Below are 144,179 nucleotides of genomic sequence, written 5' to 3'. Positions count from 1 at the left end.
CAGATGTCTAGTAGGTATCTGAAAATTAACACCATCAAAACAAAACTCTTCCCAATGCCCCTCAAACTTGCAGAGCCCGATGCCAGCAAATGGCATGGATATTGCTATCACTTTCAGATCAGAACCCCAGGAATCCTCACTAAGTCCTCTTTCCCACATACTCTGGGATTCATCAGTGGGTCATACTACTTCATGAATTTGGAATCCAATCCCACCCTACCAGGGCCTGCCAGCCCCCAAGGCCCAGCTCAGGGCTCCTCTCTAAGCTCTTGCACTCGAAGCCCCAGGGGCAGGACAATGGGTGAAGGATAAGCAGAGACCAGGCACATGCCCCCAGGCTGGCACACTCAGGACCAGGGCCACGGTAATGGTCATTATTTGTCTTAAATCACAAGACAGTAAGTAGAAGAGGCAGGATTTGAACCTAGAAAATCTGGCTCCAAAGTCTGGGCTGTGAAATACAGATGAGGACTGGACATGAAGAATGTCCAGCTCACCTAAAGAATTGCCCAGCTGACCTGTAAACTTTCATTCTAGTTATGGAGAGGTGAGACGTATCCAGCCCCTTACTCCCCACTCATACGTTGCCACGGTTTTATGCCATACGTGGTTATAGACCATCATGAAACCATTTTTTCAGTCTTTAAAAATGTTCTCCTCCAGGAATGAGAGTTTGAGTTAAAGATCTGTGCCCAGGAAAGTGTCCAGTTGGGCAGCTGGTGCAGTAGGGTTGAGGAAAATGGCAGTGTCCAGGGAAGGAGCAATGTACTAAGAGGCAGTTCCTAAACTAACCCGGGGCTCCTATCCTGGACTGCAGGGTTCTCCTTGGGTCCTGGCTCATGGGAGGCCCAGATGGATCAGAAACTTAGTGCCAACCCTGAACAGACCATATGTTCCCACTGTGATCATCAGAATCACTTTGGAATATTGAAAATATAGATTCCTAGACCTGAATGAAGCAAAGTATCTCAGGTGGCATCTGAGAATCTTTACTTTTAGAAGCGTCTCAGATTATCTCATCCAGGTTTGAGAACCACTGGGGCAGAGAGGAAGAAGAAAGAGGGGTTTGGGGCCTGGTCAGTTTTCAGGCTGACTGACAGTGACACCCGTGGTCTAATGTTCCCACCCTGGGGGGCCTCCTGCTGTGATCAGGCCTAAGCTGAGTAGCCAACAGCTCAGTTCAATTCAGTAGCTCAGCCGTGTCCCATTCTTTGTGACCCCATGGGCTGCAGCACGCCAGGCTTCCCTGTCCATCACTAGCTCTCAGAGCTCACTCAAACTCATGTCCATCGAGTTGGTGACGTCATCCAACCATTCATCCTCTGTCGTCCCCTTCTCCTCCTGCCCTCCATCTTTCCCAGCATCAGGGTCTTTTCCAATGAGTCAGTTCTTCACATCAGGTGGCCAAAGTATTGAAGCTTCAGCATCAGTCCTTCCAATTAATATTCAGGACTGATTTCCTTTAGGATTAACTGGTTTGATCTCCTTGCAGTTCAAGGGACTCTCAAGAGTCTTCTCCAATACCACAGCTCAAAAACATCAATTCTTTGGCACTCATCCTTCTTTATGGTCCAACTCTCACACCCATATATGCTACTGAAAAAACCATAGCACTGACTAGATTGACCTTTCTCAGCAAAGTAATATCTCTGCTTTTTAATATGCTGTCTAGCTTGGTCAGAGCTTTTCCTCCAAGGAGCAAGTGTCTTTTAATTTCATGGCTGCAGTCACCACCTGCAGTGATTTTGGAGCCCCCCAAAATAAAGTCTGTTACTGTTTCTATTGTTTCCCCATTTATTTCCCATGAATTGATGGGACTGAATGCCATGATTATTATTTTTTGAATGTTGAGTTTTAAGTCAGCTTTTTCATTCTCCTCTTTCACTTTCATCAAGAGACTCTTTAGTTCCTCTTGACTTTCTGCCATTAAGGGTGGTGTCATTGGATATCTGAGGTTGTTGAAATTTCTCCCACCAATCTTGATTCCAGCCTGTGCTTCATCCAGCCATGCATTTCACATGATGTACTCTGCATATAAGTTAAATAAGCAAGGTAACAAGTTAAGTAAGCCTTAACTTACTCCTTTTCCTATTTGGAACCAGTCCACTGTTCCATGTCCAGTTCTAACTGTTGCTTCTTGAACTGCATACAGTTTTCTCAGGAACCAGGAAAGGCGGTCTGGTATCCCCATCTCTTTAAGAATTTTCCAGTTTATTGTGATCTACATAGTCAAAGGCTTTGGCATAGTCAATAAAGGAGAAGTAGATGTTTTTCTGGAGCTCTCTTGCTTTTTCTATGATTCAATGGATGTTGGCAATTTGATCTCTGGTTCCCCTGACTTTCCTAAAACCAGCTTGAACATCTGGAATTTCTCAGTTCATGCACTGTTGAAGCCTCGCTTGGAGAGTTTTGAGCATTACTTTGCTAGCATTTGAGATGAGTAGCCAAAGATAGTGCAAATGATGTGTGGTTTGAGGTTGGTAATAAAAGACATCACAGTTTTTCTCCTCACTCTCTGAAGATTACTGCTCTGATACATCACATCATAGGAACACTCAAGCAACCCTACAAAGGAGTCATGTGGAGAGGAGCCCAGGCCTTCTGCCAACCGTGAGTGCCAACTCAGCAGCCACTTGGGCACACCATTTTGGAAATGTGTCCCTAGCCCCAGTCAGGCCTTCCTGACACATGGACTCTTCATGAAAGTCTCCAATTCAGATCCGCCCAGCTGAGCCTCTCCTGAATTCCTGACACACAAAAAGGTATGAAATGATAAATGTTTATTGCCGTTTTAACCTGCTGAGTCTTAGAGTGACTTGTTAAGCAGAAAGAGAAAATTAATATGCCTGGGATGATCAGGATATTTTGTGAAATAAATTGGACTCTGAGGTCTCATTACAAAAAAGAGAGAGAGAGAAGGCAGGGGCTCTAGATTAAAGAGTAATCTAGATCACGAATGATATATTTCACTAAAAGTCAAACAGAGAAGAATAAACTTATCCCTGGGCCCAAATTATCCTGCTTCCCTGGTGAGAGTAACAGTGCTCCTCCAGGATCTGGGCCAAAGCCGGAGGTGAGCTGGCATCATGATCTTTGTGATAAGCTGTCCTGGAACCTCACTGACTCTGCTCATGGGTCTCAAGCTGCTTTGCATGTTAAAAATGCCTGAGGAGTTTTTAAATATATTGATTCCTGGGCCACATTCCCAAAGATTCTTATTTAACTGATAGGAGCTGTAGCCTGAATGGGAAATAGAAGAATCTTTCTAGGTGACTCTGATATGCAGCTCTGGTTGCGTTCGACTGTTGGTAGATAAAGTGCTTCAGTATCTTGCTAGAGCTGGGCTAAATATATATGCAGTGAGGGTGGGCAGAAACCTGGCCCTTTGTTCTAACACAGCCCAGTATCCAGGGGTGCTGCAACTATGCAAACTAAAGTAAGAGTCTTCTGAAGGGCAATATGTATATTTTTTTAATACGTTTGGGGTTTGGTTGGGTATATGCATTTTCATTTGCTTTGTTATTTGTGTGTGTGTGTGTTTTGTTGTTGTTTTTTTTTTTTTTTTTTTGTCTTCCAGCACTGTGTGGCTCACAGGATATTAGTTCCTCAAGCAAGAATTGAAGCCTGGCCCTCAGCAGTGAAAGGGCAGAGTCCTAAATGCTGTACTGCTAGGGAATTCCCATGAAGGGCAATAATTGAATAACCAGTGCATATTGCTGCTCTGGTTATCTATAGCTGTGTGGCATAAACCACAATAACTGTTTACAGTAACTGTCACTCTTAGTCTGGGGTTGATTGAACTCAACCGGATGGTGCTTACTTGAACCCTCCTGTGGTTACAGTTAGGCAGTGGCTGGGCTAGAGTCCTCTCCAAGGCTGCTTCAGCTGGCTTTCAGCTGCTTCAACTGGCTATCAACTGACTCTAGTATGAGGATGTTGGTTGAACATCTACATGCAGACATCCCATGTGGCCTGGACCTCCTTACAGCATGGTAGCTGGTCCCAAAAGTAAGCATTGCAAAAGAAACCATCAGAAGCCATGGGACCATCTCTAAGCCTACCCTGAAAGTTAAGCAGCATCACCACATGTTTTTTTTACTGAAGTCTGTAGTTGGTTTACAGTATTGTGCCCGTCTCTGCTGTATAGCAATGTGACTCAGTTAGACACATATATGTATTCTTTCTTTATATTTTTTCCCATTATGGTTTATCACAGGATATTGACTATAGTTCCCTGTACACTATGACCGTGTTTATACATTCTAAATGTAATGGTTCATATTTACCAACTCCAAACCTCTCCACCCTCCTGCTCTTTTTGTTGTTCGGTCATTCAGTTGTGCCCGACTTTTTGCGACCCCATGGACTAGAGCACACCAGGCTTCCCTGTCGTTCACCATCTCCTGGAGCTTACTCAAATTCATGTTTAAGTCTGTAATGCAATCCAACCATCTCGACCTCTGTCGTCCCCTTCTATTCCTGCCTTCAATCTTTCCCAGCATCAGGGTCTTTTCCAATGAGTCAGCTCTTTGCATCAAAGGCCAAAATATGGGGTCTTCATCCTTAGCATCAGTCCCTCCAATGTATATTCAGGATTGATTTACTCTAGGATTGACCAGTTTGATCTCCTTCAAATCCAAGGGACTCTCAAGAGTCTTCTTCAACACCACAGTTCAAAAGCATTAGTTCTTTGGTGCTCAGCATTTTTATGGTCCAACTCAAACAACCATACATGACTACTGGAAAAACCATAGCTTGACTAGATGGACCTTTGTCAGCAAAGTAATGTCTCTGCTTTTAATATGCTGTCTACGTGTGTCATAGCTTTTCTTCCAAGTATCTTTAATTTGATGGCTGCAGTCACCTTCCACAGTGATTTTGGAGCCCACGAAATAAAGTCTGTCACTGTTTCCATTGTTTCCGTATCTATTTGCATGAAATGATGGGACCAGATACCATCATCTTACTTAATTGAATGCTGTTTTAAGCCAGCTTTTACACTCTACACTTTCACCTCCGTCAAGACTCTTGAGAGTCCGTTGAACTGCAAGCAGATCCAACCAGACAATCCTAAAAGAACTTAATCCTGAATATTCATTGGAAGGACTGATGCTAAAGCTGAAACTCCAATACTTTGGCCGCCTCATGTGAAGAACTGACTCACTGGAAAAGACCCTGATGCTGGGAAAGATCAAAAGTGGGAGGAGAACGGGGGACAGAGGATGAGATGATTGGATGGCACCAACTCAAACCTAAAGCTAGTGCTCTGTGACTACCTAGAGGGGTGGGGATAAGAAGGGAGGTGGGAGGAAGGTTTACAAGGGAGGAGACATATGTATACCTATAGTTGACTCCTGTTGATGTATGGCAGAAACTATCACAATATTTTTAAGTAATTATCCTTCAATTAAAAACAAATTTTTTAAAACTATGCAATTCAATACGATACACCACATTAACAAATTGAAAGATAAAACCATATGATCATCTCAACAGATGAAGAGAAAGCTTTTGACAAAATTTAACACCATTTATGATATAAAGCAGGAGAAGGCAATGGCACCCCACTCCAGTACTCTTGCCTGGAAAATCCCATGGACGGAGGAGCCTGGTGGGCTGCAGTCCATGGGGCTGCAAAGAGTCGTACACAACTGAGCAACTTCACTTTCATTTTTCACATTTATGCATTGGAGAAGGAAATGGCAACCCACTCCAGTGTTCTTGCCTGGAGAATCCCAGGGACGGGGGAGCCTGGTAGGCTGCTGTCTATGGGGTCGCACAGAGTCGGACATGACTGAAGCGACTTAGTAGTAGTAGTAGTATGATAAAAGCTCTCCAGAAAGTTCAATTCAGTTCAGTTCAGTTGCTCAGTCATGTCCAACTCTTTGCAGCCCTATGGACCACAGCACACCAGGCCTCCCTGTCCATTACCAACTCCCAGAGTTTACTCAAACTCATCTCAGTTGAGTCAGTGATGCCATCCAACCATTTCATCCTCTGTTGTCCCTTTCTCCTACCTTCAATCTTTCCCAGCATCAGATTCTTTTCAAATCAGTCAGCTCTTCACATCAGGTGGCCAAAGTATTGGAGTTTTAGCTTCAACATCAGTACTTCCAATGAACACTCAGGACTATTCTCCTTTAGGACAGACTAGTTAGATCTCCTTGCAGTCCAAGGGACTCTCAAGAGTCTTTTCCAACACCACAGTTCAAAAGCATCAATTCTTTGGCACTCAGCTTATTTCACAGTCCAACTCTCACATCCATACATAACTACTGGAAAAACCATAGCCTAGACCAGATGGACCTTTGTTGGCAAAGTAACATCTCTGCTTTTTAATATGCTATCTAGGTTGGTCATAACTTTCCTTCAAAGGAGTAAGCATCTTTTAATTTCATGGTTGCAATCACCATCTGCAGTGATTTTGGAGCCCAAGAAAATAAAGTCAGCCACTGTTTCCCCATCTATTTGCTATGAAGCGATGGGGCTGTATGCTATGATCTTAGTTTTCTGAATGTTGAGCTTTAAGCCAACTTTTTCACTCTCCTCTTTCACTTTCATCAAGAGTCTCTTTAGTTCGTCTTCACTTTCTGCCGTAAGAGTGATGTCATCTGCATATCTGAGATTATTGATATTTCTCCTGGCAATCTTGATTCCAGCTTGTGCTTCTTCCAGCCCAGCGTTTCTCATGATGTACTGTGCATATAAGTTAAATAAGCAGGGGGACAATATACAGCCTTTACTTACTCCTTTTCCTATTTGGAACCAGTCTGTTGTTCCATGTCCAGTTCTAACTGCTATTTCATGACCTGCATTTACAGATTTCTCAAGAGGCAGGTTAGGTGGTCTGGTATTCCCATCTCTTTCAGAATTTTCCATAGTTTATTGAGATCCACACAGTCAAAGGCTTTGACATAGTCAATAAAGCAGAAATAGATGTTTTTCTGGAACTCGCTTGCTTTTTCCATGATCCAGTGGATGTTGGCAATTTGATCTCTGGTTCCTCTACCATTGCTGAAGCCTGGCTTGAGAATTTTGGGCCAGAAAGTAGGAACATAATTCTCAACAGGGAAAAACTGAAAGCATTTTCTCTAAGATGAGGAAGCAGACAAGGGTGTCCACTCTCACCACTATTGTTCAACATAGTTTTGTAAGTCATAGCCACAGCTATCAGAGGAGAAAAATAAATAAAAGTAATCCAGAGTGGAAAAGAAGAAGTAAAATTTTCACTGCTAGCAGATGACATAATACTATACATATAAAATCCTAAATATGTCACCAGAAAATTACTAGAGCTAATCAATTAATAGTAAAGTCACACCATATAAAATTAATACATAGAAATCTCTTGTGTTCCTCCACATTAGCAATGAAAATCCAGAAAGAGAAATTAAGGAAACAAGCCCTTTTATCATCACATCCAAAAGAATAAAATATCTAGGAATAAACCTACTTAAAGAGACAAAAGATCTGTATGTAGGAAATTATAAGATGCTGCTGAAAGAAATCAAAGATGGTATAAACAAATAGAAACATATGCCATGTTTTTGGATTGGAAAAATCAATATTGTGAAAATGACTACATGACCCAGAGCAATCTATAGATTCAATGAAATCCCTATCAAACTACCAATGGTATTTTTCACAGAACTAGAACAAAAAATTTCACAATTTGTATGGAAACACAAAGACTCCAAATAGCCAAACCAATCCTGAGAAATAAAAATGGAGCTGGAGGAAACAACTTCTGACTTCAGACTTTATTACAAAGATATAATCATCAAGACAGTATGTCACTCACACAAAAATAGAAATATAGACCAATGGAACAAGACAGAGACCCCAGAGATAAACCTGTACCCTTATGGGCACTTTATCTTTGACAAAGAAAGCGAGAATATACACTCAAAAGACAGACTCTTCAGTAAGTGGTGCTGGACAACTCCATGTAAAAGAATGAAACTATAATACTTCTAACACCATATGCAAGAGTAAACTCAAAATGGATTAAAAACTTAAATATAAGGCCAGAAACTATAAAACTCTTAGAGGAAAGCATAGGCAGTACACTGATTGAAATAAATCACAGGATGATCCTCTTTGACCTACCTCCTCAAATAATGGAAATAAAAACAAAAAGAAACAAGTGGGACCTAATTAAACTTGAAGGTTTTTGCATAGCAAAGGAAACAATATATAAGATTTAAAGACATCTACAAATGTAGAAAATAATTGCAAATGAAATATATGACAAAAGTTTATCTCCAAAGTATATAAGCCACTCATATAGATAATATCAGAGAAACAAACAATCCAAGAAAAAAAATGGGCAGAGGACCTAAACAGACAGTCTCCAAAGAAGACTTCAGACGGCCAATAAACACATGAAAAGATGCTCAACCTCACTAACCATTCAGTTCAGTTCAGTTGCTCAGTCATGTCCAACTCTTTGCAACCCCATGAATCGCAGCACACCAGGCCTCCCTGTCCATCACCATCTCCCAGAGTACACTCAGACTCATGAGTTTACCCAAACTCATGTCCATCGAGTCAGTGATGCCATCCAGCCATCTCATTCTTTGTCATCCCCTTCTCCTCCTGCCCTCAATCCCTCCCAGCATCAGAGTCTTTTCCATTGAGTCAACACTTGCATGTGGTGACCAAAGTATTGGAGTTTCAGCTTCAACATCAGTCCTTCCAATGAATACTCAGGACTGATCTCCTTTAGAATGGACTGGTTGGATCTCCTTGCAGTCCACGAGACTCTCAGGAGTCTTCTCCAACACCACAGTTCAAAAGCATCAATTCTTCAGTGCTCAGCTGTCTTCACAGTCCAACTCTCACATCCATACATGACCACTGGAAAAACCATAGCCTTGACTCTTTGTTGGCAAAGTAATGTCTTTGCTTTTGAATATGCTATCTAGGTTGGTCATAACTTTTCTTCCAAGGAGTAAGTGTCTTTTAATTTCATGGCTGCAATCACCATCTACAGTGATTTTGGAGCCCAAAAAATAAAGTCTGACACTATTTCCACTGTTTCTCCATCTATTTGCCATTAGAGAAACACGAATCAAAACTACAATGAGATGATACTGGTGTATCACCTTACACCAGTCAAAATGACCATCCATCAAAAAATCTACATACAGTAAATGGTGGAAAGAGTGTGGAGAAAAGGGAATCCTCTCTCACTGTTGGTGGGAATGTAAATTGATACAGACACTGTGGAAAACAAGTCACTCATCCGCATCCTCTATCCTGAGGGTTGGGTGAGCCCATATCTAAGCTTCCCATGTCCCCTCAGAGCTGAATGTGGGGAGGTCCTACTTGAACTTCAGGGGTCTGAGCTTTCCCCCTCTCATAAGTGAGACTTTTCTCCTTCTTTCCTTAAGGTTTCAAAATAACATTCTAAAGAGGCACAATGAGAGCCAATCAGAGACTGGACTTGTGAACGTAGTATGGGAAGGCAAGAGTAAGACGACAGAGAAAGTAGCATCAACATGTATACACTACCATGCGTAAAACAGACGGCTGGTGAAAAGTTGCTATATAACACAGGGAGCCCAGCCGGACACTCTGACGACCCAGTGGAGCGGAAAATGGGGTGCGAGGCTCAGCAGAGAGGTGCTGCTGCTGCTGCTGCTGCTGCTAAGTGGCTTTAGCCCACCAGGCTCCCCTGTCCCTGGGATTCTCCCGGCACGAACACTGGATTGGGTTGCCATTTCCTTTTCCAATGCATGAAATTGAAAAGTAAAAATGAAGTCGCTCAGTTGTGTCCAACTCTTAGTGACCCCATGGACTGCAGCCTACCAGGCTCCTCCATCCATGGGATTTTCCAGCCAAGATTACTGGAGTGGGGTGAGCAGAGAGGTGAAATATATGTAATCATGGGAAATGGATGAGGAAACAGTGTCAGACTTTATTTTGGGGGGCTCCAAAATCACTGCAGATGGTGACTGCAGCCATGAAATTAAAAGACACTTATTCCTTGGAAGGAAAGTTATGACCAACCTAGATAGCATATTCAAAAGCAGAGACATTACTTTGCCAACAAAAGTCCATCTAGCCAAGGCTATGGTTTTTCCTGTGGTCATGAATGGATGCGAGAGTTGGACTGTGAAGAAAGCTGAGCGCCGAAGAATTGATGCTTTTGAACTGTGGTGTTGGAGAAGACTCTTGAGAGTCCCTTGGACTGCAAGGAGATCCAACCAGTCCATTCTGAAGGAGATCAGCCCTGGGATTTCTTTGGAGGGAATGATGCTGAAGCTGAAATTCCAGTACTTTGGCCACCTCATGCGAAGAGTTGACTCATTGGAAAAGACTCTGATGCTGGGAGGGACTGGGGGCGGGAGGAGAAGGGGACGACAGAGGATGAGATGGCTGGATGGCATCACTGATTCGATGGATGTGAGTCTGAGTGAAGTCCGGGAGTTGGTGATGGACAGGGAGGCCTGGCGTGCTGCGATTCATGAGGTCGCAAAGAGTCGGACATGACTGAGCGACTGAACTGAACTGAACTGATGGGTGATTTGTGTTGTTGAACCACAGAAACCACCAGAGCACTGTAAAGCAATTTTCCTCCAAATAATGAGGTGGATGAAACTGGAGCCAATTATACAGAGTGAAGTAAGCCAGAAAGAAAAACACCAATGTAGTATACTAATGCATATATATGGAATTTAGAAAGATGGTAACAATAACCCTGTATGTGAGATAGCAAAAGAGACACAGATGTATAGAACAGTCTTTTGGACTCTGTGGGAGAGGGAGAGGGTGGGATGATTTGGGAGAATGGCATTGAAATGGTATAATATCATATAAGAAATGAATTGCCAGTCTAGGTTCGATTCAGGGTGCAGGATGCTTGGGGCTGGTGCACTGGGATTACCCGGAGGGATGGTGTGTGTGTAGGGGAGAGGTATGGGGGGGGGGTTTCAGGATTGGGAACATGTGTACACCCGTGGTGAATTCATGTTGATGTGGCAAAACCAATAGAATATTGTAAAGTAAAAAAAAAAAAATATTATAATAAAATAAATAAATAAATAAATAATTTTTAAAAAGAACTAAGTTGATATGGTCGCATATAGTATTATAATTTTACAGAAATCAAGAGAATGTGATACCAGCATATGGATAGAAATGTAGATCAATGGAATAGAATTAAGAGCCCAGACATAAACCTTCACATTTATGTCCAACTGATTTTCAACAAGGATTGTTGTTGTTTAGTCACTGTCATGTCCGACTCTTTGCAACCCCATGGACTGCAGCATGTCAGCTTTCCCTGTCCCTCAATATCTCCCTGAGTTTTCTCAAAGTTATGTTCATTGAGTTGGTGAGACCATCCAACCATCCATCCTCTGTCAGCCTCTTCTCCTCATGCCCTCAATCTTTCCCAGCATCAAGATTTTTTCTAGTGAGTTGGCTCAATAAAGGTACCAAGAGGAAATAAGAAAGAATAGTATTTTCAATTATTACTCAGACAACTGAATGTTCATATACAAAAGAATGAATTTGGACCCCCTTATACCATACACAAAAATTAACTCTAAATGGATCATAGACAAAACTGTAAAAGCAAAGCCATAAAACTCTTCAAAGAAAATGACCTTGGGTTAAGCAACAGTTTCCTAGGTATAACACCAAAAGCACATGTGATGAAAAGAAAAAAGATAAATTAGATTTCATCAAAATTAAACCTTTTGTGCCAAAAATGATACCATCTAGAAAATAAAAATAAAACTCACAAAACGGGAGAAAATATTGTGAATCATGTTATCTAAGAAGGGATTCTGATTCAGAATACATAAAGAACTCTTACAACTCAGTAATAAAAAGACAAGTAACCTGACTGAAAATGAGCAAAGGCTTTGAAAAGACAATCCTCTAAAGAATATATAGCCAATAAGCACATGAAAATATGTTTACTGTGATTAGTCTTTAAGGAAATGCAAAACAAACCACAAAGAGATACCACTTTACATCTATTAGGACAGCTGGAATCAACAAAGACAGACAATAACAAATACAGATGACGATGTGGAGAAACTGAAACCCCCATATACCGCTACTGAGAGTATGAAATTGAGCAGTGAATAAAAAGAAATAAAAGTACTTATGTGCTACAAAATGGATAGATAAAAAGGAATAAAATACTGAAATGTGCTATGACATGGATAAATCTCAAATACATAAAAGAAGCCAGATATGAACGACGACCTTATGTGTAACTCCATTCACACTAAATCTATACAATAGGCAAATCTTTAGAGACAGACGTAGATTAGTGATTGGGGTGTGGAATAAGGAGTGACTACCATGCAGGTCAGGAAGCAACAGTTAGAACTGGACATGGAACAACAGACTGGGTCCAAATAGGAAAAGGAGTACATCAAGGCTGCATATTGTCACCCTGCTTATTTAACTTCTATGCAGAGTACATCATGAGAAATGCTGGACTGGAAGAAGCACAAGCTGGAATCAAGATTGCTGGGAGAAATATCAATAACCTCAGATATGCAGATGACACCACCCTTATGGCAGAAGGTGAAGAGGAACTAAAAAGCCTCTAGATGAAAGTGAAAGAGGAGAGTGAAAAAGTGGGCTTAAAGCTCAACATTCAGAAAACTAAGATCATGGCATCCAGTCCCATCACTTCATGGGAAATAGATGGGGAAACAGTGTAAACAGTGTCAGACTTTATTTTTTGGGACTCCAAAATCACTGCAGATGGTGACTGCAGCCATGAAATTAAAAGACGCTTATTCCTTGGAAGGAAAGTTATGACCAACCTAGATAGCATATTGAAAAGCAGAGACATTACTTTGCCAACAAAGGTCCAGCTAGTCAAGGCTATGGTTTTTCCAGTGGTCATGTATGGATGTGAGAGTTGGACTGTGAAGAAACCTGAGCGCCAAAGAATTGATGCATTTGAACTGTGGTGTTGGATAAGACTCTTGAGAGTCCCTTGGACTGCAAGGAGATCCAACCAGTCCATTCTGAAGGAGATCAACCCTGGGATTTCTTTGGAAGGGATGATGCTGAAACTGAAATTCCAGTACTTTGGCCACCTCATGCGAAGAGTTGACTCATTGGAAAAGACTCTGATGCTGGGAGGGATGGGGGGCAGGATGTGAAGGGGACAACAGAGGATGAGATGGCTGGATGGCATCACTGACTTGATGGACGTGAGTCTGAGTGAACTCCGGGAGTTGGTGATGGACAGGGAGGCCTGGCGTGCTGCGATTCATCGGGTTGCAAAGAGTCAGACACGACTGAGCGACTGAACTGAACTGAATGGCTGCACAACTCTGTAAATAAACTAAAAGCCACCGGATTGTACACTTTAAATGAAGGAATTTATGGTATGGTAACAGCTTTCAATAAAGCTGTTAAAAATATAGGAGAAAAATTATTCATAGAAGGAGGAGGAGGAAAGAGAAAAAAAGGAAAGAGAAGGAAGCAGAAAGTTATCTATGTTGTCTTTACAAAGTCCTGGGGAAAGCTCTAAACACATCCTGGGAATGAGAACGACCAACATGAAATCACAAGAGGGGCCCCAAGACCAAACACCTTAGACATTTGTATCACAGCAAGCTCAAGAAACCAAAATAACTCATTAACCTTTTTTTGATTATCTTTTATTTATTATACAGGCTGCTAGCAAACCTGTCTGAATTTCCCCTTGAAGGAAGGTATCAGTATACTAGCCAGCAAACACAAACCTACTCTCTGCTCCAGAAGAAGTGCTCTCTCTTTTCCAAGGCTATTTCATCATACAACAACCTCAGATATGCAGATGATACCACTCTAATTGCATAAAGTGAAGAGGAACTAAAGATCCTCTCGATGAGCGTGAAAGAGGAGAGTGAAAAAGCTGGCTTAAAACTCAACTTTAAAAACCGGCATCTGGTCCCATCACTGCATGGCAAATAGGTGGAGGAAAATGGAAGCAGTGACAGATATTGTTTTCCTGAGCTTCAAAATCATTGTGGATGGTAACTGCAAGCCATGAAATTAAAAGACTCTTGCTCCTTGGAAGAAAAGCTATGACAAACCTAGACAGCATATTAAAAAGCAGAGACATCACTTTGCCGACAAAGGCTGACTATACGTCAAAGCTATGGTTTTTTCCAGTAATCATGTGCGGATGTGAGAGCTGGGCCATAATGAAGACTTTGTGCTAAAGAATTGATGCTTTTAAACTGTGGGACTGGAAAAGACTCGTGAGATTCCCTTGGACTGCAAAGAGATCAAACCAGTCAATCCTAAATGAAATCAACCTTGAATATTCATTAGAAGGACTGATGCTGAAGCTGAAGCGCCAATACTTTGGCCACCTGATGTAAAGAGCCAACGGATTGGAAAAGACCCTGATGTTGGGAAAGACTGAAGGCAGGAGGAGAAGGGGAAGACAGAGGATGAGATGGTTGGATAGCATCACCAACTCAATGGACATGAATTTGAGTAAACTCCAGGAAATAGTGAAGGACAGAGGAGCCTGGCATGCTGCAGTCCATGGGGTCACAAAAAGTCAGATAGGACTTGGCCACTGAACAACAACAGCAGTTCACTACACAAGAATTACTGAGCAAGGGCTCACTGACTGACATGCATAGGAGCCAATATCATGGTACTGGCTTTGGAGAAAAGAAAGAACTTTATTGCAAGATGGACCAGCAAGGAGACCGGAGGCAAGGCTCAAATCTTTCCCAATCCAGGGTTATGACAAAGGAATTTGGGGAATTTCAAACTTGGAAGCTGATTAGCTAATCTTGAATCAGTCCATGGAGGCTATTTGTGCTGCTGGAAGCCAGATTTTCCCCTCTGAAGGATTTCTCACTTTATTCAGGGCTCTGGTGGCAACACTTTTATTCTCTGAAATCTGCAGACTGAAGATTTCTGGTCCCAGGGTCATGCTGGAGACACAGGCTCCATTTTGCACATGTGCAATGCTGTCATTCTCTAAGCCCTGGGCAAACTCTCAGTTGGGCACATTTTCAGTCTCATCTTCATCCTGACTCTTGTGTCTATGTCCCATATTATTTACAGTTTTCCAAACATGTGGCTTTCAGAAACGAACACACTACTCCAGGGTTCCCAGGTGGCACTAGTGGTAAAGAACCCGCCTGCCAAGGCAGGAGATATAAGAGGCCCCAGTTCAATCTCTGGGTCGGGAAGATTGCCTGGAGGAGGTCATGGCAACCCACTCCAGTATTCTTTCCTGGAGCATCCCATGGACATAGGAGCCTGATGGGCTACAATCCAAAGGGTCACACAGAGTTCAACATCATTAAAGCGACTGACTTAGCACACATCCACTCCAGGTTTGGCTCACCAGCACAGAGTAAGATGGCCTATCACCTTCCTCCTCTCGACTTCTACACTTGTACTAACACAGTCTAAGCTCATTCTAGGGCTTTCATTTTTTTTGTGAGATTTTTTGGCAGTCACTTCACTAAGTGACTGATGACTCACACTGAGATAACTTTTAAATATATACACTAAAAACCCAAAAGTCTATTTAACAAAAGTGAAAGTCGCTCAGTCATGTCTGACTCTTTGCAACCCCATGGACTGTAGCCCACCAGGCTCCTCCGTCCATGAAATTCTCTAAGCAGAAATACTGGAGTAGGTAGTTTTTCCCTTCTCCAGGGGATTTTCCCAACCCAAGGATCAAAACCAGGTCTCCTACATTGCAGGCAGATTCTTTACTGTCTGAGCCACCAGGGAAGCCTGATTTAATAGGAGATGCCACAAAGCTACATAATCCACATCCTGCATTTGAGGAAGTGGGTATAATGGACCAAGATTAGGATTTTCCTAGCTTCTACTTGTCAAGACATTTTTTGAATCCCGATTTTTGTTCCATAGCTCAGTGTAACCTACAAGCATGAAAACGGTGCCTTCTTTTCATTATACTGTTACATTATGGGAGTGGAATGAGACGGAATGCTTCCTTACAGCTCCCTGGAGCAGGTGGGATCAAAGAGGGAGCCAGGACCTAAGATAAGCCTATCAGGAGTGTAGGAGGAGCCCCGGCAGAAGAACCCTGAACCTGGAGGGGCAAACAAGGTGCACCAGCCAAACTACATGACCAACTTAACCTTGGATCTGGCCATCCAGAAGATAGTAAAATCTTGTTCTGGGAAGTTATGAAGGAAGAGACTGAGAATCTGGCAAAAAGTCATGGGCCAGGGGAGCGCTCCTAAGGCTACAATTATTTCAAATGTGCACAGAAAAGGCTTGATCCCTGAATCTAGCAAGAACAGGGCAATAAGCACAATGGAAACCCAGTCCTAGCAAATAGGGCCTAAGGAGAGCCTCTGCTGGTCGAGAGCATGGGGACAAGAATGGCACTTCTTGCTGTGAGTCCAGGCCAATGGACTTGCCTGGACAGGATTGGTGTGGATGCTGGCATCAAAGAGGAGGTGCTGGGGATGCATCCAGTAGGAGGTCATTGGAGTAACAGAGAGGGCAGAAGCTGGGAAATGAAATACTGAGCCACTTCTGAAATCCCCAGTGACAGTGCAGAAGAGGACCCGGCTGAGTCAGGGTCACAGCACACACTTGCAGCCACACCACTGCCATCCTCTTCAGTTTGAATTCCCCATCTATGTAGTATTCTCCATTTCTCTCTAAAATCTCACTTCATTAAGATAAACTTCCCCTATAATTTTCCTGAGGTTATTTGAGCCTTATGTAGGAGGATATGTCTTTTAAAAACCAGGTATCGGATATTAGTACTCACTACTTACACTTAGCATTTAACTTACATTTTTCTCTTATCCAAAGAGTTAATGTTTTTTAAAAAGATTAAATGCCATGCTAAATTTCAGTAGCAATGTTGACTACTTTGTCAATTTCTCAATTTTATAACTAGATCTAAAAAGGAAATAAAGCTACTTCAGCATAGTTTTCAACTGAACCTCCTGCTAAATTCTAGTCCACTCTTGCTTTTGCAAGCATAGATAAGCAACTCATGTGTTAACCTATTCTACAAGGGTATAGTCCGAATGACTGTAGGTTGTACCTTCTTCCCCTTGGAGAAAATGCAAGCTATTCTTCATCTTTGTTGTTCTTACATATTCCAGACACCGGTGACTTGGTGAGGTCAGCTGCTGCTCTGAAGTTCCTTTTGACTGCAGAGTTCCAAAGAACAGCAAGAAGAGATAAGAAAGCCTTCCTCAGTGATCAGTGCAAAGAAACAGAGGGGGAAAAAAAACAGATTGGGAAAGACTAGAGATCTCTTCAAGAAAATTAGAGATACCAAGGGAACATTTCATGCAAAGATGGGCAAAATGAAGGACAGAAACAGTATGGATCTAACAGAAGCCGATGATATTAAGAAGAGGTGGCAAGAATACACAGAAGACTATATAAAAAAGATCTCCATGACCCAGAAAACCATGATGGTATGATCACTCACCTAGAGCCAGACATCCTGGAATGCAAAAGTCAAGTGGGCTTTAGGAAGCATCACTATGAACAAAGCTAGTGGAGGTGATCAAATTCCAGTAGACCTATTTCAAATCCTGAAAGATGATGCTGTGAAAGTGCTGCACTCAATATACCAGTAAATTTGGAAAACTCAGCTGTGGCCATAGGACTGGAAAAGGTCAGTTTTCATTCCAATCCCAAAGAAAGGCAATATCAAAGAATACTCAAACTACTGCACAATTGCACTCAGCTCACACACTAGCAAAGAAATGCTCAAAATTCTCCAAGCCAGGTTTCAACAGTATGTGAACCATGAACTTCTAGGTGTTCAAGCTGGATTTAGAAAAGGCAGAGGAAGCAGTGATCAAATTGCCCACATCATTGAAAAAGTGAGAGAGTTCAAGAAAAACATCTACTTCCGCTTCACTGACTATGCTAAAGCCTTTGATTCTGTGGATCACAACAACTCTGGAAAATTCTTCAAGAGATGGGAATATCAGACCACCTGTCCTGCCTCCTGGGAAATCTATAGGCAGGTCAAGAAGCAATTGTTAGAACTGGACATGGAACAACAGACTTGTTCCAAATTGGGAAAGGCTATATATTGTCACCCGACTTATTTAAATTATATGCAGAGTACATCATGAGAAATGCTGGACTGGATGGAGCACAAGCTGGAATCAAGATTGCCAGGAGAAATATCAATAACCTCAGATATGCAGATGACACCACACTTATGACAGAAAGCAAAGAACTAAAGAGCCTCCTGATGAAAGTGAAAGAGGAGAGTGAAAAAGTTGACTTAAAACTCAACATTCGGGAAAACTAAGATCATGGCATCTGGTCCAATCACTTCATAGCAAATAGATGGGGAAACAGTGAAAACAGTGAGAGACTTAATTTTCTTGGGCTCCAAAATCACTGAAGATGGTGACTGCAACCATAAAATTAAGACGCTTGCTGTTTGGAAGAAAAGTTATGACCAACCTAGACAGCATATTAAAAAGCAGAGACATTAATTTGCCAACAAAGGTCCATCTAGTCAAAGCTTTGGTTTTTCTGATAGTCATGTATGGTTGTGAGAGTTGGACTATAAAGAAAGCGGAGCACCAAAGAATTGATGCTTTTGAACTGTGGTGCTGGAGAAGACTCATGAGAGTCTCTTGGACTGCAAGGAGAACCAACCAGTCCATCCTAAAGGAAATCAGTCTTGAATATTCATTGGAAGGACTGATGTTGAAGCTGAAACTAACTCATTTGAAAAGACCCTGATGCTGGGAATGATTGAAGGTGGGAGGAGAAGGGGATGACAGAGGATGAGATGGTTGGATGGCATCACCAACTCAATGGACATAAGTTTGAGCAAGCTCCCGGAGTTGGTGATGGACAGGGAGGCCTGGTGTGCTGCAGTCCATGGGGTTGCAAAGAGTCAGACATGACTGAGCGATGGAACTGAACTGAACTGAACTGAACTGAACTGAAGTTCCTTTGGCTCAAACCTATAGCACAACCAGAGGATCTCTCAGTAGAGGTCACCAATCAGAAGACCATGGCCATATCCAGACCACAGCTATATTTGTTTCACTCAAACAAGGTTTTGAAAACTTTGAATTAGTTGCCAAAGTTGAACATTGAAAATATCACAAAAAATCAGGATTCCTGACCTCTCTTGAAAATTTGGAAGCTGTGACACTCTGGGCTCTCATTTGCACAAGGGTACATCAGGTGATTTTGGATGGTATGCATTTCTAGTTTGCCTTCTCTCTCTACCTGGCCCACGTGACTTTTTCATATTGACTTCCTGGCCCTGTTTTGAGTCAACAGCCTTCTCTACACCTTCTGTTCAATTAGCTGCTCTGAACCTGGTATTCTCCTGTTTTTTTTTTTGACCCCAACATTTTGGGCTAGCCTTAGTGTATTTGAGGTTCTGTGTGCTAGATATCCAGACATCATTCTTCCAGCCCTGTGATATTTTAGAATCATGTCTGTGTTTGCCCACTTCTGAATTGGATCTCATCTTGAGTATGACTCCCCCTGTGTCTTCTTGGCTCATGTTGTCTGCAGCTTCAGGAAACCAGGAATTTGTTAAACAAATGAAGTCTTTGTTTTGTGCACACCACTCAGTTCAGTCGCTTAGTCGTGTCCGACTCTGTGACCCCATGAACTGCAGCATGTCAGGCCTCCTTGTCCATCACCAACTCCCGCAGTCTACACAAACTCATGCCCATTGAGTCAGTGATGCCATCCAGCCATCTCATCCTCTATTGTCCCCTTCTCCTCCTGCCCCAAAATCCCTCCCAGCATCAAAGTCTTTTCCAATGAGTCAACTCTTTACATCAGGTGGCCAAAGTATTGGAGTTTCAGCTTTAGCATCAGACCTTAAAAGAACACCCAGGACTGATCTCTTTATTATTTTTTTGGTTTTGTTTTCTTTTTTAATTTAATTTAAATTTATTTATCTTAATTGGAGGCTAATTACTTTACAATATTGTATTGGTTTTGCCATACATCAACATGAATCCGCCACAGGTATACACGTGTTCCCAATCCTGAACCCCTTCTCCCAACTTCCTCCCCATACCATCCCTCTGGGTCATCCCAGGGTGCCAGCCCCAAGCACCCTGTATCCTGAATCGAACCTAGACTGGTGATTCATTTCTTATATGATAGTATACAAGTTTCAATGCCATTCGATCAAATCATCCCACCATCTCACTCTCCCACAGAGTCCAGTTGTACACCCAAAAAATCAATCTCCTTTAGGATGGACTTGTTGGATCTCCTTGCAGTCCAAGGGACTCTCAAGAGTCTTCTCCAACACCACAGTTCAAAAGCATCAGTTCTTCGGTGCTCAGCGTTCTTCACAGTCCAACTCACACCCATACATTACCACTGGAAAAACCATAGCCTTGACTAGACGGACCTTTGTTGGCAAAGTAATTTCTCTGCTTTTGAATATGCTATCTAAGTTGGTCACAACTTTCCTATGAAGGAGTAAGCGTCCTTTAATATATCATGGCTGCAACCACCATGTATAGTGATTTTGGAGCCCCCAAAAATAAAGTCTGACATTGTTTCCACTGTTTCCCCATCTATTTCCCATGAAGTGATGGGACCAGATGATCTTAGTATTCTGAATGTTGAGCTTTAAACCAACTTTTTCACTCTCCTCTTTCACTTTCGTCAAGAGGCTTTTTAGTTCCTCTTCACTTTCTGCCATAAGGGTGGTGTCAACTGCATATCTGAGGTTATTGATATTTCTCCCGGCAATCTTGATTCCAGCTTGTGCTTCTTCCAGCCCAGCTTTTCTCATGATGTATTCTGCATATAAGTTAAATAAGGAGGGTGCCAATATAAAGCCTTGACGTACTCCTTTTCCTATTTGGAACAAGTCTGTTGCTCCATGTCCAGTTTTAACTGTTGCTTCCTGACCTGCATATAGGTTTCTCAAGAAGCAGGTCAGGTGATCTGGTATTCCCATCTCTTTCAGAATTTTCCACAGTTTATTGAGATCCACACAGTCAAAGGCTTTGGCATTGTCAATCAAGCAGAAATAGATGTTTTTCTGGAACTCTCTTGCTTTTTTGATGATCCAGCAGATGTTGGCAATTTGATCTCTGGTTCCTCTGCCTTTTCTAAAGCCAGCTTGAACATCTGGAAGTTCACAGTTCACGTATTGCTGAAGCCTGGCTTGGAGAATTTTGAGCATTACTTTACTAGCGTGTGAGATGAGTGCAATTGTGTGGTAGCTTGAGCATTTTTGGCATTTCCTTTCTTTGGGATTGGAATGAAAACTGAGCTTTTCCAGTCCTGTGGCCACTGCTGAGTTTTCCAAATTTGCTGGCATATTGAATGCAGCACTTTCACAACATCATCTTTCAGGATTTGAAATAGGTCTATTGGAATTTGATCACCTCCACTAGCTTTGTTCATAGTGATGCTTCCTAAGGCCTACTTGACTTCACATTCCAGGATGTCTGGCTCTAGGTGAGTAATCATACCATCATGATTATCTGGGTCGTGAAGGTCCTTTTTGTACAGTTCTTCTGTGTATTCTTGCCACCTCTTCTTAATATCTTCTGCTTCTGTTACGTCCATATCATTTCTATCCTTTATCGAGCCCATCTTTGCGCGAAATGTTCCCTTGGTATCTCTAGTTTTCTTGAGGAGATCTCTAGTCTTTCCCAATCTGTTGTTTTCCTCTATTTCTTTTCATTGATCGCTGAGGAAGGCTTTCTTATCTCTCCTTACTATTCTTTGGAACTCTGCATTCAGATGCTTATATCTTTCCTTTTCTCCTTTGCTTTTTGTTTTTCTTCTTTTCACAGCCATTTGTAAGGCCTCCCCAGACAGCCATTTCGCTTTTTTGCAATTCTTTTCCATGGGGATGGTCTTGATCCCTGTCTCCTCTACAATGTCACGAACCTCCGTTCATAGTTCATCAAGCACTCTGTCTATCAGATCTAGTCCCTTAAGTCTATTTCTCACTTCCACTGTATAATCACAAGGGATTTGATTTAGGTCATACCTGAATGGTATAGTGGCTTTCCCTACTTTAATTTCAGTCTGAATTTGGCAATTAGGAGTTCATTATCTGAGCCGCAGTCAGCTCCTGGTCTTGTTTTTTCTGACTGATAGAGCTTCTCCATCTTTGGCTGCAAAGAATATAATCAATCTGAATTCAGTGTTAACCATCTGGTGATGTCCATGTGTAGCATCTTCTGTTGTATTGTTGGAAGAGGGTGTTTGCTATGACCAGTGCATTCTCTTTGCAAAACTCTATTAGCCTTTGCCCTGCTCCATTCCATATTCCAAGGCCAAATTTGCCTGTTACCCCTAGTGTTTCTTGACTTCCTACTTTTGCATTCCAGTCCCCTAGAAAGAAAAGGACATCTTTTTGGGTTGTTAGTTCTAAAAGGTCTTGTAGGTCTTTATAGAACCATTCAACTTCAGCTTCTTCAGCGTTACTGATTGGGGCATAGACTTGGATTACTGTGATATTGAATTGTTTGCCTTGGAAACGAACAGAGATCACTCTGTCGCTTTTGAGATTGCATCCAGGTACTGCACATCAGACTCTTTTGTTGACCATGATGGCTACTCTATTTCCTCTAAGGGATTCCTGCCCACAATAGTAGATATAATGGTCATCTGAGTTAAATTCACCAATTCCAGTCCATTTTAGTTCACTGATTCCTAGAGTGTTGACGGGCACTCTTGCCATCTCCTGTTTGACCACTTCCAGTTTGCCTTGATTCACGGACATCTACAATTGGGTATTGTTTTTGCTTTGGCTCCATCCCTTCATTCTTTCTGGAGTTATTTCTCCACTGATCTCCAGTAGCATATTGGGCACCTACCAACCTGGGGAGTTCCTCTTTTAGTATCCCATTATTTTGCCTTTTCATACTGTTCATGAGGTTCTCAAGGAAAGAATACTGAAGTGGTTTGCCATTCCCTTCTCCAGTGGACCACATTCTGTCAGACCTCTCCACCATGACCTGCTCGTCTTGGGTGGTCCCACAAGGCATGGCTTAGTTTCATTGAGTTAGACAATGCTGTGGTCCATGTGATCAGATTGACTAGTTTTCTGTGATTATGGTTTCAGTGTGTCTGCCCTCTGATGCCCTCTTGCAATCATTAAGAATGCTTAAAAATACAAATGTCTAATAAAATTGTGTGTAAATGGTCTGGGAAAATGAAGTGTGGATGAGAATGATAATTATTCCTTATGAGACAAGGAGGTTTTAAATTTACTTTCTGAAGTCAGAGCCCTAAATGGTCACCACTGCCTTTTAGTGAGTAAGCAGTTCCAGCACTTTCACTTGACATTACCAATTCAGTCACTCAGTTGAATCCAACTCTTTGTGACCCCATGAACTGCAGCATATCTGGCCTCTCTGTCCATCACCAACTCCCAGAGTTTACTCAAACTCATGTCCATTGAGTCAGTGATGCCATCCAACCATCTCATACTCTGTCATCCCCTTTTCCTCCTGCCTTCAATCTTTCCCAGTCTCAGGCTCTTTTTAAATGAGTCAGATCTTCACATCAAGTGGTCAAAGTATTAAAGTTTCAGCTTAAACATCACTACTTTCAATGAATACTCAGGATTGGTCTCTTTTAGGATGGACTGGTTGGTTCTCCTTGCAGTCCAAGGGACTCTCAACAGTCTTCTCCAACACTACAGTCAAAAGCATCAGTTCTTTTGAACTGATCAGCTTTCTTTATAGTGATCAGCTTTCTTTATAGTCCAACTCTCACATCCATACATGACTACTGGAAAAACCATAGCTTTGACTAGACGGACCTTTGTTGGTGAAGTAACATCTCTGCTTTTAAATATGCTGTCTAGGTTGGTCATAACTTTTCTCCCAAGGAGAAAGTGTCTTTTAATTTCATGGCAGCAGTCACCATCTGCAGTGATTTTGGAGCCCCAAAACATAAACAATCCTGAGAAAAAGAAGAGAGCTGAAGGAATCCCACTCCCTGGCTTCGATTATACTATTAATACAAACTAATCAAAACAGTATGGTACTGGCATAAAAACAGAGACATGGATCCATGAAACAGAACAGGGAGCCCAGAAATAAGCTCATACACGTATAGTCAGTTAATCCATGACAGAGGAAGTAAGAATATACAAGGGGCAAAAGGCACTCTCTTCAAGTAATAGTGCTGGCAAAACTGAACAACTGCGTTTTTAAAAAATGAAATTAGAACCTTCTCTCACATAATAAACAAAAAAATTCAAAATGGATTAAAGACCTAAGTGTAAGACCTGAAACCATAAAACACCTAGAAGAGAACAGGTGTGGAATATTCTTTGAAATAAATCATAGCAATATTTTTCACATTCCTATCCTAGGGTAAAAGAAATAAAAGCAAAAATAAATAAATGGGATCTGCTGCCGCTGCTGCTAAGTCACTTCTTTCTTGTCTGACTCTGTTTGATCCCATAGATGGCAGCCCAGCAGGCTCCCCCATTCCTGGGATTCTCCAGGCAAGAACACTGGAGTGGGTTGCCATTTCCTTCTCCAAGGCATGAAAGTCAAGATTGTTCAATACAGGATACAGGATGCTTGGGGCTGGTGCAAGGAGATGATCCAGAGAGATGATATGGGGTGGGAGGTGGGAGGGGGGTTCAGGATTGAGAACTCATGTACACCCGTGGCTGATTCATGTCAATGTATGGCAAAACCAATACAGTATTGTAAAGCAAAATAAAGTAAAAATAAAATTTTTTTTTAAAAAAAGTGAAATTGTTCAGTTGTGTCCGATTCTCAGCAACCCCATGGACTGCATCCTACCGGGTTCTTCCATCCATGAGAGTTTCCAGGCAAGAGTACTGGAGTGGGTTCCCATGGCCTTCTCCAGAATGGGATCTAATTAAATATAAAAGCTCTTGCAGAGCAAAGGAAACTATAACAAATGAAAAAAACAACCTACAGAATGGGAGAAAATGTTTGCAAATGATATGACCAACAAGGAGTTAATATCCAACATATAAACAGCTCATACAACTCCGTATCAAAAAAAGAAAACAACCCAATTGAAAGATGAGCAGAAGACCTAAATAGAAATTTTTCCAAAAAAGGTATACAGATGGCTAACAGGCACATGAAAAGTGCCCAATACCCTAATTATTAAAGAAACGCAAATCAAAACCACTATGATATATCACATCACACATGTCAAGAGTGGCCATCATCAAAAGGAACACAAATAGCAAATGTTTCCAAGGATGTGGAGAAAATGGATTCCTCATTCACTGTTAGTGAGAATGTAAATTGGTATAGCCACTGTGGAAAACGGTATAGAGGTTTCTCAAAAAAACTAAATATGACTCAGAAACCCAGAAATTCCACTCCTGTCAAACAAACAAAAAACATCTTCATGACCCAGATAACCATGATGGTATGATCACTCACCTAGAGCCAGACATCCTGGAGTGTGAAGAGAAGTGGGCCTTAGGAAGCATCACTACGAACAAAGCTAGTGGAGGTTTTCAAATCCTAAAAGATGATACTATGAAATTGCTGCAGTCAATATGCCAGTAAATTTGGTAAACTCAGCTGTGGCCACAGGACTGGAAAAGGTCAGTTTTCAATCGAATCTTTGGAGAAGGGAAATGCCAAAGAATGTTCAAATTACCACACAATTCCATTCATCTCACACACTAGCAAAGTAATGCTCAAAATTCTCCAAGCCAGGCTTTAACAGCACATGAACTGTGAACTTTCAGATGTTCAAGCTGGATTTAGAAAAGGCAGAAGGAACCAGAGATCAAGTTGCCATCATCCTTTGGATCATTGAAAAAGCAGGAATTCCAGAAAAACATCTACTTCTGCTTTACTGACTATGCCAAAGCCTTTGACTGTGTGAATCACAACAAACTGTGGAAAATTCTTCAAGAAATGGGAATACCAGACCATACCAGCTTACCTGCCTCCTGAGAAACCTGTATGCAGATCAAGAAGCAACAGCTATAACTGGACATGGAACAACAGACTGGTTCCAAATAGGAAAAGGAGTACATCAAGGCTGTATATTGTCACCCTGCTGTTTTAACTTATATGCAGAGTACATCATGTGAAATACTGTGCTGGATGAAGCACAAGCTAGAATCAAGATTGCCGGGAGAAATATCAATAGCCTCAGATACACAGATGACACCACCCTTATGGCATAAAGGGAAGAAGAACTAAAGAGCCTCTTGATGAAAGTAAAAGAGGAGAGTGAAAAAATTGACTTAAAACTCAACATTCAGAAAACTAAGATCATGACATATTGTCCCATCACTTCATGGCAACTAGATAGGGAAACAATGGAAACAGTGAGAGACTCTATTTTTGGAGGCTCCAAAATCGCTGTAGATGACGACTGCAGCCATGAGATTAAAAGTTGCTCCTTGGAAGAAAAGCTATGACCAACCTAGACACCGAAGAATTGATGCTTTTGAACTGTGGTGTTGGAGAAGACTCTTGAGAGTCCCTTGGACTGCAAAATGATCCAACTAATCCATCCTAAAGGAAATCAGTCCCGAATATTCATTGGAAGGACTGATGCTGAAGCTGAAACACCAATACTTTGGCCACCTGATGCGAAGAACTGACTCATTTGAAAAGACCCTGATGCTGGGCAAGACTGAGGACAGGAGGAGAAGGGGGTGACAGAGGATGAGATGATTGGATGGCATCACTGACTCAATGGACATGAGTTTCAGCAAACTCCGGAAAATTGTGAAGGACAGGGAAGCCTGGGATGATGCAGTCCATGGGGTCACAAAGATTCAGACATGATTGAGCAACTGAACTGCCGCAGCAGACTAGATGACTTCCATGGTCTTATCTTCAGGTTTTCTAATCCGTTCCTCTGCCCGCTCAAGTATGCCTTTTAATCCATGTAGGGATTTTTTTTAAATGCAAGTATTATAATTTTCATTTCCAGAATTTGTTTTTGATTTCTTTTAATTTTTGATTCCTTTGCTAATATTCCCATTTTGTTCACACATAGTGTTTCTTCTTAGTTTCTCCATATTTTCCTTTAGTTCTTCAATCATGTTTCAGACAATTGTTTTAAATTCTTTAATATGTGTGCCATTAAATCTTTTCCATGGACAATTTCTACAGATTCTTTTTTCTCCTTGAATAAGTCATATTTTCCCTTTTCTTTGTGTGCCTTGTGACTTTTTGTTGAATACTGGACATTTGAATCTATCAATGTGGTTAGTCGTGAAATCAGAATCTTCCCCTTTCCCTGGTTTGCAGGGTTTTGTTATTGTTTACTGTTTCAGTTTTCATTGTTGTTATAGGCTGGCTCTGTGTCAGTAATAGTCTTAAGTGTAACCTTAAGTCTTCCCAGATATTTTCTGAACCTATGCCTTAACCAAAGCTTGCCTGCGCATGCTTAGGCACTCAGTCAGACTGTGCAACCCCATGGACTGTAGCCCGCCATGCTCCTCTGTCAATGGGATTTTTCAGGCAAGAATACTAGAGTGGGTTGCCGTTTCCTCCTCCAGGGTATCTTCCCAACCCAGGGACTGAAACCTGCATCTCCTGTGTCTCCTGCATTGTAGACAGATTCTGAGCCATCAGGAAAGCATGCATGGTGACTTTCTAATTTCTGCTCTCTATAAGGTTACTTTTGAATGCCCTCATCTTCAATGTCTGGCTGACAAAAGAGGAAAAGGAGGGAAATGAAGGGAAGGAAAATGATGCCAAACTTTTAAATTCCCTGGAAGTCACTTTAGCCAGAGTGAAAGGGACTAGCAATGATTAGGGAATGTGCAGTGACAATGGTGATAGCCCTTGGTCTGAATCTCTGTGGAAGCATTGTCTGTGATAAGAGTACAGATACCTGATATTTGGAACATGGGGTCCTTTTTGTCTGCTCTTGCTCCTGCAAGCTGGGTCAAGCTGCTTCAGGAGAATGTGCACAGTTGCCTGTCATATGGCTGAGGAGTGGGGAGTGAATATTGTGCTAAGAGCTGAGATTGATCAAAATTAACTACACGTTACAAGTGTAGTTAATTTCCCTGGAAGTACAGCCTTCAATAGACTCTAGAGTTCCAAATATTATATCAGATAAATTTCTTCTGTGTAATTGCTGTCTAGGTGGGGAGACAGAATCCAGGTGCTTCCTACTACATCATCTTCCATGAATCCCCTCTCTCTTTCAAGTTGAGGTTTACTTTTCCTACAGTAAAATACACAAAGCTTGAATAATTCCCTACTCATGTAAATACCACCCAGATCAAGTTAAAGTGTGTCACCAGTGTTGGGGGAATATATTTAAAAGCAAAATCTACTGCCAACTCAGGAAATCTTTCCATGAAACTAGAAATGGAAAAAAAAAAAAAGTTTTATTATTGAATAATCTTTAAACCAGGATGTGGTGTGTATCACAAACTATCTGCTAAAGAGAATGAAAAGACAGAAAGAAATCTCACCCTTGTATAGCAAGGCAGATACAATCTGTTACATGCTTGTTCTCAAGATATGCAGTACTTGGATGCAATCTCAAAAATGACAGAATGATCTCTGTTCATTTCCAAGGCAAACCATCCAATATCACAGTAATCCAAGTCTATGCCCCAAACCATATTCTGTTGGATGACAGGGAATAATGGAAAGACTTCTACTCTAATGGGAAAACCTTAAAGGACTTTGATTTAAGTGCTGAAGACCATGTACTTTAGCAATGTTTTTCAGAGAGCTCCTCCCCTGCAACTTGGTAGTGTTATAGTTTGATTAATTCAGACTTTCAGTTCAGTTGCTCAGTCGTGTCTGACTCTTTGTGACCCCATGGACTGCAGCACACCAGGCTTCCCTGTCCATCACCAGCTCCCAGACTTTACTCAAACTCATGTCCATTGAGTCAGTGATGCCATCCAACCATCTCATCTTCTGTCGTCCCCTTCTCCTCCCCCTTCAATCTTTCCCAGCATCAATCAGGTCTTTTCAAATGAGACAGTTCTTCTGATCAGGTGGCCAAAGAATTGGAGTTTCAGCTTCAGTGTCAGTCCTTCCAATGAATATTCAGAACTGACTTCCTTTACGATGGACTGGTTGGATCTCCTTGCAGTCCAAGGAACTCTCAAGAGTCTTCTCCAACATCACAGTTCAAAAGCATCAATTCTTCGGCACTCAGCTTTCTTTATACTCCAAATCTCACATCCATACTTAACTACTGGAAAAACCATAGCCTTGACTAGACAGACCTTTGTTGGCAAAGTAATGTCTCTGATTTTTAATATGCTATCTAGGCACCCCACTCCAGTACTCTTGCCTGGAGAATCCCATGGACGGAGGAGCCTGATAGGCTGCAGTCCATGGGGTCGCTAGGAGTTGGACACGACTGAGCAACTTCACTTTCACTTTTCACTTTCATGCATTGGAGAAGGAAATGGCAACCCACTCCAATGTTCTTGCCTGGAGAATCCCAGGGACGGATGAGCCTGCTGGGCTGCCGTCTCTGGGGTTACAGAGAGTTGGACATGACTGAAGCGACTTAGCAGCAGTAGCAGCAAGTTGGTCATAACTTTTCTCCCAAGGAGCAAGCGTCATTTAATTTCATGGCTGCAGTCACCATCTGCAGTGATTTTGGAGCCCTAAAAGGTAAGAGTCTGCCACTGTTTCTCCATCTATTTGCTATGAAGTGATGGGACTGGATGCCATGATCTTAGTTTTCTGCATGTTGAGCTTTAAGCCAACTTTTCCACTGTCCTCTTTCACTTTCATCAAGAGGCTCTTTACTTCTTCCTCACTTTCTGCCATAAGGGTGGTGTCATCCGCATATCTGAGGTTATTAATATTTCTCCTGGCAATCTTGATTCCAGCTTGTGCTTCATCCAATCCAGCATTTCTCATGATGTACTCTGCATATAAATATGCAAGGTGACAATGTATAGCCTTGACTTACTCCTTTCCCGATTTGCAACCAGTCTATAGTTCCATGTCTGGTTCTAACTGTTGCTTCTTGACCTTCCTACAGATTTCTCAGGAGGCAGGTCAGGTGGTCTGGTAGTCCCACCTCTTGAAGAATTTTCCACAGTTTATTGTGAACACAGTCAAAGGCTCTGGCATAGTCAATAAAGCATAAGTAGATGTTTTTCTTGAACTTTCTTGCTTTTTTGATGATCCAACTGATGTTGGCAATTTGATCTGTTTTTACTCTGCCTGGACTATAAAGAAAGCTGAGTGCCAAAGAATTGATGCTTTTAAACTGTGGTGTTGGAGAAGACTCTTTAGAGTCCCTTGGACTGCAAGGAGATCCAACCAGTCCATCCTAAAGGAGATCAGTTCTTGGTGTTCATTGGAAGGACTGATGTGAAGCTGAAACTCCACTACTTTGGCCAACTGATGTGAAGAGCTGACTCATTTGATGTTGGGAAAGATTGAGAGCAGGAGGAGAAGGGGACAACAGAGGATGAGATGGTTGGATGGCATCACCAACTCAATGGACATGGGTTTGGGTTATCTCTGGGAGTTGGTGATGGACAGGGAGGCCTAGAGTGCTGCAGTTCATGGGTTTGCAAAGAGTCGGACACTACTGAGAAACTGAACTGAGCTTGATTAAGCATGAACATCTGGAAGTTCACAATTCAAGTACTGTTGAAGTCTGGCTTACAGAATTTTGAGCATTTCTTTACTAGCGTGTGAGATGAGTGCAATTGTGCGGTAGTTTGAACATTCTTTGGCATTGCCTTTCTTTGGGATTGGAATGAAAATTGACCTTTTCCAGTCCTGTGGAAGCAGCTAATGTGGTTACTATACAGTAGGAATGTACCAGTGGAGAGAAAATAGATCCAACACCCAGAGTAGGTAACTTAGTCTGGGTTCCCCACAATGTAGTTTCAGAGGTGCTGGTAGTTTATCAGTAAAGAGGGTCTCAGGAAGCAGATGTGAGAGATTGGGCAGAGGTAGGGAAGGGAGAAAAGTCAACTAAGGGTGTAGTTTTGAGCTGTACTTGCTGTTGGCGAGTGGAGCTTCCCCACCTGGGAACCTGTGAGGAGCTAGGCAGGACATGCATAAAGAAGACCTCACAGGAAGCCAAGGGCATCTCTCCATGGGTTTCTACCTTCTTAAGACTTGTGTTGTCCCCAGGAGCATAAACTCCACTGCTCCTGGGCAGGGGCTGAGTGTCCTCCCAAGCCTTCACAGATAGCTCTGAGGAATCGCATCTGAGAGCCACTGCTGGCTGAAATCTGGAGAGCCCAAGGCTTGAGGTGAGGGATCCAAAGGCTTCAGCTGGAGTTGGGGTCTGGATTTCTCTGAAAGGTGGTGGAAGTTCCTGCTGTAGAGGATCCTGCAGGGAAGCCAAGTTCTCAGGAAAGGGAGCTAGGCTGGAACCTGGGAAGCATCCTAAGAGAATCTCCCATTAAAAAGTTTATCCTTTGCTTTCCTTGTTTTCCCAAGAACTATGGGACTAGTTGTATTTCTCTGTAGTGCTTAACATTTCAATATTCTCTGTTGTTGTTATTTAGTCACTCTGTCCTGTCTGACTCTTTATAACCCCATGTAGCCCACCAGGCTCCTCTGTCCATGGGATTTCCAAGGCAAGAATACTGGAGTGGGTTGCCATTTCCTTCTCCAGGGGATCTTCCTGACCCAGGGATCAAACCTGCACCTCCTGCATTGGGAGGCAATTTTTTTTACCATCTGAGCCACCAGGGAAGCCCTTCAATATTTTCTAGCCACTGGCAAACATCTCCATACAATCACTCCATCTGCTGTTAGTATTTTGCACATTTTCATTAGCTATATGTTATGTCCTCTCTGTATGTGTGTATAAGTTTGTATATAAAGCTTCTGGATGATTTGAAAATAAGTGGCAGACGTTATGTTACTTCACTCCTAAATACTCCAGCATTCTTCTTTTAGAAGTGGCATTCTTCTTCATGACCGCAATACCATTCTCATAGCAACAAAGACAATTCAATAATGTCATCTAAGACACAGTGGTGTGTACATGTGGATCTCAAACTCCCTAAATATCCTTCCCCAACCCTTCCCTTTCCTTCCTCCAACCATAATTTCATTCTCTAAGTCTGTGAGTCTGTTTCTATTTTGCAAATAAATTTCTTTGTATCTTTTCTTTATAGATTCCACATAGAAGGTATATTGTACAATATTTCTCCTTCTCTGTATGACTTACTTCACACAGTATGACAGTCTCTAGGGAGTTTGGGACATGTACACACTGCTATATTTAAAACAGATAATCAACAGCGTCCTACTGCTCAGCATTATGTGGCAGCTCAACGTTATGCTGTAGGAGAATGGATATGTGTATATGCGTGACTGAGTTTCTCTGCTGTGCTCCTGAAACTATCACATTGTTAATCAGCTGTATGGGCCCCCCTGGTGGCTCAATGGTAAAGAATCCTCCTGCCAACGTGGGAGACGAGGGTTTGATCCTTGGGTCACAGAGATTGCCTGGAACAGGAAACAGCAACCCACTCCAGTATTCTTGCCTGGGAAATTCCATGGACAGAAGAGTCTGGAGGGCTACAGTGCATGGGGTCACAAAAGAGTCAGATGTGACTTGGTGACTAAGACAACCGTAACAATATTCCAATATAAAATAAAAAGTTAAAAAATATCATCTACAACAGAAATCACTTTTAGATTTCTCAATTGTCTCCAAGAGACAATATCATTTGAAGTCCCCCCGCCCCACCACAGTCCCTGTTCCAATCAGGTTCACACACTGAAGCTGTTACATGTTAGTTTCTTTTAGTCTAAAACTTACCCCTTGCCTTTTCTTCCTTTTCATGATAACTGACTGTTTTTTAAGAATGTGGGCCAGATGCCTAATAAATTAATCACATTCTGCATTTGTCTGATGATTTCCTTGTGGTAAGATTCAAGACAAATACTTTTGGTAAGAGTACTGAATAGAAGATATTGAATATTCCAATATCTTGACTATTTCATATTGTATCACATCAGGAGTTCTGAAATGTCAATTTTTTCCACTGTTGGTGCTATTAAATTAGATCACTTGGATAAGGAAATCACAGCTTCCCTGATCTAATTAGTAGGGAACCTATGTAATTTGTTAGTAATCTGTGGGATGAGGGGTTTTGTGTATAATATCCTGTTCTTATAATATCTTATTTCGTGATTTTATCATCTAATGATCATTGATTAATCAACAATCAGTGATCACTTAGGGGTACTCTTTAAAAATGCTACCATTCTTTCTAAATTTACTTGCTGATATTTGTAAATAAGAGTTTGCTTTCTTCTCCCTTTTCTTTCTTTCTGGTTTTGAATTTTATACAGACTTGTGCAGTTTTATACAGTTATGATTTATTATGGTCATTATTCTTTTTGACAAACTGATCTATTTTGAGGCAGTGGGAACCTCTTCCAGATGGTGTGTTTGTTGTTGTGTGTCTATGTGTTATTGAGGTATACAATAAGGAGAGAAAAGCAAATCCTGTATCCTTTGACCCAATTTAGCCATCTTTGAGTACTTCCTTGATTTCTGGTAAAACAAGATGATATCCCAGGTTCCCCTCAGACTCCCCAAGTCTCAGGCCTATCTTCAGACACATGTTCAAGGCATGGTGAGGTCAGATGTAGAAACAGTGCAGGTGCAGGGGCAGACTCAATATTGATGTCTCCTTTTTAGCACACCAAGAAGAGCAATGAGCAGCAGCAGGGGCAGGGAGGCTCTTGGGTCACAGAATCATGGCCATTTTTTAAATCACTTAAATTCTTAATGGGATATCGTCGCTTTACAGTGCTGTGTTAGTTTCTGCTGTACAGCAAAGTGAGTCAGTTATGCATCTATCCACTCTCTTTTAGATTCTATTTCCTTGTAGTCCACTACAGAGTATAGCAGAGTTCCCTGTGCTATGCGCTAGGTCCTTATTAGCTATCCATTTTATGTTTAGTAGTGTGTATGTGTCAGTTTCAATCTCCCAGTTTATCCCTCCCCCGTTACCCCCTGGTAACTGAAAATTTGCTTTATGCATCTGTAACACTATTCCTGATTTGTAGATAAGTTCATTTGTACCCTTTTTTTATATTTCACGTATAAGTGATGTCACATGATAGCTATCTTTCTCTGTCTGATTTACTTCATTTAGTAGTATGATGATCTCTTAGTCTACCCATGTTGCTTCAAACAGTATTATTCCATTCCTTTTTAGGACTGAGCAATATTCTGTTATATATATGTACTTCATCTTCTTTTTCTATTTATCCGACAGACATTTAGTTTTCTTCCATGTCCTGGCTATTGCAAATAGTGAGTGCTGCAGTGAACATTGGGGTGCATGTATACTTTCAAATTTTGGCATTCTCTGGATGTATACCTTAGGAGTGGGATTACTGGATCATGTGTTAGCCATATCATTAGTTTTTTCAGGAATCTCTATACGATTCTCCATAATGACTGTACAAATTTACATTCCCACTGACAGTATAGAAGGGTAATCCTTTCCAGCATTTACTGTTTGTAGATTTTTTAAAATCATGGCCATTGTAACCGATGTGAGGTGATGCTTCACTGTAGTTTTGATTTGCATTCCCTTAATAATTAGTGATGTTGATCATCTTTTCATATTTCTCTTGGCCATCTATATGTCTTTTTGAAGAAATATCTGTTTAGGTCTTCTCCCCGGTTTTTGATTGGATTTTTTTTATATTGAGCTGTGGAGCTGTTTGTATATTTTGGAGATTAATTCCTTGTCATTTTCATCTTTTTAAAATTCATTTTAATAGAAGGATAATTGTTTTACAATATCGTGTTCGTTTCTGCCATACATCAACATGAACAGTTGATGTATGGCAGAAACTAACAGAATATTGTAAAGCAATTACCCTTCAATTAAAATGAATTGGTATACACATACCATATACCTATTCATAGGTATACATATGATCCCTCACTCTTGAAACTGCCTCCCACCTCTCATCCCATCCTACCCCTCCAGACTGTCACAGAGCATTGGTTTGAGCACTCTGAGTCATACAGCAAATTTCCACTGGCTATCTATTTTACATATGGTAATATAAATGTTTCCATGCTACTCTCTCCACTTGTCCCACCCTTTCCTTCCCACTCTGCGTCCACAAGTCTGTTCTCTATGTATACATCTCCACTGCTGCCATGCAAATAATCAGTACCATCTTTCTAGTTTCCATGTATATGCATTAATATATGATAGTTGTTCTTCTCTTTCTGATTTCACTTGAATAATAGGCTCTAGGTTTGTCCATCTCATTAGAATGGCCTCAAATGGATTCCTTTTTATAGCTGAGTAATATTCCATTGTGTAAATGCACCACAACTTCTTTATCCATTCATCTGTCGATGGACATCTATGTTGCTTCCATGTCCTAGCTATTTTAAAAAGTGCTACAATGAATATTGGGGTACCTGTGTCTTTTTCAGTTCTGATTTCCTCATGGTGTATGCCTAATAGTGGGATTGCTGGGTCATATGGTAGTTTTATTCCTAGTTTATTAAAGAATCTCCATACTGTTCTCCATTATGGCTGTATCAATTTATACTACCACCAACAGTGCAAGAGGGTTCCCTTTTCTCCACACCCGCTCCAGCATTCATGGTTTATAGACTTTTTGATGGTGGCCATTCTGATTGGTGTGAAATGATGCTGCATTGTAGATTTGATTTGCTTTTCTCTAATAATGGATCTTTGAGCATCTTTTCATGTATTTGCTACCTATCTATGGGCTTCCCAGGTGGTACTAGTGGTAAAGAACCCACGAGCCAATGCAGGAGACATAAGACACACAGGTTCAGCCCCTGGGTCGGGAAGATTCCCTGGAGGATGGCTTGACAATCCAGTCCAGTATTCTTGCCTGGAGAATTCTATGAACAGTGGAGCCTAGTGGGCTATTCACGGGGTTGTAAATAGCTGGGCACAACTGAAGCGACTTAGCACATATGCATACCGTACCTATCCATATCCTCTATGTCAGTTTCCTTTGTGGTCACTTTATACCGAATGGAGATTAGAAGTTCAGCTTTGTAGGAAAGAACTTGACACCTGGGCAGGCCCTGGGCTCCTCTTTCTCTGTCTGTGCCACCACATGACTGCGGTTGTTTGGCGTGTGGCTCTGCCCATGTCCCTTTCACAGTGATGGCAGAGGCCCTCACCTGGAGACTGCGTGCAGTGCTGCTTGCCCTTCAGCTCTGCCTGCATGCAACGCTGGCCTGAGAACACCTAGCTGTCCTGTAATCTCAAAGAAGCCTCTAGGGCCTGCAGACACAAGTTTATACAGGAGTTTTAGTTGTTTTCAAGCAAATGAGTAAGTGTGGGCATCAGGTTTGTTTTTATTGAAGGTCCACATGCTAGAGGCTGTGTTTTGCATGGTGGCCTTAGAACTTCTCAGTTACAGGTAAGTTAACAAAAAAGTCACGACCTGCTGGAGACTTCACCTGGGGACAGGGAAGAACAGAGCTTAGAAAAGGGTTTAAAGGGGAAGAGGGACTCGAAACTAGTAGCCATTTAGTGAGAATTGTGCTGTTGGATGTAATGTTTGCACTGACTTTTATTTTTATCATTCAGTTCAGTTCAGTTCAGTCGCTCAGTTGTGTCTGACTCTTTGCGACTCCATGAATCTCAGCACGCCAGGCCTCCCTGTCCATCACCATCTCCCAGAGTTCACTCAGACTCACTTTCATAGAGTCAGTGATGCCATCCAGCCATCTCATCCTCTGTCATCCCCTTCTCCTCCTGCCCCCAATCCCTCCCAGAATCAGAGTCTTTTCCAATGAGTCAACTCTTCACATGAGGTGGCCAAAGTACTGGAGTTTCAGCTTTAGCATCATTCCTTCCAAAGAAATCCCAGGGTTGATCTCCTTCAGAATGGACTGGTTGGATCTCCTTGCAATCCAAGGGACTCTCAAGAGTCTTCTCCAACACCACAGTTCAAAAACATCAATTCTCTGGCGCTCAGCCTTCTTCACAGTCCAACTCTCACATCCATCCATGACCACAGGAAAAACTATAGCCTTGACTAGACGGACCTTAGTCAGCAAAGTAATGTCTCTGCTTTTGAATATACTATCTAGGTTGGTCATAACTTTTCTCCCAAGGAGCATTAAGTGAGCATTTTCTTACATCAACTTTAAACATTTTCCAGGGTAAAAATGATATAGTAATGATACCAACCAGGATTCTTGGTCTTCTCCAATTAATAAAAATTGACTAGAGGCCAGACAAAATAAATTCAGGTGAGGCTTTACTGGGGTTCCTGTGCTGGCTGTGGTTCCCTTGCTCACTGACTGAGGAAGAGGATGGAGAGTGAAGGGGTTAGGGTGGGGCAGAGAGCTCTCTCCTTATATGGGGTGAGGGTAGGGCTGTGTCCAGGGATCGGGCTGGAGGGGTGGCTTAGGTGGTTTGTCCACCTCTTTGTGGTGTCCAATGCAGGGGGGCATGTGCGATCCCCTGCCTTTGCTCCCTACCCCATTCTTTTTGCTTCTGGCTCTTCAGAAATAGCAGTTGGGTGCTCTTTGGCTTTATATCTTTTGGTTCAAGATTTGTTCCAACTGCACATGCACACAGCTATTATTCAGTTCAGTTCAGTCGCTCAGTCGTGTCCAGCTCTTTGCAGCCCCATGAATCGCAGCACGCCAGACCTCCCTGTCCATCACCAACTCCCAGAGTTTACTCAAACTCATGTCCCATACAATTTCTTTGTATTTTGTTGCTCAAGGAGAGGTATTCCCATGTGCAAGCCTTGCACCAGGGCAACAAAGGATCCCAGGTCCCAGCCCAGGCCTGTCTCAGTAATGCTGTATGATGTAGAACACTGGATGTTTTTCTCCCCTTTTCACTGTGTTTGAGCAGAACCAAAATCATTTCTCAAAAAAAAAAAAATCTTTTAGAAAAATGATTCAAGATGTCTTTAAAATTTCGTATCATTTGATTATACTTCTAGTAACAGTTATAGTGGAATAATTAGATGTACAGGGTTACAAATAAGATTTTCCAAGTGTTATTAATAGCATAGAGAAATTATATATAACTCAGAGTCCAAAAATAGGGGACTTCTAAGAAGTTAGGCTGTTTCCATTAGGTGGGATATTAACACAGCCACTAAGATGACACTGTGGCAGACTATAACATAGCCTGAGGAAATGCTCATGATAAAATGTTTATTGATAAAAGTCAGGGCCTCTATCTATCTCGTCAGTCAATCAGTTCAGTCGCTCAGTCGTGTCTGACTCTTTGAGACCCCATGAATCGCAGCACGCAAGGCCTCCCTGTCCATCACCAACTCCTCGAGTTCACTCAGACTCACGCCCATTGAGTCAGTGATGTCATCCAGCCATCTCATCCTCTGTCGTCCCCTTCTCCTCCTGCCCCCACACATAAATGAATAATTAGATCATTGCCAGTAAAGGGCATATGAGACCAGGCAGAAACTGAGCTTCCCTGGTGATTCAGTGGTTAGGAATACTCCTGCCAATGTGGGGGATACAGGTTCAGTCCCTCTCGAGGAAATCCCACATGCCTCAAGACACTAAATCTGTGCACCACAGCTACCTAAGCCTTCACGCTAAGAGCCCACATTCTGCAACAAGAGAAGTTCCCACAATGAGAAAGAAGTCTTCACTCAACAATGAAGATTAGCCCCTGCTTGCCATGACTAAGAAAGCTGGCCCACAGCAACGAATATCCAACGCAGCCAAAAATAAATAAATAATCTTCTAAAGAAAAGAATAAGCAGAAACTGAATTAGTAAAATGTTAGACAAATAATCAGGAAAAGTGCAGTCCTGAAATTCCTGGACAAAACTGTACATACTTCCTCATAGGTTATTAAAGAAATAAATACAAAGTATCACTCTTTCATCCAAGTCATAATATCAGCAGCAGAAACAATCAGCACAGTTCTTGAGATGCTAACCTGCTGTGTTTTCACATCAGTAAGGACTTGGCAAAGTTTCCTAAGCACTGTTCTTGCCACAGGTTCCTGTCTTCAATGAAGAAAAATACTTACACTGTTTTTCAAGATGTGGGTCTCCTTTCTTCACCTCCTGTCTCCAAGAGGCTTCTTAATGCAGGAGATATGGGAATTTGTTCTGACCTTTGAAACCTCAGGACCACCCTCGTCTGCTGGACTCTCTTTAGTAGTACAAAGACATGGCCACTGCCTTGAAATTACAATGTTTAGTTATTTTCAGATCAGTTCAGTGGCTCAGTCATGTCCAATTCTTTGTAACCCCATGGACTGCAGCACACCAGGCCTCTCTGTCCATCACCAACTCCCAGAGATTGCTCAAACTCATATCCATTGAGTCAGCGATGCCATCCAACCATCTCATCTTCTGCCATCCCCTTCTCCTCTCCCTTCAATCTTTCCCAGCATCAGGGTCTTTACAAATGAGTCTGCTTTTCGCAACAGGTGGCCAAAGTATTAGAGTTTCATCTTTACTATCAGTCCTTCCAATGAACATTCAGGACTGATTTCCTTTAGGATGGACTGGTTGGATCTCCTTGCAGTCCAAGGGACTCTCAAGAGTCTTCTCCAACACCACAGTTCAAAAGCATCAATTCTTCGGCACTCAGCTTTCTCTATAGTCCAACTTTCACATCCATACATGACTACTGGAAAAACCTCATCTTAGACTAGACGAACCTTTGTAGGCAAAGTAATGTCTCTGCTTTTCAATATGCTGTCTAGGTTGGTCATAACTTTTCTTCCAAAGAACAAGCGTCTTTTATTCATGACAGCAATCACCATCTGCTGTGATTTTGGAGCTCAAGAAAATGAAGCTTGTCATTGTTTCCACTGTTTCCCCAGCTATTTGCCACTAAGTGATGGGACCAGATGCCATGATCCTAGTTGTCTGAATGTTGAGTTTTAAGCCAGTTTTTCACTCTCCTCTTTCACCTTCATCAGGATACTCTTTTGTTCCTCTTTGCTTTCTGCCATAAGGGTGGTGTCATCTGCATATCTGAGGTTATTGATATTTCTCCCAGCAATTCTGATTCCAACTTGCGCTTCATCCAACCTGGCATTTCTCATGATTGTACTCTGCATATAAGGTAAATAAGCAGGGTGACAATATACAGCCTTAACCTACTCCTTTCCCAATTTGGAACCAGTCTGTTGTTTCATGTCTGGTTCTAACTGTGCTTCTTGACCTGCATACAGATTTCTCAGGAAGCAGGTCAGGGGGCCTGGTATTCCCATCTCTTTCAGAATTTTCCAGTTTCTTGTGATCCACACAGTCAAAGGCTTTGGCATAGTCAATAAAGCAGAAATAGATGTTTTTCTGGAACTCTCTTGCTTTTTCGATGATCCAGAGGATGTTGGCAATTTGATCTCTGCTTCCTCTGCCTTTTCTAAATCCAGCTTGTACATCTTGCATCTAAATCCAGCTTGCATCATCTTTTAGGATTTCAAATAGCTCAGCTGGAATTCCATCACCCCTACTAACTTTGTCGTAGTGATGCTTCCTATGGCTGACCTGACTTAGGACTCCAGGATGTCTGGCTCTAGGTGAATGACCACACCATCATGGTTATCTGGGTCATGGAGATCTTTTTTGTACAGTTCTTCTGTGTATTCTTGCACCCTCTTCCTAATATCTTCTGCTTCTGTTAGGTCCATACCGTTTCTGTCCTTTATTGTGCCCCTCTTTGCATGAAATGTTCCCTTAGTATCTCTAATTTTCTTGAAGAGATCTCTAGTCTTTCCCATTCTACTATTTTCCTCTATTTCTTTGCATTGATTGCTGAAGAAGGCTTACTTATCTCTCCTTGCTATTCTTTGGAACTCTGCAGTCACTTGGGTATATCTTTTCTTTTCTCTTTGGCCTTTCACTTCTTTTCTCAGCTATTTATAAGGCCTCCTCAGATAACCATTTTGCCTTTTTGCATTTCTTTTTCTTGGGGATGTTCATGATCACTGCCTCAAATCTCCATCCATAGATCTTCAGGCTTTCTGTCTATCAGATCTTATCCCTTGAATCTATTTGTGATTTCCACTGTATAACCATAAGAGATTTGATTTAGGTCATATTGAGAGGGTAGTAGGCAGGAAGGCCAGGGGTCTCCAAATGGAGAAAATAAGCTGCAAATGTCAGACTTTTTTTTACTCTCTCTTAAGCCGCAGGAGAAAACAAACTAGTGTCATTTTTTTCCGCTTCTCTATACAAATAAAAAAGAGGTTTCTCTTAAAGTTTTGTGTTGCCATAATTACACCTGGATCCACCTGAATTTAACTTTTCTCAGACCTTGAGCTAACCAGTGTATTTTTCTTATGGAAATGTTTGTATTAAGCTATGTTAATGTACTATGTATTTACCGTAAACTCTGTCTTCAAGTTGGTTCTGTCTTCAAGTTGATTCTTTCTTCAAGTTGGTTCTGCTCAGAACCAACTTGTTTTATGGCTTGGAATGACTCTCCTGGTGCCATTCTCTGAGTTTTGAGACATTTCCTTTCTTAAATTAGCAGACTGCTAGTAGCTATATAACATCCGGCTAAAGACTAGGAGGAGGGCACTCTTTCTGCCCCCCTTCTGATGTTTATGTCAGAAGCTTTGTCTATCTCTTTTATACTTTAATAAAACTTTATTACACAAAACTCTGAGTAATCAAGCCTCGTCTCTGGCCCTGAATTGAATTCTTCTCTGGAGGCCAAGAATCCCAGCACCTTTCATGGTTCAGCAACAACCTTTCAATATCTGAATGGTCTAGTGGTTTTCCCTACTTTCTTCAATTTAAGTCTGAATTTGGCAATGAGGAGTTCATGATCTGAGCCACAGTTAGCTCCTGGTTAATTATTTTAGGCCAAACCAAATTCTTACGGAGGGCATCCTTCCTAACCCTTCTATGTAAGTGAGATCGTCAGTACAAGGATTAACTAAATGTTCATCCAAAAGAAATCCAAAGAGTGGTAAGGGCAAGTGACGTCTCCTTTCTTTCAAAGGAACCTAACTTGAAGAGGGGCACCTCTGTTTTCACCTGACTGAATCCTAGGGCACCACCCAAGGTTGAAAAGGCTGTATTTTCCCTTTCAGATCTTGAGACAGTAGCTTGCTGTGTTTCCCCCTTTTCTAGGCAAAGAGTAAACCATTTTTCTCATTCCTCCAAAAACTCTGTCTCTGTATTTCTTTTCAACATCAATGCTAAGAGATTAAGACTTTTTGTTATATATACTTCACAGTCATAAAGAAAATTGGTGGCAGGGGCAGAAAAAGAAAATAGAAAAGTGCCAATTCACCTACGGCCTTTTGTCTTCTTGAAAGCTGGGGGAAGGACACAGGGATGAGGTGGTCCCAAAGCCTGACATCTCTGGTCTTGCTTGACAGCAGCAATGGCAGAGGCCTGAAGAAATGTGGCCTCCACCTAAATTCTGTCTATCCAGACCTCATGCTGCTGTATCACAGTGTCAGAACCCAATACTTACCCAACAAGAGTCTTAAAAAATGTAATTTTAGCTTTTCAACTATTTCCTATACATGGAGAATGCAACTGAAGTTGAGAGAATTAATCCAAGTATCTTCTGCAATGGTTTTCTGTATTTTGGTCCAAATCATTATAAACAGTGTGTTGAGTCAAGTGATTCCTTCTAGCAAACTGTGGAACTAGTGGATGTGATGGGGTTTCACCCACTTGATTTGAGAAAGAGAGTAGTCTTGGCATGAAAGAAGAATTGCACATGACAAAAAAAATCAAGTTTTACCTGCCTAGTGTAACAACATGGAGGAAGACTGGTAGAAGGAGGGTTTATTATTTTCAGTTATAAATAAACTTCCACGGATCAAGAATTATGAAGATAATTTGTTCCTCCAGTTACAGCTATAGTTGGGGGTCCCTCCAGACAAAAATATACATGCTTACGAAAATGCAGAAGTTACCAAGGATTGGACCCCATCTTTTAGATATCCTTAGGTGTTCCAGGGGAAGAAATATTGTGTACATACTTTACTTGGACCCATTTTTTATCTGCACATGTTGGAACAGTGGTCCTTGAGGTAAGAAACTTAGTGGGATTTTTTCAGTTGTCCCAGAATTAGTGACTAAAGTCCAATGCCACACAGAAAGATGCTAAATACACCCACTACAGTTAGGGTCAGACATAGTCTCCCACCCTCAGAACTAAAAAGGAGACTGTCTCTAAACTGTAGTTTCCATCTGCCTCACCAGAGGAGGGGTAGAAGTGAACAGGCCCCTGAGTTCTCTTGTCATCTTGCCCATCATTCATAGTGGGAGGCTTCTCTCTTCTCCTTCTGCACAGAAGAGGGAAGTGTTTCTCCCCTACCTGTCCCCACTCAGGGCCTAGAGAGGAAGGAGGTGCTAGAAAAATCATTTATGGGAATTAGAAGTGCCTGAAAAAAGCCTAGGCTCTCTCTTCCCCCACTGATGTCCCTCCTGCCATGTGAGAGTTGGACTCTGAAGAAAGCTGAGCACCGAAGAATTGATGCTTTTGAACTGTGGTGTTGGGGAAGACTCTTGAGAGTCCCTTGGACTGCAAGCAGATCCAACCAGTCCATTCTGAAGGAGATCAGCCCTGGGATTTCTTTGGAAGGAATGATGCTAAAGCTGAAATGCCAGTACTTTGGCCACCTCATGCGAAGAGTTGACTCACTGGAAAAGACTCTGATGCTGGGAGGGATTGGGGGCAGGAGGAGAAGGGGACGACCCAGGATGAGATGGCTGGATGGCATCACTGACTCAATGGACGTGAGCCTGAGTGAACTCCAGGAGATGGACAGGGAGGCCTGGCATGCTGCGATTCATGGGGTAGCAAAGAGTTGGACATGACTGAGCGGCTGAACTGAACTGAACTGAAATCAAACACACATACCATCTACATAGAGAACAGCATAGCAGAGAAGCCACCAGCATCAGCCTGTAACCATTTAAAACAAGGTGGGTCCAAAAACGGCTGGTGATTAAAGAGCAGGTCCAGCCCTTGAGGCATTGTCACTGTAGAGGTGATGATGGGGAAGACTCCCACCAGATGCAGCTAGACCAGATTTCATTTAGATTTTTTTTTAAAGAAAACTTTAAGTAAAACACACACACACACACACACACACACACACACACACACACAATGCATAAATTATCAGATTACAGCGCAATGAACAAAGTTGAACACAACCCTAAATGTAAAGACTTGAACATCACCAAAGCCACAGTCACCCCTCTTGCCCCTCTGTCACTATTCACACCACAAAGTTACCACTGTCCTGACTTCTAACAATAGGGATGAGTTCTGACTATTTTTAAACTTTACATAAAGCTCAACATTCAGAAAACTAAGATCATGGCATCTGGTCCCATCACTTCATGGCAAATAGATGGGGAAACAGTGGAAACAGTGGCAGACTTTATTTTGGGGGGCTCCAAAATCCCTGCAGATGGTGATGGCAGCCATGAAATTAAAAGATGCTTGCTCCTTGGAAGGAAAGTTATGACCAACCTAGACAGCATATTAAAAAGCAGAGACATTACTTTGTCAACAAAGATCTGTCTAGTCAAGGCTATGGTTTCTCCAGTAGTCATGTATGGATGTGAGAGTTGGAGTATAAATAAAGCTGAGTGCCGAAGAATTGATGCTTTTGAACTGTGGTGTTGGAGAAGACTCTTGAGAGTCTTTTGGACTGCAAGGAGATCCAACCAGTCCATCCTAAAGGAGATCAGTCCTGGGTGTTCTTTGGAAGGACTGATGTTGAAGCTGAGAATCCAATACTTCGGCCACCTGATGCGAAGAGCTGACTCATTGGAAAAGATCTCGATGCTTGGAAAGATTGAGGGCAGGAAGAGAAGGGGACGACAGAAGATGAGATGGCTGGATGGCATCACCGACTCAATGGATATGGGTTTGGGTGGACTCAGGGAGGATGGACAGGGAGGCCTGGCGTGCTGAGGTTTATTGGGTTGCAAAGAATTGGACATGACTGAGCAACTGAACTGAACTGAAATGAAACTACACAATGTATTGTCTTTTGACTCCGGCTCATTTTGTTCAGGGTTGTTTTTGAGATCCTTCCAAGTTGCATGTGGAGCAGTTCATTTATTTTATTGCTATATAGCACTCCATTATATGGTACATTCCTTTCCTGTGCTACAGTAACAAATTACCACAAACACAGTGATTTGCAATAACATAAATGAATTCTCTCATGTTTCTGGAGCCAGAAATCCAAAGATAGTATCTGAGCCTTAGCCAAAGGGTCAGCAGAGCTGTGCCTTTTCCAGAGGCTATAAGGCGATCCATCCTTTGCCCCTCCCAGCTTCTGGTGGCTGCCAGCATTCCTGGACACATCACTCAATCTCTGCTTCCTGGATCACACTACGTTTTTTTTGTGTGTGAAATCTCCTTCTGTTTCCCTCTTATAAGGATACATCTGATTGTATTGGTGGTGGTATCGATAAACTTTACATTAATAAGATTCGTGATATACAAAGCCAAACTGTCACTTTTGTTTTGCAGCTTACCTTTTTAACCTGAGTGGGTTCTATTTGACTTTCTCACTATTTTTATTAACCTGATGCTAGGAGGAAGGGGAATGTTATTATTCAATAGGACCAAGTACGATGGAACCAATCTTAGTTAAGCTTCAGTTCTTTTTAAGAACAGAAGCCTCCACTAGTGATATGAATTCTGGGTAGATATAATTTACTAAAAATAATAATAAAAGAACACAGAGAGGCTTTCTGCCCAAGCACATAGAATTCCATGATATTCATATTGCCAGGGAAATAATACAGGACTAGAAGAAATTACCAGGATGAGTCACCCCTCCCCTTGCCAATTCTTTCCCTGACAGATGGAGAGGAAAAAAAATCTAAAACTGTGTATATAATAAGGATTAACAGACTGAAAAGAGTTAAAGACAACCGTATGTATGTTCTTGAGCATGATGGAAAGCAGGCAGAAACGGGAGTGAAGTCAGGCCTTGAAAGTCAAGGAGGCTAGTGCGTGAAATTTGTAATTTTGCAGCTTTTGGCCTGAAGCAACCTGGAGAACTCCCCAGGCCACAGACTGCTCAAAGCTTGAAGTGTCAGATGACAAAATGTGGGGCTGGAGGAGCAGGTGGAAAGTTAGGGGTGAAATTCTGGAAAGGAGGGAGGTTTAAAGTTGATAAACCCCAAAATCTGATCATAAACTCTGCCCAGGTTCTTGGCTGATCCCTTAAACTACACACGCATAGAGATGTTACTGAACCAAACTTGTGTCTGCTCACCCTTCCAGTAAAGCTAGTCTACTGACACTGGATTCGGCGAAGAAAAGTGCAGCCTTTATTTTCAGGTGCCACACACGCAGTAGTCCAGGACAGCTGGTGCTCAAAAACCCCAAGCTCCCCAACGGGTTTCAGCAAAGCATTTTTAAAGGCTAGGTGAGGAAGCGGTGGTGGGGCGCATAATAGCTGTGCACAGTTCTCTGGTTGATGGTGTAGTAACAGGGCAGTGTCACAGAGTGTCACATTATCAACCCTCAGACTTCAGGAGACCTGGGGTTATGTGCTCCTGGTCATGTAGTAGTTAACCTCTTCCATTTAGTGAGGGGTGTTCACATCTGTAAAACAATTCAGGAATATGCATCAGACGTTATCAAGGTACTTCAGGGCCTCCTGGGTGGCGCTACTGGTAAAGAAAACTCCTGCCAATGAGGAGACAAGATACACGGGTTTGATCCCTGGGTTGGGAAGATCCCCTGGAAGAGGACATGGCAACCCACTGTGGTATGCTTGCCTGGAGAATCCCATGGAAAGACGAGCCTTGTGGGCTACACATCTGTGGGGTCACCAAGAGTCAGACATGACTGAAGCGCTTTGGTACACACACACGCAAATACTTCAGAGAGCAGCTAAAGCAGAGGATATGAGGAAGGGGTCTGTCTCAGGAAGGCTCCATAGGGTCCTGTTTCTTGACAAGGAGACTTTCATGGGCCCAAAGTAACAGCTGAAAACTAGAGGAACAGATAGATAATTCACTGCTGTCCACTGCAAGGGAGGAAGAGCTTGAAGTTCCTTTTTTATTCTATAAATTTCTTTGAAAGAAAGATTAACACTGTGTTTGGATGTTTATGATATATGTAGATGATACATATTTATAATAACACAAATCAAAGGACATGTAACTAAACTATCTTTTGTTTGTTTGCTGTTGTTTTTATTTTACTGTGAAAAAACACTTAACTTGACATCTACCTTCTTAACAAATTTTAAAGTGTTCAGTATCCCATATGTGGTACAGCAGATCTTGAGAGCTTATTTCTCTTGGGTCACTAACGCTACGTGCCTATTTCCCTCCACCCTCCGCCCCCTCCTCTGCCCTGCCTCAGCCCTATCTCTGTCAGCCACTATTCCATTTTTCAGTTCTATGTATTTGGCCTTTTTTATTCAAGTCGTTAACCCATTGTAAAATTGGTTTTTGTTTGTTTGTTTGCTTGTTTATTTTACCATTGTGCTTTAGTAGTCCCTTGTACATTTTGGAAATTAACTCCTTATCAGATATATGGTATATTGAGTGCAGCACTTTAACTGCATCATCTTTTAGGATTTCAAATATCTCAACTGGAATTCCATCACCTCTACTAGCTTTGTTCATAGTGATGCTTCCTAAGGCCCCCTTGACTTCGAATTCCAGGATGTCTGGCTCTAGGTGAGTGATCACACCATCATGGCTATCTAGATCATGGAGATCTTTTTTTGTATAGTTCTTCTGTGTATTCTTGCACCCTCTTCCTAATATTTTCTTCTTCTCTTAGGTCCATACCGTTTCTGTCCTTTATTGTGCCCATCTTTGCATGAAATGTTCCCTTGATATCTCTAATTTTCTTGAAGAGATATCTAGTCTTTCCCATTCTACTGTTTTCCTCTATTTCTTTGCACTGATCACTGAGGAAGGCTTACTTATCTCTCCTTGCTATTCTTTGGAACTCTGCATTCAGATGGGTATAACTTTCCTTTTCTCCTTTGCCTTCCAATTCTCTTATTTTCTCAGCTATTTGTAAGGCCTCCTCAGACAACCATTTTTGCCTTTTTACATTTCTTTTTCTTAGGGATAGTCTTGATCACTGCCTCCTGTAGGCTGTCATGAACCTCCATCCATATTCTTCAGGCTCTCTCTCTATCAGATCTAATCCCCTGAATCGATTTGTCACTTCTGCCATATAATCATAAGGGATTTGATTTAGCTCATACCTGAATGGTCTAATGGTTTTCCCTACTTTCTTCAATTTAAGTCTAAATTTGGCAATAAGATGTTCATGATCTGAGCCACAGTCAGCTCCTGGTCTTGTTTTTGCTGACTTTATAGAGCTTCTCCATCTTTCACTGCAAAGAATATAATCAATCTGATTTTGGTATTGACCATTTGCTGATGTCCATGTGTAGAGTCTTCTCTTATGTTGTTGGAAGAGAGTGTCTGCTATGACCAGTGAAGTCTCTTGGCAAAACTCTGTTAGCCTTTAGCTGCTTCATTTTGTACTCCAAGGCCAAATATGCCTGTTACCCCAGATATCTCTTGACTTTCTATTTTTGCATTCCAGTCCCCTATAATGGAAAGGACATTTTGGCGTGGGGGGGGGGGGGTGTGTGTTAGTTCTAGAAGGTCTTGTAGGTCTTCATAGAACTGTTCAACTTTGGCTTCTTCAGTGTTACTGGGTAGAGCATAGACCTGCATTACTGTGATATTGAATGGTTTGCCTTGGAAACAGAGATGATTCTGTTGTTTTTGAGATTGCATCCAAGCATTGCATTTCGGACTCTTTTGTTGACTATGACGGCTACTCCATTTCTTCTAAGGGATTCTTGCCCACAGTAGTAGACATAATGGTCCTCTGAATTAAATGATCCTCTGAGCAAATTTGGAAAACTCAGCAGTGGTCACAGGACTGGAAAAGGTCTGTTTTCATTTCAATCCCAAAGAAAGGCAATGTCAAAGAATGTTCAAACTACTGCACAATTGCGCTCATCTAACACGCTAGTAAAGTAATGCTCAAAATTCTCCAAACCAGGCTTCAACAATACATGAACCATGAACTCCAGATGTTCAAACTGGATTTAGAAAAGGCAGAGGAGCCACAGATCAAACTGCAAACATCCATTGGATCATCAAAACAGCAAAAGAATTCAAGAAAGACATCTACTTCTGCTTTATTGAATATGCCAGAGCCTTTGACTGTGTGGATCTCAACAAACTGTGGAAAATTCTTAAACAGATAGGAATATCAGATCACCTTACCTGCCTCCTGAGAAATCTGTATGCAGGTCAAGAAGCAACAGTTAGAACCAGACATGGAACAATAGACTAGTTCCAAATTAGGAAAGGAATAGGTCAAGGCTGTATATTGTCACTCTGCTTATTTAACTTATATGCAGAGTACATCATGCGAAATGCCCTGCTGCATGTTCCTTCTTCTCTACTAACATTATTTCTGAAGTTTGGGAACATGCTGAAATAAAATTGACATTTTAAGGTTAGACAAAATTTAAACATAAGATTCTGTTTGGGCCTCCTTTCTACCCTTTACAGTGCAGTGTACATCTGTGTCACAGGCTATAGCCCACCAAGTTCCTCTGTCCATGGGCATTCTCCAGGCAAGAATACTGGACTGGGTTGCCATGCCCTCCTCCAGGCGATGTTCCCAACCCAGAGACTGAATCCAGGTCTCCAGCATTGCAGGCAGATTCTTTACTGTCTGAGCCACCAGGGAAGCCCATGCATTAAGCAGACCTCCTCAAAGGTGGGAGCGCCTGCTCGACTGTACAGACAAACCTTCCTTTCTTCTGATGCCAGCAATGGAACATCTGCAAAGGTTAGTACTCTTTCCAGGTTTGTAGGGTGGTCATGGTGACTCAGTGTTCATTTTGAACATGATTACCTGGCAAGAATACACAGAAGAACTGTACAGAAAAGATCTTCACCACCCAGTTAATCACGATGGTGTGATCACTCACCTAGAGCCAGACATCCTGGAAAGTGAAGTCAAGTGCGCCTTAGGAAGCATCACTACAAACAAAGCTACTGGAGGTGATCAAATTCCAGTTGAGCTATTTCAGATCCTAAAAGATGATGCTGTGAAAGTGCTGCACTCAATATGCCAGCAAATTTGGAAAACTCAGCAGTGCCCACAGGACTGGAAAAGCTCAGTTTTCATTCCAATCCCAAAGAAAGGCAATGCAAAGAATGCTCAAACTACTGCACAATCGCACTCATCTCACATGCTAGTAAAGTGATGCTTAAAATTCTCCAAGCCAGGCTTCAGCAATGCATGAACCATGAACTCCCTGATGTTCAAGCTAGTTTTAGAAAAGGCACAGGAACCAGAGATCAAATTGCCAACATCTGCTGGATCACCAAAAAGCAAGAGAGTTCCAGAAAAACATCTATTTCTGCTTTATTGACTATGCCAAAACCTTTGACTGTGTGGATCACAATAAACTGTGGAAAATTCTGAGAGAGATGGGAATACCAGACCACCTGACCTGTCTCTTGAAAAACCTGTATGCAGGTCAGGAAGCAACAGTTAGAACTGGACATGGGACAACATACTGGTTCTAAATAGAAAAAGGAGTACATCAAGGCTATATATCGTCACCCTGCTTATTTGACTTCTGTAAAGAGTACATCATGAGAAACACTGGGCTGGAAGAAGCACAAGCTGGAATCAAGATTGCTGGGAGAAATATCAATAACCTCAGATATGCAGATGACACCACTCTCATGGCAGAAAGTGATGAAGAGCTAAAGACCCTCTTGATGAAAGTGAAAGAGGAGAGTGAAAAAGTTGGCTTAAAGCTCAACATTCAGAAAACTAAGATCATGGCATCTGGTCCCATCACTTCATGGCAAATAGATGGGGAAACAGTGGAAACACTGTCAGATTTTATTTTTCTGGGCTCTAGAATCACTGCAGATGGTGATGGCAGGCATGAAATTAAAAGACGCTTACTCCTTGGAAGGAAAGTTATGACCAACCTAGACAGCATATTAAAGAGCAGAGACATTACTTTGCTGAGAAAGGTCTGTCTAGTCAAGGCTATGTTTTTCCAGTAGTCATGTATGGATGTGAGAGTTGGGGTATAAAGAAAGCTGAGTGCCGAAGAATTGATGCTTTTGAACTGTGGTGCTGGAGAAGACTCTTGAGAGTCCCTTGGACTGCACGGAGATCCAACCAGTCCAACCTAAGGGAGATCAGTCCTGGGTGTTCTTTGGAAGGACTGATGTTTGGAAGGACTGATGTTGAAGCTGAAACTCCACTACTTTGGCCACCTGATGCGAAGTGCTGACTCATTTGAAAAGACCCTGATGCTGGGAAGGCAGGAGGAGAAGGGAACGACAGAGGATGAGATGGTTAGATGGCATCACCGACTCAACGGACATGAGTTTGAGTGGGCTCCAGGAGTTGGTGATGGACAGGGAGGCCTTGCGTGCTGCAGCTCATGGGGTCACAGAGTCGGGCACGCTGAGCAGCTGAATTGAACTGAACTGAATCTGGACTGTGTGTCTCTGGTGTACTTTATGTAAAATATCAGTCTGTCATTTTTATGTATGACTCTTTGTCTTGAAAGTGTATTTGACTGTGTCTTTCGCTTCTAAAAGGTGGAACAGTTTTCAGAGGTTTCTGCGAAGCTGCTTCCCAGGTTATAGTCCTCAATTTCAAAATTCTCAATTTTTCCTTCTTAGCTTAATTGTTAATTGAATTTTCATCAACAGATACATACATTAGGATGTATAAGGACCAAAGCAAATAATGTTTTGCAGGGCTATTATTTATGTGAACAGTTTGAATCAGCCCCATACTAAAATCTAATCATTCTCCAGACCACTTTTCTAGAGCCTAGGTTCAGCCAGGTGACCCTAGGGAATCTCCAGAGGCAGAAGTCCCAGAGCTCCTGGGGCATCTGCTTTGTACCCTGCAGGGTGCTCTCAAGGAAAGAAATGGAACAGAACCTCATACGTCCTGCCAGGACCTGGAGCATGCCACCCAGAAGGCACAGCCAGTCTTCTAGAATTCTAGGCATAGGAAAAGAACTTGGAAAATCCCAAGGAATGTATTATGGGTATATTATGCCATCTCTGTCTTCTTTTTCTTTATCCTTCTCTTTCATCCTTAGGTCACTAGACTAAATCTCACAGGGATCATAACAGAACACATTTGACTGATGCCATGGAATGTCACCCTCAAAGCCTTTTTTTTTTTTTGCCAACAATCAGTAATAAATCTGTCCCAGCACAGAGCCCAGCAGTGTTGAGTTTTTCTACCTCACATAGTGCAGGTTAGCATAACCCTCTTACTCACCTGTGGTGTTGGAGAGCTGGATCATGGCGCTCTGTTGCCTAAGTATTGGCTATCAGTTTCTCAACTGTTTTTTTTAAATGTAACAGTTTTATTGATATATATTCATTTAGCATAAAATTCACTCATTTAAAGTGTATACTTCAGTAGTTTTTGCTCAATTGTGTTTGACTCTGAGATCCTATGGACTCTAGCCTGCCAGGCTCCTTTGTCCATGAAATTCTCCAGGCAAGAATACTGGAGTGAGTTGCCATTTCCTTCTCCAGGGGATCTTCCTGACCCAGGGATTGAACCTAGGGCTCCTTCATTGCAGGCAGATTCTTTACTGTCTGAGCCACCAGGGAAGCCCTTAGTATATAACAGAGTTGTGCAATTATTATCACAATCAACTTGGAACATTTTCATCACCAAAAGAAACTCTGTGTCAGATGTAAAGAACAGATTTTTGGACTCTGTGGGAGAAGGCGAGGGTGGGATGATTTGAGAGAATAGCATTGAAACATGTATATTATCATATGTGAAATAGATTGCCAGTCTAGGTTCAATGGATGAGGCAGGTGCTCAGGGCTGGTGCACTGGGATGACCCCGAGGGATGGGATGGGGAGGGAGGTGGGAGGGGGTTCAGGATGGGGGACACATGTACACCCATGGCTAATTCATGTCAATGTATGGCAAAAACCACTACAATATTGTAAAGTAATTAGCCTCCAATTCAAATAAATTCATTCATTAAAAAAAAAAAAAAAACTCTGTGTCTCCTAATCATCACTTCCTAATCCCTCTCCCCTTAGACCTTTCCACTCTTCTGTTTTCTGTTTTTATAGATTAGCCTATATGGTACAATATGTAGAGTAGGAGGGGGAACTTTCCATGTCATTATCTGCAAAGGAGATCAGGTATTAATAGCTAGTAAGCCAGCTTTTTCCTTATCAATGAGAGCGCTGTCCCAAGCAAAGCCCAGTTTGCATTAGGAGAGGCCTATTTCCTTGCATGGAGAAGTGCTAAGGAAAGAATTAGCTAGATGGAGGCAGAGCAGCCATCTGAGTAGTAAAGATATGTTTTAGTGCTTGTTACTGAAAAATCCTGTATTTTGTTCTGGAAAGGACTTATCTCTGCCACTAGTCTGTGTACCAGGTAGGCCAGGTTCCCCACTGGCTCATTACCTGCAAACTGCATACCCCCCCCCCGCCCAAATGTTTATGGGAATCTTTGTAGTGTGTGTCCTATGTTCATGGGGGAGTCCATGCCTCCGGGCCTGCATCTGCTTTGCAGGGCACCATGCTACCTCTGCCACCCTCACAGGCTGTGCCCAGTCTGCAGGAAGGAGCAGGCAATGCACAGTTACCCATGAAGCCCGTCTTCCTTCACCATGATGACAGTCTCTTTCCTGAGCACCCATCTGAGTTGAGCTGGGGACGAGCCCCTGTCCCCGTTGTTCTCAGAATTCCCCCACACTACATTGTTCTCAGAATCCTACCACATCTGCAACTGAGGCTTTGTCCCTGGGCTCAGTGGTTGCATGTGTCCCTCAGAGAGTAGAGGAAGACACTCTCCTTGCAAGTAGACTATGCTGGGGCTGCCTGCATGTCCCCAGACCTCAGAGATAGCTGAACCCCACAGGGATCTCCTGTCTGAGTTAAACTTTCTGTCTCATGTTTTGGAGCTGTCCAGATGAGCTAGTGCTGAGAGTCCGCTGCCACTTCATCGATGTCTCCTGCTCTTTCTCAGCGTTTCCTGTGATCTAACCAACTGCTGGGTTCATCTTTGCCTTCTTATTATCTGTTAGTCTAGAACAACCTACACCATCCCATTGATTCCTGCTGAGATCTAGAAATAAAATTAGATATTTTGGATAGTCATGATAGATTTTGATCCAATGTAGAAAGAGAGTTATGAAGCTGCCCATTTTGGCTCAAAGACTTTCAGGGATCACCATGCTCTCACCTGGTGACAGCCACTGAATGGTCCCTGCTAGGACTCCTTTGAGAGTGGTGGCCCTGTCCTCAGCACTCAAAGACACTGTCACAGAGGACTGCTGCTGAGAGCTGCCACGGGGACACCCCCAGTCCACCACCACTTCTTTCTGCAAATGCTTGCAAAACCCAAGATTGGTTACAATATAAATTGTTTCTGGTTTTTACAACTATCACGTAAGCATTAACATCCAGCTACATTTTAAAATTTGGCACAAGCTTTAAATCTATTGATTCATCTATGATTACACACACACAATTTGGGTCAGGATCTCCTAACTCTCCTTTTTCATATTTGAATTGACACCTAGCCTTTCTTTGATCATCATTTTCCAATTATAAATTGAGTTCCAGAAAGCAAGAAATTATACAAATAACATCAAAATACACTAGCCAAAAAAAAAAAAAGAAAAAAGAAAAAAAAAAAAGACTGTGGGTAAAGAATCTGCCTGCCATGTGGGGGACCTGGGTTTGACCCCTGGGCTGGGAAGATTTGCCTGGAGAAGGGAAAGGCTACCCACACCAGTATTCTGGCCTGGAGAATTCCACGGACTCTTCAGTTCATGCGGTCACAGAGTCAGACACACTGAGCAACTTTGACTTTCACTTTCACAGGAAATAGCAAACACCAGCAGTGATGGTTGGAGAAGGCAATGGCACTCCACTCCGGTACTCTTGCCTGGAAAATCCCATGGACGGAGGAGCCTGGTGGGCTGCAGTCCATGGGGTCGCTAAGAGTTGGACACGACGGAGCGACCTCACTTTCAATTTTCACTTTCTTGCCTTGGAGAAGGAAATGGCAACCCACTCCAATGTTCTTATCTGGAGAATCCCAGGGAAGGGGGAGCCTGGTGGGCTGCCGTCTATGGGGTTGCACAGAGTCAGACACGACTGAAGCAACTTAGCAGCAGCAGCTGCAGCAGTGAGGGTGGAGTTCTCTGCAGTGCTCACACACACATTGTGTTGGTTTGAATGGTCTAAGTCCCTGATGCATAGGCTTGTAGTAACAGGTTGCTGAAGGCAACAGTTTTCAAATGTTAGGTCTCAGAATTACTTTACACCCTTAATTTGTCAATTATAATTAACAATTTGTTATCAGTTCAGTTCTGTTGCTCATTCGTGTCCGACTCTTTGCGACCCCATGAACTGCAGCACGTCAGGCCTCCCTGTCCATCACCAACTCCCGCAGTCCACCCAAACCTGTGTCCATTGAGTCGGTGATGCTATCTAACCATCTCATCCTTTGTCGTCCCCTTCTCCTCCTGCCCTCAATCTTTCCCAGCATCAGGGTCTTTTCAAATGAGTCAGCTCTTCGCGTCAGTTGGCCAAAGTATTGGAGTTTCAGCTTCAAAATCAGTCCTACCAATGAACACCCAGGACTGATCTTTAGGATGGACTTGCAGACCAAGGGACTCTCAAGAGTCTTCTCCAACACCAAAATTCAAAAGCATCAATTCTTCGGCGCTCAACTTTCTTTATAGTCCAACTCTCACCTATTATGTTAATATATTTGTCAACATATTAATATAAATTAGATGCTAAACTTTAACATAAACAACATATTTTTGTGCAAGATAACTACATTCAAAACCAAAATAATATGCATGAGAAAAGGGGTATTGTTTAATTTTTTTGCAAGTCTTTAAGGTCCATCTAGTCAAGGCTATTGTTGTTCCTGTGGTCATGTATGGATGTGAGAGTTGGACTGTGAAGAAGGCTGAGTGCCAAAGAATTGACACTTTCGAACTGTGGTGTTGGAGAAGACTCTTGAGAGTCCCTTGGACTGCAAGGAGATCCAGCCAGTCCATTCTGAAGGAGATCAGCCTTGGGATTTCTTTTGGAAGGAATGATGCTAAAGCTGAAACTCCAGTACTTTGGCCACTTCACGCGAAGAGTTGACTCATTGGAAAAGACTCTGATGCTGGGAGGGATTGGGGGCAGGAGGAGAAGGGGACGACAGAGGATGAGATGGCTGGATAGCATCACTGACTCTATGGATGTGAGTCTGAGTGAACTCTGGGAGTTGGTGATGGACAGGGAGGCCTGGCATGCTGCAACTCATGGGGTTGCAAAGAGTCGGACACGACTGAGCGACTGAACTGGGCTGGACTGAACTGATACCTGACTGCTTCTCTATTTAATCTGCTGTGACATCATGTCTAATGTTGCTTCCATACAGTACCAAAGGGAGAGAGTAGTGCGGATACTTCTCTCACACCTGTCTCCAACAGTCTGCACAGGCTCACTAGTGCTCAGTGTCCTGTGCATATGTATGCAGAATATGATTACCAGAACACCCATTACCACTGCTTCTGAGACAGCGGCAACTGGTTATCTAGCTTACAAAAGATTTTATGTTAAAGATCATTGCAGCATATCTATGGAAACTTTCACAACCAGAAAAACAGCTCCAGTGTGTACGGCTGTTGATGGAGGTCCAAAAAGTTTACGTTAGGTAATGAATTTCACACAAAACACAACAAAAATGAGGCAGGCTGGGACCTGGGACCCTTTGCTACAGGGCCTGCACTGGGACACTCCTCTCCTCCAGCAATGAAATACAAAGAAACTGCAAGGGACTAAAACCAATTATGTGCATGTGCAGTTTGTGCAAACTATGGACAAAAGATACAAATAGACCAAAAAAGTCCAGCTGCCACTTCTGAAGAGCTGGGAGCAAAAACAGTATATCGGTGCATGCCCCCTGTATACAATGTTACCAGAGGAGAGGACAGAACACCTAAGCCCTCCCTCTAGCCCAACCCCTGACAGATTCCTACTCTTGCCCTGTATTAAGGAACCAACTCACTCCCACCCCCTCAGCAAGCAGCAAGGGAACCTGTTACTTATTCTCATTCCCCTTTCCCTGCAGCAGGGGCCCCACCCTCACCTGAATTTCTTGACTGGCCTCTGGTCAATTTCTATCGATCTGGGAAGGCCAAGAACCCTGGTCAGTATCAAAAAGACTGGAGACAATGCAGAACCTTTGATCACTAAGAAATAAGATTTCTAAATGGACAGTTTTGAGGCTGCAAATCCATTTGTCATGATGTTATTTAACTGTTTAATTAGAAGGCCTACCCCTTCTGTCTAACACACTTCCCTGTGTGTTAGACGTGCAAAACTGCAGTGTTCATAGCCACGTCATTTACCTTACTTGTTGAACTATCTTGGTGAACATTCTTTCAAATTAAAAAAAAAAAAGGAAAACAGAGAAACCCACCGCATGGCCTGTGGGTTATTCTGGTCTTGTAAGGATCTGTTTCTTTACAGTTAAGACAATGACATTAAGATATGAAAGTGAAAGTGTCAGTAGCTCAGTCATGTCCCACTCTTTGTGACCCCATGGACTGTAGCCTATCAGGGTCTAGTTTATATTAAAGTTAATATATTGAATTATCCTTAAAATTAAACAAAACAAACCCAAAAGCTAGTTTTGGCCTCACAGCCTCCCTAAAGGGTCTGGTCACACTATGAGAACTGCTGGCTTAAGGGATCAAATTTGTCTTAAATCAGGGTTGTATAGCATACATAGGGCTTGTATATGGCTTGCAGCTGCAAGGAACCATCTCATGTATCAAAAGAGACAGGAGGTAAAGCAAACCCCTTCCCTATACCCTTGAGCTAGCTTGTTTTTTTCCCTGGCTAACAACTTGGGACAGGATGTATGGACCAAGGTAAGGAAATCTCAGAGGAGATTGCAATGTAAGACAAAGGGCATTTGCTGGTCTGCCTTTTGGGACTTCCTCTTGTACCACCTAAAGGAAAGTCCTTTTAATGAAAGCCTGGGCAGCTCTGGCAAGCATAAATGGGACCAGAGGACCCACTGGTGGCTGAGGAAGGTGTGCAAATCTGAGGAAGGTGTGAATAATAAATATAACAAAATGAGAAATAATAAATCAAAAGCAAAGCCTCAGGCCTTCATGTGTCCTTAACAGATGTTCTTTCAACTGACCACTGCCAACATGCATGCCATCTGGAGGTTTCTCAGCCATGCATCCCTACTCACTCCCTCAGGAAAATCTGATCCTACAGGAGGAAGTCTCACTCCCTGGGCCCTTTCAGGGTTTCCAACCTTAAGTGGTGCCCTAGTTTTCAGTCAGGTGAACACAGAGATGCCCCTCTCCCAGTTAGATTACGTTGAAAGAAAGGAAACATCACTTGCCAACTGCCCTTACCAGGCTTGGGATTTGTTTTGGGTGGGTATTTAGTTAATCCTTGTACTGACCATCTCAATTACATAGAAGGGATGGGAAGGATGCCCTCCCTAAGAATCTGATTTGGCCTAAAAGAATTAAAACATCTGTAATTTTCAGGCACTGGCCAAGTCCTTGTTACTAAAGAGTGTCCAGCAGAGGAGGGTGGCCCTGAGCTTTGAAAGGTCAGAATAGATCCCCATGCCTCCTGCATTAAAAAACCTCTTGGAGACGGGAGGTGAAGAAAGGAGACTGTCATTTCTTGAAAAACAGTATAAATGAAATCTCCACTGAAGAAAGGAACCTCAAGGTCGAAAAGAGTTTAGGAAAATTTGCCAAATCCTTTCACTGAAGGTGAAGGTGAAGTCGCTTAGTCGTGTCTGACTCTTTGTGACCCCGTGGACTGTAGCCTACCAGGCTTCTCTGTCCGTGGGATTCTCCAGGCAAGAATACTGGAGTGGGTTACCATTTCCTTCTCCAGGGGATCTTCCCAACCCAGGGATCAAACCCGGGTCTCCCGCATTGCAGGCAGACGCTTTAACCTCTGAGCCACGAGGGAAGCCCTCCTTTCATTAGGTTTAGATTTTTGGTCTTCGAAAATATTGGTTGTCCTTAGGACAAGTTTGTGTACCTGCCAGTAGTTATCCATGATTATCACCAAGATTTTAAGAAGAGGAAAAACTATCTATGTATCCTGGCTCCTCCTTCTCCTCTTTGGAACAGTTCCTCAGAACTATCTGAGAGGCTGCCATCACAGGCTATAGTCCTCAGTACGGCCATGGAATAAAATGTAATTGTCAACCTTTAGATTGGGCATTGTTTTTATTTTCAGTCAACAAGGGGTAGAGAGAGGGCAAAGGTCACTAGGCCTAACACACCAAAGCCAGCAGTGGATGTTTCTGCTGTACATACCTGTGGTGTCAGGGTCTAAATAACTCAGGCTTTGGGAAACATCTGCTGTGTGTTATTTTGCCTAGTAAAGTCCATGAAGTGGGAGAGGGATGGCTCCTAAGAGAGATGAGTCTCAGCAGTTAGGGGACTGAATTTCCTATATGAGTTTGAGCAAGCTCTGGGAGATGGTAAAGGACAGGGAAGCCTGGCTTGCTGCAATTCACGGGGTCTCAAATAGTCAAAAACGACTGAGTGACTGAACAACAACAAAAAGGTATCACAATTCAGGAGTAGTTAGAAAATGTCCTCATTGAGGTTGAGAGAAAGATGGACACTGGGACAAAGAAATGAAGCAGGAAAGTGGAGTGGGCCTTCAAGGCATCCTGGTGTATCAGTTCTGTTTCCTTGAACACTGACGATATATGTTTATGCTGAGTAATACCTTTACAATGATTTTCTCCTACAGTGGAGTTTTCCATGATCATCCTATGGGTAGAGGCTGTTTAACCTGTTTATCATAGTACAGTTCAGGGGAGACACCTGGACAGGCAGGAGTGGGAAGCCAGGCTACAGAGAGGCAGAATAGAGCCTTTACTGTGGTAGATATTGTTTTCCTCTATCATGCCACTTTTGATGTATTAATGTATACCTTTTTTAGTTTCAGAAGAGTATTCATATCATGCTAAGCTATGCTTACTTTTCTAACTTGGAATCTCCAGGGCAGAAACTCTCTTTTGTCATCACCTAGTACCATCTGGCATTCAATCACGTTTAAATGGATACAAAAATTAAAAAACGAAATAATGGAAAAATATATTTCCCTCGAGGAGAAATCATGACATCTATAACATCTATTTAACTTCAAATAATTAAGGAAACAAGAAGAAGAAAAAAAGAGAATCCGTAAAGACTGTTAACTATGTTGTGATCATACAACTGCAGATTTACTTGCTCGTGTCCTTTATTACACACGTTATGTTCCTGGGCAATTTAACTAATACTGAAGGAACTTTCGGGTCAATGAAATATTTAGGTGATTAAGTATGCTTTCACATTACCTGCTGTTACCTAAGATATTCGTTTATTCAAAACAAAGGGGCTAACCTAAAAGTAGAAAACAAAAAAAAAAAAAAAGAAAGGCGTTGGCTCCTCCTCCAGACCCCCCCAACGGCGGGATGACAGGGAGGGACCGCGCCCTCCCCGGAGACGCTGTCCTCGCGGCGCCGCCGGCCGGCTGGAGCCGCCTCCTCCTCGGAGGGGACCCCGTACCGCGGAGCCTTGGTGACTGCAAGGCGCCGCAGCCTTCCCGGGGGCCCATCCCCAGACAGGTCGGGGCGGGACCGGGCGCCGGCCACAGCCACGTGTATGCGCGGCGCGGCGCGTCCGCCGCTTTCCTGGGAATTACCGCCGCCCGCCTTGGCCGGGCCGAGCGCCTCTGAGGAGGCTTGTCCCAGCTCGCTCGCCGTACCGCGCGGCCCCGCGGAGGGCAGGGCGCGCGGCCGACATGGGCGAGTCCATGTCCCGGAGGCTCAAGTTGCAGCTGGGCGGGGACGCAGATATGGAAGATCGGGCGTTCCCCAACCCTTTCCCGGACTACGAGGCCGCCGCCGAGAGGCAGGCCGAAGAACCGCCATGTTCTCGCACCCCGCTCTCCCCCGAGGAGCTCGGCCTCCCTTTCCACAGCGACGGGAAGGTGAGTCGGCGACAGGCTGCTAAGCCCGTGAAGCACCAGGCCCGGAGGGGAGGGGCAGGGGCGCCAGCGATGGTAGAGTCCAACTGCCGCCCCCTCGTCGGGCCCGCGTCACCCGCCGGCGCCGCGCGCACGTCACGCTCCCGCGTCGCCTGGGTCACGGCCTGACCCGGGGGACGCCAGGGGCGAGAGAGAGGCTCAGCCTAAGGGGGCGGGCAGGGGGCCGCGTGGCCCTGGAAGGCTGTGAACCTCTGTGCTGTTAGTCTCTTTCCTCGTGGTCGGCGCCTCCTGGCTCCTCCTGCCAGTCCGCTAAACAAATAGTCACAACCTGAAAGGAGTGTTTATTTGATGACAGTGTTTAGGACTTCAAGCCAGGGAGACGGCGTGTCATGTAGCCCTGAGAAACTGCCGGAGAAGGCCGGAGAGGGAATTAGGATATATTTAAGTTTGTAACAAGGCTCCAGGCAGTTTTCACATCAAAGTTTATTGTTAATTAAAGAAAATGGATAATCTCAAGTTAAGGAATTTACTGTGAGTGGGAAGATGCAGGAGTGTGGGGTTTTTGAAGTCTTTCCTGTCCTGTGCATGTCACCTATCTGAGGCCAGCATCCTGTTTTTTTTTTGATTTCTCACATGTCTCCGAGCGCCTCAGCACTGAGGCTGAGGGTCGGGGGGTGGTGGCATCTGCTGAATAGCAGGCATTGTTTTCTGTTTTGGGAGCCCTCATTCACATTTGGAAGCCCCAAAACAATGATGGCTGGACATGTGTTTACTGATGTGGTAGGAAATGTTTCTTTCACAGTCCCTCTCCATGGTTGGAAATTCAGCCATATGTGAGAGACTTTTCATGACTTTTTTCTTTTTTTTTTTTTTTGTCCCGCCGCTCTGGAAGGATGTCTGAGATCAGAAGAAAGGTCCTGTTGATCTGTCGCTCCAGGTGTTAAATTCTGGATTAGGCCCATTGATAGACAATAGAAGATTCCTGGATCCTCTACCTTCGAACCTATTAGGATTCAGGAGATATTTCCTTTGTTGCATCTTCCCATACCTAGAATACACTGTTACTGTTAGGGAAAGGGTACAGATCTCTTATTATTATTTTTTTTAATCAGTTGCTTTAAGTCACTGTTAAACATTTTTTGGAGGCCTGGCTACACATCTAAGAGAGGGCAATCTTATAAAATAGACATAAGCAGTTTGGCTAGTAACCTTGACAAAGTCAGTGTAGCAGAGAGACAAAAGCATAAACAATTTGGAAACAACAAAACATTTATTAATTTAATGAGTTGTAATCCAGTTGCAATAACCATTAAGTCCATAGGAGATCCAGCTGGAGAAGCCAGATCTTGGCAGGATCAGGCAGAGAGAAAAAGATAAATGTTTTATCTTTGTTTACAAAGACATACTTTATCAACCTGTCACAGCATAAGAGAAAAAAATTTACTGGAAAACAGATTCAAGTTAGTATGTTTTCTAAAGTCAAAGATGTAAATCATAATTCATAAGTTCATTTAGTTTCATATAGTTGATTCCTATTGATCCGAATGAAGTAATCAGTTTTTCCATTAGTTTGTAACTTGTTACCCAGTTTAGTGGCAGATGGTGACTGTAGCCATGAAATTAAAAGACGCTTACTCCTTGGAAGGAAAGTTATGACCAACCTAGATAGCATATTCAAAAGCAGAGACATTACTTTGCCAACAAAGGTCCGTCTAGTCAAGGCTATGGTTTTTCCTGTGGTCATGTGCGGATGTGAGAGTTGGACTGTGTAGAAAGCTGAGCACTGAAGAATTGATGCTTTTGAACTGTGGTGTTGGAGAAGACTCTTGAGAGTCCCTTGGACTGCAAGGAGATCCAACCAGTCCATTCTGAAGGAGATCAGCCCTGGGATTTCTTTTGGAAGGAATGATGCTAAAGCTGAAACTCCAGTACTGTGACCACCTCATGCGAAGAGTTGACTCATTGGAAAAGACTCTGATGCTGGGAGGGATTGGGGGCAGGAGGAGAAGGGGACGACAGAGAATGAAATGGCTGGATGGCATCACTGACTCAATGGGCGTGAGTCTGAGTGAACTCCGGGAGATGGTGATGGACAGGGAGGCCTGGCGTGCTGTGATTCATGGGATCGCAAAAAGTCGGACACGACTGAGCGACTGAACTGAACTGAACTGAACTTAGTGGTATTAAGGCTATCAGAAACACATTTGTTTATTTGTTTCAAAGTTCTTTTTATAAGAGTTTTCTTGAAAATCTTCATTTTGTAAAGGCAGTGTAAAATTATGAGAGTCTCTGAAGGACAAAACTTAAAATAGCATAGTTAAAGATTTGAGTACAGTGTAATTAGGAAATTTGGATATGTTCGTATAACCACTAGAATTATGACTGGTAGCATTATATCAGGACGTATCAGATGTTAAGGATTTCATATAAATTTTGGAATATCTGTATTAATGATATTTATCCATACATTATAACCTAAAGTTCACCTTCAATCATTTGACAATGCTTTTGAATTAAAAATACCAAGTAAACTTAATTTAACATTTGTCTCTAAGATGTTTTGGAGATGTTTCTTCGAAGCATCTATCTCCGAGTCAGCTGGAAGCTAAAACAGCTTAGTTAGATTTTGATATTTGGGAATTTTGTTAGAAATATAAAAAATGTTTTAAAACACAGTATCATAGGTCACTGAAAGAATACTTATTCAACCAAAATCATAAAACAATTAAAGGAAAACAAATAGAGATCACTTAAGGTTGCAGAAACTCACATAATTTATTATTAAAAAGGAGCACTTCTCCAGAAATCCAGTTCCACTCCTGCACTAGCTTACTTAACAAAATACATTTAGTCAACTTTAATCTAAATTTAGATAATCTGGGATAGGGATAAACCTTTTCCTTTTTCTTTCCAAAACCTCTCAACACTTTCTGTATTCAGCCTGTCTCTCATTTTCCATCTAAATAAAATCAACCGGCTCATACTTTCTTTTTCCTCAATAAAATGTAATTTCATTTTTTGTATCTTCTTTCTGAAAACATACATTCCATTTCTTACTGTATACTGAAAGTTACTGTATCATTTCTCATAGGTTTTTAATTCCATGTTTAAATTAGAATCCTCAACTCTTAAAACCTCAATTTTAGTAAAATTAAGAAGTAAGCAGTTATGACTGTCTTACATTGGCATTCTGTAGATAGGTGTATAAACACCAGTGATAATTTCTAAAAACATTTGTTTTCTTATAGAGAACATCTCAGTCCAGTTCAGTTCAGTCACTCAGTCGTGTCCGACTCTTTGCGACCCCATGAATCGCAGCACGCCAGGCCTCCCTGTCCATCACCAACTCCCAGAGTTCACTCAGACTCACGTCCATAGAGTCAGTGGTGCCATCCAACCATCTCATCCTCTGTCGTCCCCTTCTCCTCCTGCCCCCAATCCCTCCCAGCATCAGGGTCTTTTCCAATGAGTCAACTCTTCGCATGAGGTGGCCAAAGTACTGGAGCTTCAGCTTTAGCATCATTCCTTCCAAAGAAATCCCAGGGCTGATCTCCTTCAGAATGGACTGGTTGGATCTCCTTGCAGTCCAAGGGACTCTCAAGAGTCTTCAACACCACAGTTCAAAAGCATTAATTCTTCAGCACTCAGCCTTCTTCACAGTCCAACTCTCACATCCATACATGACCGCAGGAAAAACCATAGCCTTGACTAGATGGACCTTAGTCGGTAAAGTGTCTCTGCTTTTGAATATACTATCTAGGTTGGTCATAACTTTTCTTCCAAGGAGTAAGCGTCTTTTAATTTCATGGCTGCGATCACCATCTGCAGTGATTTTGGAGTCCCAAAAAATAAAGTCTGATACTGTTTCCACTGTTTCCCCATCTATTTCCCATGAAGTGATGGGACTAGATGCCATGATCTTCGTTTTCTGAATGTTGAGCTTTAAGTCAACTTTTTCACTCTTCTCTTTCACTTTCATCAAGAGGCTCTTTAGTTCCTCTTCACTTTCTGCCATAAGGGTGGTGTCATGTGCATATCTGAGGTTATTGATATTTCTCCCAGCAATCTTGATTCCAGCTTGTGTTTCTTCCAGTCCAGCATTTCTCATGATTTACTCTGCATGTAAGTTAAATAAGCAGGGTGACAATATACAGCCTTGACGCACTCCTTTTCCTATTTGGACCCAGTCTGTTGTTCCATGTCCAGTTCTAACTGTTGCTTCCTGACCTGCATACAGATTTCTCAAGAAAACATCTCAGGTAATACTAAACATTTTCATTAATATTCCTGAACACTTTGTTTTTCTACTTAGTAATTGATGTCTCAGTATCTTTTAGCTATTTAATAAAATTTCATCACATCAGTTAACATAACTCCAGAATTTTTAAGTTTTCAAATATCTGGAAAGATCATTTTAAGTAGTCACTTCTAAAAGATAAGAGTTTTAACTCTAAAGCTCTTATTTACATTCAGTTTTAAGTTTCATTATATCAAGTTATTTTCTTGCAAGAGATCCAGTAAGGTCTTATTTATTAAACCTAGGTAAAATAATCTTAACAGCGTGTCTTATTTTAATTAGATTAACAAACTTAAACCTTAATATCAGGTATCAATTTAATATTGACTATTTCTCAGTTCATGTGTACTTGAAAGTCATCATGGCCAGATTCTTTAAAAGTAAGAGCTTTTTATGAAGATTGCTGCTACTGCTAAGTCACTTCAGTTGTGTCTCACTCTCTGTGACCCCATAGATGGCAGCCCACCAGGCTCCCCTGTCCCGGAGATTCTCGAGGCAAGAACACTGGAGTGGGTTGCCATTTCTTTCTCCAAGGCATGAAAGTGAAAAGTGAAACTGAAGTCGCTTAGTCATGTCCGACCCTCAGCAACCCCATGGACTGCAGCTCTCCAGGCTCCTCCATCCATGGGGTTTTCCAGGCAAGAGTACTGAATTGGGATGCCATAGACCTCTTTTAAAATCAAATTCTAATTATACTTGTTTTGAAGTAGAGATATTTTATATGTATAATGTGGACACAGATGTAAACAGGCAAACTTGAGATCTTGTTGCAGGAATGGGGCTCGAAAGTGGGCTCTTGTCTAACACTCAGAAATGTCCAAGGAGACACATTTGCTGACAAAGCAAGAGATTTTACTGGGAAGGGGCACCTGGGCGGAGAGCAGTAGGGTAGGGGAACCCAGGAGAACTGCTCTGCCACTTGGCGTGGAAGTCTCTGGTTTTATGTTGATGGGATTAGTTTTTGGGTTGTCGTTGCTCAGACAAGATGGATGCCGGAGAGGAGGATTCTGGGAGGTGGTCAGACACGTAGTGTCTCTTTTTGACCTTTCCAGAACTCTTTGGGACACGCTCAGTCGTGTCCGACTCTTTGCGACCCCATGAATCGCAGCACGCCAGGCCTCCCTGTCCATCACCATCTCCCGGAGTTCTCTCAGACTCACGTCCATCGAGTCCGTGATGCCATCCAGCCATCTCATCCTGGGTCGTCCCCTTCTCCTCCTGCTCCCAATCCCTCCCAGCATCAGAGTCTTTTCCAATGAGTCAACTCTTCGCATGAGGTGGCCAAAGTACTGGAGTTTCAGCTTTAGCATCATTCCTTCCAAAGAAATCCCAGGGTTGATCTCCTTCAGAATGGACTGGTTGGATCTCCTTGCAGTCCAAGGGACCCTCAAGAGTCTTCTCCAACACCACAGTTAAACGCATCAATTCTTTGGCACTCAGCCTTCTTCACAGTCCAACTCTCACATCCATACATGACCACTGGAAAAACCATAGCCTTGACTAGACGGACCTTAGTCGGCAAAGTAATGTCTCTGCTTTTGAATATACTATCTAGGTTGGTCATAACTTTTCTTCCAAGGAGTAAGCATCTTTTAATTTCATGGCGGCAGTCACCATCTGCAGTGATTTTGGAGCCCAAAACAATAAAGTCTGACACTGTTTCCACTGTTTCCTCATCTATTTCCTTTGAAGTGATGGGACCGGATGCCATGATCTTCGTTTTCTGCATGTTGAGCTTTAAGCCAACTTTTTCACTCTCCTCTTTCACTTTCATCAAGAGGCTTTCTAGCTCCTCTTCACTTTCTGCCATAAGGGTGGTGTCATGTGCATATCTGAGGTTATTGATATTTCTCCCAGTAATCTTGATTACAGCTTGTGCCTCTTCTAGCCCAGCGTTTCTCATGATGTACTCTGCATATAAGTTAAATAAGCAGGGTGACAATATACAGCCTTGACGTACTCCTTTTCCTATTTGGACCCAGTCTGTTGTTCCATGTCCAGTTCTAACTGTTGCTTCCTGACCTGCATACAGATTTCTCAAGAGGCAGGTCAGGTGGTTGGTATTCCCATCTCTTTCAGAATTTTCCACAGTTTATTGTGATCCACACAGTTAAAGGCTTTAGCACAGTCAATAAAGCAGAAATAGATGTTTTTCTGGAACTCTCGTGCTTTTTCCATGATCCAGCGGATGTTGGCAATTTGATCTCTGGTTCCTCTGCCTTATCTAAAACCAGCTTGAACATCAGGGAGTTCACGGTTCACATATTGGTGAAGCCTGGCTTGGAGAATTTTGAGCATTACTTTACTAGCATGTGAGATGAGTGCAGCTGTGCGGTAGTTTGAGCATTCTTTTGCATCGCCTTTCTTTGGGATTGGAATGAAAACTGACCTTTTCCAGTCCTGTGGCCACTGCTGAGTTTGGGTTGGTGGTGGCTTATTAGTTCCCTGTTCCTGACCAGGACCTCCTGTCATAAAACAACTCCTGCAAATGGTTACTAGGGTGCCTGGCCAGGGTGGGCTGTTTCATTCATTGTGATTCCCCTAACAATCTCTTGGCTTCATTTAAAAGCTTAACTGAGAATCAGGTATTACCATATAAAGTTACTAGTTTACAAACAGTTGGAATACATTAAAGTTGCTTGCTGAGTTAAGTAAGGCTTACTATCTGTAAGGTGTGGCTGAGGAAACAATCTCAGCAGCTTGGATTTACAACTGCCACATTTTTTCCCTTAGTGTCAGATCTTGCCAGTGGCTTGAGCTAATTCAGGTCTTTATGGCTTACATTTACATTTCTGTTTTTTCAGACATTTGTGCGACAAAAACCGTTTCTTAGTTTCCCAGCTTTAGAGTTTAACTTATTATGCTTTCAAAGGTTTGTATAAGGCATTTAGCGAAGACTTTTCTGAGTTTATAAATTAAACAAAAGCAAAATCACTATTTTTATTTTCATTAGCCCTTGCACGTTAGTCCCCAGTTTTACTAATTTTGTATGGCTCAGATAACTGTTGCCGGGAGGAAGCCAATTCTGACTCCATGTTGGAACTGTTTCTTTGACTTGGTTTTCATTGCTTTAATCATACTTAATAGCTTGCCTCAGAGGACATTCCCTGTCTGCTTCACTATAAACTAAAATGCTTTTGTTCAGCTCATAGAGAAATAATCCATCCCTGCCTGCCTGCCTGTGATGGCTTAAAAAAGAGAAGACATTAACACACCCTTTTCCAAAGGCTGGCTCTTCCTGGAGATGTGTTTCAAGACTGAAGACCCTTTTACTTCCCCGCTGACTCTCCCTCTGTTTCGCCTGTTGACTTTAGTTCCTCATTGCTTCTCTCTCTCTGGCTCTGTGAAAGACCCTGGCATCCAGACCTCCGCAAGAGGGGTGTTTTGAGGAGCTAGCCTGCCATCTTCTCAGTCTTCTGGCTTCCGAATAAAATTTTTTCCTTGCCTCAACACCTCATTTATTGGATTCATTGGCCTGTCCTGGGGCAAGTAGTGTGAGCTTGGACTGAGTAACAAACTATTGGTTTCCTCAGTTGTCTATTACAGTATAATTAAATGAGAACTGTAACTGCCTTATATAAAGCCTGTTTAATTATACCAATTTTATATACGTTTATCTAAATTCCACCAACTTTAATACATTTAACTTTAGTTTTCATTAGGATCTAAACGGTAAGCTTTGGTCCTAGAGGAGAGGTTTTAGAAGGTTTTTTTCCTTTTCCCTGTTCAATTACCTACTTTTATATATAAAGCTCTGGGATTCCCAGAGTGTGGTTTAAGCCAAGGAGTTCTGGCCCTTTGGCCTAACTGTTCCAAATAATTATTGGTCAGATATCTCTGTAAATTTTTCTAGACCCTTAAATACATAAGTTAAAACTCCTATAAATAAAACAGACTTGATTGGTTTTAAAGATGGGGATTAGTAGGGGGTCTCTTTTGGCCCACTTAAACTTCAGTTCAGTTAAGTTCAGTCACTCAGTCATGTCCAACTCTTTGCGACCCCATGAATCGCAGCACGCCAGGCCTCCCTGTCCATCACCAACTCCCAGAGTTCACCCCAGACTCACGTCCATCGAGTCCGTGATGCCATCCAGCCATCTCATCCTGGGTCGTCCCCTTCTCCTCCTGCTCCCAATCCCTCCCAGCATCAGAGTCTTTTCCAGTGAGTCAACTCTTCGCATGAGGTGGCCAAAGTACTGGAGCTTCAGCTTTAGCATCATTCCTTCCAGAGAAATCCCAGGGCTGATCTCCTTCAGAATGGACTGGTTGGATCTCCATGCAGTCCAAGGGACTCTCAAGAGTCTTCTCCAACACCACAGTTCAAAAGCGTCAATTCTAAAGGCGCTCACCTTTCTTCACAGTCCAACTCTAACATCCATACCTGACCACAGGAAAAACCATAGCCTTGACTAGACAGACCTTAGTCGGCAAAGTAATGTCTCTGCTTTTGAATATGCTATCTAGATTGGTCATCACTTTTCTTCCAAGGAGTAAGCGTCTTTTAATTTCATGGCTGCTGTCACCATCTGCAGTGATTTTAGAGCCCCCAAAAATAAAGTCTCTCATTGTCTCCACTGTTTCCCCATCTATTTGCCATGAAGTGATGGGACCAGATGGGACCAGATGCCGTGATCTTCGTTTTCTGAATGTTGCGCTTTAAGCCAACTTTTTCACTCTCCACTTTCACTTTCATCAAGAGCCTTTTTAGTTCTTCACTTTCTGCCATAAAGGTGGTGTCATCTGCATATCTGAGGTTATTGATATTTCTCCTGGCAATCTTGATTCCAGCTTGTGCTTCTTCCAGCCCAGGGTTTCTCATGATGTACTCTGCATGTGAGTTAAATAAGCAGGGTGACAATATACAGCCTTGATGTACTCCTTTTCCTATTTGGAACCAGTCTTTTGCTCCATATCCAGTTCTAACTGTTGCTTCCTGACCTGCAGACAAATTTCTCAAGAGGCAGGTCAGGTGGTCTGTATTCCCATCTCTCTCAGAATTTTCCACAGTTTATTGTGATCCGCACAGTCAAAGGCATTGGCATAGTCAATAAAGCAGAAATAGATGTTTTTCTGGAACTCTCTTGCTTTTTCGATGATCCAGCAGATGTTGGCAATTTGATCTCTGGTTCCTCTGCCTTTTCTAAAACCAGCTTGAACATCTGGAAGTTCATGATTCATGTATTGTTGAAGCCTGGCTTGGAGAATTTTGAACTTTACTAGCGTGTGAGATGAGTGCAGTTGTGTGGTAGTTTGAGCATTGTTTGACATTGCCTTTCTTTGGGATTGGAATGAAAACTGACCTTTTCCAGTCCTGTGGCCACTGCTGAGTTTTCCAAATTTGCTGGCATATTGAGTGCAGCACTTTCACAGCGTCATCTTTCAGGATTTGAAATAGCTCCACTGGAATTCCATCACGTCTACTAGTTTTGTTTGTAGTGATGCTTTCTAAGGCCCACTTGACTTCACATTCCAGGATGTCTGGCTCTAGGTGAGTGATCACACCATCGTGATTATTTGGGTCATCAATTGCAGTGTAGTTAGTAAAAACCAACCTCCAGAATTCTTTAGCTTTTCATGCTGTTTCTGTGCTTTGTGGTGGATATGTATCATATTCATATGGTGTGACTGAGTGAAAACTGGAAACCTTTTGCAAATCTAAAAATAAATTATACATGGAAAATCAAGCAAAGATTTTCATAGTAGGGGCTCAGCATGGGGATCCCAGGAAATTTGGGATTAGATAGTCTAGTTACAGCTCCAGGAGTTAGGTCTGTTGCTGACATGTGACCTAGGGCTAGCCTCAGATGTCTGGCCTAGAAAATGGAGAATCATTCAGTGATGTGAAAGATTAATTCAAATGTCATGTAGAGTACCGAGTGCCAGGCGTATGGTAAATGCTCACTAATTATTAAATAAATTGTTTTTATAGTGATGCAATCATTAAATGAGATGAACCAGTTAAAAATCCTCCAAGTTAAATTATAGCATAACAGATTTTCTTCTTTGTTCATGAGACTTTGGTTCCAATGTAAGTTAGAAATCTCTTTTGTGACAAAATTAAAAAATTAGGAACCAGAAAAGATACCTTAAAACAAAGGCAGAGAAATTATTTTTACAATGAAATTTTGACAAGTATTAAGAGGAATTAGAGTGAATAATCATAAGCCTTAGAACTATACTCTAGTATCATTTATTAGGAATAAAGCATTTGCTTTGGAATCAAGTTATCATGACAGAGCTAAAACTATACACAAATACCTCAGGTCTACATTCGGTTACAATGAACAGAAGAGTTGACTTGGAAGTATTTTAATCAGACTATTTTTCCTGTATAACAGGAAGTCTAGAAGTAGGCAACTGATAGTGTTGATTCATTTCAACAAGACATCAGATAGGATTTCTGCAGTTACATTGGTATTTCTCTCATTTGTGTTATAGTATAAGATGGCTGTAGTCCTGGATTTCTTGTCTAATGTTACAACTGGACAAAAGGAGAAAAAAGAAGGGAATACCAGCTCTATGTTTCTCTTTTATCAAGAAATGTGAGAACCTTCCAAGAGGCCCTAGAAGACTTGCACGTGCCTTTCACTGGTTGAAACTGTGTCCTGTGGCTGCCTTTGTTCATAAGGCAGTCTGGGACAGCAAGTAGCTCTTCTGGGCTTAGATGCGTTGCTGCTGTGATTAGAATCAGGATTCTGATGATAAGGAAGAAGGTGTGGGAAATAAACGTGGGCTGGATACTACCTTATGGGTTCTGCCATATCAGATTATGAAGATATAATACTCTAGTTTTTTATTTTTTTCTTCTTATGACTATTATTTTGCATTTCTTTGACTAGTGGTAGAAACCCAAGGTTTAAATGGTTTAAATACAGGAGGCTTAGATGACTAACTTGGAGTCAAAAAGTTCTTAAGCAGTTGGATGGAGAATCAGACAACTATTCCTCTTTAACACATGACAGCAGTAACCTGTTAATTCTTCTGATCCATGGAAACAGGATATCTTTCCATTTGTTTATATCTTCGATTTCTTTCATCAGAAGCTTTCAGTTCCAACATACACCTCTTTTACCTCCTTGATAATAAAATGTATTCCTAAGTATTTTCTTGTTTGTGATGCTATTGTGATGAAATTGTTTTCTTTCTTTATTTTTTGAGAAGTTTCTGGTTAGTGTTCCCTGGTGGCTCAGTGAAAGAATCCTCCTGCCATCGCAGGAGAGGCGGCTTCAATCACTGGTGCAGGAAGATGCCCTGGAGAAGGAAATGGCAACCCACTCCAGTACTCTTGCCAAGAGAACCCCGTGGAGAGAGGAGCCTGGCAGGCTACAGTCCATGGGGTCAGAAAGAGCACAAAACGACTTAGGGACTGAACAGCAGCAGTAGAAACACAACTGATTTCCATGTGTGAGTTTTATATCATGCACCTTTTCTGGTTTCATTGTTTATATCAGTTTTTTGGTTGAGTCGTAGGGTTTTCTCTCGTTGTTTTTGCTCATTCACTAAGCTGTGTCCAGTTGTTTGGATACAACTTCAGAGCACATCAGGCTTCCCCATCCTTCACTGTCTCTGAGTTTACTCAAACTCTTGTTCATTGAGTCAGTGATGGCAAGCAACCATCTCATCCTCTCCTCCTGCCCTCAGTCTTTCCCCTCACAGGGTCTTTCCCAAAGAGTAGGCTCTTCACATCAGGTGGCCAAAGTATTGGAGCTTCAGCTTTAGTGTCATCCTTCCAGTGAACAATCAGGGTTGATTTCCTTTAGGATGGACTGATTTGATCTCCTTGCAGTCCAAGAGACTCTCAAGCATCTTCTCCAGCACCACAGTTTAAAAGCATCAATTCTTAGGCACTCAGCTTTCTTTATGGTTGAACTCTCATATCTGTTCATGACTCTTGGAAAAACCACAGCTTTGACTATGTGGACCTTTGCTGGCGAAGTGGTGTCCCTGCTATTTAATGTGCTGTCTAGGTTTGTCATAGCTTTCTTTTTATGGAGCAGTTGTCCTTTAATTTCATGACTGCAGTCATCGTCCGTAGTGATTTTGGGGCCCAAGAAAATAAAATCTATTACTGCTTCCACTTTCCTCCCATCTATTTGACATGAAGTGTTGGGACCAGATGCCATGAGTTTAGTTTTTTGAATGTTGAGTTTCAGCCAGATTTTTCATTCTAGTCTTTCACCTTCGTCAAGAGGCTCTTTAGTTCCTCTTCACTTTCTGCTGTTAAAGTGGTACCATCTGCATATCTGAAGTTGTTGAATGATCCTTTTAGTATATTTTTGAATTCAGTTTGCTAACATCTTGTTGAGAATTTTTGCATCCATATTCATCAGGAATATTAGTTATGAATAGTGTCCTTATCTGGCTTAGGAATCAGAGTAATGCTGGTCTTGCATTTGTAAGTTTTCCTTCCTCTTCAGTTTTTGGGAAAAGTTTAGAAAAGATTGGTGTTAATTATTCTTTAAATGTTTTGTACAATTCACCAGTGAAACCATCATATTTCTGGGGTTCTGTTTCCTGGGAGGTTTTAAATTACTGATTTCAGTCTCCAAATCCATTGTTGGTCTACTCATATTTTCTATTTATTCCTGATTTGGCTTTGGTTAGTTGTATGTTTTCAGGAATTCATCCATTTTTCTAGGTTATCCATTTTGTTATCATATAATTGTTTATAGTAGTCTCTTGTGATACTTGGTAGAGTCGACCCTTGAACAACATGGGGGTTAATCTGCATATAATTTATATAGTCAGCCTTTTATGTTCTTGATTCCTTCACACCCCTGAATTCAACCAATCATGGGCTATGTAGCGCTCTAGTATTTACTACTGAAAAGTGTCTGCATATAAGTGGACCCATGCATTTCAGAGCCATGCTTTCCAAGAGTCAACTGTGTTTCTGTGGTGTCACTTGTAATATATCTTTTTATTTCTGTTTTTATTTATTGTCTTCTCTTTTTCTTAATTTAGCTAAAGGTTTATCAATTAAATTTTTTTTAAATTGACTCTTAGTTTTGTTAATCTTTTCCGGTATTTCTCTAGTTTCTATCTCATGTATTTCTGCTGTGATCTTTGTTATTTCCTATCTTCTATTAATTTTGAGTTTGGTTTATTCTTTTGCTAATTTCCTCCCTGGTGGCTTGGATGGTAAAGAATCTGCCTGCAATGTAGCAGACCAGGGTTCAGTTCCTGGATTGGGAAGATCCCTTGGAGAAGGAAGTGGTAACCCACTCCAGTATTCTTGCCTGGAGAATTTCATGGACAGAGAAGCCTGGCAGGCTACAGTCCATGGGATCACAAAGAGTTGAACATGGCCGAGCGACTACCACTTTCACTTTGAGGTGTGAAGCTAGGTTATTTATTTATTTAGGATTTTTCTTTTTCCCTCCTATAGGTATCTATCATTATAAACTTCTCTCTTAGAACTGCTTTTGCAGCATCCTATAGTTTTGGTAATGTTGTGTTTCAGTTGTCATTTGTTTCAAGGTATTATTTGATTTCCCTTTTGATTTCTTTGATGTTGGTCATCTGGGAGTATATTCTTTAAATTCCTCATATATGTGGATTTTGCACTTCCCCCTTGTTGACTTCCATTTTTATGCCAGTGTCAGAAAAGTTGGAGGAGGAATTGGCAACCCACTCCAGGATTCTTATCTGGAAAAATCTATGAGCAGAGGAGCCTGGTAGGCTCCTTGGGGCCCATGGGGTCCCAAAGGGTCAGACACAACTGCGCCTCTGAACACAAGCACAGTGGTTACTTGGTATGGTTGCGCTCTTCTAAATATAGTAAGACCTATTTTGTGGCCAGTCATTTGATCTACCACTAAGAGTATTCTGTGTGTACTTGAGAAGAATGTGTATTCTGTTGTTGTCAGACTGAATGGCTTATATGTTTCCGTTGGGTTCATTTGGTCTAATGTATGATTCAAGTTCAGTGTTCTCTTGACTTTCTGACTGGATGACCTGTCCCTACTGACAGTGTGGTGTTGTAGTTACCTATTACTGTTGTATTACTGTCGGTTTCACCTTTTAGCTTTGTTAGTATTTGCTTCATGTATTTAGTTGCTCTGGTGTTGAGTGCATTTGTATTACTATTGCCACTTGGTAATGTCTTCAAGACTTGACCCCTTTATAGAAGGACCATTGTCTCAGGTGACTGTTTTTTACTTAAGATCGCTTGTCTGGTATAGATACAGCTACTGCTTTCTTCTGGTTTCCACTTGTCGAATGTCTTTTTCCATCCTTTGACTTTGAGCCTGTGTTCTTAAAGCCAGAGTGAGTCTTTTGTAGGCAGCATATAGTTGGATCTTGTTTTTTTAAATTCATCTAGCCATTCTTTGCCTTTTGATTAGAAGTTTAATCTACATATATTTAGAGTGATTATGGATATGTCAGAACTTACTGGGCTTCCTCAATGGATCAGCAGAAAAGAATTCACCTCTAATGCAGGAGACCTGGGTGTGATGCCTGGGAAGATCCCCTGGAGGAGGAAATAGCAACCCACTCCCATATTCTTGGCTGAAAAATTCCATGGACAGAAGAGCCTGAAGTCTAAAGGGTCACAAAGAGTCAGACGTGACTGAATGAGTACAAATACAAGAGCTTCCTAGGGCCTTCTTTTTAATTGTGTGTTGGCTATTTTGTGCTTCTCTTGTTCCCATTTTATTCTTGCTGGGTTCCTTTGTGAAATGGTGGTTTCCCATTGTTGTATGCTTCTTATTCTCCATCTTTGTCTTTTGGGAATCTAGTCAAATTCTTTGCTTTGTGGTTATCATGACATACATAAAACATCTTATTTGACTCTGATTGTACTACTTATTTTACTCTGATAATGGCTTAACTTCAGTCACATACAAAACCTTTCCACTTTTTCTCTTCCTCCTTTAATGTTTTTTTAAATGCCATAATTTGCCTTCTTATGTTGTGTATTTATAAGCAAATTATAGTAACTTTATTTACTTTTGATACTCTTGTTCTAATCTTTAAAGTAGCATTGTGTTAACATCATATTACAGGGTTCTGAGTTTGACCAGATGTTTATCTGTGTATTTTTTCTTTCATGTTACTGGTTAGCCTGCTTTCATTTCAACTTGAAGAACTTCTTTTAGCATTTCTTGTTAGATAGGTCTAGTGATGATGAATTGCCTCATCTTTTGTCTGGAAATGTCTTTATATCCCTGAAGGGTAATTCTGCCACATGGAGTATTTTTTTTTTTTAATTAAAAAATTTTTTTTAAAGTTTTGACCATGCCAAGCAGCATGCAGAATTTTAATTACCCAACCCAGGATTAAACCTGTTCTCCCAGCAGTGGAAACACAGGTCAGAGCCACTGGACCACCAGGGAAGTTCCCAGGTGGATTATTTTTGATTGTTTTTTTCTCTCATTATTTTGAATATATCATCCCACTGTCTCCTGGCCGTAAGAGTTCTTCTGAGAAATTCACTGATGTCCCATTGGAGGTTCCTTTGTAGGTTACAGTCTTCTTTTTTTCTTGCTGTCTTTAGGTTTCTCTTTTTTGTGTTTGATTTTTTTTATACTTTCTGTTTTTTAAATAAAATATCTTGGAGAAGGACATTTTGGGTTGACTTAATGGGGCAATCTGTTTATTAGCTTCATGAATTTGGTGTCCAGATCGCTTTCTAGATTTGGAAAGTTTCAGCCATTATTTCTTTGAAAAGTTTCTGCCTCTGTTTTCCATCATTTTTCCTTCTGGAACTCTAATGATTTGGATATTGGGTTTTTGAGGATGTCTTCGTAGATTATTGAGACTTCTTCACTTTTTTATTCTTTTTTCTCTTTAGGCTGAGTTCTTTCAAAGTTCCTATCTTTTTTTTTTTTAAAGAATTTTAAAAAATATTCACTTATGATCTGGCTGTGTTAGGTCTTCGCTGAGCCCTGTGGGTCCTTTTGCTGCGGCACACAGACCCTCTGGTTGTGGTCTGCGGGCTCTGGAGCACAGGGGCTCAGTAGTTAGTGGTGTGAGGGGTTAGCTTCTCCGTGGCATATGGGATCTTAGTTCTCTGGCCAGGGGTTGAGCCCATGTCCCCTGCATTGCAAGGCAGATTCTTAACCATGGGGTCACCAGGAAGCGCCCCCAGCTGTCTTACTGATTCTGTTTTCTATGTGGTCTACCTGCTTTTGATGCTATTTCGTTTTTTATTTCATTTGTTCAGCTCTTAAACTCTAGAATTTTTTTTTCAGTGATTTCTATTTCTTAAATTTCTCATTTTCATCACATCCTTTTTTTTTTTAATTTCTTTGAATTGTCTTTCTGTGTTTTCTTATAGCTGAGTTTCCTTAGAACAGCTATTTTGAATTCTTTATTGTATAAATAGTAGATTTTCCTGTCTTTAGATTTGGTTACTGGAAGATTATTGTGCTCTTTTGGTGATACCATGTCTCCTTGATTTTTCGTGATTCCTAATAGAGTCCAAAATGCATCAGCAGAGACTACATTCCTTTAATGGCCTCTGGGAATCTTACATGCCACTCTCTGACTTTCTCCCTCTCCCCAGGCATGGACTTCCCTCTGGGATACTCTGGATGCATTATGAGAAATGAGAGAATTAAGTCTCTTCAGCAGAGTCCTGCACAGACTTAGATACTAAGCGAGTGTGGCTGGCCCTTTAGGAACGGGACTCAGTGGCCCTCCCTTTGCCCTGTGGGAGAAATCGTGGGCTGTGTATTTAGCCACGTGCTGTACCTATACATTGTGTGATGCAGGCAGAGACAAGCTAGTCCTCTTATCCACTCCAGCTCATCCAAACTTCTGTTTTTCTTTGTCCTCAAAAGGAATATTGATACTTCTCTGGAAATACAGATTTCCACAAAGGCTGTCTCATCTGAAGGTGACTGCTGAGTCATTGTTCTGCCTGTACTCCCAGACTATAGCTCAGGGGCTGGACCTGGCTCAGTCTCCTGTAGGTTTCACAGCTGGTACTGAAGTCTGTTTGCTTATTACCCAAGGCTCTAGTGGGCTAGGTTTGCTCTAAGTCCCTTGGAGTATGGTGCTGGGTTCCACTACTCACATGAAAGTTCTTCTGTTTGTGGATAGATGCCTGATTTTTGTTCTTTAATTTTTAATATTTATACGTATTTTTTCCTAAATGTTCACAAGAGGTTATTATATCAGAGATTAATTATTTATGAGAAAGAAAGTAACTAGTGAGTGGTTCCCTGAGCCTCATGTCTAATCCTGAGTCAGCAAAACCCAGGTCAAAGGTTCATAGCCAAAGTCTGTATTATAGGCAAAGAATGAAGAAAAGTAAAGTTTTCTGTGCTTTTTATAAAAGGGAAGAAGACAACTGTCTCTCCTTCCCTTTCTGAGAGAGTTTTGTCGGAAATATCAAAGTCGTCATTGTTGTTATTCAGTCGCTGAGTTGTGTCCGGCTCTTTGCGGCCCCATGATGTACTGGAGCACGCTAGACACCCCTGTCCTTCACTTTCTCCTGGAGTTTGCTCTAGCTCATGTCCATTGAGTCAATGATGCCATCTAACCATCTCATCCTCTGTTGCCCCCTTTTCCCTCCTGCCTTCAGTCTTTGCCAGCATCAGGGTCTTTTCCAAGGAGCTGGCTCTTTGAAGCAGGTGGCCAAAGTATTGGAGCTTCAGCTTCAGCATCAGTCCTTCCAATGAATGTTCAGGGTTGATTTCCTTTAAGATTGACTGGTTTGATCTCCTCGCTGTCCAAGGGACTCTCAAGAGTCTTCTCTTCAACACCACAGTTCTAAGGCATCTCTTTGGAGCTCAACCTTTTTTACTGTCCAGCTCTCACATCCATACATGACTACTGGAAAGCTACCATAGCTTTGACTATATGGACCTTTGTCACAAAGTAAAGTCTTTGGAATGTAAATAAATCTCTCTATGATAAGACCAGGCTCCTTTGTCTTCAGTTCTATGACTGGGAAGTGTCTTCCTGCTCCGGACTCTGATCCCCTTTGAAATGTACACACATTCTCTGGGGCTTTCACAGTTGTAACATAATTCTAAGGTTGCTTTTAGTCCAGAATCCCAAATTTTAGTAAAATTTGGCCTGAAAACACTAACTGTCCAGTAACATGAAAGTAACTTCCCTGTAGCCTCACAGAGGGATGTTTCTTAATGATAAAGCCTGTAAAGAAACATAACAGTCCTAATTTGTCTGTGTCAAATAATAGAACTATAAGTACACTAAAGGGGGGCAAAAAGAGAATTACAATTACACCTCAGCGATTGATGTAGTGACTAGAGTTTTCAAAAATCATCAAAGGCAGAAAAATCTGGACAACACTGTCAACTACATGTTTAAGAATATTGATGTGGGATTTCCCTGGTGATCCATTGGTTAAGAATCTGCCTGCTCATGCAGAAGACAAGGGTTCCATCTCTGGTCAGGGAAGATCCCACGTCTTGTGGGGCAGTTAATCTGCATGCCACAACTGCTGAATGCGGGCTCTAGAGCCCATTCTCTGCAACAAGAGAAACCACCACAGTGAGGAGCCTGTGCACAGCAGCTAGAGAGGAGCTTCTGCTCGCCACAACCAGAGAAGGCCTGTGCACAGTGACAAAGACCCAGTACAGCCAAAAATAAATAAGATTTTGTAAGAATTACTGATAAATTTCCTTTGAGAACGATCACCAGCACTCAGTAAGAATATCTGCTTCCTTACCTCCTAGCAGCCTTGGAACTTAATGTTTTATTATTTGTTAATCTGATAATATTTGTATTTATTTTCAATGCGTTACTTGCTAAGTGATTGAAAATGTTTGCATATGCTTGCAATTTGATTTTTTCTTTTTGTAAGGTATGTTGATAATTTTATGTGTATTTCCATATTGTTACATAGCCTGCTTTTATTTATAATATTTTATATTGTATATATTCCTCCCTTGTCATTGACTTTTAAACCATCTTATGTTCTTTAACTTAAAATGTTTGTGTAGTCAAATCCATCTCTTTACTCTTTTTTGGTTTTGTTTTTTTCTTTGATTTCTGCAGCTGTTTTTGTGTGATCCTACTTGTTACTTAGAAACCATATAGGGCACGCTCTCATTTTAAAATTTAACCTCGTAAAAACAAGGTAGACTCGCTCCAACCAATGAATCATTGAAATGGGCCAGGTATTATAATTTCTATCTGTTTGTTTTTACAACTTAGACTGTTAGTTGAAGTGTTTGAAGTGAAGTGAAGTGAAAGTCGCTCAGTCATGTCCAACTCTTTGCAACCCCATGGACTATATAGTCCATGGAATTCTCCAGGCCAGAATACTGGGGTGGGTAGCTTTTCCCTTCTCCAGGGAATCTTCCCATCCACTGCAACATTATCCTGGTCTTCTGTAACTTAATATTATGTCTTCTTTTGGTTGTCAGATTATTAATAACTTTGCAAGACGAATCCAGACCAAAATTAAAGATCTTCTACAGCAAATGGAAGAAGGGCTGAAGACAGCTGATCCACATGATTGCTCTGCTTATACTGGTTGGACAGGTAAGTCTATAGGATATAAGTAATTGATACGTTTTCTTTTGGGATTATGATATGTAAGACTTGGATCTGAATTTTTTTTCTTTTAAAATGATAATGTTTTATACTTTATAAAAAGAAGTTTTGAGCTATCTTCACTGATGAAATACTTTGTAACTTTTTTTTAAATTTATTAAAAAAAATCTAGCATAACAGGCTCTAGATTCATCCATCTCACTGGAACTGACACACATTCATTATTTATGGCTGAATTATATTCTTTTGTATATATGTACGACATCTTCTTTATCCATTCTTCTGTTAATGAACATCTAAGTTGCTTCCTTGTCCAAGCTATTGTAAATAGTACTGCTATGAACATGGGTACGTGTGTCTTTTTGAATTATGGTTTTCTTAAATATATGCCCAGTGGTGGTGGTGTTGCTGGTTCATATGGTAGATTTATTCCTAGTTTATTAAGGAATCTCTGTTCTCCATAGTAACTGTATCAGTTTACATTCCCACCAACAGTGCAAGAGGGCTCCCTTCTCTCCACATCCTCTCCAGCATTTCTTGTTTCTACAGTTTTGGATGCTGGCCGTTCTGACTGGTGTGAGGTGATGCCTCATTGTCGTTTTGATTTGCATTTCTCCAGTGATTGCCATGTGTTTATTGGCCATCTGGATGTCTTCTTTGGAGAAATGTCTGTTTAGGCCTTCTGCCCAGTTTTTGATGGGGCCTTGTTTTTCTGATATTGAACTATATGACCTGCTTATATATTTTGGAGATTAGTTTTTTGTCAGTTATTTCATTTGCAGTTATTTTCTCCCATTCTCAGGATTGTCTTTTAATCTTCTTTATTGTTTCCTTTGCTGTGGGAAAAGCTTGTAAATTTAATTATGTCCCACTTGTGTTGCTTTTTTTTTTTTTTTAATTTCCATTACTCTCAGAAGTGGATCAAAGAGGATCTTGCTATGATCTCGTCAAAAAGTGTATTGCCTATGTTTTCCTCTAAGAGTTTTATAGTTTCTGGCCTTACTATTTAAGTCTTTAATCCATTTTGAGTTTATTTTTGTGTGTGATATTAGGAGGTGTTCTAGTTTCATTCTTTCGTGTGTAGTTGTCCAGTTTTCCCAGCACTGTTTATTGAACAGACTTTCTTTTCTGCAGCGTATGTTCTTGCCTCTGTTGTCACAGACAAGGCGTCCATAGGTGCGTGGGTTTGTCCCTGGGGGTCTCTAACCTGCTCCATTGGTCTATATTTCTATTTTGTGAAAGTACCACACCGTCTTGATGACTGTAGCTTTGCAGTAAAGTCTAAAGTAAGAAAAGTTAATTCCTCCAGCTCCATTCTTCTTTCTCAAGATTGCTTTGGCTATTGGGAGTCTTTTATTACAAATAGCTGTGAAAAGAAGAAAAGCAAAAAGCAAAGGAGAAAAGGAAAGATATTCCCATCTGAATGCAGAGTTCCGAAGAATAGCAATAGCACGGAGAGATAAGAAAGCCTTCCTCAGTGATCAATGCAAAAAATAGAGGAAAACAGTAGAATGGGAAAGACTAGAGATCTCTTCAAGAAAATTAGAGATACCAAGGGAACATTTCGTGCAAAAATGGGCTCAATAAAGGACAGAAATGGTAAGGACCTAACAGAAGCAGAAGATATTAAGACGAGGTGGCAGGAATACACAGAAGAACTATACAAAAAAGATCTTCACGACCTAGATAATCATGATGGTGTGATCACTCACCTAGAGCCAGACATCCTGGAATGTGAAGTCAAGTGGGCCTTAGAAAGCATCACTACGAACAAAGCTAATGGAGGTGGTGAAATTCTAGTTGAGCTATTTCAAATCCTGAAAGGTGATGCTGTGAAAGTGCTGTACTCAATATGCCAGCAAATTTGGAAAATTCAGCAGTGGCCACAGGACTGGAAAAGGTCAGTTTTCATTCCAATCCCAAAGAAAGGCAATGCCAAAGAATGCTCAAACTACTGCATAACTGCACTCATCTCACATGCTAGTAAAGTAATGCTCAAAATTCTCCAAGCCAGGCTTCACCAATATGTGAACTGTGAACTTCCTGATGTTCAGGCTGGTTTTAGAAAAGGCAGAGGAACCAGAGATCAAATTGCCAACATCCACTGGATCATGGAAAAAGCAAGAGAGTTCCAGAAAACATCTATCTCTGCTTTATTGACTATGCCAAAGCCTTTGACTGTGTGGATCACAATAAACTGTGGAAAATTCTGAGAGAGATGGGAATACCAGACCACCTGACCTGCCTCTTGAGAAATCTGTATGCAGGTCAGGAAGCAACAGTTCGAACTGGACATGGAACAACAGACTGGTTCCAAATAGGAAAAGGAGTACGTCAAGGCTGTATATTGTCACCCTGCTTATTTAACTTATATGCAGAGTACATCATGAGAAACGCTGGACTGGAAGAAACACAAGCTGGAATCAAGATTGCCGGGAGAAATATCAATAACCTCAGATATGCAGATGACACCACCGTTATGGCAGAAAGTGAAGAGGAACTAAAAAGCCTCTTGATGAAAGTGAAAGAGGAGAGCGAAAAAGTTGGCTTAAAGCTCAACATTCAGAAAATGAAGATCATGGCATCTGGTCCCATCACTTCAAAGGAAATAGATGGGGAAACAGTGTAAACAGTGTCAGACTTTATTTTTTGGGGGCTCCAAAATCACTGCAGATGGTGACTGCAGCCATGAAATTAAAAGACGCTTACTCCTTGGAAGAAAAGTTATGACCAACCTAGATGGTATATTCAAAAGCAGAGACATTACTTTGCCGACTAAGATCCATCTAGTCAAGGCTATGGTTTTTCCTGTGGTCATGTATGGATGTGAGAGTTGGACTGTGAAGAAGGCTGAGCGCTGAAGAATTGATGCTTTTGAACTGTGGTGTTGGAGAAGACTCTTGAGAGTCCCCTGGACTGCAAGGAGATCCAACGAGTCCATTCTGAAGGAGATCAGCCCTGGGATTTCTTTGGAAGGAATGATGCTAAAGCTGAAACTCCAGTACTTTGGCCACCTCATGCGAAGAGTTGATTCATTGGAAAAGACTCTGATGCTGGGAGGGATTGGGGGCAGGAGGAGAAGGGGACGACAGAGGATGAGATGGCTGGATGGCATCACTGACTCGATGGACGGGAGTCTGTGTGAACTCTGGGAGTTGGTGATGGACAGGGAGGCCTGGCGTGCTGCGATTCATGGGTTCACAAAGAGTCGGACACGACTGAGTGACTGAACTGAACTGAACTGAATGATTTGTCAATTTTTTTTTTATCCTTTAAAGAACCAGCCTTTAGTTTTATTGATTGTTGCTTTTGTCACCTTCATTTCTTTTTAACTTATTTTTCCTCCGATCTTCATTATTTCTTTCCATCTACTAACTTTGGGGTTTTTTTTTTTTTTGTTCTTTTTCTAGTTGCTTTAGGTATAGGGTTAAGTAATTTATTTGAATTTTCTCTTGTTTCTTGAGATAGGATTGTGTTGCTATAAACTTCCCTCTTAGCACAGCTTGTACTGCATCCCATAGGTTTTGAGTTGTCACGTTTTCATTGTCATTTGCTTCTAAGTATTTTTTGATCTTCTCTTTGGCTTTCTTCAGTGACCTCTTCATTACTCAGAAGCATTTTGTTTAGCCTCCATTTGTTTGTGATTTTTATTGTTTTTTTTTTTCCCTTGTAGTTCAGATCTAATTTTATAGCATTGTGGTCAAAAAGATCTTGAGATGATTCCAGTTTTTAAAATTTACCAAAGCTTGATTTGTTACCCAAGATGTGATCTATCCTGGAGAATGTTCAGGAAAAAAGTGAGAAAAAAGTGAAATCTACTGTTTTTGGATGAAGTGCCCTGTAGATATCAATTAGGTTCAACTAGTCCAATGTATCATTTAAAGCTCGTGTTTCCTTATTAATTTTCTATCTAGATAGTCTGTCCATTGGTGTGAGTGGTTAAAGTCTCCCACTATTATTGAGTTCTGTCGATTTCCCCTTTGATAGTTAGCTTTTGCCTATGTATTGCGGTGCTTCAGTGTTGGGTGGATATATATTTATAATTGTTATATCTTATTCTTGGATTGAACCTTTGATCATGATGTGGTGTCCTTCCTTGTCTCTTGTAATGGTGTGTATTTTAAAGCCCATTTTATCTGATGTGAATATTGCTACTCCCACTTTCTTTTGTTTTCAATTTGCATGGAATATCTTTTTCCAGCCCCTCACTGTCAGTCCATATATATTTCTAGGTCTGAGGTTATTCTCTTGTGAACAGCATATATAAGGGTCTTGTTTTTGTGTCCATTCAGCTACTCTGTGTGTTTTGACTGGAGCATTTAATCCACTTACATTTATGGTAATTATTGATATATATGATCCTATTACCATGTACTTTTTTTCTTTGAGGTTTTTTTTTCTGTAGGACTTTTCTTTCTCTCGTGTTTCCTATCTAGAGAAGTTCTCTTAGCATTTGTTAAAGCTGGTTTGGTGTTGCTGAATTCCCTTCACTTTTGCTTCTGTAAAGCTTTTAATATCTCCTTTGGATCTGATGAGATTCTTGCTGGATAGAGTAATGTTGGTTGTAGGGTTTTTCCCTTTCATCACTTTTAAGTATATCCTGCTACTCCCTCTGATTTGTAGTTTCTGTTGAAAGATCAGGTATTAGCCTTACAGGGATCTCCTTGTATGTTATTTATTGCCATTTCCTTTCTGCTTTTAATATTTTTTCTTTATGTTTAATTTTCATTAGTTTGACTAATATATGTCCTGGTGTGTTTCTCCTTGGGTTTATCCTTTATGGGATTCTCTGGTCTCCTTGGACTTCGTTAGCTATTTCCTTTCCTATGTTGGGAAGTTTTTGACTATAATATTCTCAAATATTTTCTCATACCCTTCCTTTTTCTCTTCTTCTGGGATGCCTATAATTTGAATATTGGTGCACTGAATATTGTCCCAGAGTTCTCTGGAGTGTTGCTATTTCTTTAATTTTTTTCCTTTTTCCTATTCTGCTTCAGTTATTTCCACAATTCTGTATTCAAGTTCACTTATCTGTTCTTCTGCCTCAGTTATTCTGCTGTTGGTCCCCTCCAGAGTATTTTTAATCTCAGTTATTGTGTTGTTTGCTGCTGGCTTTCTAGTCTTTATTTCTTCTAGGTCATTGGTAAACATTTTTCATATATTCTAGATCTGTGTTCCATTCTATTTACCTGTGCATCCATTTTGTTACCATGATTTTGGATATCTTTACTATCATTGCTCTGAATTCTTTTTCAGGAAGACTACCTACTTCTCCTTCATTTGTTTGGTCTTGTGGGGTTTTACCATTTTCCTTTATCTGCTTCATGTTTCTCTTTCTTTTCATTTAGTTTAATTTATTGCTTTTGAGGTCTCCTGTTGGTAGGCTTGAAGGTAGTAGTTCCTCTTATTTGTCAGGGTTTCCCCCCCACATGGGCTGGGGTTGGGCCAGTGACTTGTGGAGTTTCCTAGTGTTGGGTACCTGTGCCCGTGTTCTTGTTGTTGGTGGAACTGTGCTTTGTCTCCCTGAAGGGTAGTGCCATATCCAGTAGTGTATTTTGGGGTTTCTCTGGGCTTGTTATGGCTTTGGGCAGCCTGTCTGATAACAGGCAATGTGAGTTCCTATTTTGCTGGAGGTTTTCCTTGAGGTGTCTGGTATTGAAGATTGCTTGCTTTGGGGTAAGGCTTGGTCTTAGTGTTGAGAGACCTTTGGAAGAGCTCTTGGTGATTAATGTTCCATGGTTGGAAGGTCTCTTGGTCCTGAGTCCTGTACTTGGGTCTCCCATCTCAGGGGTTAAGGCCCAACCCCTTAATGTAGCTCCAAGACGTCACAGGCCGCACAGCACAGAACACAAACCCCCAAGACTAATGGTTAAACCACACCCAAAGAAACTCACACACTTATCTTGAGAAAAGAGCAAGAAAAAAGAGATGAAAAGAAAAAGAGAAAAACAGGAGTTGAAAACGAAGAGAGTAATCAAGCCATTAAACAAATCTATATGTGAAAATCAATGCTAAAAACTAGACTAGCACAGTGGTGAAGGAAATGGCAGCCCACTCCAGTATTCTTGTCTGGAGAATCCCAGTGACAGAGGAGCCTGGTGGGCTGCCGTCTATGGGGTTGTACAGGGTCAGACATGACTGAAGCGACTTAGCAGCAGCAGCAGCAGACTAGCACAAATACAGAGTAAAAAACATGGAAAAAATGTAATATAACTGAAGAGTACTGTAAAAACAAAAAAATAGAATGAATTCATTTAAAAATAAGATGTTTTAACAAAGGCAAAAGTAGTTCATAAAAAATAACAATTAAAGGTTTAATAAAGAAAGAACATTATTGGAACAATATCAAAAAGAAAAAAATATAGAGAGTGATAGCTAGAAGAATGTTGTACTAGTTCCTTATTTTCCTCTTCACACAGTGTGCTGTAGTCGATCTGCGTACTCAGAAAGTCCTCCAACATTTCTGGAAAGATCTTTGGACCTGTTGTGGGCAGTGTAATGTCAGCTCAAACTCAGATTTTGCCTTACTCAGTAGTTGCTTTACTTGTTGCCAGAGTCCAAAATTGCCCCCAAAGTCCGCAATTTTGTGGGGATTTAATCTGCTGCACCTGCAGCTGTAAGAGCTATTTTCCCTTCTCTCTGTTGCTCACACGGCCCCTGGTTCTCTGCTCTGGTTTAGCCCCTGTCTCTGCTTCTAGGCCTCCCTTAATGTCTGTTTTCCACCTAGACATGAGAGGACAAAAATAGCAGCTTATTAGGGCTCACTTGTGCAGTTGGACTGGGGAAAGGAAGGGGTACGGCAGACACATTTAGGGTGTGTGGGGAGTGCCCACTGAGGCTGAGATCTGCAGGAAGTCGCCATACTCTAAGGAAAGTCATGCCCTTCCCCAGGGGAACTGGCCTCAGGTTGTGGGTCCCTAGGCAGAGCCAAGCTGCTCAGGCCTCCAGGAAAGTATGGGCAGTGACCTGTGCCCTCTCACAGGTTGGTAGCAGTTGCAACCCCTGGGGTCGAGACCATAGTGGCCTCCTGTCCACCACCTCTGGCCCCGACACTGGCCTGGCAGCGGTCAAGTGTCCCATGTTTCCCCCTCTGGTATCACAAACTGCAGTTGCGTCTGTTTCTGCATCTGGCTCTCCTGCCAGATTTTCTGTTTCTGGAGTCACTGACTGACACTGTCTCCTTTTCCCTCTGGCACTTGTGAAGATGGGGTCCTGCATTCCATGAGCATGGGGAGTTGGAGCTTCCCTGCAGCAATGACCTCTTGCCTCTCTGGCAGGCCCAGGCTTTTCCCTGAACTCCCTTAGTTGTATCATACTAACCACCTCAGAGTATCTTCATGGTAGTCAACCCCAATCCTCTCCCTGGAGTCCGACCCCCAAAGCCTGAGCCTTGATACCCAGCCTCCACTCACTGTGGCAGGCATTCAGGCCACTTCTGGACTGGGAAGGGCTGTTTGGCAAGATCTCTGTGGTGAATTATCTCGGTTTTGCCTTCTGAGCACCTGTTGCTGGATTCCCCTCTGAGAGTCCAGAGGTTCCCCTGACCCCTCCCATGAGGGGTTTCCAAGTGTGTGGGAACTGTTCCTCCTTCATGACTCCCTCCACAGGGTGCTGGTCCCACCTCAAAATCCTTTGTCTCTTTCTTTATCTTTATCCTTTGCTGTATCTCAGTCTTATCTTATCTCAAAGACAAGATTGGCATGTCTTTTTGGATGTCTGTCGTCTGCTAGTGTTCAGAAGTTGTTCTGTAGAAGTTGTTCCACGTGCAGATGAATTGTTGATGTGTTTGTTGGGGGACCAGTGCATTTTCTTGGCAAAACTCTATTAGTCTTTGCACTGCTTCATTCCGTGTTCCAAGGCCAAATTTGCCTGTTACTCCAGGTGTTTCTTGACTTCCTACTTTTGCATTCCAGTCCCCTATAATGAAAAGGACATCTTTTTTGGGTATTAGTTCTAAAAGGTCTTGTAGGTCTTCATAAAACTGTTCAACTTCAGTTTCTTCAGCGTTACTGCTTGGGGCATAGACTTGGATAACTGTGATATTGAATGGTTTGCCTTGGAAATGAACAGAGATCATTCTGTCATTTTGAGATTGCATCCAAGTACTGCATTTCGGACTCTTTTGTTGACCATGATGGCTACTCCATTTCTTCTGAGGGATTCCTGCCTGCAGTAGTAGATATAATGGTCATCTGAGTTAAATTCACCCATTCCAGTCCATTTTAGTTCGCTGATTCCTAGAATGTCGACGTTCACCCTTGCCATCTCCTGTTTGACCACTTCTAATTTGCCTTGATTCATGGACCTGACAGTCCAGGTTCCTATGCAATATTGCTCTTTACAGCATCAGATCTTGCTTCTATCACCAGTCACCAGTTGAGCTGTTTCAAATCCTGAAAGATGATGCTGTGAAAGTGCTGCACTCAATATGCCAGCGAATTTGGAAAACTCAGCAGTGGCCACAGGACTGAAAAAGGTCAGTTTTCATTCCAATCCCAAAGAAAGGAAATGCCAAAGAATGTTCAAACTACCGCACAATTGCACTCATCTCACACACTAGTAAAGTAATGCTCAAAATTCTCCAAGCCAGGCTTCAGCAATACATGAACCGTGAACTCCCTGATGTTCAAGCTGGTTTTAGAAAAGGCAGAGGAACCAGAGATCAAATTGCCAACATCCACTGGATCATCGAAAAAGCAAGAGAGTTCCAGAAAACATCTATTTCTGCTTTATTGACTATGCCAAAGCCTTTGATTTTGTGGATCACAATAAACTGTGGAAAATTCTGAAAGAGATGGGAATTCCCGACCACCTAATCTGCCTCTTGAGAAACCTGTATGCAGGTCAGGAAGCAACAGTTAGAACTGGACATGGAACAACAGACTGGTTCCAAATAGGAAAAGGAGTATGTCAAGGCTGTATATTGTCACCCTGCTTATTTAACTTCTATGCAGAGTACATCATGAGAAACGCTGGGCTGGAAGAAGCACAAGCTGGAATCAAGATTGCCGGGAAAAATATCAATAACCTCAGATATGCAGATGACACCACCCTTATGGCAGAAAGTGAAGAGGAGCTAAAAAGCCTCTTGATGAAAGTGAAAGAGAAGAGTGAAAAAGTGGGCTTATAGCTCAACATTCAGAATACTAAGATCATCTGGTCCCATCACTTCATGAGAAATAGATGGGGAAACAGTGGCAACAGTGTCAATTTTTTTGGGCTCCAAAATCACTGGAGATGGTGACTGTAGCCATGAAATTAAAAGACACTTACTCCTTGGAAGAAAAGTTATGACCAACCTAGATAGCATATTCAAAAGCAGAGATATTACTTTGCCGACTAAGGTCCATCTAGTCAAGGCTATGGTTTTTCCTGTGGTCATATATGGATGTGAGAGTTGGACTGTGAAGAAGGCTGAGCGCCGAAGAATTGATGCTTTTGAACTGTGGTGTTGGAGAAGACTCTTGAGAGTCCCTTGGACTGCAAGGAGATCCAACCAGTCCATTCTGAGGAAAATCAACCCTGGGATTTCTTTGGAAGGAATGATGCTAAAGCTGAAGCTCCAGTACTTTGGCCACCTCATGCGAAGAGTTGACTCATTGGAAAAGACTCTGATGCTGGGAGGGATTGGGGGCAGGAGAAGAAGGGGACGACGGAGGATGAGATGGCTGGATGGCATCACGGACTCGATGGACATGAGTCTGAGTGAACTCTGGGAGATGGTGATGGACAGGGAGGCCTGGCGTGCTGCGATTCATGGGGTCGCAAAGAGTCGGACACGACTGAGTGACTGAACTGAACTGAACTTGTTGGGGGAAAGGTGATCTCCCCATCTTAATCATCTGCCATTTGAAAATCTCCTGGACATTAATATTCTTAAACACTTGCCTACCTGTCCTGAGCTCCAACTGCTTCCATTCTGGGCCACATGTTCCTTCCAGGCCTGTAGTTTTATTTCTAAAGAAATTCTTTCTGCTTGAAGTTTAAACGTCATATGAAGTCAGTATGTCATTTTTATAACATTAATTACCTGACCTAATATATGTCTGATTTTTTAAAATATATAATGAGAAGAGACTTGCTCTAAGGTCTTTTTTTCTTTGTTTGCTTCTATGTCTTTGTTCTTTGCGACAAGCCAAATTTGCGTGACTTTTCTGGCCTTAAAGTTATCAGTGATTTAACCTTCTATTTGTACTCATTTAAATCATTTGTACTCATAAAGATTTTTATTTTGATAATTATAATTAAGCAACCAGTTGTAACACTTCACATCAAAAATTTTAATTTCAAAATCAGTTTGCGTTAACTAATCTTTATATTCTTTTTATTATTTTACCATGGTGTCATACTTTATAATAGCTATCTAGGGAATAGAAATGAGACAGACTTTGGTGTGTTTTTGTTGTTGTTGTTGTTGTTTTTTAATTATTTATTTTAATTGGAGACTAATTACAATATTGCAGTGGTTTTTGCCATACATTCACATGAATCAGCCCTGGGTGTACATGTGTCCCCCATCCTGAACCCCTCTCCTACTTCCCTCCCCATCCCATCCCTCAGGGTCATCCCAGTGCACCAGCCCTGAGCACCCTGTCTCATGCATCGAACCTCGACTGGCAATCTGTTTCACATATGATAATATACATGTTTCAGTGCTATTCTCTCAAATCATCCCACCCTTGCCTTCTCCCGCAGAGTCCAAAAGTCTGTTGTTTACATCTGTGTCTGTTTTGCTGGACAGACCTTGTTTTGAGGGATTAGAAACACAGTGTGATTATTGTTAATCCTAATTCACATGTAAATGTGTAGTCTTTTCTTGCTAAATTTTTATAGTTTAATCAGTAAACAGCATGGACACAAGTGTAATGTTGTGGTCGCCAGGAACTGGTACTTGTTTTTCAAGTGACACCCAAGGATGATGGCCATGATCTCTTTATTTGTGTTTATATGTGTACTCCCTTATGTTATGCTTTATTTATTATTTGCCTGTTGTGTGACAATAGAATTGAATTTTTCAAACTTTTATACCTAGACAGAGATGGAGCTAGTTCCCTTACAGAGCCAAAGAAATTTATCCTAAATATAAAGTTAAATAATTTTGGCTAACTTGAGGTAAAATACAAAGAATACAGTTATTTTGAAAGGAAAAATCAGTTATTAGTAGTACAGGTTTCCCTCTATGAAGTCTTTTACTTGAAGCATTTCTTCTTGTTGAAAAGAGGTTTTAACTCCATTATTGTTAGGCCCCAAATTGGCTATGCATCGGAATTATCTGGAGAGCTTTATAATAAACAGAGACTCCATTCCAGGACAGTTATATCAGGAACTCAGAGGGTATAATTCTAAGAATCATTGTTTTTTAAAAATCCCAAATTGTTGTCATTTTGGGGGATCACTGAGAATTATCATGGAAGTATTTGGCTTGAATGATTTCAAATAATATTTAGGGCTTTGGGGTTCATGTAGCAGTATGGAATCCACTGAGACCCACACCTCCCTGTCTTGTCTCCTAAAACTGTACAATATAAGAAGAATAATTGAACCATTCAAAATGTATCTCTTTAGCAAAATATGAGATAGAGAATATACACAAATAATACAGGGTTAAAAACAAATACCATCCAGAATGACTATGGAAAGAGCGTCGGTAGACCAGGGGAAGAAAGACAAAGGATCCAGGGGTGGCGGAATCTGTCCTGTCACTCCCCGCAAGTGATTATTCCCAGAGGAGGGAGACACACACTGAGGGGAAACTTTGAGGGCATATCTGAGTGAAAAGTGGGCAAGTAATGCTGGACAAAGCAGAGAAGAAAGATATCTGATTATATGGGGAACATAGGTTTTATAGACTTCCTAACAAAGCACTATTCTGGAAAAGAGGATTAACTTAGAAAGCAGAATCCGCATTCCTGGTGACACTGCTAATGTGTAGGAAGGAGGGCAACATCAATGGTAGGTGCCTTCTGAAACAAAAAAGATGAGAGTCAAAGGAAAGCTGGCCACCAAAGTCATCATTTATTAAGTAAACTGTTCCTCACCTAAAAAGAAGATGCCTTTCCGATGGAAGCCACTCTCACCATCTTCCTCTTCTAGAGAATCTTCCTATTAATATTTGATCCAGAAAAACCCATCTGTTTCAAATTTAAGGAAAAGATCAATTATTTACGTAATATTAGAAAAAATAAAAAATCAGAGTTTTTCAGCAGAAGAAAACAGCAAGAAAATTCTACTACAAGATGGAGAAAAAGTGCAGCTCTTTTCAGCATTAACTCTGTAACTTAATTATGCAATATATTCACAGTGCAGAAATAATGGGACTCTGAGGAGAGAGGGTCAGGCAGTAAGATGATGTAAAATAAGAATTGCCAGAACTCAGAAAAGAAATTCAAGGAAAAGACAAAATCACATCAGAAATGAGGACCAAATTGCAAGGAGTTGAAGAAAGAAATGAAAATATAGGAATACATACAAGGAAAAATGAAACAAAAAAAAAACCTAAATCGAAGAAAAACTTTCCAGTTTCTGCCTGACTTGTAAGGAGTTACTAATAAAAGTCACCACTTTGTCCTAAAAAGTTAAAAACTGAACAAACTAAAGAATCAACAACTTTTCTATTTGTCATGTAACCCCAGTTTTCTGGATCCATCAGAAAATTGGGGTTACGTGACAAATAGCTACACCTAAAATAGGAGCAATATTCAGGGAGATTCAGAAAATCACGATTTACTAGAGCAGAGACCTCCAAAGGGAAATCACCACAGGAACCTAAACTGCAATTGATTAATGCTAGAAACTCACTGTAGGCAAATATGAGAAAGAGAAAACTCCAGGAGGACCCAATCATAGGGAGGCTTCCACACTTTTGTGACATTAACTTCAGCAGTTATCCCAGGTCCTCACTGTGATTATTGGAGAAAAATCCCTGCATGCTTCTCGTGGGGTTGAGGGGCAAAGGAACCATTTAAAGATATTTCAGGGCATTCTGTTCTTAACAAGGCCAGCCTTCAGGAGAAATTATTTTACCAGAGCCTAACCTACTGGATCAGAAGCTACCTGGGGAAAGTGTAGTAGCCGACTCCAGCTCCCTCGGCATCCTGTTCAACCTAAGGTGGGGAAGACGCTGAGGAGTCTGATGGAGCTCGTGGCCCAGGGCACATGTTCACTGAAACACTGAGACCTGCTCATAGGACCATGGAGCGCCCCCACTCCTGCACTCCTGGCCGCTCCGTTGCCCTAAGACTACTTGGTGCAGTTTCTCTTACCCAGTGCTTTGTCTGCCTTCCAACAGAAAAATTGCTAGACATACTGAAGGGCAAAACCAAGCCAGTTTGAGGTGACTAAACAAACGTCAGAACCAGAACGAGATATGGAAGGAATGTTGGAGTTATTGGACCAGGAGTTTTTAAATACTGTGATGATATGCTAAGGGTTTTAATGAAAGGTAGACAACTTGAAGGAACCCATGGATAATGTAAGCAGAGAGATGTAAATTCTAAGAATTGAACACAAATGCTAGAAATCAAATACATGGTAACAGATGAAGAATTCTCTACTAGACACAGCTAAGGAGAGAATCCTTAGCTTAAAGATACAGCAGAAGAAACTTACAAAACTGAAAAAAAAGAAAACAAAATATTCAAGAAATGGGAAACAATGACAAAAGGTTTAACATTTGTGAAATGGGAATACCAGAAAGAAAAGAAACAGAGAAGGGATCAGAAGCAATATTTGAAGCCATAATGACTAAGGATTTTTCCAAATTAATATGCACTAAACCACAGGTCTAGGAAGCTCAGAGAATACCAAACAGGATAAATACCAAAAACAAAGAACAAAAACCTGCATCTAGGCGTTTAATATCCAAACTTCAAAAACCAAAGGTAAAAAAAGTCTTGAAAGAGATACATGCATCCCAGTGTTCATCACAGCCCTCTTTATAATAGCCAGGACACAGAATCAACCTAAATGTCCACTACAGAGGAGTGGGTAAAGAAGACGTGGGGCATAGCTGGGCTTCCTTGGTAGCTCAGACAGTAAAAGAATCTGCCTGCAATGTGGGAGACCCAGGTTTGATCCCTGGGTCAGGAAAATCACCTGGAGAAGGGAATGACTGCCCACTCCAGTATTCTTGCCTGGAGAATTCTGTGGACAGAGGAGCCTGGAGGCAGTATACAATGTAATTTACTCAGCCATGAAAAAGAATGAAATAATGCCATTTGCAGGAACATATGGACCTAGAGATTGTCGTACTGAGTGATGTAAGTCAGACAGAAAAAGACAAGTATTGTATATCTCTTATATGTGGAATCTTAAAAATGGGTATGTGAACTTATTTACGAAATAGAGAGTCACAGATGTAGAAAACAAACTTACAGTTACTAGTGGGGAAAGCAGGGAGGGAAAGATAATTTGGGAGAATGGGATTGACACATACACACTAGTACAGATGACTAATAGTCACCTACTGTATAGCACAGGGCCTCCCAGGTGGCTCAGTGGTAAAGCATCCCTCTACCAATGAAGGAGATGCGGGTTCAATCCCTGGGTCAGGAAGATCGCCTGAAAAAGAAAATGGCAATCCACTCCACCATTCTTGCCTGGGAGATCCCATGGACAGGGGAGCCTGACAGGCCACAAGTCCATGGGGTCACAAAGAACTGGACACAACTGAGCAACTGAGCACACATATAGTCTAGGAAACCCTATTCAATACTCCGTAAAGACCTAAATGGGAAAATAGTTGAAAAATAACTGGAAATATGTATATGTATAACTGATTTACTTTGCTTTACACCTGAAACAAACACAACACTGTAAATCAACTAGACTCCAATAATATATATTTTTTAAACTCTTGGAAGAACATAAAGGAAAAAACTGCCCTGTTATAGAGAAGCAAGGATCAGAATTACACCAGACTTCTTTTCAGCAACAATGTAAGCAAGGTAAGAGTGGAGTGAAATATTTCAAGTGTTGAGAGTTTAAAAAAAAGACCCTAGAATTTTGTACTCTTTCAAATTATCCTTAAAAGTGAAGGAGGTATAAAAACTTTCTCAAACAAAAATCAAGGATATTTGTTGCCATTTGACTCAGTTTTCAAGAAATGGTAAAGCAAGTCTTTGTGAGAAGGAAAATGGTATTAGTTAGCTGCTTGTTGCTGTGCTTAGTCACTCAGATTTGTCTGACTCTTTGAGACCCCGTGGACTTCTTTGTCCAGTGGGATTCTCCGGGCAAGAATACTGGAGTGGGTAGCCATGCCCTCCTTTGGGAGATCTTCCCAAGTCAGGGACTGAACCCAGGTCTCCCTCATTGCACGCAGATTCTTTACCATCTGAGTCACCAGGAGTTACTTGGATCTGCATTTAAAATAAGGAAGAGATTTAGTGTATGAATAAGTGAAGATGAAATTAAAACTTTTATTTTTCATATTCTCAAATGATCTAGCAGATCAAATTATTAGGTTGGTGCAAAAGTAATTGCTGTTGGAGCAAAAGTAATTGCTAGTTGTTGCAAAAGTAACTGAGGTTCAAAAGTAATTGTGGTTGACTTTTGGATCAGTGAACCTCAGTTATTTTTGAACCAAGCACTTTTGAACCCCACTTTTTTGCACCAACTGCAGTTACTTTTGCAGTTATATATATTCAAATAACAGCAATGAATATATTTGTTACATAAGCATATATGTATGTTAATATATACGCACATGTATATATATGATTATGTATATGTTGTTGTGTCCAACTCTTTGTGACCCAGTGGACTGCAGCACGCCAGCCGCCTCTGTCCTCCACTGTCTCCTGGAGTTTGCTCAGATTCCTGTCCACTGAGTCAGTGGTATTATCTAACCATCTCGTTCTCTGCTGCTCCCTTCTCCTTTTGCCTTCAACCTTTCCCAGCATCAGAGTCATTTCCAATGATTCATTTATGTCAGGTGGCCAAAGTATTGGAGCTTCAGCATCAGTCCTTCCTATGAATATTGAGAATTGATTTGCTTTAGGATTGACAGGTTTGATTTCCTTGCAGTCCAGGGGACTCTCGTGAGTCTTCTCTAGCACCACAATTTGAAAGCACTGATTATTGATTCTTCAGTGCTCAACATTCTTTATGGTCCAACTCTCATGTCTGTGCGTGACTGCTGGAAAAACCATAGCTTTAACTATATGGGCCTTTGTCAGCAAAGTGATGCCTCTGGTTTTTAATATGTTGCCTAGGTTTGTCATAGCTTTCCTTCAAAGGAGCAAGTACCTTTTAATTTCATGACTGCAGTCACCATTCACACTGGTGATTCTGGAGCCCAAAAAAATAAAATCTGTCACTGCTTCCACTTTCCCTCCTTCTATTTGCCATGAAGTGTTGGGACCAGATGCCATGAGTTTAGTTTTTTTAATACTTTTTCAAGCCAGCGTTTTCACTCTCTCACCCTTATCAAGAAGCTCTTCAGTTCCTCTGTACTTTATGCCATTGGAGTGGGATCATCTGCACATCTGAGGTTGTTGATATTTCTCCCAGCAGTCTTGGTTCTAGCTTTCGATTCTTCCAGTCTGGCATTTCACATGATGTACTCTGCATATAAGTTAAGTAAGCAAAGTGACAATATATAGCCTTGTTGTCCTCTTTTCCCAATTTTGAACCATTTTCCCATGTTCAGTTCTAACTGTTGCTTATTAACCTGCAAGAAGTGAGACAGGAGACAGGTAAGGAGGTCCCATCTCTAAGAATTTTCCAGATTTTTGTGATCCATACAGAGTCTTTAGTTTAGTTAATGAAGCAGAAGTAGATGTTTTTCTGGAATTCCCTTACCCTCTCCATGAGCCAGTGAATGCTGGCAATTTGATCTGTGGTTCCCCTGTCTCTTCTAAACCCATCTTGAACATCTGGAAGTTCTTGATTCATATATTGCTGAAGCCTAACTTGAAGAATTTTGAGCATGACCATACTACCGTGTATATGTTATGTATAAGTAAAATGAACAATAGTAAGATACAACAGAAAGGAAGATGACTTTAGGAACATTTTGTTATTATAAGATACTTGCTCTACCCATGAAGTGCTATAGTGATATTTGAAAGTGGAGTGGGATTAAATTTAAAAAAAAAAAATCACATCGTAAAATACAGAGAAAGCATTTGGCAAAATCCAGTGCCTATTTGTGACTTAAACATCTCAGTGAACTAGGAATAGAGGGGAACATCCTCAACTTGGTTAAGAACATCACAAAAAAACTATGTCATATTTAATGGTAAAATATTTAAAACTTACCTGCTAAACACGGTAAAAATGTTGCTCACCACTGCTTTCAGCGTCATACTTGAAGTTCTAGCTGATGTAATAAGACACAAAAAGGAAATAAAAGGTATGCAAATTTGGAAGGAAGAGATAAAACTGCCTTTGCAGATGTCATAGCCATTCTATGTAGAAAATCAGAATCAACAACAAAAAAATTTTCTGGAACTAATAAGCAATTAGAGAAAAGTTGTGGGATATGAAGTAAGTTTACAAGTTGTTTTTTTATATACCAGCAATGAATAAGTGAAATTTAAAGAACATAATATCATTTACATTAGCATCCCCCCAAAATACTGAGGTACAAATCTATCAAAATATATACAGAAATCTGTGCGAGGTCATCTACAAAGCTCTTTATTAAAGATACTAAAAGGAGAACTAAAGTGAGGTATTTCATTTTCTTTGATAGGAAAACTCAATATTGTCAAGATGTCATTTCTTCCCAGTTTGAGCTATAGATTCAATGCAGTCCCAATCAAAATTCCAACAAGTTATTCTGTGAATATCAACAAACTGATTCTAAAGTTTATATTGAGAGGAAAGAAACTCAGAATATTCTACTCAATATTGAAGGAAAAGAACAGATGGAGAACTAACACTATCTAACTTTAAGTTTTACAAGACTTTTAAGACTATAAGACTCATAAGCTGCAATAATCAACCAGTGTAGTACTGGTGAAAGGACAGAAGAGAGCCCAGACATTGAGCCACAGAAATATAGTTACCCATATTTAACAGAGGGTCAAAGGCAATGCAGTGTAGCAAAGATGGTCATTTCAACAGATGGTTTCTAGAGCACCTGGGCATCCGCATGCAACAGAAGGAATCTAGATACCTTTCAAAAGAATTAGCAAAAAAAAAAAAAAAAATTAGCAAAATAGATTATGGACTTGAACATAAAATATAAGACTCCTCAAGATAACATAGGAGAAAACCTAGATGGCCTTTGGTGTGGAACTGACTTTTTACATACAACACTGAAGATGTGATCTGTGAAAGAAGTACAGCCAAAACCCTGAGAATATTGTAGGTTCAGTTCTTGACTACCACAGTAAAGCAAGTTTCACAATAAAATGAGTCATATAAATTTTTGGTTTCTCAGTGCATATAAAAGTTATGTGTAGTCTGTTAAGTTTGTAACAGTATCATGTCAAAAAAAAAAAAAAAAAGCAATGTACATACCTTAATTTTAAAATATTGGTGAAAAAAATGCTAACATAAGCATTTAGTGAGTCTTTATCCTATTGTTGGTAGAGAGTTTGAAATATTGTGAGAATTGCCAAAATGTGATACTGAGAAACAACATGAGCAAATCCTACTGGAAAAATAACTCTAACAGATTTACTCAATTCAGGGTGCCACAAAGCTTTAATTTGGAAAAAAAAAAGAGAGAGAGAGAGAGAGAGAGAGAGAGAGAGAGAGAGATCCCTGTAAATGATAAGGCTTTTTGAAAAACTACCCTGTGAAAAGCAATGAGAAGATAAGCCACTGACCGGAAAGAAATCCTATGGCTGATTCATGTTGAGCTTTGACAGAAAACAACAAAATTCTGTAAAGCAATTATCCTTCAACTAAAAAAATAAATAAATTTTTTAAAAACTGCAAAGGACATACCTGATACAGGATTTTTACCAAGCATAAACAAAAACACTCTTAAAACCCAATAATAAGGAAATGAAGAACCCTCTTATAGAATAGACAGAATGCATGAGCAGACACCTCACCCCAAAAGATGCACAGATGGCAAGTAAGCCATATGCAAACATATGAAAAGATGTTCAACATCTCATGTCATTAGGGAATTGCCAAATTTCAAAACACTGACAGTACCAAATGCTGGTGACAGTGTGGAACAACCAGAACTCTGATTTACTGCTAATGGAAATGCAAAATAGTCAGCCATACTAGAAGATGGTGTGGCAATTTTTTACAAAACTAAACATGACTCTTACTATATGTTCCAGTAATTGTGCTCTTTATTACCCAAATGAAGTGAAAACTTAGGCCCACCAAAAAGCTGCACATGAGTCTTTATAGCAAACTGTATTCATAGTTGCCACAAGTTTGAAGTAGCCAAGATGTCTTTCAGTGAGTAAGTCGATAAATAAATGGCGCATCTAAACAGTGAAGTATTATTCAGCATTAAAAGGAGGTGTGCCAGAAAGAGACATGGAAGAAACTTAAAACTTTCTAGTTTTTCTAGAAGACACTTTGAAAAGGCTACCTACTATAAGATTTCAATTATATGGTATTCTGGGAAATATGTAACTATGAAGACAGTAGAAGTGGTTGCTGGTTTCAGTGAATTTAGAGGTGGAGGACAGATGAACAGGCAGAGCACAGAGGATATTTAGGACAGTGAAACTGCTCTGGATCGTCTGTAGTGCTGGATACATCTTGTTATACACTTGTCCCAACCCATAGAATGTATAACACCAACAGCGTATGGCAGTATAAACTGTGGGCTTTTGGTGAAAATGATGCGTCAGTATCAGTTCATCAGTTGTCACATGTACTACTGTGGTGTGGGATGTCAGTAGTTAAGGAGGAGGTATATGAGAGAAGTATCAACAGGGAGGAAATCACCTTGGTATTAAACCTCTAAGTGGCCATGTTCAGAAGTTCACCAGCACCCTAGAAGCTTTTCAAGGAGTTAAAAATAAGATTTTAAATCCAGCTAGGTTACCACCCTCCTAACATATAAAGTATAACAAAAGATATAAGAAGAACCTAGAAAGTATTTTTATTTAGAGCAATGCAGAGGACTCTGCTAGTGTAGTAGCTTACAAACAGTGGCTCATGGGCCAAATCTCGGATACAGCCTGTTTTTTCACAGGCCTGTTACCAAAAAGGGCTTTTATTTATATTCCTAAGAATTTTGAAATAAAAGAATACCCAACAGAGACTGAGTGTAGTCCTCAAGACCTAACCTAGAGTTTATTATCTAGGTTTTTTATGGGAAGAAAAATTTGCTGACTCCTATATTAGAAGACTAGCTAAGATGCGATTCAAGGAAACAGGGACATAAGCATAGAGCAACACTGATGAGGAACAGAGTTTTGCAGATAGGAGAACCAGGCATAGAAACATCAATAAAATTGGGAAACCTTAAAACAGGAAATTTTAGGAATAGCATGACCACTTTTCACTACATAAATTTATTTCACAATATAACTGAAATGGACAATTACCTGAATACATAATCTACCAAACCCGATGCTGGAAGAGATACAATGTGTAAATACATATAATTCCAAATAAAAATTTGAGAATGTCATCAACTACCTGGCCAAAAATTTCACTGGGAAATTTTACCAAACTTTAGTTAAAGAACAGGAAATCCCAAGGAGAATGACATAAAAATGCTGTAACATGAGTTCTGTACTGTTTCCCTCTTCCACCCAAAGAATACTGATTTTGATAATTGCACACAAATGAGAGTACCTTTCTGGGACCCAAGAGTCCAATGGAGGAGTTACACACGATATCACTGAAGCAAAAAAAAAAAAATATATATATATATATATATATATAGGACTGAGATTGGACACATTGAAAAGGGTAAGAGGAAAATGCCCACATCACCTGTCACGTCATCCTCAACAGCTCAGTGCCAAGAGAGAGACGCTTGGCCTGTGATTTCTCCCGCAGAGGAAAGTGAGAACATGTGAGTGAGTGCCCAGCTTCCACAACTCTGTGTGAAACTACTGAGGACACCCACTTCTTTCTCACCCCTTTCAGAATACGGAGGTGATCTGCATACCTGAGGGGCAAGGAGAGGTGGAGAGCATAGCAGCCAGGGCTCAGAATTCAACAGGGGACACAGTTCCACTAACCACTTTGCAGACTCCCTCAGGAAGCCTACCCGTGAGTCACTGGGGACACCACCTGTGGATCCCCCCATATTGGCCCATAACCATAACCTTGGGCCTCCAACATGCTGCATTCCACACTCACACACTGACCCACCTTATGTGTGCCCCTGAGGGCAGTGTGTGCGACCTTTGTGGACATTCAGCATGGGCAGAAAGCGGGCTCACCCAGCAGGATTGGGAGAAAGCATACACACTTGAGCAGCCCTCAGCTACCCTAGGAAAAGCAAACAGGAGACTCAACACTCAGCCTGACTTTATGGAATCAGGAGAGGCATACAGTCTTAAGAATTCTCCCCTAACAGGGAACAAAAAGTGTGGAGGAGGCATGTCCATAGAGACGTTCTGAGAAAGCCTGAGAATCCCTCGTGAGGCTGACCGAAGGCATTTCATTCCTGAAGGCTGTCAATAAAGACTGAAGGAGTGACTGCATCTTCACATGCTGGAACAGCAACACACGACTTCAAGAAACATGAAAAATCAAGGGAACGTAATACCGCTTACACTTCAGAATTTTATAATAAAATAACTGTCCAGTAACCACCCCTAAAGAAATGAGGTTATGGTTTCTCTGAGAAAGAATTCAAATCAGTGTTTTTGAAGAAGCTCATGAACTACAAGAAAACGGAGAAAGACATTGTAATGAAATCAGGGAAACAGTACAAAACAATGCATAAACAAAACAGTTCAGGAAAACAATGCGTAATAGAACCAAAAAGGAAGCCTAGAGCTGAAGACTACCGACCAATGACATAAGAAGCAGCAGCAGCAGAATGAATCAACAAGAAATAAGTAACCTATGAACTTTGAAGCAGGTCGTTTGTAATTAACCAGTTAGAGGAGAAAAAAGTAAAAAAAGAGAGGACACCCACTCTCTTAGTAAAAGTAAAAAAATAAAAGTAATAAAGGTAAAGTAATAAAAGTAAAGAAAGCCTACATGAATTAAGGGATGTCATCAAGAAAACAACTAATGCATTATAGGAGTCATAGAAGGTAAAAGGGTGCAGGGGAAAGCAAAAGCTTATTTAAAGAAATAATGGCTGATAATTTTCAAAATCTGGGAAGAGAGATGGAAATTAAGAGTTCAAGATGTCTGTACTTTCCCAAAGAGATTCAACTCAGGACTTTACGGAGACACATTATAATAAAACTGTATAAAATGAAAGAGAATTTATGAAGCAGGAAACAAAAAACTATTTACATACAAGTTCAGTTCAGTCACTCAGTCATGTCCGACTCTTTGCAACCCCATGAACCGCATCACGCCAGGTCTCCCTGTCCATCACCAACTCCCAGAGTCCACCCAAACCCATGTCCATTGTGTCAGTGATGCCATCCAGCCATCTCATTCTCTGTCGTCCCCTCCTCCTCCTGTCCACAATCCCTCCCAGCATCAGGGTCTTTTCCAATGAGTCAGGTCTTCACGTCAGGTGGTCAAAGTATTAAAGTTTCAGCTTCACATCAGTCCCTCCAATAAACACCCAGGACTGATCTCCTTTAGGATGGACTGGTTGGATCTCCTTGCAGACCAAGGGACTCTCAAGAGTCTCCTCCAACACCAGAGTTCAAAAGCATCAATTCTTTGGCGCTCAGCTTTCTTCACAGTCCAATTCTCACATCCATACATGACCACAGGAAAGACCATAGCCTTGAATAGACAGACCTTTGTTGGCAAAGTAATGTCTCTGCTTTTTAGTACTCTGTCTAGGTTGGTCATAACTTCCCTTCTAAGGAGTAAGCGTCTTTTAATTTCATGGCTGCAATCACCATCTGCAGTGATTTTGGAGCCCCCCAAAATAAAGTCTGACACTGCTTCCACTGTTTCCCCATCTATTTCCCATGAAGTGATGGGACCAGATGCCATGATCTTCATTTTCTGAATGTTGAGCTTTAAGCCAACTTTTTCACTCTCCTCTTTCACTTTCGTCAAGAGGCTTTTTAGTTCCTCTTCACTTTCTGCCATAAGGGTGGTGTCATCTGCACATCTGAGGTTATTGATATTTCTCCCAGCAATCTTGATTCCAGCTTGTGCTTCTTCCAGCCCAGCATTTCTCATGATGTACTCTGCATAGAAGTTAAATAAGCAGGGTGACAATATACAGCCTTGACGTACTCCTTTTCCTATTTGGAACCAATCTGTTGTTCCATGTCCAGTTCTAACTGTTGCTTCCTGACCTGCATATAGGTGTCTCAAGAGGTAGGTCAGGTGGTCTGGTATTCCCATCTCTTGAAGAATTTTCCACAGTTTATTGTGATCCACACTGTCAAAAGCTTTGGCATAGTCAATAAAGCAGAAATAGATGTTTTTCTGGCACTCTCTTGCTTTGTCAGTGATCCATCAGATGTTAGAAATTTGATCTCTTGTTCCTCTGCCTTTTCTAAAAGCATCTTGAACATCTGGAAGTTCACGGTTCAAGTATTGCTGAAGCCTGGCTTGGAGAATTTTGAACATTACTTTACTAGCATGTGAGAGGAGTACAATTGTGTGGTAGTTTGAACATTCTTTGGCACTGCCTTTCTTTAGGATTAGAATGAAAACTAACCTTTTCCAGTCCTGTGGCCACTGCTGAGTTTTCCAAATTTGCTGGCATATTGAGTGCAGCACTTTCACAGCATCATCTTTCAGGATTTGAAATAGCTCAAGTGGAATTCTGTCACCTCCACTAGCTATGTTCGTAGTGATGCTTCCTAAGGCTCACTTGACTTCACATTCCAGGATGTCTGGCTCTAGGTGACAGATCACACCATTGTATTATCTGAGTCATGAAAATCTTTTTTGTACAGTTCTTCTGTGTATTCTTGCCGCCTCTTCTTAATACCTTCTGCGTCTGTTGGGTCCATACCATTTCTGTCCTTTACTGAGCCCATCTTTGCATGAAGTGTTCCCTTGGTATAATTTTCTTGACGAAATCTCCAGTCTTTCCTATTCTGTTATTTTCCTTTATTTCTTTGCAGTGATCACTGAGGAAGGCTTTCTATCTCTCCTTGCTATTTTTTGGAACTCTGCATTCAAATGTTTATATCTTTCCTTTTCTCCGTTGCTTTTCACTTCTCTTCTTTTTCAGCTGTTTCTAAGTCCTCCTCAGACAGCCATTTTGCTTTTTTGCATTTCTTTTTCTTGGGGATGATCTTGATCCCTGTCTCCTGTACACTGTCACAAACCTCCATTCATAGTTCACCAGGCACTCTGTCTATCAAATCTAGCCCCTTAAATCTATTTCTCACTTCCACTCTATAATCATAAGGGATTTGATTTACGTCATACCTGAATGGTGTAGTGGTTTTCCCTCCTTTCTTCAGTTTCAGTCTGAATTTGGCAGTAAGGAGTTCATGATCTGAGCCACAGTCAGCTCCCGGTCTTGTTTTTGCTGAGTGTATAGAGCTTCTCCATCTTTGGCTGCAAAGAATATCATCGATCTGATTTTGGTGTTGACCATCTGCTGATGTCCATGTGTAGAGGCTTCTCTTGTGTTGTTGGAGGAGGGTGTTTGCCATGAACAGTGTGTTCTCTTGGCAGAACTCTATTAGCCTTTGCCCTGCTTCAAATTTGTCTGTGACTCCAGGTATCTCTTGACTTCCTACCTTTGCATTCCAGTCCTCTATAATGAAAAGGACATTTTTTGTCAATTGCACCTCCATAAAACTGGAGTTTTTTTAAACAGTAAAAGAGTCAGTGTTTTTGTTTTCTAAAGAGCAGGGAATATCATTGCTACTCTTACACTGTTTCAGAGAACAGGAAAATAAGGAATACTTTTCATTGTTTTATGAAGCAAGGTTAATACTAGTGCCGAAACTGATATAAAGATTTACTAAAAAGAAAAAAATAAACTCAATCTTACTAATTATTAATTTTAATAGTTACGGTTTTTAATTTGGCTTCTAAGAAGAGGTTTGTGTTTTAGATTTTCATACTGAAGTATTCAGGGGCAGAATATCATGATGACTTCTTCTTTTATACTTTGCCTGTCATCATTTACTTTAAAATACTTAAGCTTTGAATATATAGAACCATAGATTTTTAGGTTCATAGGTTGGCCAGATCATCATCCCTTTTTTAGGGGTTTCTGAGTCAGTAAGGAAGTATTGGTGAACCTTTTATAGTGATTATTATATTTGAAATTTGTTGGTATTGAACTTGTTTTCTATATGTTTATAATTTCAGTTTTTGAATACAGAAAACACACACTCGAAATCATAATTGAATCATAGGGAAGGATCTTTTTAGGGCTTGTTAATGCGCTCCGTTTGTATCTGTTTGACACAAGGATAATGAGAGAAGGACTTCTCAAAAAATATATGTGGGTGTTAAGAGTTAATCTCAAAGGGAAGTAGTATACCTTGAATAGCAAAATTAAAGAAGAAAGAAGCTACCTATTTTGAGAAATTTAAAAAGCAAAATGAAAAATAAAACGTGAAAGTAGGGTATCTGATAAAGAACAGAATATTAGTGAACCTCAATTCAAACATTAATAGATTTTTTTTTTTGGCCTTTTGACCAGCATATCATTTTTTCAAAAATACTTTTTCCTGAGTATATTTCATTAAGTATTTATTTATACAAATTGATGTATTATTTAGCTGTCACACTGACTTCCTGAGCCCAGGAATAATAGCGTGCTTCCTTAGAAGCCATATAGCTCATCCTCCTTCGATTTTCAGAAAAAGACACCTCTCTGGTTCCCTTGAGTAAACAGATCTGTTTTTTAGTCTAACATAGGAAAGTTGGATAGGTGATAAGCTATGTCTTGTGAATTCACTACCTTAAAGTGCATCATGTGGCTCTTCCATAAATGATGAGCTGGATAACTGGTTGGTTGGTCACTTAAAGAAAATTGAAAAATTGTGAGAAATAGGTATTGGAAAGAAGAGGGTATAAAATTCAGAAAAGCAATCATGTAATTTGGCATAAGATATAGGAGGAGGACATGATTATATGAGAATTAAGACAAAAAGGACCTAAGTTAGCAAAGAAAAATATGTACAACCTTGAGACAAATGAAAATTGAAGGGGAATGAATGGGAAGTCTTACATTTCCATTATCTAGGAGTTACTGAATCATTGTGTTAGAGCAATTGGCAGCGTTTAAACTTGTCTAAATTTTTTTCTACCCTGGGTTTTTTTCCCCCTCATTTTAAGAAACAAATCATATATGATTTTTTTTAATGTTACCCCTTCAGAAGTGAAGACTTTATGTAGGAGTTTCATGTAATTGTGAATTAATGTCCTGATGATAAAAAGGAAAGGCTATAATGTTTGTCTTCTTTTGTGGGGGTGGGGGACTATTCCAGGCATAGCCCTTTTGTACCTGCAGTTGTACCGGGTCACATGTGACCAGTCCTATTTGCTCCGATCCTTGGATTACGTAAAGAGAACACTTCGGAATCTGAATGGCCGAAGGGTCACTTTCCTCTGTGGAGATGCTGGGCCCCTGGCCGTTGGAGCTGTTGTATATCATAAACTCAAAAGTGATTGTGAGTCCCAGGAATGCATCACAAAGTGAGTTTTTACTACTGGAAGTGTTTTTTTCCAAATTCTCAGTATTGATGTTGAAAGAAACTCAAAAAATGAAAATAACTTTCTCTTTTAATTCACCTGCTCTTGCAAATAGTTCTCTCCAAATAGAAAAAAGTTTAAAAATTAATCTTGAGCCTGATTGGTCTCAATATTGGGATTGTTTGCTCCTTTTCTCTCCAAGCATGTGTTTGTCTTAATTTGAGGGAAGAGAGTAAACATGTTTTTTCCTAAGTAATGTTTGGTTGCCTTCAGTGCATGAAAATTAGCTTATATGCCTTAGATTCGCTATAATCACTGAGTTATTCTGTGGTTCAGTTGTTATGAAATATAGAGAATGTAAGCTTTTATTGCATATATTGGTTTATATTCTCTTTTGAATCAGAGCTCACTGCCATGGTCTAGTGAAGTGTCTGGCATGTGCTGATCAGTTAATGTTAGTTACAGATGGGGTGACTCAAGCTAATTCTCAAGCTTTGGCTACATTTTAGTAAGATTTTTATTAAAATTTCTAATCACTTTCTTTTAATTCTGGGTTTCAAAACTGAGTAAATTCTCTTATATGTATATATTCCTATAAAGTTTAGATATATTAGTAAATGTAGAACTTTTGAACTGCAAGATGTGTTGTTATTAATTTTGATATCTGAGAGAGAAGCTTTTGTTTGGTTTTGTAGTGGAAGTTTTTGTTGTTTCTCCTCTTTTTTGATATTTTAAAAAATCACTTTTAAATGAAAAATAATAACAGATAATTCCTAAACTGATAGGGTTACTTACAGTTTCAGGAAGAGGTATTTTAGGCATTCTCTGGGAAAACAGAATTTTTCTTGTTGGGTAGACTTTTGCAACTTCAGAGAACCGTCGTCTGTCGAGATTCAGACCTTCCTGATGAGCTGCTTTATGGACGGGCAGGTTATCTGTACGCCTTACTCTACGTGAACACGGAGATAGGTCCAGGCGCTGTGTGTGAGTCAGCTATCAAAGAGGTACTGTGGGGCTGTGGGTTGGGGAGTCCTCTCCTTTCCATCAGGCAGCCTGCCTGCTAGCATAGAGTTATAGTAGTAGCTGGACTCTGCCTCTAGGTAAGAGTAATTTCCTAAGGCCTCTCATAAAATTAATAAATAGCTCTTTTATTTTTTCTTCTGGGAATTTTTTTTTTATTTAAGTTTGTATTAAGTCAGCTGTTTTTACTAGAACCAAACAGTAGCTTAAAGAAGAGGGAATGTTTATTTCTCTTTCATGAGATATTTGAACTGATAGGCAATATGGTGAATTGAACTGATAGGTGAATATGGCTAGGGACCAGCTTCTCTCTTGTTCTGCCTTATCCCTGGGCCATGCCCTTATCTGCACGGCACTGAGAGCCCCCAGCCCAGGGGGTGGTGAGGACGTGGAGGAACCAGAAGTTGCCCACCTCACTTGTGCGCACATCCTACTTCTAGAACTCTGTCAGATGACTGTGTCCCCCTGTCTGTATCTCTGAGGCGATATGTCTCACAAAACTTGGAGCCCTGTTACCAAAAGTATGAGGGGAGACAGGATATGAGGAAACAGTTACATACTGCTTTGCCACATAGTCATTCTAAAATCCTGCAGCAAACCTCATTGCTATAATCTTTCATAAATAAAGCCAGTTCCTCCAGCATTGGTGGATGTACAGTTATCCCTTAGTACCTGCTGGGGATTGATTCCAGGACCCCCTCTGGATACCAAAATGACAGGATGCTGAAGTCTTAATCAAGTGATGTAGTATTTGCATGTAAGCTATGCATATCCTCCTGTGTACTTTAAATCATCTCTAGATTACTTTTCATACCTAACACCATATGGTATGTATATATGTAAAATGCTATGTAAACAGTTGTCCCCATGCAACCAGTTCAAGTTTTGCTTCTTGGAACTTTCTGGAATATATTTTCCCCATTATTTTTTTCAGAGGTTGGTTGAATCCACGGGTATGAAACCCGCAGCAGATATGGAGGGCCAACTGTACTTGCCTTTTGGGGGAAAATATTGAGTCTAAGTCGGAGAAGGCAGTGGCACCCCACTCCAGTACTCTTGCCTGGAAAATCCCATGGATGGAGGAGCCTGATGGGCTGCAGTCCATGGGGTCACTAAGAGTCGGACACGACTGAGCGACTTCACTTTGACTTTTCACTTTCACGCACTGGAGAAGGAAATGGTAACCCACTCCAGTGTTCTTGCCTGGAGAATCCCAGGGACGGGGGAGCCTGGTGGGCTGCCATCTCTGGGGTCGCACAGAGTCGGACACGGCTGAAGCGACTTAGCAGCAGCAGCAACAGCATTGAGTCTAAGTAGTCCAGGATAGTTTTTATAAGAAGTTTTCCTAGGTTCTAGTAAACTGTCCATACAAAGGCCTTTTGATCTCTTGGTTGTACTTCTTAATATCTTTTTCTACTCTGAGATTGTCTTCTGATTTCTCCCTGACTGTATTTATTGCTTAATAAAGATAACGGTGCTTATCTTTCCAGATTAAGTAATCTGTGTATTAAAGATTAAAGATTTTCAGATTAAGTGATCTATGTATATAATGATTTTCAGATTAAGTGATCTATGTATATAAAGACATGCTGTTATTGTTAATTAAACTAAAACAGATTAGATGTAAGTTTTCTAGACTTACCTGTCTCATCATCTGTGTAGGTAGTCAGTGCTATCATTGAATCGGGCAAAGCTCTGTCCAGGGAAGAGAGGAAGGTAGAGCGCTGTCCCCTGCTGTATCAGTGGCACAGGAAGCAGTATGTTGGAGCAGCCCATGGCATGGCCGGGATCTACTACATGTTAATGCAGGTGAGTGACAGTCTGTAATACCAGTGCCGTACCCACATTATAAAATAATAGATTGAACTGAGAATGGGAACTGAAATTTCACCACAAACCAAGCAGGCTGAAATGAAATAAGAATCATGGATCCTCCAGCAGGGACCTCCTGAGAGAGAGTCCTTGTGTGTGCACTTTTGTACTGGACAAGGTGTCTATGGCCCACACTTTATTTCTGTCCATTTTTCCCTGCTCTCTTAATTGGGGAAAACCTTCAAGAAGCAGAAAAGGCTTCTAGAATGCAGACTAGGGCAGAGGCTTTTTCATATTCAAATAACCCCAACTTGGTATCAGTTGTGTTGAAAATTTTTAACTAGTTTATTATTGTGGTTATGCTCTTGTCTCTGAATCACCCCTGTCTGCTGAATCACCCCTGTCTGCTGAATCACGTACTGACTCTTCCATCAGATAGTCTAAGACCTTGCACCAAGTACTGCTTCAGCCCGCTTCCAGCCTTATGGCCTGTGAGTCCCTCCTCTCTGGGCAGACCTCAGCACCATCGAAGGTTCAGTTCCACACTGCTGCAGTAAAGCAAATGTCACAATGAAGGAAGTCATACATTTTTCTGGCTTTCCAGTGCATGTGAAAGTTATGTTTGCATTATAGTGTAGTCTATTTAAAGCATGCAGTACTATTATGTCCTTAAAAACATGTACATACTTGAATTTTAAAATACTTTATTGCTAAAAAATGCTCAACTATCATCTGAACCTTCAGTGAGTGGTAATCTTCTTGCAGTAGTTACATCACAGGTCACTGATTGTATATCACTATATCAAATATAATAACAATGAAAAAGTTTGATATCATGAGAATTACCAAAATGTTTCACAGAGAAACAAAATGAGTAAATCCTGTTGGAAAAAGTGGTGCCAATAGACTTGCTTGATTCAGAGTTGCCACAAACCTTCAGTTTTTTAAAAACACAAGAGCAGCACAATAAAACGAAGAACAATAAAATAAGGTCTGTCTGTGCTTTTTTTTTTTGTCCCAATTAAGCCTTTTTTTATTCTACCACACCCATAACAGAGTACTTCATAAACTTATTCAAAATTACAAGGCTAGTATGTCAAGGAACATGGATTAGAATTTAGATCTTTTTAATTAAAAGCCCGTATATTCCTTTTTAAAATTTTTACTTACTAATTTCTTTTTTATTTTTATCTTTTTCATCATGCTGGTACTCACTAAAGGAAAATAGAAAATTCCTATTTGCCCAGGACTAGAACTCCTTTCTCTGGTGATTCAGTATATTTGGTTATCATTGTAGAAAGTAAAACACCTATGTATTCCAACTTGTGAATTTTGTCTTAGTTCAGACATGTTCCCAAGCAGCCAGAATTCCATGTCTCATTTTAAAATGGCAGTTTTGTTCTAGACAGTTGGTAGATTGTCTTTTTTTCTCTATTTTCTCAGAAAAACATTTATAACAGTGGCCTTTGAACCTTTTTTAAAAGTGGTAAAACCTTTAGGGGGAACATAATCATAAGAAAATCACCAATAATTTAGTCTTAGGTGTTTAGTTTAATTTTGCTAGAGATTAGGGGGTTCCTTGAGAGAATCACAAATCATAAAATTTTCAACTCACCTACTTTTAAAGTGACAAACATAGAGACACTGTTTTGTAAAGGATACTAATTGATGTCAGCATTTTCTTCCTGATCACTAAGCAATGATGTGCCAGAGCTGGTCTCGTGAAGCTGGCCGTGCACGCCTCTCCCCAGTGGTGCCAGCCTGACCATGCAGGGGCTCCTGTGTGGTTTCATTTGAATGGCTAACAGAACAGCATACACAAAAACTTTCAAAATATCAGTTGAACCGAACTCCACTTTTACAATGAAGAATAAAGAACAGTTCTTCTTGAACATCATGTCAAAACATCAAGGGAAACAGAAAACTGACACCCAGCTTCTTTGATGAGACTTGGAGACTTCGGTAGCCCCGCTAGACAAGGATGTAGACTGAGAACAGATGAAGGAACAAAGAAACCGTCGGCGACCTGAGAGGACAGGATGGTTGCACAAGCTGCCTGCGGAAGAGGATGCCAGCAGGAAGCAAGCCTGGAATTTAGGCCCTGCACTCTGGAATTTAAGGTGCCCTCAAAGGCAGTGCCAGACATGTATGCAGGTGGAGAGTGAGTCTGGGCCACAGGAGGGCATCTTTGAAAATCTCTGTGGAGCCCACCTGGGCCTCTGCAGGGATCACCCTGCACAGTGAGGTGACTAGAGATAACAGGAAGTAGACTGAAAGAGTAAACCAGTTTTTTTTAACTCCAGAAAGCCTGGTGTAGATGAGACTGGAAGTGAAGCACAGAACTGAAGGTGGGGCTTCATGACTATTCCCACGGTCAGCAAGGAGACCTCGCTGTGGCCACAGCCAGCCTCTCTCCAGCACCTTCCCCCAGCCCAGCTGCAGTGCCTCACCGCCTCACATAGGGAATTGAAGTCTCTTGCAGAAATAGCTCAGATAAAAGATTTGTAGATATAGGTATATGAGAGTCCCCAGCTGTAAATTTATGTGTTAACTTGACTGTGCTGTGGTGCCCAGACATTTAGTCAGACATTATTCTGGGTATTTCTGTGAGGGTGTATAGGTGATGTTTACATTTAAACAGGTTGACTTCTGGTAAAGAAGTCTGTTCTCTGCACTGTGGGTGGGCTTTGTCCAGTCAGTTGAAGGCCTCCCCTGAGCAAGAGGGAATCCCCAGCAGACAGCCTTCAGCTTCATCTGCAGCCTCAGCAAGCATTGATGCAAAAGTCTGCCCAGGCCTTAAGTAACCAGAGAGGTAAATTAATTCCAGTTTTATATGTTCCTCAGTATTCCAGGTAATTGATGCTTAACTATATTAGCTGCATTATAGGTTAGAAAAGAAAAAAAAAACTTATGGAAAAATTAATTAAATTTTTTATTTGTTTAAAAGCCAGCAGCAAAAGTGGACCAAGAAACCTTGACAGAAATGGTGAAACCTAGTATTGACTATATGCGCCACAAAAGATTCCGATCTGGGAATTATCCGTCGTCACTAAGCAATGAGACAGACCGACTGGTGCACTGGTGCCATGGGGCCCCCGGCGTCATCCACGTGCTCGTGCAGGCATACAAGGTCAGTGCACAGGCTGTGTCCTTAGCACCCGATGCGCACACACACACTGTTCACCACCGAGTTTTCGGTTTGGTCTTGATAATCATATTTGCTTGCAAACTAAAAACCTTTTAGGGCTAATATTTCTACTAGTAAGCAGAAAATCTTATTTCACTGTTCATCACCACTATAGTTAGAGCTGTAAGTGTGTATGTGTGTCTTGAAAGGGATTAGATTTATGTGTAAAAGAAAACCTAGACGACATAAGTATGAATAACCAGTAAGGTAGGAGGTAGCATTAGAGCCACAGTGCTTGTTGTTTGACTTCACATCGTTTCATTTCCTTCCCTGAATAAGCCTTTGTTGCAGGATGATGATGATTTGGGAAATTTTAAATCTGAATTTAAAATTATTATAAAATTATTTATGGAAGATGGACATGGCGTTCAAATTTTCACACATAGTATTATTGGAAATCTGGCAATGCATTTACTGATTAACTGTAGTAGACTCTCAATCTGTCTGCGGACAGTGTTAAGAATACTGCTATTTCTCTCCTGGACTTAAAATTACCATGTAAATTGAAATTATCATGTAAAATTGCTTTTGAAATTTTTTCTTTTAATGCATCTGTGTAATGGTTGATATTTGATTTTCGCTCCTATAGATGCTACTCACATTTCACATAGGGCATACTCTTCTTGGTATGAACATGTATTATTTGAAATTATGTAGTATTTTAGATGGTCTTGGAAAAAATGTCAAGATTTTTAATACTATTTCTGTGATGTATTAGGTATTTTGTTAATTGAAAGTGATTTCCTAACAGTTATGTTTGTGGACATTTGCGGACCTCACGGATGGAAGCTATTTTGGTGAATAGTTACAATCAGTGAGTTTCTGTGGTAGCTTAGATGGTGAAGAATCTGCCTGCAGTGCAGGAGACCTGGTTTTGATTACTGGGTTGAGAAGATCCTCTGGAGAAAGGAGTGGCTACCCACTCCAGTATTCTTGCCTAGAGAAACTTATGGACAGAGGAGCCTAGTAGACTACAAGTCCATGGGGTTACAAAGAGTCAGACATGACTGAGCAACGAACACTTTCACTTTTCTATGATCAGTTCTTTATGGTAAATTATAGGTTAGAGTAACAAAATCTTCCACCTTCTAACCACACATTTAGGCTTTAGGGCATTAGCAGTTTGTGTGGACTCAGCCACTAATAAACAAATACTAACGTTGGTCAAATAAAGTTGTATTTGAAAAAGTAAATATGTTTCACAAGAAAACCATGTAAGTCATAGCAAAGTAATATCAAAGTTATCCTTTGATTCTGGGCTAAATGTATGAAAAAACCATACCCTCCCTTCCTATACCCACAATCCTGCTCTGTAATTTCCATAGTAGAACTGTTAGAAATGCATCTTGATGGTCAACTCTTGACCTTAACTTTTCATCAGCAAATGTTTTCATATAAATTATTCTCTAAAAACTCATTTGTTAGTTAATTATTTCTAACGTGAATATCTTTCTTCTAGGTGGTGTTTGTCAGAATCACCTGGAGAGATTATTTTCAAACTATACTTTCTTTCCTTCTTCCTCAAGATTCTGGTGCCTTCCTGATATGAAGCGTCGTTATAGACATATCAGTTTTCCCCTTTGTCTGTCAGTTGTTTCGGTTATTTTACTACTGTGAATAAGCTGTAGTGAGCACTTGGACACGTCTTTTTGTAGACATATGTTTGCATTTCTTTGGGAGCTGATAACGAGGAGCGGAATTGCTGGCTCAGAAGGTGACTTGCTTAGTTTCATAAGACACTGCTAGACCTTTTCTTAAAGGGCTGTACCATTTTTACGTTCAGTCAGCAGTGTAGGAGAATTCCAGTTGCTGCACATCTCTGCCAACTCTTGGTGTTGAAAGTTGTCTTCATTTCTGGTGGGTATTTCATTCTGGTTTTGACTTGTGTTTTCCTGATGTTTAATAATATCGAGCAATTTTGCTTGTGCTCATGGGTTGTTCGTACAGTTGAACCTTTAGCAACACAGGATTGAGCTTTGTGGGGCCACTTACATTTGAATCTTTTTCAGTAAATACAGTACTATGGTACAACACAGTCCATGATGGGTTGAATGAAGATACAGAATGGCATACCCATAGGCCCCACTGTAAAGTCATACAAGGATTTTCAACTAGGTGGGGGCTGGTACCCCAGCCCCCAGATTGTTCAAGGGTTAACTGTATATTTTTCTTAAGTGTCTGTTCATATCTTTTCCCCACATTGTTTTATTTATTTTTTATCTTTTTATTATTGAGTTATAAGAATTCTTCCTCTATTCTGGTTGTAAGCCTTTTTGCAGATATGTTTTGGAAATAATTTCTCTCAGTCTGTAGTCAGCCTAATTTAATATTCTGTATGGGATCTTTTAATGAATCGAATTTTAAATTCTGGTGAAGTCTACCTTGTTAGTGTTGTGTTTTCTTTTTTTCATGGCAGTTACTTTCTGAATCTTGTCTAAGAAATTTTACTCACTCCCAGGTTATACAGACAGTATTCTCCTACATGCTTCATGGATTTAGATTTTATATTTAGAATTGTCTCAAATTAAGTTTTATATACTGTGTGAAGGACGGAGGCTCATTTTCTCACTGTAGAAGTGTTTGATTGTTCCCACATTGTTTGTTGCAAAGACTTATTTCCCCAATTGATTTGTTACCTATAGAGGCACTAATTCAAAGATCGATTTCCCAGTAAGCATAGGTTTATATCTGGGCTCGCTGTTCTGTTGCTTTGGCCTCTTTATCTGTCATCGTAATACCATCTTGTCTGGATTACTCTAGCTCTAAGCTTTAAAATCGGGTATGTTAAGACTTCAGCTTTGCTTTTCTTTTGCAGAATTGTTTTAAATATCCTAGATCCTTTGCATTCCAGTATAAAATTTAGAAATCAGTTCGTCAACCTCTGCAGAAGAGGCCTATTGGGATTATGACTGAGAGTGCAGTCAATTTATAGATCAGTTTTGGTAGATTTGATATTGATATTGAATGTTCCTATCCACAAATATGGTTTCTGCTGTTTATATTTTCTCTCTATTAGGTCAGCAGTGTTTTATAGTTTTTGATGTTTTTGTATTTAAAGTGTGTCTCTTCATAGTTGGGCCTTGTCTAGCAGTGCAGGTTTAACAGTCTCGGCCTTTAACTTGGAAGTTCAGTTTAATAATGTTTGCATGGTTGGATTTAGCTCTACCGTTTTCCCATGAGGTTTCTGTTGGCTACATACTGGGACTTTTTCCCCCCTGCTTTGTTTTTCCTTTTTTTTCCTTCCCTTTTAGGGAGGTAGGAGAGATTAATTGGATTTTTTTCAGGAATTCCATTTTAATTTCTCTGTTGACTCTTTAGTTGTATCTATTTGCACATTTGTTTCAGTTCAGGTCAGTTGCTCAGTCATGTCTGGCTCTTTGCAACCCCATGGACTGCAGCACACCAGGCCTCCGTGTCCATCACCAACTCCCAGAGTTTACTTAAACTCACGTTCATTGAGTCACTGATGCCATCCAACCGTCTGATTTTCTATTGTCCCCTTTTCCTCCCCCTTCAATCTTTTCCAGCATCAATCAATCAGGTCTTTTCAAATGAGCCAGTTCTTCTCATCAGGTGGCCAAAGAATTAGTTTCAATTTCAGCATCAGTACTTCCAGTGAATATTCAGAACTGATTTCCTTTAGGATGGACTGGTTGGATCTCCTTGCAATCCAAGGGACTCTCAAGAGTCTTCTCCAACACCACAGTTCAAAAGCATCAGTTCTTTGGTGCTCAGCTTTCTTTATAGTCCAACTCTCACATCCGTACGTAACTACTAGAAAAACCATAGCCTTGACTAGACAGACCCTTGTTGGCAAAGTAATGTCTCTGCTTTTGAATATGCTGTCTAAGTTGGTCATAACTTTCCTTCCAAGGAGTAAGTATCTTTTAATTTCATGTTTGCAGTCACCATCTGCAGTGATTTGGGAGCCCAAAAAATAAAATCTGCAACTGTTTCTTCATCTATTTGCCATGAAGAAGGGACTGGATGCCATGATCTTAGTTTTCTGAAGGTTGAGCTTTAAGCCAACTTTTTCACTCTTCTCTTTAACTTTCATCAAGAGGCTCTTCACTTCTTCTTCACTTTCTGGCATAATAGTAGTGTTATCTTCGTATCCGAGGATATTGATATTTCTCCCAGCAATCTTGATTCCAGCTTGTGCTTCATCCAGCCCAGTGTTTCCATGATGTACTCTGCCTATAAGTTAAATAAGCAAGGTGACAATATACAGCCTTGATGCACTACTTTTTCTATTTGGAACCAGTCTGTTGTTCCATGTCCAGTTCTAACTGTTGCTTCCTGACCTGCATACAGGTTTTTCAAGAGGCAGGTCAGGTGGTCTGGTATTCCCATCTCTTTCAGAATTTTCCACAGCTTGTGGTGATCCACACAGTCGAAGGCTTTCTTATAGTTAATAAAGCAGAAATAGATGTTTTCCTGAAACTCTCTTGCTTTTCTGATTATCCAGCAGATGCTGGCAGTTTGATCTCTGGTTCCTCTGCCTTTTCTAAAACCAGGTTGAACATCTGCAAGTTCATGGTTCATGAATTGCTGAAGCCTGGCTTGGAGAATTTTGAGCATTACTCTACTAGCATGTGAGATGAGAGCAGTTGTGCGGTAGTTTGAGCATTCTTTAGAATTGCCTTTCTTTGGGATTGGAATGAAAACTGACCTTTCCCAGTCCTGTAGCCACTGCTGAGTTTTCCAAATTTCCTGGCATATTGAGTGCAACACTTTCACAACATCATCTTTTAGGATTTGAAATAGCTCATCTGGAATTCTGTCACCTCCACTAGCTTTGTTCATAATGATGCTTCCTAAGGCCCACTTGTGGAGAAGGAAATGGCAACCCACTCCAGTGTTCTTGGCTGGAGAATCCCAGGGACGGTGGAGCCTGGTGGGCTGCCGTCTATGGGGTCGCACAGCGTCGGACACGACTGAAGCGACTTAGCAGCAGCAGCAGCAGCAGCAGCAGCAGCAGCAGCAGCAAGGCCCACTTGACTTCACATTCCAGGATGTCTGGCTCTAGGTGAGTGATCACACCATCATGATTATCTGGGTTGTAAAGCTCTTTTTTGTATAGTTCTTCTGTGTATTCTTGCCACCTCTTCAAAATATCTTCTGCTTTTGTTAGGTCCATACCATTTCTGTCCTTTATCGAGCCCATCTTTTCATGAAATCTTCCCTGGGTATCTCTAATTTTCTTGAAGAGATCGCCGGTATTTCCCATTCTATTGTTTTCCTCTATTTCTTTGCACAGATCACTGAGGAAAGTTTTCTTATCTCTCCTTGTTATTCTTTGGAACTCTGCTTTCAAATGGGTGTATCTTTCCTTTTCTCCTTTGCTTTTTGCTTTTCTTCTTTTTACAGCTATTTGTGAGTCCTCCTCAGACAGCCTTTTTGCTTTTTTACATTTCTTTTTCTTGGGGATGATCTTGAGCCCTGTCTCCTGTATGATGTCACAAACCTCCATCCATAGTTCATCAGGCACTCTGTCTATCAGATCTAGTCCCTTAAATCTATTTCTTACTTCCACTGTGTATCATTAGTGATTTGATTTAGGTCATACCTGAATGGTCTAGTGGTTTTCCCTCCTTTCTTCAATTTAAGTCTGCATTTGCTAATAAGGAGTTCATGATCTGAGCCAGTCAGCTCCTGGTCTTATTTTTGCTGACTGTATAGAGCTTCTCCATCTTTGGCTGCAAAGAATATAATCAATCTAATTTTGATGCTGACCATCTGGTGATGTCCATGTGTAGAGTCTTCTCTTGTGCTGTTGGAAGAGGGTGTTTGCTATGACCAGTGTGTTCTCTTGGCAAAACTGTGTTAGCCACTGCCCTGCTTCATTCTGTTCTCCAAGGCCAAATTTGCCTGTTACTCTAGGTGTTTCTTGACTTCCTACTTTTGCATTCCAGTTCCCTATAATGAAAAGGACAACTTTTTCGGTGTTAGTTCTAGAAGGTTTGTAGGTCTTCATAGAACCATTCAACTTCAGCTTCTTCAGCATTACTGGTCGGGCCATAGACTTGGATTACCATGATATTGAATGGTTTGCCTTGGAAATGAACAGAGATCTGTCATTTTTGAGATTGCATCCAAGTACTGCGTTTTGAACTCTTGTTGACTATGATAAAGAATCCCTTCTAAGGGATTCTTGCCCACAGTAGGAGATATAATGGTCATCTGAGTTAAATTCACCCATTCCAGTCCATCTTAATTCATTGATTCCTAAAATGTCAACATTCACACTCTTGCCATCTCCTGTTTGACCACTCCCAATTTGCCTTGATTCATGGACCTAACATTCCAGGTTCCTATGCAATATTACTCTTTACAGCATCAGACCTTGCTTCCATCACCAATCACATTCGCACCTGGGTGTTGTTTTTGGCTCCATCTCTTCATTCTTTCTGGAGTTATTTCTCCACTGATCTCCAGTAGCATATCGGGCACCTACCGACCTGGGGAGTTCATCTTTCAGTGTACTATCTTTTGGCCTTTTCATACTGTTCATGGGGTTCTCAAGGCAGGAATACTGAAGTGGTTTGCCATTCCCTTCACCAGTGGATCACATTTTGTCAGAACTCTCCACCATGACCTGTCTGTCTTGGGTGACCCTACACAACATGGTAATAGTTTCATTGAGTTAGACAAGGCTGTGGTCCATGTGATTAGATTGGTTGGTTTTCTGTGATTGTGGTTTTCGGTCTGTTTGCCATCTGATGGAGAAGGGTAAGAGGGTTACGGAAGGTTCCTGATGGAAGAGACTGACTGAGGGGGAAAAGTGAAAGTGAAAGTGAAGTAGCTCAGTCATGTCCGACTCTTTGCGACCCCGTGGACTGTAGCCCTCCAGGCTTCTCCGTCCATGGGTTTCTCCAGGCAAGAATACTGGAGTGGGTTGCCATTTCCTTCTCCAGGGGCTCTTCCCGACCCAGGAATCGAACCCAGGTCTCGTGCATTGCAGGTAGACGCTTTAACCTCTGAGCCACCAGGAAACTGGGTCTTATTCTGAGTGGTGGGGCCATTCTCAGTAAATCTTTAATCCAGTTTTCCATTGATGGGTGGAGCTGTGTTCCCTCCCTGGTATTTAACTAGGGCCAAACTATGGTGGAATGACTTCCCTGGTGGCTCAGATGTAGGAGACCCAGTTTCAATCCCTGGGTGGAGAAGATCTCCTGGAGAAGTAAATGGCAACCCACTCCAGTATTCTTGCCTGGAAAATACCATGGACAGAGGAGCCTGGTAGGCTACAGTCCATGGGGTCGCAAAGAGTCCGACACGACTGAGCGATTTGACTTTCAAACTATGGTGGAGATAATGAAGATAATGGTGACCTCCTTCAAAAGATTCCACGCATGTACTGCTACACTCAGTGCTCCCAACCCTGCAGCAGGCCAGCACCAATCCATGCCTCCACTGGAGACTCCTGGACACTCACGGGCAAGTCTGAGTCAGTCTCTTCTAGGGTCACTGCTCCTTTCTCCTGGGTCCTGGTGCACAAAGTTCTGTTTGTGCCTTCCAAGAGTCTATTTCCCAGTACTGTATAAGTTCTGGCAGCTCTATGGTGGGGTTAATGGCGACCTCCTCCAAGAGGGCTTATGCCATGCCCAGGTCTGCTGCACCCCGAGCCCCTGCCCCTGTGACGGTCCACCACTGACCTGTACCTCCACAGGACATGCTCAAACACAGTTCTGTCTCAGTCTCTGTGGGGCCCCTGGGTCCTGGTGCACACAAGGTTTGTTTGAGCCTTCTGAGCATGTCTGGAAGGAACAGGGTTTGATTCTAAGTGTGAATTTGCCTCTCCTACCATCTTGCTGGTGCTTTTCCTTTGCCCTTGGACGTAGGGTATCTCCTCACAGCTGCTCCAGTGCCTGCCGTTCTTCTGGGGTTTCTCTGACCTCGAACGTGGGGTATCTCCTCTTGGCTGGTCCAGCAAAGCACAGCCGCTGCTCCTGACCTTGGACGTGGGGTATATTGTCACAGCTGGTCCAGCAAAGTGCAGCCACTGCTCCTGACCTTGGACGTGGGGTATCTCCGTATGGCTGGTCCAGCAAAGCGCAGCTGCTGCTCCTAACCTTGGACATGGGGTATCTCCACACAGCTGGCCCAGCAAAGCACAGCCGCTGCTCCTGACCTTGGACATGGGGTCTCTTCTCAGCTGCTCACTGCTCATTTTTTAGTGGTTACTAAATATACATCTTTAATATTTCAATATAGAAATTGCAATGGACATCCTTAACTTTTCACAGTCTCCTTAGAATTAACATTGTACATTTCACATAAAAAAGAAGAAAGTAGTAAGTGCCAAGTTCTCTTGACTGCAGTTCTTTATATCTTTATTACATCTGTCAGATGTATAAATCAACAAATGTTAAAAACCAGTGATATAATTTTTAGTTTCATAATTTTGCTTTTTAAATAGTATTTTAAAGAAATTAAGACAAAGAAGATGGTCTTTCATATTTATTTGTATATTTGCTCTTTATAGTGCTCTTCATTCCTTCTTGAAGATCCATATCTTTCCTTTAGGCTGAAGAGCTTCCTTTAGCATTTCTTATAGTCAGTTTGGTAACAACACATTGATTATCTGTTGTTACTTATCACTTGTCTTTATTTCACCTTCATTTTTTTTTTAAATGGAAAATAAAGGACAGTATATTTTAGTTGTAGCGTATACTTTTGGATCCCAACACGTTGCTAAATGTCTCATACCTCAGGCCCTGCCTCAGGTACTTAGCACCGTACAGGCACCAGGTGGTTCTGCCTGCAACCACACACTTGAATGCACCAGCTGGAACTCCTTTGACCCGGCTTTGGCTTATTCAGTAGATTACTTAGGAGAGGGTGATCCATCGTCAAAGAGGTGATTCGTGCAAGGAATGCATGTCTGGCAAACAGCCTTCAGTTTGTTGATTGTTGTGGTATTTGTGGTAACAAAGATCTTGTATCTTTTTCCTGATTTAAGGAAATTTCTTGCAGTTCTCTGTGATGATGACATCCAGATGAACCAATAAAATTCTAACAGTAGAATTCCTACTGTTTCATATTCCTGCGGCACTTGCGTGTGGGTATTTTGTACCAAAGTGCTTTATAGATTTCAAGGTGAGCTTGACATTTTGGGAGTACTGGTTCATCTACGTTACATACCAGGGAACTTTTCTTAATATATGTGAACATTTTGGTTATTTCCTGGTTGTTCCAACAGTGGTCATTTTCATGGGCAAAATCTGAAGCCATCCCTCTGGGTGGTGCTTCAGTCTTCCTTCTACATCTTGTGGTGATTTGTGAAGAATGCTCTCCTTATCATGAACATTTAAATCAATTCTGCGGACATTTCTTTATTATTCCAAAAACTGCAGAGAACAGGGATTTTGTAATAACTGATCCAGAAATTTCCTACCACTTTAAGAATGCCTAACAATAAGACTCAGTGGTAAAGAATCTGCTTGCAAATTCAGAGGTTGCAGGAGATGTGGGTTCGATCCCTGGGTCAGGAAGATCCCTGGAGAAGGAAATAGCAACCCACTCCAGTATTCTTGCCTGAAGAATCCCATGGACAGAAGAACCTAGTGGGCTACAGTCCATGGGGTTGCAAAGAGTCGGACATGAGTTAACGACTGAGCACGCACAACAATAAGCAAAAGCAGTGATGGAGATGAATACTGCTCTATACTTAGGAAAACTCAATTCTTCCACCCCATCAAATTGGCTGCTAAGTGGAAGATGTTAAAAAAAAGAAAGAAAAAAACTGAAGTTGCCTTTTTATATTATTATTGTTATGGGATTCCATCTCTCCAAGGCTTACAATGAAAATGCCTCTTAGGAATTATTTTTTTAATTAACTGGTGAAATACTGTAAGTTAATAAAGTTATTATTTCTGGAAGAGGTCTTAGTAAATGAATCACCTGAAACTTCACTTCTGCTTGTGAGAATTTAAAAAAAAAAGTGAAGTAGTTTTATTCACTTTGTGTCATGTTTGTTTCTTGGCAAGTCGAAACTCTGTCACCAATCCAGCTTCACTGAATATGAGCTTATATTTTTTCCTTTTTTCGTATTTTCCTTAAAGGCTTTGATTTTAATAGTTGAAACCGTTTTGAAGAAGATAAAGGAAATATATGAAAGATGAAAAAGGAAAGATGAAAGCTTTAAGAAGAGAGGGAAAAGCCTTCATTTCCTTGGAGCAGACATTGTTATTCATTGTTTATGAGGGAATGATAAACACCATGGCAATAAGACATAATGATTTGCACCCCACAAGCTGTTCCATATAGTCATGTATTAAACCATAAAAGAAAAAAGTCAACCCAATTTGCCCGTGGAAAAGGGAGTAATATCAGAATGTTATAGCTCAATGGAAAAATTCACAAGGTATTAAAAAAATCTGGATTTTATTTCATACCTTGAAATCCGCAGCAGGGTTCTACAGAGGAGAGAGAGGAGCAAGCTCTCAGTGACCAGGTCTGAGGGAGGGAGAGAGTATGTTCTAGCCCAGTGGCTCCGAAGAGTTAGATTCACTCTGCAGAAGATTAGACATGAAACAGTGTGATCTCAGAGGGCTCTGGAACCACTGGCACGTTCTGTTCACTCTCGTTTGTTTTTTGTTTTTTTTTTTTTAATTGGAGTATAGTTGAATAGCATGAAAAGGCAAAAAGATACGACACTGAAAGATGAGCCTCCTAGGTCAGTAAGTGTCCAGTATACTACAGGGCAAGAGCAGAGAAATAGCTCCACAAAGATTGAAGAGGGTGAGCCAAAGCAGAAACGACACCCGGTTGTGGATGTGTCTGGTGGTGAAAGTAAAGTAAGATGTGTAAGGAACAGTATTGCATAGGAACCTGGAATGTTAGGTCCGTGAATCAAGATAAATTGGATGTGGTCAAACCAGAGATGGCAAGAGTGAACGCTGACATTTTAGGAATCAGTGAATTAAAATGGACGGGAATGGCCAAATTTGATTCAGATGACCATTGTATCTACTACTGTGGGCGAGAATCCCTTAGCAGAAATGGAGTAGCCATCATATTCAACAAAAGAGTCTGAAATGCAGCCCTTGGGTGTAATCTCAAAAACAACAGAATGAACTCAGTTCATTACCAAGGCAAACCATTCAACATCGCAGTAATCCAAATCTGTGCCCCAACCACTAATGCTGAAGAAGCTGAACTTGGAATGATTCTCTGAAGACCTACAAGGCCTTCTAGAACTAACACCAAAAAAAAGATGTCCTTTTCATCATAGTGGACTAGAATGCAAAAGTTGGAAGTCAAAAGATAGCCTGGAGTAACAGGCAGGTGTGGCCTTGGAGTACAAAATGAGGAAGGCAGAGGCTCACAGTTTTGCCAAGAGAACACACTGGTCATAGCAAACACCCTCTTCCAACAATACAAGAGACGACTGTACATGTGGCCATCATCAGTACCAAAATGAGATTGATTATATTCTTTGCAGCCAAAGGTGGAGAAGCTCTACACAGTCTGCAAAAACAAGACCTGGAGCTGACTATGGGCCAGACCATCAGCTCCTTATTGCAAAATGCAAGAAAGTGAGGAAAACCATGAGGCCATTCAGGTATGACCTAAATCAAATCCCTTTTGATTATGCAGCGTAGGTGATGAATAGATTCAAGGGATTAGATCTGGTAGACAGAATGCCTGAAGAACTATGGATGGAGGTTTATAGCATTGTATAGGAGGTAGTGACCAAAACCATCCTCAAGAAAAGAAATACAACAGCAAGACAGAGTGGTTGTCTGAGGAGGCCTTGCAAATAGCTGAGAAAAGAAGAAAAGCAGAAGGCAAAGGAGAAAGGAAAAGATACACCCAACTGAATGCAGAGTTCTAGAGAATAGCAAGGAGAGATAAGAAAGCCTTCCTCAGCGATCATTGCAATGAAATAGAGGAAAACAATAGAATGGGAAAGACTAGAGATCTCTTCAAGAAATCAGAGATTCCAAGGGAACATTTCATGCAAAGGTGGGCACAATAAAAGAATAAAGAAACAATAAGGACCTAACCGAAGCAGAAGAGATTAAGAAGAGGTGGCAAGAATACACAGAACTACACAAAAAAGATCTTAATGATCCAGATAACCACGATCCTGTGATCACTCACTGATAGCCAGACATCCTGGAGTGCGAAGTTAAGTGGGTCTTAGGAGCATTACTACAAACAAAGCTAGTGGAGGTGATAAAATTCCTGCTGAGCTATTTCAGATCCTAAAAGATGATGCTGTGAAAGTACTGCACTCAATATGCCAGCAAATTTGGAAAACTCAGCAGTGGCTACAGGACTAGAAAAGGTCAGTTTCTATTCCAATCCCAATGAAAGGCAAGGCCAAAGAATATTAAAATTACTGCACAGTTTTACTCATTTCACATGCTATAAGGTAATCCTCAAACTCTTCCAAGCTAGGCTTCAGGAGTACATGAATTGAGAACTTGAAGATGTACAAGCTGAATTTAGAAAAGGCAGAGGAACCAGAACTAATTGCCAACATCTGCTGGATCATAGAAAAAGCAAGGGTATTCCAAAAAAAGATCTGCTTTGTTGACTACGCTAAAGCCTTTGACTATTTGGATCAAAACAAACTGGAAAATTCTTAAAGAGATGGGAATACCAGACTACCTGACCTGCCTCCTGAAAAACCTGTATGCAGGTCAAGAAGCAACAATTAGAACCGAACATGGAACAACAGACTGGTTCCAGATTGGGAAAGGAGTACATCAAGGCTCCTTTGTCACCCTGCTTATGTAATTTATATGGAGAGTACATCATGTGTAATGCCGGGCTGGATGAAGCCCAAGCTGGAATCAAGATTGCTGGGAGAAATATCAATAAACTCGGATATGCAGATGATATCACTCTAATGGCAGAAAGCGAAGAGGAACTAAAGAGCTTCTTGATGAAAGTGAAAGAGGAGAGTGAAAAAGCTAGCTTAAAACTTAGCATTCAAAAAAAAAAAAAAACCCCCAAGATCATGGTGTTTTCTTGGCAAATAAATAGGGAAATAATGAAACAGTGACAGACTTTATTTTCTTGGGCTCCAGAGTCACTGCAGACAGTGACTGCAGCCATGAAAGACTTGCTCCATGGAAGAAAAGCTGTGACAAACCTACATAACATATTAAACAGCAGAAACATCACTTGACTGACAAATTGAGTGAGTGAGTGAGTGAAGCTGCTCAGTCGTGTCCAACTCTTTGTGACCCCATGGACTGTAGGTGCCTACCATGCTTCTCTGTCCATGGGATTTTCCAGGCAAGAGTACTGGGGTAGGTTGCCATTTCCTTCTCCAGAAGATCTTCCCAACCCAGGGGTCGAACCCGTGTCTCCTGCATTGTAGGCAGATGCTTTACTCTCTGAGCCACCTTATTGACAAATTATGTATAGTCAAAAGCTATGTTTTTTCCAGTAGTCATGTGTGGATATGAGAGTTGGACCATAAAGAAGGCTGAGTGCTGAACAATTGATGATTTTAAACTCTGGTGTTGGAGAAGACTCTTGAGAGAGTCCCTTGGATTTCAGAGAGATCCAACCATCAATCCTAAAGGAAATCAACTTGGAATATTCATTGGAGGACTGATGCTGAAGCTGAAGCTCCAGGACTTTGGCCACCTGATGTGAAGAGCCAGTTCGCTGGAAAAGTCCCTGATGCTGGGAAAGAATGAGGGCGAGCAGAGAAGGGGGCGATAGAATATAAGATGGTTGGATGGCATCACTGGCTTGATGGACGTGAGTTTGAGCAAACTCTGGGAGATAGCAAAGGACAGGGAAGCCTGGCACGCTGCAGTTCATGGGGTTGCAGAGAGTCAGACATGACTTGGCTACTGAACACCAACATAGCTGATTTACAATGTCATTGTTAGCTTCACAAAGCAATAGTATATAGCAATAGTTACAGCAAAGCAATTCAGATTTTATACACACACACACACACCCACCCATATATAATTTTTTCAGATTCCACACATAAGTGATATCATATGTTACTTGGCTTACTTCACTTAGTATGTTAATCTCTAGGTCCATCATATTGCTGCAAATGGCATTATTTCAGTCTTGTACTATTTCAGAGCAATATTGCGTTGTGTATATGTACCACAACTTCATTTATTTATCCATCAATGGATATTTAGGTTGCTTCCAGGCTCTTGTAAATTCCACCTTCATTCTTTGAAGATATGTTTGCTGAATGTCTATGCTAACAGCTCTTTTTTCTCTTTCAGTTCTTTAAAGATACTGCTCCACAGTCTTCCGGCCTAAACTGTTTCTAAGATGTTAGTCATTCTTTTTTTTAGTAGTAGTATATTTTTCTTACAAGTATGTGTTTTCTCTGGAAGCTCTTGACATATCCTTTTACTTTTTGGTTTTCAGTATTTTATCAGGTACCTATGTATATCTGTATTTATCCTGCTTGAGAGCCTTTGGGGTTTTGACTTGTAATTGTACGCCTTTCATGACACTTGGTAAATGTTAGGCCTTTAATTTTTAGTAGGTCCCTAAGACTTTTGTTTTTAATTTTTTTCTGTAATTCAGATTGTATAATTTCTATTTATTTAGCTTCATATTCACTAATAATTTCTTCTGTATTAAGTCTTACCAGTAAATTTTTAATTTCACCTATTGGTGTTTTATCAGTTTCTGAATATCTGTCTTTTTTTTTCTATCATAACAACTTTACTTGACATTTTGACTCATGTAACAGAAAAGTGATCAGATGGAGAAAGCTAGCAAATAAATATTTTTGTAAAACTGTTTTCCTAAATTATAAGAAGCATATTCTGAACAAAATAATAATTATTTTTCTAGTGTGATCAAAGCCACTCTTTTATCTTCCTCTTTCTGATTTTTTTCTGTTCTTCTTTTAAATGTATTTATTTTTAATTGCAGGATAACTCCTTTACAGTATTGTGTTATCAGCCAGCCTTAGTATACATACATCCCCTCCTCCCCACCCCCCACCCCGTCCCAGCCCTCTGGGTTGTCACAGAGCCTGGGTTTGAGTTCCCTGAGTCACACAGCAGACTCCCACTGGCTATCTGTTTCACATTTGTCAGTGTATATGCTTCCAAGCTGTTGTCCCCATTCGTCTCACCCATGCCTTCCACCTCACTGCCTGTGTCCGCAAGTCTGTTCTCTGTGTCTGTGTCACCGTTGCTGCCCAGCAAATAGGTGCATCAGTACCATCTTTCTAGATTCCATATATATGCATTAATATTCAGTGTTTGTGTTTCTCTTCTCTGACTGACTTTGCTCTGTGTAATAGGCTCTAGGATCATCCACCTCATTAGAACTGACTCGTATGCATTCCTTTTATGGCTGAGTAGTATTCCATTCCATATGTACCTCAGCTTCTTTATCCATTCATCTGTCGATGGATATCCAGGTTGCTTCCATGTCTTAGCTATTATAAATTTGGGTACATGTGTCTTTTTCAGTTTTTGTTTCCTTAGGGTATATGTCTAGAAGTGGTCTTGCTGGGTAGTTGGCAGTTTTATTCCTAATGTTTGAAGGACTCTCCATACTGTCTTTCACAGTGGCTGTATCCATTTCCATTCCCACTAGCAGTGCAAGAGGGTTGCCTGGTCTCCACATTCTCTCCAGCATTTATTTGTGTGGATTTTTCAATCATGGCCATTCTGACTGGTTTCTCTGGGATTTCCAAAGCATTCTCTGATGTGGAGTATAGTTTCTTTTTTATCCTTAAGGATTTTTAATGACTGCCCCAAATCCATGCCTTTATTTTCAACATTTGGTCATCTCAGCATCAGTCCATTTTGTTAAGCCAACAGGCTCAGAGAAGTTACGATGACTTACCCCAAGTTATACAGTCAGTAGCTGTGGGAGAGGGAATCTAACCAGTGTCTTCTGACTCCAGATCCCTTATGTTGCCCTCTGCATTGCATGTCTCTTCAGACTTTCTGTCATGACACTTCCAGGGAAATTTAGCATTTGAGAGAGGTAATGTCGATCAGTAAATAGATTTTTCTGGCCGAGTTATAATGGCTACAATGTAGAAAAGATAAAATCTGTGATTAAATCTGGGGGCTTTTGTCCGTGTTCATTAAATTTCCAAATGTCCCACTATGAAAAGTCGCTTCTCACTTGGAGCATGAGCCTGTGATGGTGGTGGGTGTGGTGGCTGTGCGCCCGGTGCCGAGGGAGGAAGGGAAAGCGCCGTGTACGCAGCGCACCCCCAGCAGCTTCAGCCTAAGCCGGGGAGCAGGGGCTCTGCCTGACTGCACCAGCTGGAGACCACTGGAAAGGATGAAGGAGCCATAGCTTTCCTTCAGGACTGGGCTTACTCTCTGTGATTTCATGACATAGCCTCTGAAACAGTCTCCCTTTGAAACAGAGCAGGACCCTATGGTTCTGGTCCCCCACGCCATCATGTCCTCTGCCTGCCTTTTGTCTGTGGAAAACTTTAGTCAAGGAGTAAGTTTAATCAGAGAAGTGAGAAATGTGCAAACGAAGGGAAACAGTCTGAAGAGACTAAATGATAAGAACGTGCTCATTAAACACAGTAAGGGACCTTTGCTTCTTTCGCACGGGCCATACATAATCTGGGCCGTATCCTGTGAGCTGTCTTATAGATACTGAAAAACCAGGAGGAGAAGTGAGAGACTCAATTACTAGGCAGGCTGATAAGTCTGGGGGTCCCCAGGAGAGGGATCTGGGGTTCTCAAGGAGGAGATGGGGTCTGGAATTCTCAAGGAGGAGGAAAGGAGAAACCTTGTTTTCCCTCTACATTCCTTAGTCTTAGTCACATAAAACGTTTTTATCTTTAAGCCTCAAACTGGTGATTACACAACAAACAACTCAGTTTAAACTCTGTGCTCTGTGAGTGAGTGAGTGAAGTCGCTCAGTCATGTCCGACTCTTTGCGACCCTGTGGACTACCAGGCTCCTCCGTCCATGGGATTCTCCAGGCAAGAATACTGGAGTGGGTTACCATTTCCTTCTCCAGGGGATCTTCCCGACCCAGGGATCGAACCCCGGTCTCCCGCATTGGAGGCAGACGCTTTAACCTCTGAGCTACCCAACCGGAATTCCATCACCTCCACTAGCTTTGTTCCTGTGATGCTTTCAAAGGCCCACTTGACTTCACATTCTAGGATGTCTGGCTGTAGGTGAGTGATCACACCATCGTGATTATCTGGATTGTGAAGCTCTTTTTTGTACAGTTCTCCTGTGTATTCTTGCCACCTCTTCTTAATATCTTCTGCTTCTGTTAGGTCCATACCATTTCTGTCCTTTATCGAGCCCATCTTTGCATGATATGTTCCCTTGGTATCTCTCTTGAAGAGATCTCTAGTCTTTCCCATTCTGTTGTTTTCCTCTATTTATTTGATTTGATCGCTGAGGAAGGCTTTCTTATCTCTCCTTGCTATTCTTTTGGAACTCTGCATTCAGATGCTTATATCTTTCCATTTATCCTTTGCTTTTTGCCTCTCTTCTTTTCACAGTTGTTTGTAATGCCTCCTCAGACAGCCATTTTGCTTTTTTGCTTTTCTTTTCCATGGGGATGGTCTTGATCCCTGTCTCCTGTACAGTGTCACGAACCTCTGACCATAGTTCATCAGGCAGTCTATCAGATCTAGGCCCTTAAATCTATTTCTCACTTCCACTGTATAATCATAAGGGATTTGATTGAGGTCATACCTGAATGGTCTAGTGGTTTTCTTTCCTTTCTTCCATTTCAGTCTGAATTTGGCAGTAAGGAGTTCATGATCTGAGCCACAGTTAGCTCCCGGTCTCATTTTTGCTGACTGTATAGAGAGAGCTTCTCCATCTTTGGCTGCAAAGAATATAATCAGTCTGATTTCATTGTCAACCATCTAGTGATGTCCATGTGTAGAGTCTTCTCTTGTGTTGTTGGAAGAGGGTGTTTGCTATGACCAATGCGTTCTCTTAGGAGAACTCTATTAACCTTTGCCCTGCTTCATTCTGTACTCCAAAGCCGAATTGGATTGTTACTCCAGATGTTTCTTGACTTCCTACTTTTGCATTCCAGTGTCCTATAATGAAAAGGATATCTTTCTTAGGTGTTAGTTCCAGAAGGTCTCATAGGTCTTCATAGAACCGTTCAACTTCAGCTTCTTCAGCGTTACTGGTTGGGGCATAGACTTGGATTACCGTGGTGTTGAACGGTTTGCCTTGGAAACGAACAGAGATCATTCTGTCATTTTTGAGATTGCATCCAAGTACTGCATTTTGGACTCTTGTTGACCATGATGATTACTCCATTTCCTCTAAGGGATTCCTGCCCGCAGTAGTAGATATAATGGTCATCTGAGTTAAATTCACCCATTCCAGTCCATTTTAGTTCACTGATTCCTAGAATGTCGACATTCACTCTTACCATCGCCTGTTAGACCACTTCCAATTTGCCTTGATTCATGGACCTGACATTCCAGGTTCTTATGCAATATCGCTCTTTACAGCATCGGACCTTGCTTCTATCACCAGTCACATCCACAACTGGGTATTGTTTTTGCTTTGGCTCCATCCCTTCATTCTTTCTGGAGTTATTTCTCCACTGATCTCCAGTAGCATATTGGGCACCTACCGACCTGGGAAGTTCCTTTTTCAATATGCTATCATTTTGCCTTTTCATACTGTTCATGGGGTTCTCAAGGCAAGAATACTGAAGTGGTTTGCCATTCCCTTCTCCAGTGGACCACATTCTGTCAGACCTCTCCACCATGACCTGCCTGTCCTGGGTGGCCCCACATGGCATGCCTTAGTTTCACTGAGTTAGACAAGGCTGTGGTCCGTGTGATCAGATTGGCTAGTTTTCTGTGATTATGGTTTCCATGTGTCTGCTCTCTGCTCTCTGATGCCCTCTTGCAACACCTACCATCTTACTTGGGTTTCTCTTACCTTGGACGTGGGATATCTCTTCACGGCTGCTCCAGCAAAGTGCAGCCACTGCTTCTTATCTTGGATGAGGGATATCTCCGCACAGCCAACCCTCCTGACCTTAAACGTGGAGTAGCTCCTCTCGGCCCTCTTGCGCCCATGCAGCCACCACTCCTTGGACATGGGGTTGCTCCTCTCGGGTGCCTCCCCTGTCCTCGGGCACAGATATTAAGCGGTGGCAAGAATACACAAGAGAACTGTACAAAAAAGAGCTTCACGACCCAGATAATCACGATGGTGTGATCACTCACCTAGAGCCAGACATCCTGGAATGTGAAGTCAAGTGGGCCTTAGAAAGCATCACTACGAACATAGCTAGTGGAGGTGATGGAATTCCACTTGAGCTATTTCAAATCCTGAAAGATGATGCTGTGAAAGTGCTGCACTCAATATGCCAGCAAATTTGGAAAACTCAGCAGTGGCCACAGGACTGGAAAAGGTCAGTTTTCATTCCAATCCCAAAGAAAGGCAATGCCAAAGAATGCTCAAACTACCACACAATTGCACTCATCTCACATGCTAGTAAAGTAATGCTCAAAATTCTCCAAGCCAGGCTTCAGCAGTTCATGAACCATGAACTTCCAGATATTCAAGCTGGTTTTAGAAAAGGCAGAGGAACCAGAGATCAAATTGTCAACATCCACTGGATCATCGAGAAAGCAAGAGAGTTCTAGAAAATCATCTATTTCTGCTTTATTGACTATGCCAAGCTTTTGACTGTTGTATCACAATAAACTGTGGAAAATTCTTCAAGAGATGGGAATACCAGACCACCTGACCTGCCTCTTGAGAAACCTGTATGCAGGTCAGGAAGCAACAGTTAGAACTGGACATGGAACAACAGACTGGTTCCAAATAGGAAAAGGAGTACATCAAGGCTGTATATTGTCCCTGCTTATTTAACTTACATGCAGAGTACATCATGAGAAAAGCTGGGCTGGAAGAAGCACAAGCTGGAATCAAGATTGCCGGGAGAAATATCAATAACCTCAGATATGCAGATGACACCATCTTTATGGCAGAATCTAAAAAGCCTCTTGATGACAGCTAAAGAGGAGAGTGAAAAAATTGGCTTAAAGCTCAACATTCAGAAAACCAAGATCATGGCATCTGGTCCCATCACTTCATGGGAAATAGATGGGGAAACAGTGTCAGACTTTTGTTTTGGGGGCTCCAAAATCACTGCAGATGGTGATTGTAGCCATGAAATTAAAAGATGCTTACTCCTTGGAAGGAAAGTTATGACAAATCTAGATAGCATATTCAAAAGCAGAGACATTACTTTGCCAACAAAGGTCCGTCTAGTCAAGGCTGTGGTTTTTCCAGTAGTCATGTATGGATGTGAGAGTTGAACTGTGAAGAAAGCTGAGCGCTGAAGAATTGATGGTTTTGAACTGTGGTATTGGAGGAGACTCTTGAGAGTCCCTTGGACTGCAAGGAGGTCCAACCAGTCCATCCTAAGGGAGATCAGTCCTGGGTGTTCATTGGAAGGACTGATGCTAAAGCTGAAACTCCAATACTTTGGCCACCTCATGCAAAGATTTGACTCATTGGAAAAGACTCTAATGCTGGGAGGGATTGGGGGCAGGAGGAGAAGGGGGCTACAGAAGATGAGATTGCTGGATGGTATCACTGACATGATGGACATGAGTTTGAGTGAACTCCGGGAGTTGGTGATGGACAGGGAGGCCTGGTGTTTTGCGATTCATGGAGTCGCAAAGACTCAGACATGACTGAAGGACTTAACTGAACTGAACTCTGTACTGACAACAGTGTATCCTGGTTGAGGACAGTTTCTCCTTCCTGAAAACCTTCTGGCTAATCCTGTTATCTTAAAAATGTAAATTATGGAGTGGGTCTGTAAATTATGGGTCTGTAAATTATGGGTTTGGAGGTCTTTACAACCTCCAAACATTCTTCTGATTCATTGTAATAACTAATTAAAAAGTATGTAACTCCCTTGCTAACACTAGGGAGGGTCACTCTTTCTGCCCCCTTCTGATGTCTGTCGGAAGCTTTCTCTACCTTTTTTATACTTTAATAAAACTTTATTACACCAGTTCTACCCTGGTGGCTCAGATGGTAAAGCGTCTGCTTACAAAGCAGGAGACCCAGGTCCTATCCATGGGTGGGAAGATCCCCTGGAGAAGGAAATGGCAATCCACTCCAGTACTCTTACCTGGAAAATCCCATGGACAGAGGAGCCTGGTGGGCTACAGTCCTTGGGGTCACAAAGAGTCGAACTCGACTGACCAGTTTCACTTTCACATTATTACACAAAAGCTCTGAGCAATCAGACCTCGTTTCTGCCCCGGATCGAATTCTTCTCCTCCAGAGGCCAAGAATCCCTGCGTCTTTCATTGTTTAGCCACCTTTCAGAAGCTATCTACATGATTACCAGACTATCCCGGACTTGAGCTGCCACAGTTCTGAGAACTGACTTCAAGGAAATGGGAACAAGTGCACCACAGAACTGAAGATTAACTGTATCCATAACAACCAAGATGATGCCAGTCAGAACACTGATGACCAGTTGAAGATGACTGTTGGAGATGACTGTGCTGTTTCTGCATGTAATCTCCCCCAACCCCACTCTGTTTGTAAAAGCTCTCACCTCCTGGTTGGTGGTGTTGAGGGCGGAGTCGGTCTTTGGACATATGTCCGCCACCTCCCCCTACGCCAGTTGCCAGCATCTGAAATAAAGCAAATGTTCTTTCCACCAACCTGGCCTGCTTATTGGCTTTTGAATGGTGAGCAGCCAGACCCCCAGATGCTGATCCCCTTTCAGCTGCTGTTTCTCCTGCTCCTCAGAGCCTCCTCAGTTGGATGCCTAGGAGGTCACAGGGAAGATCCTTTTGGCCACCCAAGAGAACTCTTCTCCAGTGACCTTTTGCTTCGAACCCATGGTCTAAAACTTGTTTGCACTAGAATGGAATGAGCTCAGCAGCAGAGATTGCTATTAATAAAATAACAGATTCTGAGGAGAGGACTGGGAAGGAAAACAAATGCAGTGAGAGGAGAAAGAGCAGGGTGAAGGGAAGTCGGAATGGTGAAAGCGTCCTCCTGCCCTGCCGGGGTCATCTCTCCTGAGCGTGTTTGTCTCTGTCCCTGGAAACCGCCGCGTGGAGGTGGTGCTTCCTCCGCCGAGGGGCTGAAGATGCTCTGTGCAGGTTTCTTTGCGACAGTTTATATGCCAGCTTGTCGGGTGCGTTGGGTATATGGCTGACCTAGGGTATGGAATGTTCTTGATGTGGATGGCAGGGCGTTATGGAATCTTCCAGTGCCTTCTACACGAGTAGTAGTTTCAGAGCTGCAGCCTGTAAGTCCCAGGAAGTACAGAACAGTTTGTGTATGACAGACCATTGTACCAAAGAGATCTTGTCAGTTTCCTCATAATATTTTAACCTTTGAACTGCTTTTGAAACACTGCGCACTGGAAGGAGGGTGGGGGAGAGGAGTGTCTTGGGACTCCCCTAAGCCACCTGGAGGGGAGGGGACTGCAGGCTGCCTGGTGCGGTGCTGCTGCCGCGGGGCTCAGTTCACCTCGGGTCACTTCAGGTGTCCTAAGGGCAGGACACTTTTTCAGCAGAAAGGGGAGGTGTTGTGCTGTTTGTTACCTAAGACACCAGTTTAGCACTGCTTTATTTTCCATTTCTCAGGTTTTTAAGGAGGAGAAGTACCTAAAGGACGCAGTGGAGTGCAGCGACGTGATTTGGCAGCGAGGTCTGCTGCGAAAAGGCTATGGGATCTGCCATGGGACCGCTGGGAACGGCTACGCCTTCCTTTCCCTCTACCACATCACGCAGGATAAAAAGTACCTCTACCGAGCTTGCAAGGTAAGAGCATGTCCATTCAGATAGCTTTTGAGCCCTCCAGAGCACACAAAGCCCAGAACAGCTCTCTGGTTTCAGACATGCTTTGCCCAGCTCTGCAGTTTCTTCTACGCAGCCGTGTCCCTGCTGGCCCTCTTCCTCAGGGGTCCTCTGTGCAGTGGGGCTGGGGAGTGGAAATGCCCTCTGCAGTCCCACAACCTGTTAAGTGTGCCTTCCTGTGCGTTTATTAGCCTCATGACTTTGGGACGTGCCTTCTTTAAGCCTCAACTGGAAAAATACTATCCGCCTCCTAAATTTGTTCCAAGAAAAATTAGTTGTGATAATGGGCAGATCATCAGTAAGTGCCCTTGCTTAAAGTCCTCCAGTGGTTTCACACTGCTCCACGCACAGAACCCATGCCCCCAACACTGGAGGGCCCGTGTGCCTCAGCCCTCGCATGCCTCCTCTTGCCTTGCCCTGTGCTCCACACTGCTGCTTCCCCCACCCGTGCTCTCCGTGGGGCACAGCAGGCCTGGGGTTCCTCTGAAATCCACCTGGTGGAGGGGACCTCTGAGGTCTCGACCCCAAGTGATGGAGCTGCTGCTCACTGCGGGGAGCTCTGCTTGCTCTTGCTGTGCCACGCCCTCGACCATGAGCCGGCACAGCACCTGGCCCCAAGTGGAGACTAATAAACAGGCATCCGGTGTTTGAAAATGAATGCACAAAGCAAGACTCGGTAAATGTTTGCTATACACGTCACAAAATAGTTACGAAGACACTGGAAAAAAAGATTGGAAGAAAACACACCAAAATGTACAAGACCATGGGTAGATGGGGGCGTTCAGAGTGGCTTATTTTTTATATTTATTACTATTCTGAAGGCTTTTCTTAAACCAGGTGGAATAGAGCCGTGGTACCCACACTCACAAAGGCCGTGCACACAGGGTCTTGTGAGGGCATCGAGGGCAGGTGCTGGCCCAGGAGTGTCATGTAAACTGAGGCCCAAAGGAGAGCTGGAAACTTTGCAGGGGTGGGGGATGGGAGCAGAACTGCCCGCAGAGGGAGCTGGAGGGGTGAGCACCCTGGGGCCATGACGTTCCATTGGCTGGAGCAGAGACATGAGGGTCAGCTTCGGGTGACAGCAGTCACGGTGGCAGATGGGCAAGAAGTTGTGGGGACTGGGGAAGACTTCACGAGGAGGAATGCATAGTTAGTTTTCTAAAGATGTAGAGCTTTTCAGGTGGGCCGGGAAAGCATGGCATGAAGAGGGGGTGTCTCTCCCTTAGGAGAAGAGCTCCTGCAGAACCATGGAGGCAGGCACAGCACAGGGCAGTCTGACACCCCAAGTGCCCAGTGTTAGAGGGTGCGGGGTGAGGGATGAAGTCAGAAGGGCAGAGGCCAAAGAAAGCTAGTCCTTCCCCTAGTCAGTAGATCTCAACCTTGGTTACACTTTAGACTCACTGGGAGCTTGTGAGTACTTAAAAGCTCTCAAACTTAAGAGGGCCTGGACCCCAGCCTAGATCCAGTGATGCAGGAGCCCAAGCCCTGTGGTCCCTGCACCTGTGGGTCTCCCCACCAGCCACGTGAGTCCTCATCTGTCAGGAGGAGCTTCATTAGTGTTTGTGATTCACGTTCAGTATTCTCTCTCAGAAGGATCACCATGGCTGCAGTGGGTGGTTGAGGCAGAGGTAAACCATCTGGGTTTCTCCAAATTGTTGTTTAATAATTAATGCAGGAAATGTTGCGGCTTCCCTGGTGGTCCATTGGCTAAGAAACTGCCTTCCAATTCAGGGGATGTGGGTTTGATCCCTGGTCAGGAAACTAAGATCCCATATCCCACATTCAGAGCAACTAAGCTGGCTTGCTGCAGCTACTGAGCCAGTGTGCTCTGGAGCCTGAGCACCTCAACTGTAGAGTTTGTGTACCTTAGTGCTGCAGCTGAGACCCAATGCAGCCAAGCAACTAAGTCACTTAATATTTTTTAAAAAGCAGAAATGTAGAGTTACAAACCAAGGATATTGGCTATGATACTAAAGAGAGATTTAGAAACACTTAGGATGTTGAGCCCACAGAATTTGGTAGATTTTTTTTTTTTTTAATGTGGAGAAGACAGAAATGTATGAGTATCTCCCTGATGTCTGACTAAGAAAACCAGATAGATAGTGCATCAAAAGAGCTAGAAGTGTGTGAGGGTTTGGAGGGTAGAAAGCAGCATGAGTTTTATTGTCACAAAAATCCATTGAAGAAGTTTCAGAAGGAAGTGTCAGAGAGCTCAGAGGAGTTGCTGAGAAAGCTAAGGGATGAGTTTTCGAGAGGAATAGGGTGAGCAGTGGGAGGCCCAGGGGCTCAGTGGGGAAAGGAGGGGAGAGAGGGGCGAGCTGAATATTCAGCAACAGGGCTCAGCATGCGGGGGTTTTCATCTGCACAGAGTGCCTGCCAGGGTGGAGGGCAATGCCTGGAAGAGATAGAAGGTTGTGAACTGTGTGCTTTCTACTTCAGTCTTCCCAACAACCTTCCTAGGTAAATCCTCACTGACAGATAAGGAAACAGGCCTAGACAGGTGATAGGACTTGCCAGGTCTCACCTCCTTAGAAGAGGTGCTAAGTCCCTCCAGGCCCGCACTGCTGGCCACTCTGTTGCCTGGGCACCTGGGCCTTTGATTCTTTGTGAATTCACTACAGTGTCTTGTGAGTTCCATTTCCACCAAGTGAAACCCCACTCTTAAATGTCTTTCTTCCTAGTTTGCAGAGTGGTGTCTAGATTATGGAGCACATGGCTGCCGAATTCCTGACAGACCCTATTCTCTCTTTGAAGGTAAGAGTGAAGGAAACTCCAGGTTCAAGTCTCTGAGTGCGTGCGTTTGGTCCTCCTGGCTCTGTGCACCGTCACAGTTGATCTTACTTAGTGATCAGTGCAAAGCTGGCAAATACCAGGAGCAAAGTTATTCCTTGCTGAAAACTATACTGAGTCTCTTTACCTTGCCTGTTTGTGCTCCTGTGAACTTCTTCCGTGTGTTTTTAGATCTTTCGTGACGCATATATGCATAGACTGTTTGCTGCGTAGTGATAGAAGAAATAATAAGTTTTTCCTCTGCATTTCACCGGTAATACCACGCATATTGTATTGATCTATTCACAGCAAACTTGGTTAGTTGTTTAGATACATTTAATTATTTAAGTCATATAAAGAAGCATAAATAATTAATATTAGCAATTTAAAAGTATTAGTAAGTAAAACTATTAGTACTTGGAAAAATAATAAGAAAGTCTGAAAAACAAGAGCAGTGAAAGAAACCAGAGAACACATTGAGAGTCTGCTGCAGGCAGAATGCAAAGAATATAATTCAGGAAAATCAAACAGAAGGCCTGCAGAGACTAAGATATTCCGACATAAGTTGCAGAAACTAAGGGCAAAGGTTAAATGCAGTTGGGATAAATTGATGGCAACTTTTTAATTACTTTAGGGCTATATTTTATAGTAATTCCAAAGTAAATTCCAGAAGGAATAAATGAATACTTATAAAAAAATCAAATAATAGATGGGTGTTGAGTTTTGTCAAGTACAAATCATGTGAGTTTTCTCTTCAGCCTCCTAGCACTGTGAATCACATTGGTTCATTTTCAAATGTTAAGCCAATCTTACATCTCTGGAATAAACCTTACTTGGCCATGGTATACAGTGCTTTTTATGTATTGCAGAATTGTATTTGCTACTCTTTTGTTGATGGTTTTTGCATCTATAGTCATAAGGAATATTTGCCTGTAGCTGTCCATTTTTATACTGTCACTGTCTGGTTTTGCTATCTGGGCAGTACTGGCCTACTAAATTGATATTTTGTGTTTTCTGTAATAGATTATATATTAATTGGTAGAAGAATTCTGGTTTAAATGTTTGGTAACATTCTTCCACAAAACCTTCCTAGCCTACAGATTTCTTTCTCAAGAGTCTTAAATTTATGAACTTAATTTAATAGTTTACCAGGCTGTAAATTATCTATTTCATATTCAGTGAGTTTTATTAGTTTGCGTTTTTAAAATATTGCTCCATTTCACCTGTGGGGTCAAATTTATGTGCATAAAATTTTGGTAGTATCCCTTCATTATCATTTTGATATTTTGAATTGTCTGTAGTGATATGCCATGTTTTATTTCTGCTATTGATAATAGTTTAATCATATAATAGACAGGTGAGCAAAAATTAGAGCATTTGTCATTATCTTTTGCAAAAAAAGATCTCTTTTAGTATTCACAGATTTTATAATGAAAAAATGTTTCTCAGGATAAAAATTTTCATCACGTCATAAAAATGAGTTCTATCAGATATAACAGAATAACCTATATATGTGTGTGTGTGTTTATGTGTGTATAGAAATAACAGAATAATAGATATAACCTTAACCGTAAATGAAGTTCATTCAGGTTCATAAATTCAAGTTTATAAATGGCAAATTCAAAGCCCCAGTGAGTGAAAATCTTTGAATGTTCCCTGCCGAGAGGCTGGGAAGCTCTCAGATTCTTCTGGATCCTGTGCCTGACAAATGCCTGGCAAGAGACACCAATAACTTGGTTCTAGTCAGATGGTGAGTGGCTGTGTGGAGGCCACGAGGCTGGCAGGGCCCTCAACGCTTTGGACCCTTTCTGCAGGAGTTCCCTCCAACCAAGGGTTCCTTTGGGTAGGCTGCTGAGTCACTGCAGTGATTGGCGGTGGGGATTTTAACCAGGCAAATAAAGTTTGTTCTAACTAGTATTTTTAAAACCTAAGGAAAATATAAAATGCAGCTTTAGATTTGAAATAAAAACATAAAAACTCTGAGAGGAAGTTTACATGTTGGAATATCACAATAGCAATGCCCTTAACTTTTTTGTTAGCAGTTTTATGAAATCACCATAAAGTGTCAAGATGCAAGATTTAAAAATAAGATAGTGAAGAAAACCTGCTATGTGCTAATATAAGGATTTTCCATTTGTTATGTGAATTTATTTTTAAAGTCCTCACTAACTTTCCCCACATCCTTACAGCTCCAGTAAAGGCAGTGATTAAGGTCACTTGGCTTGGGACCCCACCACACACCATTGTTTTTCATGATGGATCATGTTTTTCGTTGCAGGCATGGCTGGCACTGTTCACTTCCTCTCTGACATTCTGGCCCCAGAGGCATCACGGTTTCCAGCATTTGAACTCAGCTCTTCCCAGAGGGATACAAAGGTTCAAAAAGACTACTAAGAGACCTGACTGGGCCAGAAGCCACCAGGTTGCTTAGTGCCTGACCCAGAGCCAACTGGGAATCCTGAAGGCGGGAGAAGAAGGAGAAGCGGACGTCTTCCTAGACCCCCTGTGTCCGAGTGTGGTGACAGCCGTCCCGTCAGCATTCTGTAACAGTGCCCCCTCGCTGGTGTGAAATACGACTTCCTCATGTCCAGCCCTCTGTCGTGTGTGCATGACTCCCGGCGTTTGCTGTCTGTAGGTGCAGGTTGTTCTAAACAGAAGCCCTTCTCTGTCCATGAGCCCGAGCTGGCTGTGCATGAGGGCACACGGCAGCCACTTCTCTGTACATACTATTTAAAATGAGGTGTTTTCTGTATTGACAAACAAGGAAATAGGCAGGTGGTGTCTCTTATGTAACAAAATTCTCCACAGTGATGTCCCAGTGGTAAAACTTTCCAGTGTTTTCTGCGTGTGCCTTTTCAGATGAGCGTGAGAGAAAGACCACTCCACAAATGAAAAAAATAAAACAGAGTTGCTGAAGTAGGGGGTGGAGAGCCTTTCCACCAGATAGTCAGCTGGGCACTCTCTGTGTGTTGTGATCTCAGCGTTTATAAGAAGCCAGAGGGGGTGCATTCTAGCATTGTCCCCTGCTGGGACTCCCATTCTCGGGCTTGGTGTGTGAAGTTCTAGACCCTCCTCAATCCGAGACAGCCTGTACCCTGAGGAGTGAACCCGTGACACCGGGAACATTCCGGGGAGCCTTTTCATGGCCACATTGTAAATCAAGTGGCAGCGGCTGAGGGCTGGCAACTCTTGGTTCAGTGTATGTTATTAGAACAGACTGCACCTCAGTTCTGTCAGCGTTAGAACTTAGTGCTGTAAGTTCAGTGGATACAATTCCAGATAGGCTATTCCTATGCCCCTCCACTTAAGCTTTTTTCAAAATTTAGTAAGTTATCAAAGTACAGATTTGGGATGAACATGGTCCTTATTTTTGTCTATTATTCAGGTGATAGAAATCTCACATTTGATGAAATGTATTAAGCATAAAATACTAGTCTGCATATATGCATATGGGAACAGTTCTGACCAAGAAAATGACACTGTCTGTCTGATGTTTTTTGTTTTAAAACTGGGCATTAACTTGGATTAGCATACCCTCATGGTATTTTTACCATGTAGATCTGTCTTTAGAAGAATTTTGTTGGCATGGTATGAGTAGTCTGAGACTTTCTACAGCCTTCTGCTTACGGGCTAAGGCCTGATCATAGAAGACAGGGTAGATCCATCTGGTCCTTGTCTACAAGGGGTTGTCGGATGTTTGTCAGCCCTGGTTTCCACTCCTTTCATAAACGAAGAAGAAGAATGTCCACGTGGAAGAGCTCCCTTCGCACATGTGCAGTTCTTGGGATGCCAAGCCTTGTTTGTGGGGCTAACACCCTAACACGTGCCCTTTGGTTTCTAAACGATGCCTCATGCGTTTCTTCATTTCCTGACACTCTTTTCTGTGTCACGACTGTTTTTAAGTTAATTTGATGATTTCCATAGGTATAAACCCTCACGATTGTCTGTTCTAACCAGCTTCCTGGGTCTCCTCATGGGCTTCTCAGGCAGCCCAGTCTCCCAGGACCCACAGGTGGGCCCACAGTGGCTGGGTTGGGCTGTCATCAGAAAAGCTCCCTTGATGTCAGCCCACACGCACCGTTCCCACCTCAGCCAGACCTCAGTGGCAGCCCTCCAGGCCTGGGCACGGAGTTGTATCCAGGCTGGCTCATTTCCCAGGGGAGGCCAGAGCAGCAGCTCGGGAATCACCCCGCTTGGCAAGAGGGAGCCGCTCGTGGAAACCCTGGTTCTGGCCATGTCTCCTGGCCAGAAGCAGTGAGGGTGACCCTTATTACCTGGGCATCTTGCCTTGTGTGTTCAACTTGCTCCTGCCTAACACACTGAGGGCAGATAGAGCACTTGTGAGGTGAATGGAGGATATGTTGTCTACAGGGCTTGTTTAGAAGCCTGCTTACCTGCTACATGTGTTAACACAGAGCAGTCTGTGACTCCTGGTGGTGACACAGGCTCCAGTCCCCCGAAGAAAGAGAACACCCACAACTGAGGTAGTGGTTCTGATAGTGTGTGAATTTGGATTTCAGAGCATTTTAGTGATTTCTTAGATTTGTTTGTTTTCTCCAAAATGTGTCTAAGCTTTTAAAATAATGTGTATGCGCAATTCCATTTTAAAATTTGAAACAGTTGATGTCCACAAAAAGTGTGTTGGGTACTCTAGTTCAGTACTTAGTAAAAACGGTTTTGTTGTGACACTTGTGGGGTCTTCCTCCGTTCTCACCTCTCTCTGCCTTCAAGAGCGATGGTTGGGAGTCTTGGTCACCATTGTGAAGGTCGCCTTCCTCATAGAACATGTGGCGACTGTTTGTGTTGTGATGTCCTAGATAGCTCACTAGAATAATAGCTTTCTTTTTTGACTCCAAGGCCCTCCAGAACCTGGGTAATAAAAAGAGAAGCCTGTCTTGAGCTTGCATGTGTAACAGGCCTTTTCATTCACAGTTGCCCTGAACAGTCAACAGCGTGTCGGGATCACGGCATGGCTAGGGGGGTTATGGCATGGCTGGGGGGGGGGGGGTGGTCACTGTATGCCTGGGGGTGGGCACTGTATTAATTACTATTTCCCAGTGAGGAAGCTGGTGGCCTGCCCATGGTCACAGCTGGAATGAGGGATAGTTCTTGCCCGTGGCCAAACCTGTGACTTGAACTCAGCACTTTCTCTCCTGTGTGCCCAATACAGAAGGTGAGAAAGTGAAGCCTGAGAGAAGCCCTGTCGTTTCTCCCCA

General features: G+C 41.6%; 1 protein-coding gene across 2 annotated transcripts; it reads left to right on the top strand.

Annotated features, from left to right (window-relative positions):
* Positions 1–60,472: 60,472 nt before the first annotated feature.
* Positions 60,473–143,862, top strand: LANCL2 (LanC like glutathione S-transferase 2). Of its 2 annotated transcripts, XM_027957925.3 has the most exons (9): positions 60,473–60,960; positions 80,602–80,719; positions 107,179–107,386; positions 108,240–108,387; positions 110,066–110,212; positions 113,163–113,345; positions 135,982–136,158; positions 138,876–138,948; positions 141,242–143,862. In XM_027957925.3, the coding sequence occupies exons 1-9, from the start codon at positions 60,772–60,774 to the stop codon at positions 141,355–141,357; spliced, it is 1,359 nt and encodes a 452-aa protein (XP_027813726.2). In that variant the 5' UTR covers positions 60,473–60,771; the 3' UTR covers positions 141,358–143,862. The 2 variants fall into 2 exon arrangements, with proteins under 2 accessions (XP_027813726.2, XP_060258025.1); XM_060402042.1 differs by having other exon boundaries at positions 138,876–143,862.
* The last annotated feature ends 317 nt before the right edge of the window (positions 143,863–144,179 follow it).

This window comes from Ovis aries, chromosome 19 (assembly GCF_016772045.2).
Source record: "Ovis aries strain OAR_USU_Benz2616 breed Rambouillet chromosome 19, ARS-UI_Ramb_v3.0, whole genome shotgun sequence".
Lineage (NCBI taxonomy): Eukaryota > Metazoa > Chordata > Mammalia > Artiodactyla > Bovidae > Ovis > Ovis aries.
Note: the sequence above shows the minus strand (reverse complement) of the source record. Positions and strands in the feature narration are given on the sequence as shown.

Excerpts from the sequence above, each read along its gene's own strand:
- LANCL2 (XM_060402042.1), top strand. The coding sequence starts at position 60,772 with ATGGGCGAGTCCATGTCCCGGAGGCTCAAGTTGCAGCTGGGCGGGGAC. Across the intron at positions 107,387-108,239 it reads TCCCAGGAATGCATCACAAA|ACTTTTGCAACTTCAGAGAA; the intron begins GTGAGTTTTTAC and ends CTTGTTGGGTAG. Across the intron at positions 108,388-110,065 it reads GTGAGTCAGCTATCAAAGAG|GTAGTCAGTGCTATCATTGA; the intron begins GTACTGTGGGGC and ends TCATCTGTGTAG.